This window comes from Xiphias gladius, chromosome 9 (genome assembly GCF_016859285.1).
Source record: "Xiphias gladius isolate SHS-SW01 ecotype Sanya breed wild chromosome 9, ASM1685928v1, whole genome shotgun sequence".
NCBI lineage: Eukaryota > Metazoa > Chordata > Actinopteri > Istiophoriformes > Xiphiidae > Xiphias > Xiphias gladius.
This window is the reverse complement of record NC_053408.1, coordinates 15,837,150-15,950,203: the sequence shown is the minus strand read 5'-3', so window position 1 is coordinate 15,950,203 and position 113,054 is coordinate 15,837,150. Positions and strand designations below refer to the sequence as shown.

The window sequence follows — 113,054 nt, the reverse complement described above, 5'->3', positions numbered from 1 at the left end:
TTGACCACATCTGGTGACTGTGTACAAAAACAGACTTACTTTCAGCCTCTCAGATCAGTTTAACTGTGAATGGACATAGTGCCCGGCTTGTATTTGGGGTAAATTAATAATGGTTTTAAATTAGGGAAAGGTGTTAATGACCCCTCTTTTCTTATACTGTGGTTAGTGGTGGTTAGCATCCACAAGGTGGGGATAAAAAAATATGATGGTTATATACTACTTCTTTGAATACCTGATTAACCAAAGTGACTGTGGAAGATAGAAATTTCCTTGCAATATTCTGGTGGGGAATAAGAAGTTTGCAGGGTCCAGTGGTGCAGTCGGTCAGCGAGTGGTACTTATAAGACAGTAACCTGCAGAGTGATGCTGAGGTTGTGAGTTTGAGCCTCACGTGGAGCAGTGTGGGTTTCTTTTTTCTTTTCTGGACATTTCTTCTGTAGGAAACACACAGACATTAAAAAAAAAAAAAGAACCAAACTCCGTGTCCTGTTGTGTTTATTGTCAGGTAGCTAAAACGCAACCACTTGAAATTAAAGAAAAACAAAAAACAAAACCCAAACACAAATTCACCTCCATAACAGCTATTCACAAAGCAGCAGATTAACGTACAACTGTGTTCTCTACATGTAACACAGGGTGTATTTAAAAAAAAAAAATCAGTTTGCGAAAGAAGCGCATCAAATGCTGTGTAAAAAGATATTTTACATGGTTTTCTCAGATTTTGAAATACAGTTTCTACAAAAGTTAAGGAACAGGAACCATAATGCCACTAACTGCTGACATAAACGGATACACGGCACAAAAAGACAACATGTATGTGTGTGTGTCTGTGTGTCAATAAGGCACATTTAAGCATTTTAGACTCTAGTTTCGTGGCGAGTTTTTAACTCTTAACAACACCCAGTAAATGGACAAAACGGTTTGGACATCAGTAAAAAAAGTACCAAACAAAAATCCTCAGCTCGTCCTCTGCAGCCGTGTCAGGTTGTAACGCCCCTTTGGGCCACTGAGAGGTGCTGTTAAGTCATGTAAGAAGAGAGGTAAATAATTTGGCAGGAGATACTGTAAGTTGCCTTTGTAACTCTCCTCCTGTGTGACTGGTCTCTGATTAGCCCAGCTAGAGGTCAGTCACACATAAATCAGTTGTTAGTCCTTTTCAGTCAAGTTTTGTTCCCATGCACTTGGATATTTTTAGTCAGATGCCTGGAGGCGTTCATGCATTGCCTTTATTCATAGTGGGTCTGTTGTACCTTTCCAAACAGTACAACAAATATGTTTGAAACTCAAAGGTCCACGTAAGATCCTGAAATACTGGTCGTTATTTCAAGAGAGAAATGTTCTTGCTCAGTCGCAAGTTGCACTGCAGGTGAATATGTGTTTTTCAGCGACATCATCATCCAACAATTCGAAAATGTTGTAACCAGTCCAACTTCCCAGAGACAGTCCGGCTCCCGTTTCAAAGGCAGACGCTCAGAGGAGGTGCGCGTTCAGGTCATACTTCTCGCATAACTTCTCAGTGATTGGGATGCAGGTGAGGTACTCGCACCAGTCACACTTCACGGGGTAGACGTAGAAGAGAACGACCAGGGCGGAGAGCAGACCCAGGAAGACCAGCAGGAAGACACAGATCTGGACCCGCTTACGGTACATATCAGAACGCCCGAAACTAAAGAGAAGAAACTCAGCATTACTGATTTTGTGATGAAGTTAAAAGAGCAAATCAAAGACGTTCACATAAAATATATGCCTCTTCGTAGTTTAGCTACTCCTCTAGCTTTGCTTACATGTGCTTAGGCTGTCTCCTTTCTGTGTGACATGTAATGACAGAGAGGTCAGAGAACGACTAGTCTCTCTGTGAACTACTCTCAGAAACACAAACGTCCCTTTCTTCGCCTACCTGATGTATGGCAGGAAGGCGAAGGATAGGAAGAATCCGGATATGAAACCGCAGATGTGGGCAAAGTTGTCGATCCAAGGAAGCAAACCGAAGGAGAAGAAGAAGACTGAGATGGCCAACAGCTTGGCAAACGCCCACCATGGTCGCTCAAGGATCTGCCAGCTCTGAAACAGCTCCACAAACAGACAGGCCAGGATACCGAACTGGCTGCCTGCAGGACCGACCTGAGAGAGAGGAAATGAGGAAAACAGGTGAATACAGGAAAACGGAGATGGTATACAGACCCACTAAATGAAATAAATAGTTACTGTAGCTCGGTTCATGAGAAAACGAGTCCTTGACAAAGTCCCGATAGGAACGCAACTGTAAAGAGTTCAGAGTGGTTAAAGTCAAGCCCTCCGTTGTACATAGCTACAGCCTCAGATTGTGTCTTTTTTTTCCTTTACAGCAGACGCAACTCTTGAATGCTCAACAGTAAACTAGAATGTCTGTTTAAATGAGAAACTGAGTCCAGGCGCAGATCGAATGAATTATCATTGTTACTGCAGCCCAAGGTATGCAGAAAAAGGCTGAAAATGTAAATGGCAATAATGAAAAAGGAAAACACAACTGTCCCACATGTGAAAAAGCACAAAGAAAAGTACAGATTTTACAGACTCTGCTCTGCTTTAAATTATTGTAGAATCACCAACCCAGTCAGCCAGTTATCTGACTGGGTTATCTAGAAGCATATGTTGTAAATAAACACAGACACAAACACTAACATCTCTTTTTATTCATTTTGCTTAACATGGCTGCGCATGCTACTGACCTAGCTTGCTAACTAGCTAGACTGGGTTGTGAGATTGGTTACCGGGTTTACCGGCAGCAGCTAGTTAGCCAGCTAGGTAGGTAACCTGAGCAGCCTTGTTAAGCCACGGCATAAAAGCTATAGAGATTTTGTTTATTTTTATAATATTGAACATTTTGGCGTTCCGGAAGATGCCGTGTCTTGCACACAGTCTTGTTCTGAGGGTGACATTGTACCTCCGCTCTGTAAGGCAGGAAGATCGCTGAGGCCAAGTTGCCAGTGATGCCGCTCAGCATGTAGATGATGGAGATTCTCAGCCACCCAGCCAGCTTCTCTATGTCCCTCAGCACCGTCATCTGGAACAAGACTGACACCAGGCAGTGCAGGATCCTACAGACACAGACACACAGACAGCCAAGCGAGTTATTTTTCAAAACTGACCCGAGTCCGACTGATAGTTCACATTTTACTGTTTTAACCGATTTGTGATTGAAGCCCATAAAACAGTTCTATTTTTCACGTCTAAATGCGGATACCTGTTCTGAGATAGACAAAAAATAGAATGGAGTTCAGTCACCCAGCATGAAGAAAGAGGGACAGCCAGAGTCTGGAGAACTGGTCTGGGATCTCTGGGTTAAGAAAAGGCAGCAAGCCACACACATCATCCATACAAGCCACCTGGAGGAGAGAGAGATATAGATGAGACAAACAGTCAGGACTAGAGATCCACTGCCACCTTGTGGAGGAAAATGCCAGTGATGAATTCAGTCCAAAAGCCCTTCAATTCACAGACCACTACTGGCTCTAGTGGTGCAGTGGGTCAGCACATAGCCTTATAAGACAGTGACCTGATGAGGTTGTGGGATCAAGCCTTACCCACAGCAGCAATGTTTTAAATTCAAGATTACCTATGCATCACAGACCCCCTCTGAAAAACTGACTGGGGTGAAAAAGCCTTTAGAATGAGAAAAATTAGCAACTGTTGTATAGAATGAAATGCTAAATGAAAAGCAGTAGTCAGATTTGTTTGATTTCTCCTACCTGTGAGCAGAGAGTAGCCTCCTCGTGGAAGTAGCCGCGCATAAAGTCACAGTACTCTCTGGAAGTGATTTCACATCTACACCGTGACACACATCATTAGCTTGATTAGAGTTGGTCGCGTTGCCTTAAGGAGCTGCTAAACCTGAGAGAATTTAATTTTTCCTTGGTTTCAATGTCGTTTCACCAACCTACTCAATATCTGTGTCACATGCTTTTCTGTTCTGGCATTAGAGGGACTGGTGAAAACACAATATTTAACATTTAAGCTTGATAGTAGTCAAAAGGTAGTTAATATTGGTACATATGCAACAGAACAACTATGCTGGCTGAGCCACACTGGCAAGTCAAACCCTTCTCCTGACCCCTGTGGTCTTCAGTCGCATTGATCCTTACCGTCCTTTGGTTCCAATGCAGCACGGCCGGCCTGTGATGGTGCAGTCTATGTGGGGGAGGTTAGTGTGATTCCCAGAGTTGTACCGTGTACAAACCTACAGATCATAACCACAGGAAAAGTTTTGAAACAGCTTTGCTTTTAAGACAGTGGGAAAACAAAACGATTCAGCAACTGAGCTTCACCTGAAGCAAGTTCCTTGAATTCTTTAAATTTAAATATTCTCCTTAGCGGCCAACTTTGAGAGGCTCTCCCTTTGACTCCCTACAGCTCATGCACAATCCTGCTGTGCTGTTTTCACCAAACTAGTGTGATTCAGATTGTATCAGCACACACGTATGGTCTCCGGTGACCTCAGTGTATCGAGCAGACTAAATGTAATCGTACTCACTGGCCACTTGGTGATGTCATCGGGCCACTCGTGAGGTGAAACCGAGGCTGGCTCCAGGCAAATTCTGCAAAATCAAGCGCACATGTCAAAAAAAAGAAAAGAAAGAAAAAACGAGTGAACATTTCTGTCTTCCATTAGAATGACTGAGCCCCAGCAGTACAGTCCACACATGGAGGAAAATGATGTCTGTGAGGTATTTACACAACTGGGTCAGTGGGCTGGTGCTCGTGCTAAAAATCAGGAACCCCTACAATCGCGATAACAAACCGCTGTTGTGCATGTAATTAAAACAAACAGAGAGCATTTTTATGTTACCTGGGGTCCTGATGGCAGACTGAACCATGTTGGCGTAGTTCACCATTCAGTTGGGGAGCACTGGGGTGCTGAGGCCACTTCACCCACACTGCCAGGGTACTCTGCAGAAGACGACACACAGAAGGAGCTTAAGCTATTTTATGAACTGTAATCCAAACACAGTGGCAGTGGCTCCTTCAACTAAAGAACTGCTTAAAAGTGCTCTGCGGCATTTTACTTGCTACCCTACTGTCAACTGCCGTGCCTTTGTCCATATATCTTTAAGGATATATACTGTAGCTTTTGAGAATTTAAAAAAAGAATTTGTCTGATCTGCTGCAATGCAAGTTCATGGAAATTGACACTCCTCCGCAAAATTTCCTCCAGCAACACCTTTAAGATAGTTAAGACGTTCTCTCCAATGTAGCATGACTGAAATGGCCAGGTCTGTAGTTTGACTCTAAAAACTCTAGTTTCACTCACCGAACACTCCTCTTGTAAAGTCTGCAGGCAGCCAGAGCGATCGTTCCTCACGCAGCAGCCTGACTCTCTCTCTCTTGCCCTCTTCTCCTGGATCAGTTTCTGGATCTCTCGGTCTTGGCGCATGCATGGGGAAAACTTGGCTCCCAGGTGGATCAGTGCCTCCTTCAACGACAGCGGGGGTAACATTACAGCTTGGTCAGGTTGTGGATCTAGACCAGTGGTTCCCGACTTTTTTTTTGTCTTTTTTTTTGTGTGTCTCAAGTACCCCCACAACCCTGTCAGATGAACCCTTCATCGACACCACCCATCATGTAAGAAATGTGTTGATTTGAATTGATTCTAAACTGTCTGTTATTTAACACTATTAATATAAAAGTCAACATTGTTACAATATTTTTTTCGTACAATTGAATAGTCAATGTCTAGCTCCACTAGGTCCAATTGGCGTTGCAGAAGCTGGATGTTTTAACAATTTATCCAAACGTTTTAACTATTTCAACTGTTTATCCGTTACCTATGGCTACTGTTTATTTCCATTTATTATTACTTTTACCTTTTTCAATCATTAGTTTACCTTTTTATCCATTACTTTTAGCTAAGTGTCTCAACTGTTTATCTATTACTTTTAGTGTTTGATTCTAGTGTTAACTATCTAATAGTAATAGATTTTTAATTAGTTGACCTAGCTAGACGACTAAAGATTACTACACTGGAGCTTTCCTATTTTAACCACCGCGTACAATAATAGATAGAAGATGGCAGATAGAAAAGATGGCAAAATAGAAAATACTTACTGAGCTTGGACCCACCCAGAAGTTCTGTTGTTGCACAAACTTAACATTTTCATAAACTCCTTTGTTCCTCAACACCTTGAAAAAAAAAGGAGTGACTTGTATTACTCAGTCATCCATTTTCAGAGGAAATGCAACACAAATTCATAAACAAACCAATCTAAAGATTATAAGCATTGTATGCTATACTTACAGAATCAACAGTTTCGTGTTGTGAGAAGCCCACAGGGGCGATGCCGTAGATAGTCACAGCCAGAATGGTGATGAGCAAATGGACAAATGTGATCCAGTAGGTAAAGAAAGGCCTGAAGAGGAGAGGGAAACAATTGCTGGCTCTGTTTGCTGGGATATTGACAAAAAAAATATATATTTCATTTCTTCTCAGAGGACAGTCGGCAACCCACAAGGAAAAACAGAATCAGCACCCTTACCTGTGATCATCCATGTCCTCAATCTGCCTCTTGACAAAGCTGTCAATGCGCTTGCGGTAGGTCCGGTTTGTGAGACGACCGACCATGCCGAGCCCATATGGCCTCTTCTCTCGGGCAAAAAGCTTCTTAACGGGAACCACAATCCTTTGTCCCCGCTGCTGATGGCTGTTGACACTCACCACCTCCTGTTTCAGACGCACTTTAGGTTGGACCAGAGAGCCATCTTTCGTCTTCCGCCATCCTCGCTCTAAAGGCCTGGATTGAGGACGAGGAAAGCAGAGGGAAGAATCGCAAACTAATGTGTTAGATGCAGAATTTCTCAGTCACTACAGAGTACCATAAGAAAGTGTCTTCAGCACTGCAAAAGTTATGTTTGGTTCATGCGTGCATATGAAAAAATGCTGCAGATATTATAAACCCACAGCATGAGGTGACTCCTCTCCAGTTCATTCTTATCCAGCGCACTTCCTGTGAGCTCGCTCTCATCCAGCTGTTTGAGGGCAGCCTCCGATGGTGTCTCAAAAACTTCATCCGCATAGCTGGACAACTCATCCTGCAGGCCTTCCTACAAAGATGAAAACTAAGTAGGTAGGAATTCAAAGCTGAACAACTCAGAATATATCCTTTTTGAAAGAGGGCACGAAGGGCCAATACATAAAACCACAGTATATCACATATGCTCGGACCACAAGAAATTGCTTTGAAACAACACATCAGTTGATTGGATCTGGCTGTTTTGATCAATTTCTTTTACCTTTTTCCACCCAGAGCACAAGAAAATGCTTTGTAAGGAGCTTAATAATACCAGTGTAAAAACAAGATTTATTCAGTGAAGTTGCAATTTCATTTAAATTCAACTGAATAAATTTATAACTCATTTGTTAATAGCATTAGTTTTTCAATATTCAAAGCCTGAATTCTGTAAGTCTTAAAAAGGTTTTTGACAGTAAAAATCACATAAAAGAAGAATGGCTTGTCTACAAAAGAACTACAGAAAAAACGTGAGTGCAGGCTGTAGGACATGAGGACCAGCTGCTTATTGAATGCTTTAATCAAAAGTGGAGATACATGTTTTGAGTTTAATATTTTTATTTCTGGTGAAAATAAATTAAAAGGTAGCCTGGCGGTGAGTCCTTTGCTCACTCTGGTGAAGAAGGAAGTGTCCAGATCATCAGGAAAGTCCACAGTGTCATCTTCAAAGAAACTAGGAGGCATGAAACTCCGTCTGTGATGTCGGCCAGTGGTGCTATCGCCTAACGTCCGGCCCTAACAAACACAAAAACACACACTAACATCATCATCTACTGATATCAGACTGAGGTGCAATGGTATTTGCTGTACTAAATCATGCCAATATTGGAACATTATTGAAAAATATATATAAAAAAGTGAAATATGTAGCATTTTCACACATCAGTATATCACTGTGATATCAGTATATCACAGTAATTTCCATTCAGGGTTCAGGGTTCCAGGGTTCTACAGTCAATATTATTATCAGCCTCTGTCAGTGGTATTGTAGAAGATAGAGGCTGGCAGAAACAGAGGGTATATCCTGAGCCTGACAGTTTATCTGGAGGAATCCCCAATGGTGCATCCACTTTCTTAATGATTGTGTCTGATGGTTACGTAGCAGAAGTGTCCTCTGTGTGTCACTGGATTAACTCTGCACTTCTGGAATATTCTGACTGCAATCCAGCAGATATCTGAGCATTCGCTGTGTATTATCACGGACCATCTGCTCGCGAAAACCCCCATCTGCTCAACACAAACTAGTAGATACTTTCACTGAGCCACCATTCATCCCTTTATGTATATGCGTCTGTAGCCATTGGGGCACATAGAGAGTCATCTGCAAGCTACTGTAAAATATATGTAAGAATTTAATCCACAACACGACAGCTGATCTTATGTTTTACATAACATTGCCTACACATAAATGAAAAGACAGACAGAAATGCAAATACATAGATTAACTCAGAAATAAATCCCATCTATTCATGTGTGTAAGAGACAGAGGCACATCAGAAATTAACGGATGACATTTTTCTAAGAATCTCTTCACACAAACATAAGATAATAGAGTTTAAAGTGTGTGCATGTGCATGGCAACTCAGTGTGTTTAAATGTGGTCTTTTAAAGGTTTGTTACAAAGCATTAAAAAATGTAAAGCATTCATTTGTATATACTGAGCTCAATCTGCTTTTCCGAGAAAAACGACCACAGTCTGACATACACCTAAGATAGTGATCTACTGCTGTCTGCCCATAATGGAAGTTAGAAGTGCATTCACATTGTGCAGAAAAGACAAGTAAATTACAATTTTAGGAAAAGTGGGGTTGGCAGCAGCTTAGAAGAGTTTGAAGCACAGATTTTGCAGAGCACAGAATATTTCTTTTCAAAATAAAGTCCACTGTGTAACAAAAAATAACACCTTCATAAGTGCTGCTGCAGCCTTGAGACTCATGACAGCAACAGACTCCCGTTTGCGTCGTCGCGGCAACCGGTTGAGGGCGGAGCGGGAGCTGGAAAAGGAGCAGAGGGAGGCGGTGCCGGGCGTGATGGGAGTTTGCGGGATACTGAATCCGTCTACCTCTTCCACCATGCGGAAGGCACGACCCCGCGCCAGGGGGTCTACAATCTGCACGCACACGCACACACACACACAAACACAAACACACACAAAACAGTACTATTCAAGCCACATATGCCAGTAAACACACAGCGAAAGAATAGTGAACAGGGATGCGCACAACTCACATCTAAACTAGGGTTAGATTGATGTATCAGGTGGAAAGTAGCTTTGTTAAAGAGACAAAAGTGCTTAATCAGTAGATTTCTGTGACAGGCAACTGATATTTTACAAATGTTACGTGGTAATTTTCAAGACCTAGTAATAAACACTATTGTTTATTGATTAAATTATTTACGATAGCAGCTAAGATTTGTCCACTATAAATTTGCACCATCACCCAGGGCTGCTTCATGCAACAATCAATATGCTAGATGAAACACTGAAACGTTTATTAAAATATTCTTTTGTATATATTATACTTCTGATATAATCTGGCACTGCTTTTTGTAGTTAATATAAAATGATTACAAAAACTAAGAAAACAAAAACCCTAGAGTTGAATTAGCACGTCACATTAAAACAGGCAAATTTTGGGACTACTAGCAATTCGGGACCTGTGTTAGCATGCTACTAGCTAAAACAGAATTTATAGTAAAAATCTGGGCTTTAAGTGGCTTATTTGTTTAGGTATATTTCAAAATGTCCACAGATAAACTACTTAGACTTTGAGCTGCCAGTTATGTTAACATGGTATCTCAGCATGTTTTGAAACCACTACACCGTTAAACCGTTAAGCTAAAAAAAACAAGCTAGCTTGCTTGGCTACCTTGCAAAAAATTTTGTTTGGAGGAAAAAAATGGGGAAGTTGTTGTTACTCATACTATTCTATTTTTGGCTGGAGCACAACAGCAGGGCCAGCCCTACAAACGCTAATGTCTTCATCACATTCAAAGACGTCTTCAAAAACATTAGCTCCATATATTCGTCAAAAACCCATCAATCGAACCTTAGGCAAGATGACAAAGCAAAGAGGTAAAGCAAGCGCTGTAAATCTATTGTGTAATGAAGGAACAGAGTAAAAGAGTGGAAGAAATTAAGTGAAAGATGTGAAAGAGGAGAAAGTGAATAACTGTCACATGTATTCCTCTATCCCTTGCAACATGCCCAAGGCGCTGCCCTACCCTCTGCATGCCACAGTGGTGATGACTGGGGTGGTAGGGTGGGAGGTAGAGGGGGGGAGGGGTCTCAGTGGAGGCCAGGGAGAGGTTGTCTTGGCTGTGGAGCTCCATTTCCCTCATCACCTGAGCCTTCAGACCCCCGTACAGATGGCTGCAGTGCTGCAGGCTCTTCCTCCTCCATCGCTGGGTGCTGTCGCTGTCTTTGCTCACCCCAAACCAGTCAGCCGTACCCCTAGGGAGAGAATGGACTCTGGTTAGTAAATATGTAAAATCTGAATATTCTGATATGATTGTTTGATTTAGGACATGAGAAATTGGACATGTTCGTTGCAGAAATCAGTCAACAGGTATGGGTAAATTTGTGATTTAAAATTGTTAAGTCGCATTTGTGTACAAGACTAAGTGTCAAAGGGCAAACTACTGGCTCTGTGAGACTGCGCTGTTATCTTACTATGATCACTACTATTACCACTACTTACTGCATTTCCCACTTGGCGAAAAGAACCACAGACGTATCAACAAACTGTGGGCAAAATGGCTGCAAAGGCACCACCGCTGGCAGTTACATCAAAATCAATCCAATTTAAACACTACAATTCAGCTAATATTATAAGAAATAAATACTGTTATTTTGTATCTGGTTTCACTTGCTAACGAACTGCTACAAAATACGTAATACAACAAAAGTAGTTTTAGGCTGTTTATCTGGTGGGATGACAAGTTGGCACTATGGCTAACCAGCTTGGAATAATGTGTGAACACTCCCAAGTCAGAATAAAGTATTTTTTCCCTGTTCTTCCCATTCTGCCAACATTTCGTGAATGCATTAGGCGGTAGCGGTGCTCTGAGCTAAATGCTAACATCAGTTGCTAACACAATCACAGTGACAATGCTAACATGCTGATGCTGAGCAGGTATAATGTTGACCGTGTTCACCATCTTAGTTTAGCATACTAGCGTGCTGACTTTCCAATTAGCACCAAAAAGCGGTTCTTTTGTATGATTTAGGTAGCTGTTAAATGATGAAAAGTAAGTGTATCTATGTTTTTATATCCAAGTATATGCATGAGCTGTCTTACAATTTAATTGCAAAAACACGGCCTCATCCAGTTACATCTAGTTATCGAGCATCTAGCTACTTCTGCCAAACCTACGTCAACTGTCAAAGAAAATGAAAATAATAATTTCCTTATTCTGTGTCTGTTTCATTTTATTTTTTAATTTTGTCTGTAATCTGCTTTAGCCATCAGACAAGCCAATCACATGCTGAATGTTCTTTGACAGATTGAAATGTGCATCCCTCCTAATTATCAGAACAATGATTAGTTGATTGACTTCAGATGGTTGTTGGGGATTAGTTGACTGGTAAATTGGGTCATTTGCTGATTGCTTTGTTGTCTATAATGGTGAAGAGAACCATACATCCAAAAAGAGCATCTGGTTTTGCAGTCTGTAAATTGGTGCCTTCATTACTAAACAGAAAGCCAAAATGCATAGTTTAATATAATTAATAAAATATGATTTAAAACTGCAATAAGATGGAAAATTTGACCAGTTTGAGGTACTTCTTGTTGTGTTAAAAAAGAAAGATTGCGTGGGGCATGGAGGGTGAATGGAAACTGATGAAATACCTTTGGCTACAACACAAAGAAAATGGACCAAATTAGATTTATTTTTATACCACAAATCAGCTTTAACTATCCAGATGAAGATAAGTGATCTGATAATGAACAATTAGGATGAGATACGGGTCAGGATTTATAAAGCTGCAGGTCAGTTGATTAAAGAAAGGTTTTCTTGTGCAACATGTCAACATTTCAGACAAAGAAATTCTCATAAATTCAGCTCCCTCGTAGAATTCTTCTCTTATCGCTTTATCTTTCTCTGTGTACGTGTGCATGCCTGATTGTGTGGACACTGTCAGGCCAGCTTAGAGACCCTGGATGAAAAATACTGTCTTGTTTCCTAACACGACCTACCGTTCTCTATTGAGTCAGCAGTAAAGAAGCAGATGTTGCCTGATAGTCCTGCAGTAGACGACCTGACATGGCCGTCTGTGTGTGTGTTTTGTGTGTTTCTCATTTAAACTCAGTAAATATGCATTCACTGTGTGCATCCACGTCCCTTTTTTTCCATTAACAGTGCCTGCGTGCCAGGCTCTGTGTTAACCGATCAGGAGGGGGTAGCCCGCGCTGGGGAAACAGTTTAGAGAGCAGAACACGCAGTAATAAACACTCAGCCCTCATCATCAAGAAAGACGGCAGCTGGGGAAGCCTTTTAAGGCTAGGCTGGGGCAGGGAGGGGGCGGCGTGGCCCTGATTGTTGTCCTTCCAGAGAGGAATGTCTTAGAAAGAAGACACAGGTTTGGGAAAGCAGAGAGAGACGGGTCAGACTGGGCCCCTTTGAGCTGGAGAGGAGGAGATGCAAACCGATAGGAGGAAAGAGACAGCCAGAGGCAGGAGGAGGGGAGGTCATAACATGAAATTAATTAAATGAAAAGATGAAAAAATATTAATTCAAGATTGACATTAACATTCACAGTACTGGTGGTAAAACATGATGTGACTACATTGTGAATATAGGCCTATCTTAAGCTAGATGACGTTTGTGTGCATTTGTTTACATAAGCGGCTGTTTGTCTGTGCGCACATGCACCAACAAGCATGCATGTCATATTCGCCCACACAAAAGCCTATATAAAATATTCACGACTGCTTGACGACAGCACGAATCCATCACACATCGAAGATTAAAGCGATAAGCCACATGGATTAGCTTTCATATCCTCCAGGTAAGGCTGGTACACATGCAGCAGCAATCTACTGTACCGTAATTACAGGCTTAGACAGCCTTCATTTCATCTGGGAGAGAAGGCCAAGGGGCAAATCCTAGAACCATCTAGACAAACGCTAGCAAACAAACACAGAACTTAACAAATAGAAAAGATAGGTATGAGCACGGATCATAGAAACTGAGTTTGCTGATTGGATAAATCAATGAATGAGAGGGCTTTAATTTTTCTTTCAATACCGCAGCTTCAGATCTATATGGTTGGGCTGATACCCTATATCAGTTCACCAAAATTTGCTGTGTATTAACAACAAATTTATTATAAGATGTCACATCCACAGTTGAAGTAATAGTAATTAAGCTGCACAAAGAACCTGTGAGGACATTGTCAACTTTTCTGTTATTCTTCCCAGAGTTCACAACTGTTTTGTAAGAGAATTCTTCATTTAAGGGAAAAATGAAAAGTCAAGTTTCCTCATCACTGAATAGGTATGGATGGTCTCCCTGTCCTAAAGAAGGCTAAGCCTCAAAAAGGTTTTCCCTAATTCTGTGGGGAAATCCCAGTATCACAGTGATCTAAATGCTGTTTGACACCGTGACAAAAACAAAATTCCTGAGGAAAGACGGAATGTATGTCTTTTCTAGAACAATAATGATCAAAATTAAAAATCAAAATGGTCATAAAATAGCTTATAATGGTAACTTCTTCCCAAAACTGTATGTACCAATTAAATACAACACTGAACAGAACTAAGTACAAGTTATTAAGTACTATACATAGGTACAAATAGGACGCACTTCAAATTTCCATTGTTTTGCTACGTTATACTTAAACTCAAGTTAAATCCAGACACAAACATTATACTTTTTGCTCCATTTCATTCTCACAGCTATGGTCCCTAGTTATTTTGAAGTTTCAGGTATTACACACAAAAATTAGAATGATCTTTTAAAATACACAATTAATCAATTACACTATCCAACAATATATAAAGTTGTTAAAACTAGCTCCACCTTGATCAGCTACAACCTTGCTGCTTACATGTTAAGACATCAGTATTAAAAATCTAATATAATGTACATCGTAACACTGATTGGGGCCATTCTTCTGCATCATTGCTTTTATTTTTGATACTTTAAGTACATTTTGCTGGTAATACTAATATGCACCTTTACTTGGGTAAAATTATAAAGGCTAGACTTTCACTTTCAGAGTATTTTTAAACTGTGGCATTGCTGCTTTTACCTAAAAGAATAGTTCGACACTTTGGGAAACACACCAGGAGTTTATTTTGAGAAGACTAATACCACTCTCATATCTGTCTGTCAAATGCAGCCAGCAGCTGGTTAGCTTAGCTTAGCACAAAGAATCGAAACAGCTTGCCTGGCTCTGTCTGACAGCAACAAAATCCACCATCACCTTTGAAATTCACTAATTAACATGTTATATCCTGTGTGTTTACTCTGGACAGAGTGTGAAAACAACATCTTACCTTTAGACACAGCCAGGCCAGATGTTTCCACTTTTTATGCTAATCTAAGATAAACGTCTTCTTGCTGTAACTTCATATTTATCGCAAAGATATGAGAGTGGTATCAATCTTCCCATCAAACTCTCCTCAAGAGGTCAAATAAACATACTTCCCAAAATGCTGAACTATTCCTTAAAGTGAAGGATTAGAGTACTTTTTCCACCACTGCAAAATGAGAGGGCTTAGCATTTTACATGTATACATATGGATGTGGGCAATCATAAAAAGTTCAGTAAAATCAAAAACACAAGACTGAAAGCTGTTTAAATTATGAGCTGCTAATCTCAACTAAATCCTACATTTTGGTTTAGGAAACCCTAAATCCTTGCACAAGGAATAAACACTTCACCAAAGGCTTTGTTCAGTATTTCCATCCACCGGCCAACGTGTCACATGTTGACTCAGATCAACATTTTTGTTTAGTATCTTTTGCTTTGGTTAGGCAAAAACCACAGCACACTCACCTGTCCAGAGAGCTCCAGGAGGGGTTCAGGGTATGGGTCATACCTGAGAGGGGCTGGGACTGTGGAGCCGTGTCGCCCCCATCACCAGCATCATTAACATACTGTCCTCGCTTACCCCCTCACCCGTATTAAACCCAGATCCACTGAATGCAAACTGATCCTCCGCAGATCACACATACAATGTTCCATAAGGGGATTTCCTAATATCTAGGACAGCGGTACCTTGTAACGCCCGCTGTTATGCAAAGAGAGGATGATCACCACATGTCCCGACTCTGTGTAACATCCCTGTCCTGCTCAGTGAACGGCTGGGTAATCAAAGGTTAGAGGAAAGCTGGCGTTGATCTCCTTGGTCTGACAGTGAATGTCCTGGTGTAAAGAGATCCACAGAGGACTTCCACCAGCTGGATCACCTCATTCAGCGCACAATGAGTGGGAGGATCTTAAATTTTCTGACCTTGTGTCACCAGCACATAACAGAAGTTTCCATATGACTGTGTATGTGTGAGAGAGTTTGTGAATGTGTCAGTGTCTGGCAGGCCTCCCAGCATCCATCCTCGAGAGTTTGTGTAAAAGGATGTGACCTACTGGGCAAAGCAGACGGCGGCTCTGGTCCTTGTCAAACTGAATATTCCCCCTATCCAAAGCCCCAACGATCACTATCAATGAGGTCCTTCTCTTTCTCCCCCTGTCTTTCTCTCTCTCATTCTGCCTTGTTTTGCAGGAGGGTGTGTAAACACCAGGTCTCCCTCTAACATACCAGCACTCCACAGGAAATGGGAGATTAGAGGGAGGGAGGGAGAGAAGAAAGATGGAACATCATACACATTAGGAGGGAGGAGAGATGGAGGAAGGGCACTGGGACATGCCTGGACATGACACAAACACACACACACACACACACACACACACACACACACACACACACACACACACAAGATGGAGTTGGAGTACCACAAAGGTTTTGCTTTTCCAAATCATATCCCATAGTGTGAACCGTGCCGTGGTTTGTAGCGAAAACATTCGTGTCAGCAGTTGAAAGAATTTCCAGTTGAGCAAGTGAACTTCACCTATCATTAAGACTATAAGTGTGATTGAGATAAATTATTATCCATGGAACTCTGTGGCCAGATTCGTCAAAATTAATGGTACCTTAACGTGAAAAATGACTCATAAAAAGCTGTCCTGCTGTCCTCCAGATCAACAAACATCAGGGCACCCTCCCAGTTACAAGCACTTTGTTTGTACAGTAAAAGATTTATCCTGTATTTATAAACTCTTTAGAGCAGGAGGTACACACACAAAAATTTCCCCTCAATCCCATTAATTCCCTCACAAACATCACACGCATTAATTCTCTTTCTCTCTCACATACACACACATACAGGGCTAATAAACCTCGGCATGATAAAGTTAAGACATTAAGACACTCCTTTGAGGAGAATGTCTCTAGGTTTTAGTCTCAATTCCCTGTTCAAACATTTACATATAATTTAACGCCGTGGGAGGGGCCGCTTTGATGTGGCCCACATGCTCTGTGAGGCACACAGATAGACTGTGTGAGTAATTGTATTATTTTGTCTCCCCCAAACCATGTGGTGCTGTGTGTCACCTGGACCGACACAGACACTTTTCAAAATATTTATAGCTGAGGCAGAAAGAGACCAAGAGACCAGTGGGGTGTTTTGGTGTACAAAAACTCAATACAGACATCAAGGGGAAAAAAATCATGGCCAAATTTGTTATTTATCATCACCTCAGATAATAGATATTGTGATAAAATATAGTTAAAAACTGTTTTTGGTATATTCACTTTTCCTCAACCTGCCTTGTGTGTCAGTAGATAGTTCATGTCCATGTTTTTTTGTTGCTGGTTGCATAAAGAAAGGGGTCTGTCTTTTATGAAGGAGCTCGTCTTGAGAGTCAACAAGACCATTGCTCCTATTTTCTGCAATGAAGCTCTATTTTATTTGTGCTGAAAATATCTGACAGTATCATTTGGTGTTGTTTGTCCTACACTAGTGAATTTAAGTCTAATATGCGAGATTTTTTAGCTCTGTTTTGGTCTCCACCAACCCCTGAGGGAAACATGCGGCTAATTATGTTCACCAGCTAGTCTCAAATTGTTTCCGTTTGACATATGGTGCTGGACAAGTAGTGTACAATGACTAATTAGACTTTTATTCACTAAAAAGTGTTTTTCTCGAAAACATATATTGGAAAAGGGGGGTCTTATAATCAAGGTTGTCCTATATTCAGGCTAATATGGAACTTATAGCTGCTTTAAGTTGGACCATATTTCCAGCTGAAAATTGGGTCAGTAAATTACCACCACACAACGAAATAACACAGATGGGAGCTTCTAGAAGTTTATATTAGCTTTTTTAAACAGTGCTTAAGTTTTTTTGAGAAAATTTTATCCCTGTTTACATTTTTGTGTGCTCACTGCTCACTGGCTGGAATATATTAATTTTAATGCTTTAACATCCAGTTTCCCCTTTTCCCTCCCCTGCAGTAGCTTTAAGGTTGAAAAATAATGTTAGTCCACACTGTCTGACAGAATTATATATATATTTTTAAATCATTTGGTATCTTCTTTGAAGCATGATGTTTACAGTGAAATTAAACTTTAGACAGTTTCTTTCTGTGCATTATATATTCAACAACAACATGCTGTTTCAAATAGAAACTTCAGTGCGGAAGCAGGACACCTTCAAACTACTGTCATCACCCCCCTCCCTCTGCCCTCCACCTCTCCTGTACCTGATGATCTGTTTGGGTATAGATGAACGCCGTCGGGTCAGTATTTTGGGGATGCAGGACCGCCTTCGAACGGTTGACACCCTCCTGGGGCTCCTCTGGCCCTTTGGGGGAACTGTGTTGACGCGCTCAAAGCGCACCCTTTTCTCACTTAACAAACATCGCAGCAGAAGAGGAGAAGACAGGGAGGCAGTGGGAAAAAAGCAGATATTAATCAGGCAAAATCAAAGATGGGGGGGGGGATAAAAGACAGCAAGATTAATTTGTGTTAAATGAGGCAGGAGACCAAAGCTTAAATTAAACTTGTTAAGGATTTAATGCAGAGTTATTGAGAATATGAGACATGCAGAAGTCTTAGGAAATTAGCAGCTTGAGGAAATCCGCAGAGAGGAAAGAAGAGAACCTCGTATGAACCTGTATGTGTGTATGTGTGCCTAACCTCTTGATAGACTGTGTGACGGAGGGCAGTCTCTCCAGAGGAGGTCTGAGGTAGTTGTTTGAAGTTTCCAAGGCAGCAGTGCAGGTCTGAGGGTTTTCCCCTGGCATGCTGACACTGCGCAGGCGCTTTACTGGCTGCAACACACACAACAGATGATGATGATGCAGACACCCTGTGTGACTAGCTGCGTATATGTGAAATAAGTGGCTTAGGATTTTTTTTTGTCAAACTTATGTTTCTAACGTTGAGAATTAACTTAACTGCGGACAGATTTTTAGTTAAATTTTACAGTACTGGTAGTTATTCTTCTATTGTAAGCTACTGTTGCGAATACAGTTTTGCTATTCTGACCTGCATTTATTTGATGTGTTTTTACCTGGGTGTGCGGGGGCGAGTCATCCGGTGTCAGCTGGATGGTGGGGATGTCCAGTTTGAGCCATGGCGGCTTCTTCCTCTGCAGGCTGCTGTTCCTGCTGCCCGGCTCATCCATGCTCGCTGCCTCTCCCTACGCCTGCCAGCTTGTCAACACACACAAAGAAACGGGTTTGTAGGACATTTCACACAGTCAAAATATGCTCACAGATGCACAACATTTCCAACCAAAACTGACCAGCTTTGTTGAGTAATTACGAACACTGGACAGAATGTGCATAAATAATGATCAACAAGAATCCACGTCTCCCCATGGTGCTGAGGTCGAGACACATAAAGAGGGGGCAGACACCTGCCTGAATATATTCACTGCTTAAATTCATTTTTTTTGGATAATCTATGATAGTGGGTAAATTAGATTTGGATTGAGCCAAATGGGCTGTGACTCAATATAAAGTATATGTCTAATATTTTGAACAACAGCTTGTTCTTTTTTTAATAAACACATCCAGAGGCTGCATCTACACAAGGGAATTTTGTGAATATCAAACCTTAATTTAATATAAACCAAGACGAAACAAGCATCAGAGGTCAGTGATGCCTGTGTGCTCCGTCAACAACAACAGACTGTGTTTGCTCTGATTCGTGTCGAATAATATCACAGATGAACGATTTCTGCTGCTGTCGGCATCTTTTCTGTGATTCACAGGCCAGGTTAAAACTTCACTGCTCCAGGTGAGGCTCGAACTCACAACCTCGGCATCACTCCGCTGGCTACTGTCATATAAGTACCGCGCGCTGACCGATTGCGCCACTGGAGCCTCCGTAGAGCAGACAATCTAGTACTCTTTTGGAAGGGCAGTAATGTAGCTATGCTTCAACGCCACAAGATGGTGCTAGAATCCTCAAAGGTAATGTCTTTCTTGGTATAATCGGGCAGACACACATTTGCCCTTTATGAACAAAGACAGAACACAAAGGGATGCTATTACTCGTTGTTGAGTGTCATCCCATCTTTTTTAAACAGACTCTTCATACAGGGATGTGGTCTGAGTGCAGCAGGCCACCTATTAACAGACAGAAAGAGCCCGACAGATTGAACAACTGAGCTACACAAACAGAGGGAAAGCCACAGAATAGAAAGCCACAGCCTCCACTCATCCTGTTGTTTGCCGGTTAATGGGTTTATGGGCAAAGGAAGGCATTTGGAGAGTGAAAGGGGTTTTCCTGCTTAACCATTCCACTGGAAGTTGTATGGGAATGAATGAAAATGTCTTCCAATTTCTGTTAACATCAGTGAGCTACCCACTGGCCAGTGAGGCAGTGTGTAATGGTGCCTTTTAATATGAAGTGCCAACACGAACAGTGATCCTTTCTTTTCCTCGTCACAAATGCATTTTAAAGCTGTTGAACTTGTCAGGTTGAGCAGCAAATCAAAACTTCAGCACCTTTCTGCTACTTACTGTGTCACTGATGCCACATAGTAACAACTAGGGATCTGCGTGATTAGTCGACGAAACGATTAAACGTTGCTGCCCTTGCTAGTCGGTACCAGAAATACAAGCCGGTTAAACTAATTATTAATATTTTATTAGTGTACAACTCCAGTTAACTGTTGCATTTAAGATTTTATGCAGTTGCCCGCACAGATGTAGTAAACAAGCAAGGTAAAACCCACTGGGTTTGGCAGTATTTTGATCTAGAAAATGAAAATAAGGTTGTATGTAGGCTGTGTCAGAATAAATTAGTATATAATTAACACTCGACCAGAGCAACAATGTGTAACCATACTCAGCACAGGCATGTGGACATTAACCAGCAAGGTAAGAAGGCCGCTGGTGCTGAAACTGCTAAGCGCCTCCTTGCCACGCTCTCTCTCTCTCTCTCCCTCTCTCACAAACATGTTGACAACGGAAGGCGTGTCATAGTCGGTGAGCGGTCGGGAGCACAAAGACACACAACTAGTCGAAGTCTAAATTAAAAGGCTTGAGGATTCTCAAAAAAAGGAAAAAAAAAATTGCAAAGGAGAACCCTCTTGGAGTCATTAAAAAGGAATTAAAAAGGTGTGTTTGGCGAACGTAATGCTGCAAAACCAAATCCATTAAAGAGCAGGACAGTGTCGCTAAGGTTAGCCTAAACTCTGAAAGCAACTAGTACCAGCTTCCAAACAGTGAGGAAATGCTACACAGTGGATGTGCTATCACAAATGGGTCTTTTTTAATGTAACCTGAAACCCCGGAAAGTGTAGTCAGTTAATGAAAGGCACTTTGGACTTGGAAGTAACACTACGTTACCACTGTAGGTAGTTAGCTAGTAAGCAAAGCATGCTAATGTTTGCAGCTTAGGTTAGAGTGAATAAGTTTTAAGTTAAATACATTAAATCCTTGTATTTTTGGTTGATAAAAAAAAAAGACACTACAATTCACACCCTTTAAATGCTGAGCTTTTTTTTTTTTTTTTTTACACAATAATATCATAAAGAAACATTTTTAAAGGACTCCTTAAATTTGGTTACTACACCAAAATGCAACCAATGTACAGAGCGACATTTTACAGTTAAAAAATGAAGTTGTCCGTGCTCTTTGATGGACAAACTATGTAATGGAGATAGTGTTACTAAATCACCTCGAAAACATCTGGTATCTGCTAACATATTTTGCTTTCTGTACTACAATTTCATCTTAATAATCAGCCAACACATACACTATATATGTTGCCTATGTAACAGAATATATGCAATAAACTATAATATTGGCTGATATATCGGCTCAGTCCATTTCGCTACAGGATATGTAATAACATTGTGAATGCAGTAAATTCTATCTCTTGAAGGCATTTTAGGTATCATGATCCAGGCAAAAGGAATTCTCATCTACCTCTAGTAAAGGCTTGTTGCTTAGGTGAACAAAGGCCTTGATTGGTAGTTTTACAGCATGTCCGCTTCTCTCAATCGTCTATCGCACACTTGGTCTATTTCCAAATTAATTTTCCCCATTCACTTCACTAAAATGCCATTTAATGTGAAAAAACGTCTTTGCACTGAAGCTCAGTTTGAGAAAAGATTTATATTTCTCTAGCCAGGTTATAGCTTAAATGTGATGCTGGCCAAGGGGAAGTCATTGAGCAGGAGTAAAGGGACTATTACTGGATAATAGGACATCTGCATGCGGTTCTGGTGACATGTAATGAGCGACCACCAATGAGGAGCTCCTGTAGATCCCAACTGTGAATCATTCTGTGATTCATGGCTGTGAATAAAATTACAGGCTCCCCATAAAGCCATTAGCTGAACAATATTCTATTCCCTCATACGTAGTCCTGGAGCCGATATTCAGACTTCTGGCCAAAGCCAAGTCTAATGAGCTGAAAGATTTACATCGCTGGCAGCTGGAGGACTTCTCGAAACACGCTGACACGGATGAGACGGGGTGCTTCCAGACCCAAGAGACAACACACACGCAAAAACTCACAGTTGCACTACATCGTTAAGGGGAACCCCCCCTTTGGAAACTCTCACTTGTCAAATACAAATCAGTTGAGGTGTCTATTTTGCACTAAAATTGTATGTTGTTTTTGTTTCCATTCTCACACAAACTGGGTTGTCTATTTGGATTGTGATATCCTACATTTCCCAGGAGGCAGTGGCTACAGAGCAGGTGTGAACTTGTGGATCTCAGTCGAAGGTGGGTGTTTGGACAAAGGGTTGGATTACTCATCTACAGATAGGAGTAGTAACACTGCAAGAGCATGAGCTGAGCATGTGTTTCCATGCAATTCAACAAAGCTGACGAAAACATCATGGCATGTTTTGTTACATAATGATCTACTGAGGTTATGGGGGCGTGTATGTTTGTACTTCTCTCTTCTACGATGGATCTGACATGGCATGATTCCTAATGACTTTGTTTGGACCCGGACCAGAGGATGAATCCTAATGAGTTTGTTCACCCCTTGACTTGTCCTTTAGCTCCACCATGCCTTTGACAAATGTGGTTTGAACTTAAATACCTTGTCAACTAACTGCCACGATATTCAGTACAGAATTGCAATAATTTATTTTTTACTGTAGCATCAAAATTTCAGTTTATCAAATACTTTGGTTTATGACCAAATAGCTGCAAAACTAATGACATTCCCACCAGCCTCAGCTGCACTCCCTAACAAGCTAAACTAAGCTGTTGAACACGATACCTGCTTAACATCATGTTAGCATTCTCATTGTGAGCATGTTAAAATGCCAATGTTAGTTGCGCATTAGTACAGCCTCACACGGCTGCTAGCAGGGCTGCAGACTCTGGACTTTTCTATGACACTGGAATAATCTGGAAGATGACAAACTGTATAAATGACATTGAAATACTACACATAGCACCTTTAAACACTGAGTCCCGGCTAAAGAGATACCCTGTGAAGAGATGTTAAATGCTCTTCTTCTGAATTACCTTCCATATTTTGAAAATTCATATGTAGATATGCAATACATAATGTATAAATACACACTCACACAGACCAGCACAGTGTTTGGCCATGAAGAAAAATGTAAAACTAAAGGCAGGTTACACAAAGTTGACTGCCCGTGTCGGTGTTTTTGAGCTCTCTGTGGTCACATGTGGAAGCCTGCGCGTTCTCCTACGGTCACACAGAATAAACACACCCCTGCAAATGGAAACCTTCCCCAGAACAATCCTTAACCACATCCTTTGCTTATTCTGCGGTGGTGATACACACTGTGTTTGTGTGCACACTGACATGGACACAGCCACTCTAAGATGTACTTAGAGTGAGTGTACTAAGCATGAAAATGCACATGTAAACCTGTACACACACTCGCACACACAGTTTATAAACACTCACTTGACAACCATCGTGTCAGTCTCGCACATCATGTTTTTATAATCCTCCATACGGCTGAAGAAGAGATGCTGTGTGGTCCAAAACCAATCTCCTCTTTTTTCATCGTTTCCAACATCCACCACTTGTTATTCCATGATAATGATCTCTCGCCTTTTTTCTTGTTGGGTTTTCATGACAGGCAGATTAGGGGCTGTAATCCCTGTGCTGTACACCACATGACATCATCCTGCTGTCAGGCCTCAGAGGCTCATACCGACCCCTGACTGGAACGACGATACCGCTGCGATGGTGTCATCAGCACCGGGCAGGAAGTTTGGTCTCAGATACCCACATATTCATTCTCAAAGCAGAAGAGGTTAAAGTTACTGTCATCACAGAATCATTTTATTGGGAGTCCAGTGCTGGGCTTTAACGTCGAAGCACTTGGGTTGTGATTTATCAGTCAGGGATTAGAAAAATGTCATTCACATGTTTAAAGCTCTCAGTTTGAGCTTTTCCTCACTGTTCCTCTGAGATTTATATGAACAATACTGTGCATTGAACATTCAGTAACACGATACCGAGGCAGAAAGTTAAAATTTGTTTTATTATATTGAAAGAAACTCTCGTTTTGACATTAATTTACCAACAATGAAAGGATTCTATAATAACCGTTGTCTCATTCACACCACCGATACTGTCAAGTTATAGCTGTTAGCTTTTGCAAAATATCACAGGAAATGTGAACCTTCTGTGCAATGCTGCAGCCTGTTGTGTCTATACGGGACTGTGAACAGCAGTGTAATTGGATCCTCTTTACATGGGGTGACATTTGCTGATATGCCGAGACAGAATAAAACAAAGGCATCGCTTTAGCACCAAAGCTGACTTGTCATGACACTGCTCCCCAATTTTGGTCTTTGAGACTGAGGCACCAAGTCAACTGCATGCCAGTAAGCTTTAATATTCAATGGATCTTTATGTTAAGAAGTCAAAAACCTAATCTCTGCTCTGTGTCCTTTCATCCTCTAAACCTCTCACCATCCCCCTCTCATCCTCTCTTCTTTCTCTTTCTGTCTTTTGTCTCATTTCTGCTCCTCCTTGCTTACTGAAGTTACTTTTTTCTGTAAACACACAAGAACACTTTCATTTACTCTGCTGCTTAACATTTAATGTAATGTCAGAATATGGGTTGGACAAACCTGGATTTTTGCAGTTATTTTCATCTATTATTTTGTAGTGTCAAAAATCTAACCATTTCACAACTTGTAATACCTCAAAAGTCTGTGTAGAGGCCCTGTCACAGCAGAAAGTGGCACAGTGAAATGAATCCGTGTGTCTTTGCGTAATATTTGGTCCTATAAACTCTGACTAGCCCTGTTGGTGAAGTGCTGTAGCCTAAGATAAAATAGCTTCCTCCGTTTCCGACTCTCCAGCTCATTCCTCAAAGGTCAGCTTGCTACTGGTCTGCAGAGCTAATTTGCAGGTCAATGGTCACCAAAGTTGAACCTGACTAGAAAAAAATTTGCACGCATTTTACTTAATTCCACAAGTGAATCCGCTGAACACTGCAATTCAACTGGAATTAATTGAGTTTACTGTGAAATTTCAAATTTTCAAATGTTGGTGTAACCAGGCCTTAATACCGAAATGACACACTCTGCTTGGTGGAATACCAGCAGGATTCTTAGGATGTCTGAGGCTGGGTTCATTGCTACTTTTACAGATTTTTCTGTCCAAAGCAGTTTCGTCAAATCAGATCCTCACCTGCATAATTTGGGCATTGAGCAACATACCAACCTCTCTATTAAGAGGCTGGTATTGGTCTAATATGAACCAGAATAAAAAAGAACAGCCTCGGTTACTTTGGCTTAATTTGCTCTGTTCAGAAAGCCAGGCACCTATTGAATTTCTGGTCCAAACATATATTTATTTTGACTTGGCAGGTAAATGGTATATTAGCGGAAGAGTCATGCTCTTTTCTTTGCTCTGCTAGAGGAAAGTGGTATAAAACTGACAATTACCAGTGCACTTCCAAGTTAATTGGTTGGGGACTCAGCGGCAGATTAACGCCCATACAGCCCAGGTAGATTTTAACTTCATTACGCTGGCATTGCTCTGCTCTAATAGGCACTACAACCTGCCCAACAGCACGTCTGGGTGCATTTTAACTTTAGTGTTAATACACTTTTTTCAGGATATTGCTTTTGGATGTTGTAGTCATGGGAATTGAACGACTGCAGCCTCAAGAAAATTGCCCGCTCCAAATGAAAGTTTAAGTCTTGAACTTTACATTGGTAAGTACTCTCTACGCATGGATTCCTTCACAACATGCCATGTCTTCCAAACTTAGTTTGTTTGACAAACAATCAAAACACAGGAATGCAAGTTGGGCTATTCAATTAACAATTAAATGAAATGGAAAAAAAGACATTTAGTATTATGTATATAATGAGTATTATACTTGTTAAATTACTGAAACACTGAATAAGGTCAGAGATTCAACCATGCATTACATCAAAAACTCATTTAGGCATCAAGAAATAAAACTTCCTATTTTGGCAAAATATTGCATTCATGTGATCTACAAATCCTTTTCCCATGAAAATCCTGCCTCTGGAAGCTTCTAAAAAAAATCTATATCTTCATTTTTCTCCATCAACCAGTTTGTTCTGCTATAACAAACCATGAGTAGGTCATATAGATTAAAAGTGAGTTATGCTGTGTGCTTTTACAATCGTATGTTACGCCCCCCACCACTGGACTGTGTGCACTCTGGGCCCTCATCTGTGCCAGATGTTACAGTCATAACTCAGTAGGTCATTTCCTTTTCTGTTTTGTAGAGTCCCGCGGAACTATGAGTGTGTGTGTGTGTGTGTGTGTGTGTGTGTGTGTGTGTGTGTGTGTGTGTGTGTAATCTGCTGCTACCTATGCAAACAAACACAAATAACTGATTAAACATCTGCCACAACAGAAGCAGTATGACAGTTACGGAAATCATCATCTCTGAGAGTACAAAAAATAAGTGATAAATGGAAAGAAATAGCATCAACAGAGAAAACCTGCGAGCATTTATCATTTTCATCTAAATTGTACTTTGTTCTTTATCATATCATCAACTTTTTCCTGTTATGATGCCAAACATCATTTCTAGAGAAAAATAATGCTCCTTCATGTTATGTTTTCATCTGCAGCCATATGCACATGGATTAAAGCAGAAGACAGTGTTTTATTCTATTAACCTTTTACTGATGATGGGATTTGGGAGCAGAAAAAGGGCACAATCTCATGTAGATTTATCTCTACACTCTTTTGTTAGAGGAAATTTGTTTCTCTGAATCAACAGCCGAGATACTTACCAGAGGTGCAGCATGTGGTTGGTGTAACATATGCCCCAGGCTTTAAGACTATTATGTTCGAGCCATCCAGAAACCAGTTTGCGGAAACCTTTACAATAAATGACACAAATCCCAAACAGCCTGCCAAAAGCCTTACAGACCTTCAAATGTTGAAACAAAGCAGCCAGTGACTGTACATGACACAACAGACAACTACAACACGATTCCTAATTCAAAATGATAACATCAGTCTGTATTTCTGTCTTCAGTCACTTATTTGTTTGGCCACTCTCCACAACCCACTGACAGACACGTACAGTGGGGGTCTTAACGAGATGAAGCCATCTGTCTGAACATTGCTTTGATTGTGGTGTCTGTCTTTCATCTTGTTACCACAGATTACGCGACAGTGAGCAATTCATTAGTCAATCAGCCACTGTGCTGCTATGCTCAGACTCTCATCAGTGTGCAGGGAGGCTGGCACGTGTCCACCCTATTACACACATATCCAGTACAAAACCGCACATGGAACACACACACACACACACACACACACACACACACACACACACACACACACACACACACACACACACACACACGCACACACACAGGCTGTGTGATACTGTATGTGTGCGGCATTTTTATTCCACTCTCAATTGTGAGACCTTGGAATAATTTATGCTGTAGTCAAGCTGATTTATAGCTTTGTAAAAGCCAGGATCTTTATCACTGCTTGTGTTTCTTCGAATTAAGACCATATTTCCTAAAACCCCTCTTACCTCCCGTCACGAAATGCCTTTGTAGCTTTTGAAGGTTTGTATGCCCTACCCACTCCCTGGTGACACTTAGTTTTCTCATTCACTTTACCAAAGAGGATGAACATTTACAAAGTGATTTTTTCATTTGCCTCTCAATCTGTACACCATCTGCCATTGTAAGAAACTCTCAAAAGCTTCAAATCCATTTCAGCAGAAAACCAGTGCCCTCACCCTGTGCTGTAAAGCTATGTCTTGCTGTGCCACAAAACATACAAGTAACTTCAAAATATGATCTGGTTGCATATTAGAAATGGCAAGTTCTGATTAATATTATTTGTTTACAGTAAATAGTAATTGAATGGTTTGCTTATGTTTAAATACTAAATCTATGCATTATCAACAACAATAAAATGTCGTCTGTTATCAGGTGCCACTATGCGACAGTTGAGCAGTGTGTGGTACTTGGGTGGACTTCAAACCACACCTTAAGGGCATTTGTGCAATCCTCAGTAATTACACTGCAACATTATGCTATGACCAATAATTGTGGAAATTGGGGTAGCTAACTTCTCGGCTTTCTTTCCAAAGTACTAGAATTAAAATGCACAATGATTAGCTATGTGGTCGATTGTCGATTCCTTATGCGCTGTTACCTGCGTCCAACCTGCCTCACTGTGTGGCTCCACTGTATGCTAGGAAATACCTCACATTCCTGTTAAGAACCCAAGCACCTTGCAACCCATTTCACCCCATTCAGTACTGCCTGCTACAGCGTAATAGACATGGGATCCGCGAGCATTGAGCTCAAGCTGGTTGTACTGGTTGCACTGGTTGTGCTGGCTGGTTCCGATGTGGCCAAGAGTGTGCTGTTAGGGTTGTTTATGAAGCTATACAGTGCTGTAGCATAAGGGGTCCCTCTGCAACCATTACACGTGAATAATGAATAAGTCAAAGCATATTAAATATTTATACCATGAGGTGCAAATCACATAGAAAATCTAAGTAAACTGTACTGTGAATGTATAAATATTTGCAAAAGGCTGCAAAGGAAAGTCAATGCATATTTCAGTTAGCTAATCTGGTTCAGACCATAGTTCAAACACATTAAAGCAGGCAGCAATGAAACGTTAGCAAGGCAAGATAGGAATTGTATTGTAAAATGGCTGGTTTGAGTAGCCATAGTAAAGGTGTTTCATGCACTCCCTTAAGAATGTAACAAAGGTCTTCCTACCTGAGTAATGAAGGGATTTAATGCTTTTTTGCAATTTGGGTAAAATTACCTAAATTACAAAAAAGCATATGTTCTCACTTCATCAATCTCCAGCAATGTGTCTTGCCAGAAAAGTGAGGTCAGTCAATTTTCAAAAAATCAGGTTTTAACTAATTTGAACTAACACTTAAGATCTTCAAATTAATTCAAACGCAGCACGTGTAGCCTAATTTTAAATGTAGAATTAGCCGTTCATTTGCCATACCTAAGCAACAAGCTAACATTGTTTTGAGTTCCAGGTGCATTTCACAACGTCAACAAGCAGCCTTACCTTTATTCAAAATCTTTCCATCTGTGCAGTCGAATCCAAAACGATTCCAAACGTTACTTTGGTGTCATGACTATTTGCTCGACAAGGCTCGCTAGTATTTGTCATTTTTCGCTAGCCTAGTTTACTGAGGGCAATAGGGTATGCGAAATGATGCATTTAAGGAACACCCACAGCCTGTTGCGCTTATACACACACATTTTTTAACTCATACACTATCAAGGATTTAATTTTTCCCCATTTTTCTTGCTTGAGTAGTAGTACAAATTTCAAATACAAAGTGACAGCATATCAAAATGATTGGCTCACCGATATTTTTTTTTGGTTGTTTATTGTGAAATTTCAAGAAAAAAATGGCATTTCATTCACATTTCATGGTTCCAGAAGATTTTTACATGTGAAAATTTGCTGTTTTCTTTGACTTACGTTATAATAAATTGAATATCTTTGGGTTTTGACCTGTTGGTCTATTTTATATATTTTGTACACCTAATGATTAATCTAGAAAATAACTGGCAGATCAAACGATAATGAATTTTCAAATGCGGGTGAAATGAAGGTGAAGCTTATACGCTTAAGAAAGATGTTTTTCTTCCTTAGTCAGAATGTCCTCTGGCCTTAATAAATAAGGGAACAACAAAAAAAGCTGCTTAAATATACAGCGATAAACAGCTGCGCAGACAATCAGAGCAGTTCAGAGGTCAGGCGTACATGCTTTGTCTGCCTCTAAGCACAATCATCTTTCTCTACTACTCAGCCATCTAAGCAGGAGAGATTTAATTGGCAACTTGAAACCAGGGCATAAGCAGAAAAAGTTAAAATCCACAGCTACACTTCCCACACACTTAGCTTTGCATAATCAAAAACTCTCAGATCTTTCTCACAGTCAGAAATATCTGCCATGAAAGTCCTTAAGGGATGATTAAAGGATTGGATATCAACTATTTGTTACTGTAGATTGACATGTGGCCTGTGGGGAAGCTGCTATTAAATCTCACAAGCAGGAAAAGCACCTAGACTGGCAAATATTCAAACCTTGACCCACTGCACTTCATTTCACACCCACATATTTCTGACAAAGCTGTCTGCACAGGAAGGCAAGTTAAAAGAAAAGTGATATAATCTTTTTAAGGCTGGCTATCAAACAAAAACCTTAAGGTAACTGTTACTGGTATCTAATGATCTCACAACATTAAGTGCTCACCGTCACAGCTGATAGCATAAAAATATTTTAGTATCGAAACTTTTCACAAGTTCTTAATGCATTCATTATGGCTGGAAGTGCTCTATCACAGTGTTGCCATGAAAATAAAGCTGTGGCCCCGCACACTGCCTCTTGTCTGCAGATGACCTGGGATGTGTCAAGGCAGAGAGAAGAGGAAAATACAACAACAGATGGAAAGAGATGAAAAAAGCAGAAAAAGGACTTTATGTCATGGTAGGAGAAGATGAAAAGAGTGAAGGGGAAGAGAGTGAGGAGAAAAGAAAAAAAAAGACATGCTGCACCAAGTCAAAGAGCAAAAACCAAAGGAAATCCATTGCAGCAAAGCAGAGAATAAACAGCATGATATTGTGTGGAGGGAAGAGAGAGACGGACGTGGAAGAGACACATTTTCTTTCTCAATCCAAAAGATTTGACTACCTCTCACATGCATGTCTAAACAACATGTGATACCCATTTGCATAGTTTCAGTGTGTGGGCTTGCTGCGCAGTAAAAAAATACAGGTCTACTTGTGCACGAGTGTGTACACATGCATGTTTGTGCTTGTTAATTCATACCTCTATGCATGCAGCGAGTGTGTGAGTCCGTGCGCACATCCATCTGTCTCTCTATGCCAAACATCTGCATCAGTTTACCTGTTTCAGCCTCTGAGCCATGGCACAAGTTTAGTTTTGGTGAAGCTGCAGAGACAAAAGTGCACGACACCCCCATCAGACCTTAATGAGTGATGGCTAAATGTCACCTGAAACTGATTTTTAGATAGTCTTCTAGACACATTACCACAAAATGCAAATTTTTCCATACAGAGCAGATTTTTAAAAATAGCCTTACAGCTGCATTTTTTGGCCTTTTGAGGGCATCGGAAAAAAGCTGTAAACACATTATTGACAATTTATCACTATTACACTATTATTATTAAATTGATCTCCTAAACTTGTGAGCAAACAAGTGCTTATTTGCATATTTAGCATGTACAGAGCAACATTAGTATTCATTTGGAGTCCTGTTTGTGTCCACCCTGATTAATCTACATTTAGTCAACTTTTGGCTCTGTTTTGGTCCTCACCACAGTTACCAGCTAGTTGCTAACTTTTTCTGCTTGCTGTTTGGGTGCTGAGCAGGTAGTGTATTGTAGGTTTTCTGAGCTTTTTCACTGAAAACAGCTTCATGCTGTTAATGAAAACAACACTTTGAGAGCGGTGAGAGTGAACCAAAACAATAAATTTGGACTTAAAACCAAAACGATGAGTTGAAAAGGGCTGGTAATTATCTGTGGGTTTGTCACTGCAAAAAACCATTTTCACTTTACATGTCGTCATTTGATCTATTGTTTATATAATTATACTGGTTATAGCAGCTTTAAGTTCTCTGGTCGTCTTTAAAAAAACATCCTCTTCATCATTAAACGGGTTCTACAGCTTTTTATATAGACGTGACATAAAACACAAGAAGAGCATGTCATGCTTTGGGTAAAATCAGTTCCGATTCATTAATGAACTCATTGTCAGGTTAAATGGCAACAAATCACTGCGAGCTGCAGAGAATCAAGCAGAAATTACTTGATGGGAAAACACCCTAAACAAAAAGCCAGCATTGCTATTCATCACTTCAACTGTTCCAACAACTCAAACCACATTCAACTGCCAAAAATGCCACTGGAGTGAGTATAAGGTTTCTCAGCTCCTGTGCCAGGTATAGGTCTTGAGAGGATCGCAAGGTTTTCTCGGCACAGAGAACGTCTGGTGACAGAAGCTGACAGAAGCTGACAGGATGAGAGATAAAAAAAAGGAAAAGTAAGAGACATACAGTATAAAAGAGATGGAGGACAAAGCAGAAAGAAGCACAAACTAATGAGCAGAAACTTCAGGAAAAGGAGCTGAGACTGAGGGTTGGCTGTCTGTTTTGAACTGCTTTATAGCCATTGAGCAGATCCTCAACAGCAGGTGGAAGACACAAAACACTGAAAAAAGTTAATTTTTCTCAGTTTACTTACACTTGAGGCACATATACTTCAATAAGGACTTTAAATTTGTATTTAAAATCTACTAAAGCAAAGCCTGAGCCCATCCAGTAGACCTTTCACATTAGAGGACAACTCAAGATGGTTGTATTATTGAAGAAGTGATTGTGTGAGGGTTCAAAAATATAGTCAATATAGCACTATATCTAGCATTTAATTACCTTTAATAACAGACTTTGGCTGAATTGAGGCATCCATGTTTGTTTGCTATTTCAAGCACCTCCATATTTTTAAGCTCCAGAGACTTCAGGACAACCTGAATTTACCTCTTGTAATTACAACTTTGATATTGATGTGAGCGGTATTTACAGAAAAATGTGGTAATTATGGTAACTTCCACGTGACATAAATCCAGTGTTAGCTGTATGCTAATGAATAATAATCATAAAAGGGACTTTAAAAAACATTAATGTAGTGTTGGTGGTGGTTAATACAGTAATAAATTGGTTTCCAGAATGCAGGTACTGCAACACAGGTAACAGCAGTCCTTCAATCCCTTTGGTATTTCAATATTGGTGTACTCCAAATAAGCTATAGTATGAAAATAGTAAGTTTAATTAAAAAACAAAACAAAAAGCTTTTGTTAATTTGCTAACTAGCTAAGAAGCTGCAAGCTTACAAATTTAAAGTGAGCACAAATTGATGATCAGAAGCAAATTGATCCCTTTCAGCCCAAAAAAAAACCAACTATACAAGCACCCATGTCCATTCAACTCTTTTGAGACAGAGAAGTAATCATAAAAAATATTATCACATTACCAATTCCAAAATGGCTGCCTGAAGGTAAGTTAGATAAATGTCTCTTTTGTTTCTGTGCATGCTTCCTTTATTTATTTATTTATTTTTTAAAATTGTCCTATCCACTGTCCGGCTCAGTCAAAGCAAGAAAGTAGCATCATCAATGATAGATACACTTGCGCTGCCAGAACACTCATGCATTATCAATGACTATGATATAAAAAGCAAGTTCATACATGCATGCTATTCTTACTTCACAGTGGATTCTTTTGTATAAAACTAATTCTCTCTTTTCTCAAATTCCCTTTTTCAAAGTGGATAATGGCTTGAACAGGAATGAATGTGACTGAAGTGTAAGTATTTTAAAGTACGTACTTTCTGGTAAGTTTACTTTTACTTACTTTCTGTTCAGGGAATATTTTGCTGCTACAGTTTCACGTAGCATTTTATCAGCATCAAGTACCTTCCTATGTAGAGGAGATATTGAGTTTCCTATGTCCTGAGGGGATTTACCAGGCATTGTACATTGTATCATAGGTGCAAACACATTGACAGTAGAGTTTTATCTGAATAATATGGCAAGTTTAATGGACTTCACGGAGTAAGTATATGGTAAACTTTTACATTTGGGATGTACCACTCACTGGTCAATCATACAGAAGGCTGCCATAGACACACTAGTGCTCTAAATGATGCATAGTCGTTGAAGTCCATGTTCAACCTTCTGGCTCGTTGCTCTGCCAAGGACTACAAACTCACTTCCAAAACATCAATGAAGGACTCCAAAACACTTTTGTAACAAAACAGGGCATACTAAACTTGTAATTATGAGGTTTACATAATTGAGTTCAAGTCTTTTTTTACGTCTTTTAGACTTAAGTACCATGTACCAAGAAAAAATAAAAAATTTTGCCAAAATGCAGAAAAGATAACAGTAGAGGACCTGATCAACCACGTTAACCACATCTGTAGAATTAACATTGCAGTTCAATGAGTCATAGGAAAACAACTCCTAATCAAAACATTATTTATCAAAGGAAAGTGTCCTGAGCACAAAAGGAAAATCTCTCTCATTAACCACTAATTTGCAAAAACAGATATGTTTGAGAGAAAAGTAACGCTCCCACATCACATTTCTTATCAACATAATGACGAAACGCAAAATGTCCATACAGAATATATCTGCCAAATGTTCAACGACGTGAAGTTTTTCCAATTTGTTTTCCCTTCAATAGCCATTCTTGCAATGTGATATCTGCTTGTAACAACTAAAGCATGATTAAAGTTTTTATGTTAAGACGTGGGCAATGGCGGCGCTTATATAAAGGTTAGGGAAAAATCTTGGTTGAATATCGAAAAAGTCAAAAATGACTTGAAGCAGGAGACAGGATGTGCTTATTTTATTAACACTTAACCCAAAATCACAATCTTTCTCTAACAATGAGACGGCAATTATTGATATTTTCGTATTAAAAATGGATCACACAGTGTTTTAGCCTTTCTTACCTCATTGTTTTAATTTTATGCCCCCCCAACTTTACTGTGAATGAAAAATGTCAGTCCCTTGGACGCAAGCAGACGTCTTTGATCATCATTTCTTACCACTGGCTGTCATGTTATTGTGTCTTCAAAAGACTTAAAATTTGCACATAACATGGTGGATGGCCTGAAGCCTCAGAGTTTGCTCAGTAAAGCCATGTGATTAATTGTGTATCTGTGTTGCCACTTTTCATTTGTCAGGAAGAAAGGGATAAGGTAAACCAGTCCTATAAAGGATTATACAAAAACTGAATAATGGAGTGTTTTTTTTACTCTACATTCTAGAAAATACTATAAATACTTTAAAATTATGTCATCAACTAACAAATTTTTGGGTCTGAGCTGCTGTGTGAAGCACTTATGCCAAAGCAATTGCTTTGGGTTAAAATGTGTCACTAAAACTGTTAAAAACTGACATTATATACCCTATGCCAAATGTAGTTTCATCATTTTACAATGATGATCAGCATAGATATTCTGTGTCACTAGTTTAAAGTGAGATTGATATAATAAACCAACTCAAAAACATAGCCCATCCATTTTACTCTACGAACATACTGCAGACTGGCCTTTACTGTAACTGCACAGAAATGACTGGTTGACTGTTGTGCATTTGCCAGTAATGACAGGACATCCTTTGATTATCATACAAAAGATTAAAGGTCAAAGGGCAACCACTGGTCTTGTCATAGTGTGAGTCTAAATAGAAACTGTATCAGCTGTAAACACTGTTAAAGTTACTTCATCGTGGTTTTACTATGTATTCATCAGCAAACAACTTTGTCTTGTAATGTAAGTCAGCAAACCCCATGATTTTAAATTGTTCAAAAAATGTCACTGCAGAATGGATGGCTGTTTCAAAGAGAGGATGAAATGAAAAAAACATTAAATAACACAGTAAGGAGAAAGACATGGAAAGACGGACAGTGAAAGGTTGACAGGCAGGACAGGAGACAAAGGGAACAGCTCAGCTGACCCTCATATGAAGCAGTTTTGTGTTAGCTGTGTGGTGACAGGAAGGTCACCGTCACAATAAGTGTCTAGTCAAGTATGGCCTCGCCTGGAGACATGAATAGGCCTCCTCAGCAGCCATTCATCCCTCCCACCATCCCTCCTTCCTGCCGTCCCTCTACGCAGCCAGCAAACCCATACTGTGAGTTCCAATACAACAGCTTCCTCTGTTGGCTGGCCTTGTATGAAAAGTTAATGGTAATTGCCCACAGATGCCACATTAGAGTAAGATAGCAGGGGGAGAAAGAATTGGCTCTGAAAAGAATACTTACAGGGAAAAATGGAGGTCATAATTGTGGTTTCAAAGAAACAAAGAGGAGTTATTCAGGATCATCACGGAGAAGCCTGGAGTCCCTCGGGAGAACTCTGGCGGGGGGACAGCATTGTCATCAAATGGACACTGAAGAAGGGTTTGGAGACCAGTATATGCCACATAATGGGCAGATTCAAATTCCTTGACTGGGAGTTTGCTATTCAAGTTTGTTACAAGTTCACTCATTTTTTTTATGCAAAATGAAATAAAAGTTTAATGGACAAAATCTCTGCAATCGATGAGGCTGGCTTACATTTAGTTTCTATCAGCGAAAATCACACAACCACTAAAACCAACAATCCCCTAGCCTAACAATCAAAACCGTCCGACTTCCCTACCAGTAACTGCCATGTCATTTCTGCTGGACAATGTAGTTTTTAGCAAATGTTACTCAAACTGGAGTAAAAAGGGCATTTTGGGGGGGTTATTTTCAGCTGCAGACTAATCTGGATTTGGTGCCAGAGTGAGTACAGAATATGTTAGCAGAACAGTGTATGTGGGCTTGACACAAAACAAACTATAGTGCCTGTATGCAAGTTAATGAAGGAATGTGTCACCCAGTACAACAGTGTGGTTGATTTATGTCGGACCTAAGCTGAATACACAATAATTGTACATTATATTATAGGTGCAAACAGGATCAGTTTATACCACAGAGGTATGTTGAAAGACTGTGGAGTAACTATATTTTATCATATATAAAAGCAAACTAAACATTTTTGGATTTTGGACTATTGGTCAAATAAAACAAGGTATTGAAATAGATTATAGTGCACTGTGAGAAATTTTAACAGAAATTTTCTTGTTATTTTGTGACACTTTTTAGACAAAACGATTAATCAATTCATTGAGAAAATAATCAGCAGATTAAATTAATTAATCATTAGTTGCAGTCCTCAGCTCAAAGTAATGGATAAATGGTTGAAAAGGTCAGTTAAAAGTATTGGATAAATGAATATTATAGATAGCTAGATTGATGGTAAAGGACTGAAATTGCTGAAAGGGTTGGATAAATGTTTGAAATATCTTTAGGTGATAAATAATGCCTAAAATAGTCAGCTAAATTTAACAAATAAATGGTTGAAAGATCCAGCTTCTGCCAGTCCAGATGGAAGGATTACGAATGCAAATTTTAAATACGATCAGTCCTTCCAGGTGCTGATGTGCGAGAAGAAGGAGTGATTGCTCCGCTAACCTATTGACAATATAAACCCTGAACTTGTTCAATATTATTGCACAGTCGTAAAAAGTGGTCATGTGAAATGAATTACCTGTTTCAGGTCCCATCTATGATGGCTCAGTGTTGATTACACTGCGTGGTGCCATTAGTTGTTGCAGTAGAACATTTAACTGCTTCAATAAAATATCTCCAGTGTTAGTGGACACTTTCAGAAGCAGCTTTCCCAGTGCAAGTCAACTCTCCAGGTACTCTTCTTAAATGTTTGTGAGGAAACCTGTTTATGCAGCTTCAACCCAGCAGACTGAAACCTAGTTTGCATTTTATTGAAAACATTAGATGAGATGGGTGTTTCAGAGTAACTGCATGACTGTACATCTGCCCATTATGCATCACCCCACACCCTTAGGTAAATGATCCTCTCATGACCGCTCAGTGACCCATGTGTCCATACATCCACTGTACAGTCGGTGATCCTACAGCCACAGTTTAATGCTCAGAAATCTGTCTGATGTGCAGTACTTTTTTTATTCACAATCCCTACAGCTGTCCTATTTCTGTCTCTATCTCTAGGCTGCAAAAGGAAAACCACACCAACAACACAGTAGTGAGTGTGTGACTTTAAACACAGAAGAAAGATTAAAAGAATACTGGGTGTTGAAAGGAGGACAAGTATAACTGTAACGCAAATGAGTAAAGATATCTAAAAATGACCACTGTGATCCCTGGGATACAGTGATTGTCTGGTTTTCCATTTACTTTGTTCTGTAAAGTAAAAATAGCATAAGAACTTGCTTTGTATTTTTTTCTATCATTGTGTGAGGTGTATCTTTCAAGCTGATATGGCCATTCTGGTTTTGAGTCAGTGTGATGTTGTGTGAGAAAGTGAGAAAACAAGACCAGTTCGAAACCTAGTATGTGGCCGGACCGCCCTTTATCTGTTTGCTTCTCTCCTACTGTCTGTGCTCGCATATACAGTATTTTAATACAGCCAATAAAGCTGTTCTCATTTACATGTTTTTCTGTTTCTGTTGTCAGACAACAAACAAGAAGGAAATAGTGACTGAAACGCGGCCTAGTTAGGCTACATGCTAACCAAAATCACCATACACATAAGTTAAAGACAACGGCTGGGCTGTGAATTCAGGAATATTTACTTATAAAATGATCACTCAGAGAGAACGTTAGAAGCTGATTCACATCTGTGTCAGCTGCCATGAGGTCAATTAAATGAGACGCATGGAGAGGTGTGTCTGTGGACGGAAAGCCTGACCTGTCGCTCACGGGGCAGCTCTCTTCTATGGACAATAGCTAAGGTTCATCCAAAAAGTCGTTAGATTTGTCACTAGTGGCTTTTTTGAAGAAAAGTGGTTAAAGAGGTCTGAAAAGTCGGTAAATCTAGTGACAAAGCCAGTAAATTGGCAACACTGCCTGTAAACGCCCCCCGACGACGCAATAGAAATTCATTTTGAAAGAGCATTGACCGATGGGGAAACTCCAACACTTGGCCGTCCGACCAATGGTGGAACCTCAGCACTCAGTCACGCAGCCTTCGGCTGAACAGTGGTATATCTTTATCACTCACTCACTCAGTCAGTCACGGACATCTATGGACATTTATAGGGCCTGCCCTGCTATTGCAGTCCAGCCTAAAAACAACAAGAGTAAGCATGACACAAAAACTGAAAGAGAAATGATGGGAGAGAGAAGGACAGAGAGATGGAAAGAGATAGAGGATTAGGGAAATCCCTTCCCAGATCACTGGGGATCAGGTCAAATCTTCATCATTTTGTCTATTGGGGGACAGAGGGTAAAACTAACTGCACAATGGCTTCAATTCCTCCTGCCATCACGTGTCAGTGAGCTGCTAATCTTTCATGTAGCAGCTGGAAGTTTCCCAAGTCTGAATTTATTGAGTTTGTTGACTGTGATCTGAACCAAACAGATTTATCTATCCAGGGCTTAAAAAGTGTATTTAATTTAGGTGCTCTCTTTACAGTCATCTGCATGTCTCTCTTTCATTTCTATCTGATTGGAGTGAGGATGTCACTGTCAAACCACAATTACGCACAGCAGATCTGCTGGTTGCATTTTCTGCAACTGGTACCAACTGTTGCAAAACAACCACAGAAACCTCAGTGCATATGTGCACGTCAAACTTTTCAGTTATAATGAATTATTCTGTACAGTCAAATCAACAAGTGTGACTGCAAGTGCGAGTCGCATCGTTCTACTGGGTTCATGAAAACAGAGTCTACAGCTACACTGGGTGCTGCTTGGAGCTAAATATTAGCATGCTGATGTTTAGCAGGTGGGTCATTAGTTTTAAAGGTATTTGCTAATAAACAAAAATACTGAAAAAGATTCTACCTGAGGATGGCACTAGAAGAAAAGTCACAGGACTATCAAAGTGATAGAAATTTCCCTGTACCAAATTTTGTGGCAGTCCATCCAAGACTTAAACATGTCACTCAAGACCACAAATGTCGGCGTCGTAGTGGTGCTAGAGGAAAAGTCAGGGTGAGGATTCGTCCTCTGGGCACGGTGTATGTCTGTATGAAATTTACATGCAGTGCAGCCAATAGTTGAGGAAACATTTCAGTCTGGACCAAAGTGGTGGACCACCCAACAGCCAGACCGAAGCCACGCCACTAGCTAGACACTATTCAAAAGAACTGCTTACAGCTCATGGCCATATGGAACCTGTGTTGAGGGGTCGCAGGTAGACCTTGCTTTGCTTTAAGGGGCCACATGCCAAATAGTTGGGAAAAATTGCCAAAAGTTTACCAGTTTCAGTTTACAGAATGTGAGGATTTTTTGCTTGGTTGGTTAGACAGAAGGAGACTTTAGACGTTACCTTCAGCTCCGCACAGTTGTTGTGAAGGGCATTTTTCACAGTATATTTACACCTTCTGACACCATGAAAACTGATGAAAATGAAATTAAAGAGGAATAGTCTGAATGCCTCAGTTTTGTCGAAACATGACCTCAGGCTGAAACGGTACCAATGCATAGTTACTGCTGTCAAAAAGACATGCTTTGAATGAGTAATATGCTTAAAAAAAGTAAAGAAAAACCTGATATAAGCAGCAATTTAAAGTTGTGTAGGATATTGAGATATTGCTTTTATTAATGCTTTTATCAGAGTTACTTTATTCTAAGCCACCCGTCACAGTTCTATGCAGATTTCTTGAAAGGCGGATCTTACATGAAAGAACAACTTGTGCAGTGACAAGCAGCGGCATAAAAACACAAGAAAGATAAACAGTACAGCTTGTGGGCGCTGGAGAAGATCCACTCATGGGCAAGCTGCCATGAAAAATGCATTGTGAAAATGCTGGAAGGCTCCTATAAAACCAAACCAGTTTTCCACCCTGATGCACCCAGTGGAGGGCTCCGTATAAACATGAAGGGGCATTTCTCTTCTGAGAGCAGCAGCCCAGAAATAAACCTGCTATTGTCACTGCTCCTTCTCTATCCAACCTGTTCAAACATGCTTAACATGGTAAGCTCAGCATGCCAGGGGAGAGAAACAAAGAGATAAAAAACACACCTGCAAAATGCCACCGTGCCTACAGACGCCCACTGTATTTACGCTTGCATTTACAGAGTGACAGCTCACACCAGATGAAACATCTAGGATGCCGCCAGCTTCCTGATCAGAGGTGTGAGTCTGTGTGTTTGTTCTTCTACTTTTGTCTTCACACTACGTGACGCACTTTCAGTGGTAATTTAGAAGGTCAAAGTAAGAATATGTTGTATTGCAAAGCAAGATCAAAATTACAATTAGTTTTACGTTCGGGGAGGAGTGGTTAAAGGATCATTTCACTTTAAACAAAAACAAAAACATTTTCTAGACACTTTTCCTCATAACATTTGAAAGACCAAGCAATGCATTAATCATGACAATCAGCACATTAATCACTGATAGTCAGTTGTAGCTGTAACAGCTTTTGCATGCATGTGCAAAAATTACAGATATTTTTAGAAATTTTGACAAACCTCCTGGGCCCATTCACCCTCAATTAGTTCCTAAAAGCACAGAAAACAGCTGGAGAAAAATCCATTGCTCTGAATGTAAAGCCAGCAGTACTGTACTGTTGCAAAGTTGCATGGGAATGCTATAATGCTATAGTTGGATGGTTCTGCAGAAAATCTCCCAATGTCTTTGATACAAATATGCAAATTCAGGGATACTGAAAGCAACGTTCATTTCAGCAGCTAACATTCTGTGCAGTTGTATTAGTTCCATTACATTCTGTTTGTAGAGATAAAAGCAATGCAAAATAATTTACAGTCAGTAGAAAAAAAGTGCAAGTGATTAGTAGAAGACTAGAGTCTGTGAAGTCCTTACAGCTGCAAGGAGACATAAATCTGTGTGCGTGTGTAAGTGAGATATGAATCTTCACTGATTTCTTTTAGCCACACTCCATTAACTCAGCACTGAGTCTGCATGTACAACTGAGCACTGCAGGTCACAGGTTCAAACCCAGGCCTCTAATCCGGTCTCCCTCACTAGGAAATCTGAACGGCTGTTCCAGGTGTGTGCGAGTGCCTGAGAATGTGTGTGTGTGTGTGTGTGTGTGTGTGTGTGTATCTGTGTGTGTGTGTGTGTGTGTGTGTGTGTGTGTGTGTGTGTGTGTGTGTCTGTGTGTCTGTGTGTGTGTGTGTGTGTGTGTGTGTGTCTGTGTGTATGTGCCTGCTCCTGCCATTTGGCCCAAAAGTCTGCTTCCTACCATCTTTCCAAACAGGAAGCCAAAACAAATCCTTGATGGCACGGGTCAGTAGTTTAATTGTCTCTGTGGGATTTCTGTGCAGCCAGCAACCAAAACGGTCCCCTTCATCTCAACAGCACAGGAGCCTGCAGCACTTTGAAATCAATTTATTACATTTACAACCCATGCGTGTGCATTAACGTGTGTGTGCATCATGTACTGTATCTGCATGCAACATTCACTCGATTACCACAGCATTTGAATAGTACAAAAGATAGGGGGAATTTCGACAGGGGGTTAAAAGGTATTGAATGCCTTATGTTCTCGATCCCTTTCTCTCTCTCTCTCTCTCTCACACACACACACACACACACACACACACACACACACACAACTCACTAGATCGATGTAGATGTAGCGCCTTAAGTCTTGGCCTTACAACCACAGTAGAGCAAGGTATCAATGAAATGAATGAAATGTAAAGATGAGTATGTTTGTGCGCCCGACAGAAAGTAAAACCTCTCTCTCTCACACACACACACACACAGACAGACAGACACACCTGTTCCTCTCACTTTTAACAATCCTATCTGACCCCACCCTGAGACCCCCACGTCCGCTGAGGCGCCGTTACAAACCCGAGTGTGTGCACTGCGAGCGAGATGCTGGCTGCGCGGTGCTCCCGCCTTGCGAACACCGAGGCGTGCAGCAAATGACATCCGGTGTGAGAAGCGAGAAGGCTCGCTATGACACCACGCCGTTTTTTCCGCGCTTACCTTCAAAACCGAGTCCGGCTCCCGCAGCCCCAGCGCGGCACCGACGGCTCCTCCGGTGAGACGCTGATGCCGGTCACTTCATAAGTTATCGCGGCGGGCACGAGGAAGAGGAGTTTCACTGTCAAGCGCGAGCCCCAGATGTTAGCGAGGGGCGGCGCTCACGTGTCGTGAAGACGTGAAATATCCGTCAACTGAAACCTCGGCTCGGTATGAAACACACCGGGTCCTCCGTCAGTCCTGCCCGCAGCCCACGGTGGTTGTGGTGGTGCTGCCGCCGCCGCCGCCGCCGCTGGATGACAGGACATCGACTGACCGAGTGACTGGCGCTCCGCCGGCCGGCCTCACGGTGCCCCCTGGCGGTGATGTCGCGCAACTACACGCCGGCAGATTTCTAAGCGCAGACTATTAGAAATCTGCGAGCTTGTTGTAATTATAAGGTTTTACATAATTGGGTAGTAGCAAAGACTGCGAATGCCATATGGACAAGCTTTTACGTAAGCTGTTTTCTGTCTTTTTCAGTATTAAATACTGGTTTTACTCCCACACCAACAGCTATTTAAAAAAAGGCTAACGTAATGGATATTAAAGTGCAGTATGTCAGTTATCCAGATTCAACTTTTTAATATTGGTTTTACTTATTTGTTAGTTTGTTTTCTTGCTTATTCACTTATGAGTGTTTTAGAATATCAGTTCAAATAAACCAAAATATTGGTAAAAATCATAAAACAAGATATTGAATTATGGGTTGAAAAAGGGTACATATAAGGAAGGTGACAAAATACAGAAATGACCATAAAACATTTGTTAAAACACCAAATGAAGAAATATTTCATGTTATATGGACATGACTAAATGCTGGGTTTCCTCCCTTGAGATGCTTTGCCAGGCCTTTACTGCCGCTCCCTTCAGGTGCTGCTTATTTGTGGGTTTTTCTGCCCTCAGTTTTGTCTTCAGTAAGTGAGAAGCATGCTCAATTGGGTTGAGGTCAGGTGACTGACTTGGCCATTGAAGAATATTTCATTTCTTTGCCTTGAGAAGCTCTTGGGTTTCTGTCGCAGTATGTTTTGGGTCACCGTCCTATCGGTTGTGCAGCATTTGGCTGAATGTGAGCAGACAGAAATCACCCTGCTACTTCTATCAGCAGTCAAATCATCAATAAACACCAGTTACCCAGTTCCGTTGGCAGCCATACACGCCCATGCCAGAATGCTGACTCCAACATGTCTGACAGATGATGTGGTATGCTTTGGATCATGAGCCGTTGCCTTTCCTTCTCCACACCCTTCTCTTCCCATCATTTTGGTACGAGTCAATCTTGGTTTAATCTGACCAGAGAATCTTGTTCCAGAACTGGGCAGGCTTTTTTAGATGTTTTCTGGCAGTTAATCATGACAATCAGCACATTAATCACTGATGGTCTCCATATAAAGCCTAAGCTAAGAGCTAAATCATAGCATGTTATAGCATATTTTAAAGGTGTTAAACACCTTGAAAGTTGTCTCAGTGGTCACGCGGTGTTCATTTATTTCCCCAATCCCATTATGAGCCAGTCTGTCACAGGCCTAACAATATGTAAATATGAATATGCTTGCTCCATGTTTGCTCTGCTTGACAAACGCTTTAATATCAGTTCATCAGAAGTTCCACTGTTCATGATACTGAAAAGGACCAGGGCCAGAGAGAGTTGGGTACTTTCCAGTTGAGTTCTTACCTAATTGAACTGCTCCAAACAAACAACACTGACTTTCTTTCTTATTTACTCTTCAGCAGGGAAAATCTTGTCAGTATCTATAAAACAATATAGCCAGGGGCCCAAAATATAACAGAGTATGTCTGAAATGTCTTATGTGTTTGCTCTGAAGGCCTCCTGCAAGGACGAGGAAGAAATCATGCACTGATATATAGTAATGTCATTTTGCCGCTTTGGAAATGCTGCACGTGTACTTCAATTTTAGCCCGATTGTCAGAACTCTTGAAGCTCAGGCGGGAGGTGCTGCAGTTGTGGTTTGTTCCCCCTGAAACGCTCTCCCCCGCAGGGTCGGTGTCCTGTTTCTCCGACCCCCCGGGATCTTCTTACCGTCCTCGCCCACCTTACAGCAGACAGCAACCTTTGATGGGTTCATCTGACCATCTCTCACCACTCCCACTGCTCACCACGACATTCAGTCCATGCAACCGTGTGGTCGCCAGATGTGAAAAAGATACAGAAGACGGGATACAGCTCAGTATGAAGGATCATATTTGTGCTCCATACAAGTCTTCGCCAGGTGTTTCTAGGTGCATTAGGGATGAAAACTCACTTTTGGTGTGGTGGTGAATAGCTGAAAAAAGAAAGGATGCAATGCCTGGCAAAGTAGAAATACTACAATACAGGCAGGGTATGAGGCGATACCTTGAATTAATTTAAACCTGCTGAGGTGGTAGCACGACTTGCAAACACTAAACACAATTACACTCCAATGTATCAGGTTGTATATTAACTCGGAAACCTTTTTTTTTAAAAACTGCACCTATCTTGGCACCATCGTGTTGTTTATCTGTAGAAGGATGTTGTCAAAAGAGCTGCAAAATGATAACAATCACTACTGGAAATTACTTTGTGGTTTGCATGCGTGCCAACTTGCTGTGGCAGATGCTTTATCTCAGGGAATGTACAAGTGCAGAACATTGATGCAGAGAATGAAGGACTGACTTAATTTTAGGCATGAGTCTCTGTCTTTTTTTTTTTTTTTTTTTTGAAAGAAGGGTGGTTTGAAATTTTCGGGAGAGCAAGGGTGGAACTGTAGTTTTTTCCACACCTCAGATTTACACTATATAGCATGCTTATGTTCTTGCAGAATTTAGGCACCAGATTTTGTCTTTGCTGACCTAGTGCACAGTCGATCTTCACACCTTGCTGCAGTGATGTACAGGTGCACTCCAAGACCCTGAGACGTCACTGTCTGGGTGGTGACTGGTTCAGCAGAGCAAGCTTCTCACCACACCCAAACACACCTAGCAGCGATGCCGGGCGGGGTCAGAGGTAAATCAGGCTTGAAACTTTCAACCAGAGACAGCAGCAACAACAATCATGTCTTTATATCAAGGCTTTATTTTCTTTCTTTATGTTGCATGTGTTATGTTCTTTAAAAAAAGGGTGACAATATTTTTCCACCTTTAAATGAAAAGGTCCACATTTGGGGAAATACACCTATTTGTACTATTACCAAAGTCTAAATGACAAGATTGGTACCACTTTCATTTCTGTACAGTAGGTATGTAGCGACTGCCAGCAGCCGGTTAGCTTAGCTTAGCATAAAGACTGGAAAAAACAGAGACAAAACAAACAAAATGTTGCAAGTTTTAAATCACTTAGTCCAGGTTTTAAAGTAGAATAACAACATAAAGTAAAAATCAGATGATCTGCATCCAATTTAAAAAGAGATATTAGAAAAACTGTTCCTTTCTGGAATCTTTTTATGTACCGGCATGAGTGTGTAAGTTATGTGTGTAGTGCATGTGTGTGTTCTGATGATTAGAGACCACATTTCCTCTCGCTGCAGGTTTAGTTGCAAGTTGCTTGGTTACATGCAGCACCGCACCGCTTTGACGCCAACCTCCTCCTGCTGGAGGCCAGGACAGGAAGCAGTGCTGGCTAGCTCTCTGGGCCTGAGCTACTACACATGGGAGATACCAGTAAAGACAGGAGGAGGGTGCCTGTGCTGGGATCGCATTTTGGAATTCATTTCCTTTGGAGGTGTAGTTTTGTGTTTCAATTCTAGATTTTTTTGCGTCACTTCTGGTTTCAGTATGTTTCACAGGTTGGCATTTAGGCTAATTTACAGTTCACACACGCAGACTCGTGCAGGTACACGAGCACACAGGTGTCTGTCCACATGCAGCCTACACAGCGAATTCTTGTCTCTAAATTCTATTTACTCCAACACTCTTTGCTCTTTGTCCTGTTGCACACTGAGTGAGAGTCACATTACGTGCAGGACATACAGAGAACTGCTTTCCTTTTGTAAGAACTGATTACAATGCGTGGCCGCAGAAAACGAGCTTTGAGAATAATCAGTGTGGACAAGAATTTGGAGAGATTTACAAGGTGCGTTCACGCTTTAGGAGGCTTTTATAGACATTAGAGGGAAATCTGTTAATTCAAATGAGGAATTAATTATCATTTTCAACCTGGTGTGTTTGTTTCTTGCTGTTATCCACATTTTCTAGGTTTTTAATACTTTTACTTTTAAAGCCTGTGGTTGACAAACTAAAAATCTGCTGTTCAGCCATTAGCTTCTAAATTGTCTCTGTCTCGTATCCTTAAGTCCATATCCCTGAGTGTTGATTTGAAAGAGTTGGAGCGCTAGAATTTCTATTGAGCCATTTATTTGTAATCTGAATCTTATGACCTAATCCTGTGGTATTAGAAGAAACATTGTTTATTCATTTTATACCTCATATCGCCACCTGGTGGGGTAAGGAGGGAATTATAATTAAGAAGAAAATATTAAACACACTTTTGGTTATATTTGTTTGAAAAGCGATGAATGAATACAGTCTTTTCTTGTTATATGATCTGTCAAAGAGAATAGTAGGTTTTAGAAAACAGTTTCCTTTTCATGAAGTTCTGTAACCTACTGACCCACAGACCGATCAGGTAATGGATATGAATTAGGAGAACTTATACCTGCATCAACATAGTAGTCTGGCTTCAACACGCCGGACTATTGTGATTTTTTTTGATTAGCATCTAAAAATACTCCCTTACAAATGATAGTCCTGCATTTCAAATGTACTGATGTAAAAGTGTAATAGTCTTAGCAGCAAAGTGTACCTGAAGCATCAAAAGGAAAAGTAAGCAGTGGCCACTGCTCTGAACGTGTTTAACTAGCTAAGATTTCAGAGGGTGAAAGTGGGTCTGTGGTTTTCATTGAAATTCTAGTGACAGATAAACATGACACTTGTTTTCTGAACTGTTCTGTCAACTAAGGCATCACATGGTTGAAGACACGGTTGCTATGAACTCAGAAACTTTTCATTAGGTTATGATTTATGAAGATTTCAACTTTTAGAAATTAATGAAATAATTTGAGCTGCCTGTATGTGTACAGGCTGTGGAGTCCTGACTCCTCTGTGTAATTCATTCTGTTTGGGTGGGACAACTTCCATCTTCTTTTCTGATTTTGGTGACCTCAGCAAATTTCCAGCATATCTCCACCCAAATTCAACCTGAGAGCAGATCTCATTGGCCAGAAATATTTAAATCTGTTGTGCAGTGTTGCCAGTGGGGAAGAGCAGGCTCCAGTGGCGCAATCGGTCAGCGCGCGGTACTTATAAGACAGTAACCTGCAGAGTGATGCCGAGGTTGTGAGTTCGAGCCTCACCTGGAGCAAAAGAATTTTACCATGGTGGTTGTGGAAAAGAATTCAGTCAACAACACTTCTCTAGACAGCTCACACTGATCACAACACTTAACCAACACAATCCAAGTCACTAATCGTGAAGGAATAAACCGATAGTCGCACCACTCCTTTGGACATCTTTACCACATGTAGCAGCTACTTTCTGTTAAGCATTATGTTTTAAACTCAGTTCTGCAAATGCTCAAACTTCAAGGATATTTTAAAGCCTCAGAACAACACGTTCCACATTTTGGTGCATGTTTCTTTTTACCAAAAATTAGTACATGTGTGTAATATATATGACTTCAGAAGAAAACACCTCTGAACCAACAAAATGAGAATAATGTAACAAACAAGTTAAAGTCCTGCTAAGCAGAGCTTTCTTCTTACTTTCTATCATTTTAGCTCTGCGTTTGATAAGTGGTGGATGTGACCAGTGCACCGCATTGAAACAAAAAGCTTGACTGTGCATTCTTCTTAAAGAGACCACATGAGATCCCCTTGTTATGCTAGGTCAGCTCTCATCACTTCACTGGTTGGGTTGTTCTTCAAGTCCATATATAGATATAGAAATCAATAGAAACTCAATAAAAGGCATTTTTAAAATAAAAACACTGCATCTGTGTTCAATCCATAACAGGAGTCACATGTTTGTAATAACTCAAGATATGAGCATATTTGTTGCTGCTAGTGTTGTGATGCAAGTCTAAATCACCAAAAGTGGGGAAGCTGCTCTGGCGCCTCAGACTCCCAGGGGGTCCCAAGAAGCCAGGTTCACGTTGGGGCAGTTGGTCATGTGATAATATAATCTTATTTTCGATCGGGAATATGCTCTACAAAAAGCGCAATATCAACGGATGTGACGAGGGCCGATTTGCCGGATTTTGAGGCCCTGTAGGAAGATCTTCATTATTTCAGCCGACACTGGTGAATACGGTGCATGTTCCTGAATTAATATCTGTTTAATCAGATTATCACACAGCAAACCTTCAGCCTAGCACAAGCGTTACATTATACACTACCTCTCATGCCACTTTTTGAGTTGTTGTCAGTGCTGGACTCTCCAAAAGCAGTGACCACGTGTTTGATCTTACACTCCAAGTATGCTATGTGGCCATTACTGACCCTATCTTCCTCCGCTCTCCTGCATGATAGTGTCAGTTCAAATGCTTTCATAAAAGACACAAACTGGATGGGAACAGCAAAGGTGAACTTCTCCAGGTAGCGCAATGCTACGGTCCTCACAATGGTATCTGCTGCATTCTGGCCTCACGCCCTCTGTCCCTTGACCAGCAGCTTATGGAGCTGCAGATAGCAGCAGCTGAAGGACTTTATCTCTAGAAGGCTGCTCCAAACTGCAAACTATCTTCTGCATTGAAACCCCTGAGTCATACAGAACACTTAATAACCTAATGCCAAGTCAAGGTGTAGAAAGAGAAATTGTCAGAAAATATACAAAGAAATATTTAGGCTGAAAATTGGAGGGGTGGACTTCCCCAAATTACCAATAAACCTCCTACGAGTGTTGAATCCTGTTCATTTAACAGTATTTAGACAAAACCCATTTTTATACCCTGAGATCAGAGAAAAAAAATTGGGGAATTAAACTTTTTTTTAACTCACGTATTTTTTATTTTCACATTAATCCATGTTATTATTTGGTGGCTGGGAGAAATGAGAAGCATCAAAACTTATTAAAAACTCTTTTTAAAGAAAAATGTTGGCACTTAAACTGAACCTGACGGGAAAACACCGCACCAGCTCCACTCCGAGGTCAGCCACATTCATGATATGGTAGAAATACCCAGTGTGACGCATGGGAAGCAGCAGATAGCGCGGTGGTGTGGAGCCCCCACCCTGCCCTGGCAGCTGTCCGATAACGCAGAGGAAGCAAACAACAAGGCTGCTGCCTGAGACCTTTACTATTACACCTCATTTTCTTCACCCAGAAGGAATTGTCACTTCATCTCTTTGACCCGCCATTCTTGTCTGCGTTTTGGTTGACTGCGTTATTGTGGGGATAAAAATGGTTGATTAACACTTTTTACGCGCGCCCTTGTTGCCTGCTGTGAATCTATCTCTGACCTCCTCTCTGAGGTCATCTCCCACTCTGGATATTCAGCTGCAGTTCATTCTCTGTTACTCAGTAAAAAAGGCTGCAATGCTCTCAAAGAGGGAGAAAGAGCTCATTGCAGAAATATGGGAAAAGCTGACTCCTGTGGCCGAAGACATTGGGTCAGATGCGCTGCTTAGGTAGGTTCATGCTGTCCTGTATAGACATTTCTAAGATATTAACTTGCTGCATTTGAAAGAAACTGTTGCATTTCTTGGGAGAGCATGTTTATCATTTAAAACTAACCATATATTAAAATGATAAATGGTTCAATTAGATCAAGTAGATGTAACCTAATTCTCTTCCACGGAAGCACTGCTTAAAAAAGTCTGGTGTGTGTTCGCAGGTGCTCATCTACGAACCTCTCTGCCCTTACGATTGATCTACTACCTTTTGTTAATGTTTTATCAAAAAGTGAAAAACTCATGAGCCTTTAAATATGACTTTATCAACACCTGTTACAGGAGAATCGATTATCTATTCCCATTTATTAACATGTCATTGATATTTATGACTTCAAAAAATGGCTACAAAGCCTTGGTACATGATTTACTAACTATTAATAAAGTAATTTGTTACAGCATATAAATCCTATATGTGAAAGTGGTACCATGGAGAGCATGTATGTAAATCTATAAATAAAATTCATCAAATTAATGCACTAATGCTGACGCATCACTCAGAATTTGCTACTTCATCAAACCTCCGAGTGGTTTCCAGGTGCTGCCAGGGCTCTGTGAACAGTGTAGTGAAAGGTTCAAATGAGCGGGCTGCGAGTTCACACCATGAAAATGATGGTGATGGTGGTGGCAGCGAGGAGAAGCAGCAAAACACACGGCCATAGTGAATCTCCATGCATCGCCCACTCTCATGCGTTTGGTGTTTCGGTCGCAAAAGTGGGCAGCACTGACAGGAATCCCCATCCACTCGCATTCATTTCACTGCTCCCTTCTTCCATAGGATGTTCGCCTCTTTCCCAGGCACCAAGACATACTTTTCCCATCTAGACATCAGTGCCCGCTCCGCTCACCTGCTCACTCACGGGAAGAAGATTGTCCTGGCCATAGCAGAGGGAGCCAAAGACATCAGCCAGCTGACCGTCACCCTGGCTCCTCTGCAAACCCTACACGCGTACCAACTCCGGATAGACCCGACTAACTTCAAGGTGCAGGTCCTTAGAATCTACTGATTTATCTAAATTGAGATATTGTAACTTGTTGAAATGCTCCTAGTGTCCTGCGTTTTTATTGAGGTATGGTAAAGATGTTTCTCTAATTTTAACTCTGTCATTATCATACCATATCAGACCAAACCCCACTGAATTTAGTAGGACTACTTGTTTACAGCTTCAAAAACAACATGTCAGTCAAGGTCCTCCCCAAAGCTAGTGTTTATGTGGCATGTATTTTCTATACAGCAAATTCAAATCTAACGTTTTAAGTATTTGCAGGAATATTTGCATTATATCGAAGAAAAAGTTCAGTGTACTGCATTTCTATATATTTCTCTGTCCAAACATCTTTTTAATCTTTTCCACACAGCAAATCTAAAATTCTGTCTATTCACTCCTGTGTTTGAAAATGGACAGTGCTTCAGCTGCTTCCTGCAGCTGCTCCAGACCACAAAGTATTTTTGCATTCGTAAGCTTTTAACTGGGCATAATCAGTTCACTGGCCGGAAGCCCACTTTGTTTGTTCATCACCGTGCAAATTGAGCACACATGTTGACTCACAATGCTCACATTGTTCAACATCAGTAACTAGGACCAAAATACTGCCAGAAATATAACAAACTCTAATGACAGACATGAAGAGGGCTGCGCCACAGAAATGCTTTTATTGTGAAATAGCTACAGAAAGAGTTCATTTTTGCCCGAATAAAATTACAGGGGGCTTACTCAATCCACAAAAGTCAGTCTTACCTTTTTGCCGGATTTTCTTTCAATGATTTTTGACATCTATATATTACGGGTTAACAAAACTGACAGCAACACCTATGTTAACTCAAGGATCCACACATTCTTTAACTTCCTGTTTTATAAATGAATGTTGGCTGCCCAACCTGTTCGAATGACACATTGTACATATGAGTGTGTTTTAAGCAGGCACATTCTTCGAGCCTCCCTTAATTCCAAGAAAGTTGATTGAAATGAGCTGGTTATGGCAGTTTTTCATGTTGATGTTCATGCAACTGAAGCATTACAGGCGTCACCCACGCCATTTGTTTGCTCCTCATCAGTTCTTTGTCAGTAAGAAACCTTTACCTGTCCTGCAGCTTTTCTCACACTGTATGCTCGTCACCCTGGCCTGTCACATGGGCAAAGACTTCACACCGGTTGCACATGCAGCGATGGACAAGTACCTGTCAGCCTTTGCAGCTGTCCTCGCCGAGAAATACAGATGAGCCTCAGCCACCTGTTCCTAAGAAGTATATGAGACCTTTATGATGCTATATGATACGAAATATATATGTATGTGTAGTTGTTGTGATTATATAATGTTTTGTAATAATAAAAAATCAATATGCTACATTCTGTTATGTTGTATTACAATATAAAGTCTTTAAGGACTTAATTATGCATAAAAATTATTCCCTCTTGCGCTGTGAGCATAGACTTTATATGAAGACAGTATATCTTTGTATACAGTTTGTGGCCATTTCTCAGGTGCTACATGTTTTTTTTTCTAAAAACTATTTTATTCATGCAATTTATCCAAGAAAAGAAATGTTCAACATACACAGCGTGGGATGTATTTCTGCCTTGTTTTTAGTACCAAGGGTTTCCACACTTAATAGTAAATTCCTCATCTATTACCAAACTGCAGAACCCCATGTAATATGTCTTTACTAAAAATAATCCCACATTAGGGTTTTCTTCTCTTGCATTACAGAAACAGTTAAATGACTCACAACTGAATTTTACAGAGGTGAATAGGATTGAGAAGGTTACACACAACAGATTAGGTTATACAGTACATATATTTCAACAGGGCCACCATTTGAAGTTAAGATGGTGTTTGGGTTTGACTTTTTTTTTTTTTTTTTAAGTATCAGACACAGATGCAAAATTCAAAACAACACAAAAAATATAACAATTAAATGAGTTTTTAATCAGCAAAACAGGTTTTTTACAAACACCGTTTTGGCTACTAAATGGATCTCGTGGTGAGCTTGTTTTCTCAACTGCTGTGTCGTGGGTCAAAAATGAAATTTGAACCTCAGCCTTTAAGACCATATGTGTCCTTAAAGTGTTCAAAAATAAATAAAATGGGCTTTTTAACGTGTTATAGTTTTCATGACAACAGGGCAAACGCCGTCTGCTGATGAAGATCGTGTGAAATCATTGCGAATGAAAGTCAAACAGTGGTGTACATTTACGACATTGAAAACATACAGCCTGTCTCCTGTAGTTTATTATTGTTTTTACCCACAATATACTGTGGAGGGCGCTAATGCATCGATAAATTTTCCTATGCCAATAAACACAACGAAGAAGAAGTAGAAGAAGAAGAGGAAGCCGACGTAGAAGAGACGCCCATTTAACAAAGTCTATAGTCACTTTTACAAACTATAGAATAAATATCTATCATTTCTACGAAAGTGCATTTGCTACCGATTATCAATCGTATTTACTACTAGCAGTCTCTACTACGTGTTCAACGTAGTCTAATATAGCGTCGCAATCGTGTTTAGGTGTACTTTTCTAAGTTTTAGTGATAGCTGCAGATGTAGTCTTGTTAGCTTGTTTGGGCACTGTAGCTAGATTAGCTGGTCCGCCTCCCGAGTTTCACCAGGATGGTAACCACATGTACTTTCCCGGGTTGTAAGAGCACCACCAAGCTGCTGTCTTTCCCCACCGACCCTGTGCGGGCTCTCCGGTGGCTGCAGATCCTCGGCCTGCCGGAGGACTCTCGGACCTCCAGGCTGAAAGTCTGCACGCTCCACTTCTCCCCGGACAGCTTCACCAACTACACCCAGGCTCGGATGGGCTTTGCCGTCCGGCTGCACCTGGCCGAGGACGCGCTTCCAACCCCCCCGGAAGGTCGCCTGGTGAGCGCTGAAAATGTGCCTGAAGCTAATTTATCTAGCTGGGCTCTGTCATCTTTAACTCCTTTGTAACTTTTGCTAATTTAGCTGGTTTGTGACTTTTTTACCTTCAGAACCTAAAGGACAAAACCCCGTTTTAATCTATGGTGTTTTTATACGTTTTTATAACTCAGAATCACAAGTCAGCACTACTTTTTAGATATTAAAACGTATCTGCTTTAACACCAGTTTGACCAGTAATTGAAGTGAATTGGCTAAATTACAGTAAATGTTAAATTGCGGGTTCAGACGCATTTTGGAGCTTTTAACGCGTGTTGTAACCACAAACCTTGGATCAGGAAAAGCTCAGTTTAAATGCAGATAACGTTTTCAGCCAGAGGTTCAAGAAAGACTCAAAACTAGACCCTTTTATCATCATGAGAAAAGCCATCAACACAACTTCTGTTTCCTCAGTCCAAAGTACTTAAAGATGTGGGTTGCCAGACTGAGGTGAGGACCACGGATGCTTTTTGTCGAGCAGAGCCATGTGTAAACCACGTCAAGTGCCAGACCGCTCTGGTCGGAAAGCATAATGTCTCAACGCAAGCCAACAGGAAGCCCATCAAAAGGAGCAAAGGTGCGGTGTGCTCTTATCATCTGCTTTGGCTGTAAATACAGACAACGGAACACTGAGTGTGTTTCTATTCACTGTGACCAACACTAGCCATGAATCCTGGAATTTCACCCGTCAGTAGATTTGGTAGCCAAGTGAATGTAGGAATCCTGAAGTAATTATTCTGAAGTTGTAATTGGCTCTTCTTGCTCAATTTCCACATATTTGTGTTGTTTATTCACAGCTATACAGGCCAGGGCCCCGCACAGGAATGTCGAATGTGACACATCTACACTTTTTCCTCTTAATTTTGTAAATGCAAACGGCACACCGGTCAAGAGGTTTAGATATGACCCATGCTCTTTTCCTGGTGGAGATTCAAGTGGCTATTATGACAATGAGAGCACCGCCGAGGCTGACAGGTACTTGGATTGAACAGAATAAAAGTTGTCCCTTCACTTGACACCATTTTGCCCCTGTATCAAGTATGTGAAAATGAGTAATGATACATTTATTTGTTCTGTAATTGCTTGTTTAAGGCCAGAGTCATATCAGGAGCCTCTTGAGTCTGAGCCAGAGGAGCCCTCCGTAGACTCGGTGTCAGAAGAGGAATCTGTGGAATCAGAAACAGAGACTGTGACTGTAAAGATAGAGCCAGAAGAATATGAGGAGCCTCTGAGCTGAAAGCTTGAGCCTGAAGACCTGTCTGTAGAGCCTGATAGACGACAGGAGATGGGGACGATGCATCAGTCAGGCTAGTTACAGCCAAAAGAATCTCAAAACCAGGTAACATGAATTTGTGCCGTCCTATTGCTATTTATATTTTCCCAGATCTACTTTGCAGGTATTTTCTGTATTCACTAATTTGATCTCTTGGTTTTCCCTCCCCTTTGTGTTTTGGATAGTTCCAGCTGTTTATTGCTGTGTTGTTCAATGGAAACGCTCCTTTCAAGGCTCTCTGTTTCTCGTAACGCAGAGAGCAGGCATTTGCAGTAAGGAAGTGTTCTTATACACAAAGAACTGGTAAGAAAAAAACTAATTTGCTTACACATTTTTATTGCTTCACATAAATAAGTTGTAACTTCATCTTTTCCTGTGTAGAGCCCCATATCATCAAGAGAACTGAGACATGAGAGGCCGCAGGGACACGTATGTCACACTTCAGACTGCATACGTACTCATGTAATTGTTACAGTAATTTTGATGTCCTCATTACAACCATGAAATAATACAATAATGTGTGTATATAATACATATGTTTATTTAAAGTAAATGTAATCTTCCACTATTGCCTATATTCAGCTTTAGGAATGTATTTTAAGGGCCGTTTTTGTTTTGGAACTTACAAAATAATAATAATAACAATAATAACAATAATAATAACTATTACATACGCAACTGTCTCTGGTGCTGAAACAAACTTGTAATTAATACTGACTTATAATAAAAACTTGTAATAAATACTGAGCTGTCTCCGGTGCTGGAATAAACTTGTAATACATTTTGGAGCTGTCTCTGGTGCTGAAACAATGCAAACGTGATGCCCTCAGGAAAATGGTTTGGGATCTAATTCTTATTTCGTAGTTGTTCCATTAAGAACTCCAGACCAAAGACATTTGTCAAGATATTCCAAAGAATTTCTGCATTATCACAATAGGATTAGAAACCATAGACACTGGTAGAAACCTGATCCAAAATCATGTAGTAGGACTACATGAACTTGATTTTGTGGAAGCAGGGTTAGACTTTCAAATATATATTAATTATTCATACTCACATACTGCAAAAATAGATAAAAATGAATGCTGAGATGCGCCTGGAAACTAAGTGTTTTCAGATTTCAAACTAGCTGTAAATAAAATTCATAAAGAAGTAAAAACTGCTGATAACTAAGTAGTGGAGGTGCCAAGTAGTCATCGCCTTCATAAGACGCGCAGATGGGGCCACCTGCTGGATTCAACAGGAAACCTGCACCCCGTCCCTCCACAACGCCTGCACCGCCTTTTCTGGACGTGTTGATGAATGTGAAAAACGGAGCTCACGTGGGACCTCACGGCGGCCGGCGTCAGTGGGCGGGGCCGCGGAATGGGCGGGGCCAAGCTGTCACCGCTGAGGTAGCCCACTCAATCAGCTGAATGGCCCCATTTTCTGATTGATTTTATTTTCTGAAGCATTGCAAAGTTTTATTTTAGTATCCATGAAACTTTCAATGGGACGTTTCTGTTAAAACTCACTTTTACAGTTTTTTTCAAAATTGCATTTGGTTTTAGTCCTTGAATTGTGTTCGTTTTTTGTTTTTATCTCACTTTGCGCTAACACGTTTCTACCACGCGCTAGGCTTCCTCGCGACTTTCACGCTGCCACGAATCCTTTGGCGGTGGGAGGAGAGCACGAGGAAAAGCCCGGTTTGGAATAAAACGCATTCACGTTTAACATGGCAGGAAGTGCGTCCTGCTCTAGCCTGTCGGGGGGGGGGGGTAATGACACTGTGGCTCCTTCTGGTTGAACTGGGGTCACGCTCTTTGCCCTGCTCTCGGGCCTCGGGTGTCCTCGCGTGGCTCTGAGCATCGCGAGGGCTCGAGCTCTTATCTGTTTCGAGCTGCAGCCGGAGATTGTTCGAAACGTACGTCGAGTTCACGTGTCAAACGTAAAAACAAGACCCCGAAGCTTCAATCTTCTCTGTCCTCATCTGACCCTAAAAAACACACATAAAGAGGCCGTACCTACACTCTCCAATCATTCTTATCATGTTTAATGGAAATGTTTTTACTACTTGTTCAGATGTTTGTTTAGTCCGACATTTCTTTTGATAAAAATATTACACGGTGAATGTTTGATGGATTTACCACTATAACACGACGGGACGTCCAAAACATCGACAGTGAGGTCGGTAAAGTTTCTAGAAATTCCGTAGTGTTGCAGACTGATGTTACATAGAACCTATTATAAAGTATCATCAACCCAATTTATGTCTTTTTTTTTTGGTAATGTCAAGTCCTTAATTATGGTGATTTCTTATTAGGGTCTATAATTGTGCCTGTACATACCCCCCCCCCACCCTCAGCCATTACCAAACCTAGAGTGGCTGTGCGTAATTACGCACTCATAAGAGAAAAATAGAGCACAAAAGCAAACTTTGCTTGACGGCCATTTATTTCATTATGGAGGAGACACGTAACACATGTATGCGGAGGTTAGAGATCTCCTTCGAGTGTCCAGGTGAGGAGTTTAGTGGTACTGCCTGCCCAGAGCGGACACCACCACGGCCAGGAACTTCTGCCAGGCGGCCTGTGTCTCTGGGGTGAAAGCGGCTCCCATTTTGGCTGCAATAACGATGGTCAGGCAGTCAGCCAGCAGCTATGCGAAGGGGGGGGGAAGAAAAAAAAATCATTAGATGCCTTTTGCATGAGTATTGTATGTAATTTTATATTCCTCTACGTGGATTTGCAGTAATAGGTGCATTGAGCATCATGGAAAACTTTTTAAAATTGTGTTTGCATATGCAAGGATTTCAGTAGAAATCTGTTTACTTAGATTTTGGCATGGTTTGCAATTTTTTTACGTTTTTTTTCTCTGTGGTTTATAGGGGTTTTCTCGTGTGATGGTGATGATTCTTGTGAGTAAACTGACTTTGGACTGAAAGATTTTGCATTAAAGAAAAAAAAAAATCAGGATCGTGAAACTTTACCCTGAAGTTGTCGGGGTCGACGTGCAGCTTCTCTGAGTGCAGGACGCTCAGATCGGCGTAGGTGGCCTTGATGTTATCCATGTTCTTCACAGCCCGGTCCAGACCGTGCAGCACCGTGACTCCGTGGGCTGCGATGTTCTGGTTGCTCTTGATGGCTTCGGCGTTGTAGAGGTTCCCGAAGGTGCCGAAATACCTCTGAGTCCAGGGGTAAACGATCAGGCACCTGCAGCGGGGGACACGGGTGAGTTGGCACCAGAGGATGGAAGCATCCTCCTCAGGGGTTCACTTACAGTTCACTGCATTCGTGTGTGAAGAGCAATGTTCTCCGTACCTGCACAGAGCCTTGGGGCCGACGTCTTCATAGTCCAGGCCGGCAAAGATGCTGGTGACGACGCTGCGCTCCTGCTCAGTCCACTCAACCATGGCGGCGTTTGATTCTTTTTTTGTTCCAGGCTTCGAGCGAAACGAAGGAATAGCGCTCGAGTCCGACCCGCGTCTATTTAAACCTCTCAGCCCCCCCCCCCCGCCCTGAAGGAGAAGCCGCGATAGGCTGGAGATGATGCGTTTCAGATAAACCGCAGACCTCTCCAGAACTTTCTGGATGGTTTTGATGGCGTTTCAGATTTACATTAATTGCCGAAGATTCACCTCAAACACTTTTGGAGTCAGTGTCGAGCAATATGCTCTCAGGTCCAATTTGAGAGAGCAGTTTGTTTCTGTTTTGTTTGTTTGTTGGTTTGTTTGCAAGTTGCGCGTTTATTGGGGTGATTTAATGCTGTTAAATACAGTGTCAATTAAAAAAAAAAAAAAAAAAAAGGACAGAGGTTTCGTGCATGTGGAGGAAAAACTCTGCAAGTTAGAAGACTTTGTTTTCCTGTTTGAAACGAATCCTCTTCCAAACAGAACCTCAAATCAGGGCAAACTGCACATTGAAACTCTTCTGGTTTTCCTTTTTTGATGAAAATCTCTCCAGGCTTCGTTCTGAAAGGCCTTGTTTTCAGCACTCAGAACAGTGACCGAGCCCGGAGCCGCTACTTCACTGAAGCCTTTTGACTTTGTCACACAGAAAACCTCATATATTTATTTTTAACACCAACCTACATGTGCTTTTATTGAGTGAAAACAGCCTGAGAAACCCTGAATAACGAGTGTGAGAAAACAGCTCTCCGGGTATATTTTGATTTCATTCGGTTATTTCCCAAAGATGATTTAGAAAAAAAAAAAAAAAAAAAAAAAAAGATTTGCTGCCGTTTTCAATAATTTAATATCAATAATATAACTGGTGAAAGCAAGAAATGTGATTTATTTTTTTAAAATGGTGAAAATCAACGTTAGTGCGGCTTCTTCTTCCTCTTCCTCTTCTTCTTTTATTTTTTTAAAAGTCAGCGAAATGACGAATCAAGCTTGTCTTTTTGCCAGGGCGCCGGAGAGGGGTTCATGCCATGAGCGTTATCTACACAAGCCACGCCGGTGTTATCTGCAGCAGCGCCCCCTCCACCCAGCACCCCCCCCCCCCCCCCCCGGTGCCCACGTCCGCATATGTTTTGATTAAAGAAAAATACTTGAGCTCGGTGATAAAGGCTACGAGCGCCGAATCCCCCCCCCACGATAGGGAATATACGAATGGCCGGAGCCAACAAATGCTCGAATTAAAGAAATGAAATCACTGATAAATCTTACACGGCTGCGACCTGATAAGGTTGTAATTTTTTTTTTTTTTTTTTAATTTTGAGGAAATGATTTATGGCCTGCATGCAGCCTGCTGCAGGAGATGCCCGAATAAATGTTTATTACCACTTTTGTAGTCCTTTGATTAAGGTGCAGAATGTGCATTAATTCATCTGATATCAAGTGACCGTGATCCTTAAATGACCCATAGAAAGTTTTTTTTTTTTTTTCTGGCTAATTACTTTTTTGAAAATGTGGGAATTAAACAAATCGTCCCCAATGCACTACGTGGGTCAAATGCGTCGATTTAGTGTTGAACCGTAAACAAACGGAACTAAAACCTAGTTTCTTGTTGAGGCCTGTGTTGGAATGACTTGGGGCAGACTTCAACTATAAGCCTGTCTCTGAACGTTTCGCCTCTGTGTTGCGAGATGTTGATTTGATATTTGGCGACCAGGTCACGTAAGTGTTAACTTAAAAAGGAAAAAAAAAGGAGAGTTGTTCGAATCCAGATAGTGGGGTTTCTTCTGCAATGCGCCATAAATTGTTTCAGGCCACAGTAAAGATGGCACGAACCTGTCTCCACACTTATAACCGCTGCCACGGTGGAGTCTTTTTTAATCCCTCTGTGCAAGTGTGAGCTACGAGCTTGATCTGTTTTCGCAGACCTGTTTCATTGATATCAATTTCACGTCGCGCCCTGAAAACCCACCCATCCACCTAAGTGCGGCGGAGCCTCCGCACCGGACGTCTCCGCTCCTGACTCCTGTGACCTGAGATGTCCTCGGTTAACCCGCATCTAAACTGCATGTGGGCATGCGCTCTCATGTTTGCCCACTGACGCCCACGATGGGACCGGCTGATAGCGCCTCTCCGGCTGGCATCCGGCCACTGAAGTTTCTATCAGGCGTGGAAGAAGGGGTCCGATATGCGTCAGTGTTTGGCATCCGTTCGCGTGGGTGTGACCGCAGGGGCCAGCTCACTTTAAGTAGAAGTCCACGCTAAGCCCCCCCCCGACTCAGGTAGAGGAAGAGACAGAGCCGAGTTGACATGAGTTTGACTGAGAAAGACAAGGCCGCCGTCAAGGCGCTGTGGGCCAAAATCTCCAAGTCAGCGGATGCGATTGGGGCTGATGCTGTGAGCAGGTAAGTGCCACCTTTACGCATATTTCACATTCCAATCAGAGGTAGTTTTATGGGAATTACGCTACTTGGGCTACTTCTTCAATTAAATTGTCAGGTAGCAATGTGATTTCACAAGTGAGCCCGCCTGACAATGCTAATCCGCAGTAAAACTGGAAACCACCATGCTCCAGGTGAGGCTCGAACTCACGACCTCGGCATTACTCCGCTGGTCACTGTCATATAAGTACCGCGCGCTGACCGATTGCGCCACTGGAGCACATACAACTGCACGTTAGTTACAGTAAAAACGGCTTTAAAGTCAAACTTCTATAGCAGTGCTAAGTGAGTTCTATGTTATCGCTTTGTTTTGCGCTCAACTGGCCCAGCTCTCCAACATAACCAAACACACCACGTCGCTTGCTCTCCCTCTCCATAGGATGCTCACCGTCTATCCCCAAACTAAGACCTACTTCTCCCACTGGAAAGACCTGAGCCACGGCTCTGCCCCGGTGAAGGCCCACGGGAAGAAGGTGATGACCGGAGTCGCGCAGGCTGTGTCCAAGATTGACGACCTGACCAAGGGCCTGCTGGAGCTCAGCGAGCGGCACGCCTTCCAGATGAGAGTGGACCCGGCCAACTTCAAGGTGAGCCAGGGGTCACTGCCATCGTGATCCCAGCTTTGTGCTGAAATCATGTCACTTTCATATCACGCAGGAGGGAGAATCTTCTCTCACCGACGTGACTTGTGCGTAACTTTACGCACAGGTGGAGCTTGAGTTACGCGCAAATTACGCATGTGTGCTGGGAAGAAATAACTATAACAAGCCGTTACCTCTCGGTTAGTTTTAAAATCCTCATTTCTTTTAAACAACCGAAAGAAATCTGATAACAGAAAATTGCACATCTATTTTACAGTGTTGAGATTTTACTTGGATCATATTTTGGAATAAAGTGTACAAGATCACAATGAGATTTTAAGCTACATGGGAGGGAAGTGGAAGTGACCCACTTTTCTCTTGTTCCATTGAAATTAACTCAATGGTTAAGATGGGGGTTTTTTTTGCAGTGCAAACCATATAATTGCTATTAAATTGTTTTATTCCGTTTTATTTATCAAGTTGTGTGTCCTCTGTCCACAGATCCTGTCCCACTGCGTTCTCGTGGTGATCGCCAACATGTTCCCTGCGGAATTCACCCCTGAGGCCCACGTAGCCATGGACAAATTCCTGGGCAGCGTGTCCACGGCTCTCTCTGAGAGATACCGCTGAGCTGCCCGCAGTGGGGAACGCGGTCTGGCACACACGACCATGTAGTCCCATGGTGAAAAGTGAAAGAATAAACTGCATGCCGCCCAAAAACTCACACAACGGTGTCTTTTATGTCTCCTGAAATGTTTCATCACCTCTTACCTGCACATGTAACTAAGTCTGAGCAGAGGAAGAAATGAGGAGGTCATCTCGACGTTGTATTATTTATTTCATACTGAGGAGTCCGCAAAGCGATCATACAGTTTGACATGGGGAAAAAAAAAAAAACTACAAATTGACCACACGACTTTATGACATGATTCAAAACTGATATCTGGTGACACATAAACTGTTTACAGGTTTACTGTCGATAAACACACAATAGAAGCTTTTATGATTTCATAATAACCCGTAATTTATTATCACCGAGAATGAGCCTGGAATGGAAGAGGGGGAGACATTGCGATACGCGCTGTTATCCTTCATGCAATTTTATTTATTGATGTATTCAGTCCCATAATACCTGAATTCTCTTACCTGACCAAGGCGGCGGCCAGTAGACCTCCTCCTATGGGTCCGACCCAGTAGACCCAGTGGTAGGTCCAGTAGTTGGTCATCACAGCTGGGCCGAAAGCCCTGGCAGGGTTCAGACACGTTCCTGACACATCGCCCCTGCACCAACAAGAAAAAAAAAACATGCATGTTAATTATTAATACGATCTGAACATTTTTCTTTGTTCTATCATCTAAAAATGACCTTAGTGACACAGCTGTAGCAGCAAAAAGGATAGAAAGTTAAACGGTCATAGTACATTTTTTAATAATCTGGTGATTCTGATACATTAACTTGCATTTTATATCTATTTAGCCCGTTTTTTGTCAGTGTACATTAAATTAGTGGGTAAGTGATTTTTTCTAAAACAATTTATAAAATTTATGAAAATATCAAATAAAGTTAATTTATTTTGAAATAATTTCAAATGTTAAAACAATCATTATCATACATTCCTGTTTGTCTCTTATAGGCTGAATGTTAAAGACATCTCAAATTTCTGTGTTGTAAATAGCCCAAGGTATTCTCAGATCATCTCTGATATTTTTTCAGAATTTTTAAAAACTTTTTTTTTTGTTTTTGGTTTTTCAAATTGTGGAAAAATTTAGCTTTGAAATAAATGTCAGCCATTACCAGCTGGCTGATAATATCTGGTATGACTCTTGGCCGAAAAGAGCTTGAAGTAGTAACTGGCTTTTTTAGGAGGAGCTGGTTACTTTTAAATCAAATTTGGTGTAAATGTCTAAGAGTGCAGGCTCAATGCTCTGTCAGCACATACTGCTCCGTGGTCATCGCCCTTTTATCTCACCCTGCCAGGATGTTAATGATGACGGTGCAGCCCACCAGGAAAGGAGCCAGCGGGGTTTTTGTCTTGCTGTTGACTGCCACCAGCAGCACCACCATGGTGACTAGGCAGGTCATGGCCACCTCCCCAAAGATGGCCCCGGGCAGCTGGCCCTCCGACTTGAGGATATCAAACGCTGCTCCTGTGGCATTGTTGTAGCGTTCTGCAGGGGTCATCAACTATAAGACATGGGTGATAATCAACATTTTGGCCTTCTTAAGGAATTTACGATTACCTTTTAATTACATTTTATTTGATAAAGTGTGTACAATAGAGCCCAAATATCCATCCTATCAGAACATTGTGCAGTTTCACTTTTTATGATTTGGTTGATTTTTAAAAGACCTTGGCCATTCCAGCTCCAAGCACTCCCCCAATCAGCTGGCTAACAAGATAGAGTCCCACCATCATCAGCTTAATGCCTCCACACAGGTAGATGGCAATAGTGAAGGGAGGGTTGAAATGGGAGCCACTGGAAGGAGGGAAAGGAGCGACAAAGAAAACAGTTAAGAGCAAATTGGAAGCTGGTTTTAAGAAGATGAGACCAAGAAAACTGCAAGAGACCCTTTCCACTCAAAATGTATGAGTCTGTCAAATGGCTGAGCTTAATTATTATGTGGCAGAGATAACACACAGCACAGACTGTAGATGCAAAATCATTGTGATTCTCTTTTATTCTCCACATTAAACTAGGGCCTTTACCTGATGTTATCCATGACTGCCACCATCACTGCCACAGCCAGTCCATGCACCAGAGCCGGCTGCAGCCGTCCAGCCGCTGGCACGTTCTCAATAACAGACACACAGCCAATGAAAACAAAGAACATGGTCCCCACAATCTCGGCCAGGCAGGGCTGGAACAGTGTCTCATATTTGTTGGGAGGTTTGGACAAAGGCGGCTTCTTGCCCTGCTCCATAAGAGTGGAGTCTCCGTCTTCCATTTCCATTTTCTCAACTCCCATTTTCGCGCTTCTCTCGTTGGACTCTTTTGGACTCTACTTCTGTTCCAGGGTACTGCTCACAGATAATCTAGCTCAGAGATGTTGGCGCTAGCCTGCCTTTGTACCTCCGGCACTTACACCTGACCCAAGTCAAGGACACTGCAAGGTGTTGTGGTTATTTATAATCACCCCCGGCAGCTGACACGCTGAACTGGAATTGCATCACGGGTCATAAAAAATCAAAGGTGGAGAATATTTCAAAGGCTCATTCTATCAGTGGAGTCCCAGCCCAAACACTTTCCAACCTGAAGTTCTTTGACACCTAAGGTAGTCCTCGAAGGAGTCCTCGAAGTGATCCTATATCATTCTCATTGTTTTATTTGTTGTTTTACTATTTGGATGCACAGGCATGCCTGGAGTAACCAACAGTAACCTGTATAGATAAGATAGACCTTGACCACAGACTTTACATTATTATCAGTTGGCGTCTTTGAGCACTCTGCACCCTACACACCTAAGTGTGTTTCGCACATGCTACACAAAGGTACATTAGATTTGATCAGATTTGTTAAGTAACTAAGTACATTTTCCAGTAGTATACTGAAATATGATTTTGAGATACTGTTACTTTATTGGCAGATTTCCATTTTATGGTACTCTGTACATATCCTCTACTACTATTCGGAGGGGATAGTGTTGTGTGTGTTTTTTTTTTTTACTCCACATTTATTTAACGATTATAGTTTCTACTTACTTTGTAGATTAAGATATTACATTAAAAACTTCACACTGTTTGTGATTAAACCAGTGGTCCCCAGCTTTTTTTGGCTTGTGACCCTTTAAAAAAAGGTCACGTAGTCACGTTTTAGATGTCTGTGAAATGTGAAAGAGGGATTTCTCCTCTAAATGTTTCACAAGGCAAGGCACCCAGAGAGGTAAAATTATGTAATAATTCACAAAAAAGAGCAAAGATTAGCCAAAAGTCCAAACAAATGAATACAAATTTTTGTTGCACACATCTTTCCTGCCCCATTAATCATCTCACAACCCCACAGATTTATCTCTTGAGCCTTTGAATGGGGGCCTGACCATTGCGTTGGTAACCACTGCACAAAACTACCTAACTGTATGTAGTTAAATGTTTTTCTGCAGAATGAATTTTACTTTTGACTCTTTAAGTACATTTTGATGATAAAACCTCAGTGCGTCTACCTGAAACACCTTTTGAATGCAGGACTTTTAATGAGTATTTCAAGACTGGTGACAAATTAAAGGAAAAAACTGAGTAAACTAGTTCGAAGTTTTCAAATTTTCCATGCAAATGCCGTTGTTTGAACTATCAAAATAAAGTCTCATTTTCAACCTGCCTCACACATTCTTGTTTCAAGCTGCAGACGCTCCTTTCTAGAGCATTGTTTATCAAAGTTAAAAACAGTTTGAAATATCTTTAAATATCTTTTGCACTGACTGATTTTCTTTTACTTACTTAAGCCTAGTCATTCTAGACAGAAATGTCTTTATGAGATTGGGGGTATGTTGTTGATTAAACTCCCCAGCATAATATAAATGATCTCCAACTCAACCAACTACAACAGCAAAAGCCAGTAACAATAATCCTATAAAATATTATATAAAGTATATATCATACAACACCATCTAAAGAGCCATTTTTCTGCACAATATTTTCTCCTGCTTTTGATACTTTTTGCTGATACTGCTTCCGAATGTTTACTTAAATAAGCCTTAGTCCATCACTGCTTGCTCTTTATCACACATCTTTAATGCAGCAAAAAAAAAAAAAAAAAAAAAAAAAATTGTAAAATGCAGTTTCTGGGTGTGGTTGTTACAGTCTTGCACTTGGACACTAAGTAGATGGATAGATTGGCATGGTTGTAAAGTGCTCATGATTCATCTTCATCATCATTACAACCATCTTCATCCATTTTTCAGGATGCATACTTTATGTATAGTTTTGAAATACGTCTGAGTTAAGAAGGCACTTTCGCTGCAACATCTCCAATGTTTCAGTTGATCGAAGGGCACAGGCAGGGTTTATGATTCTAATCTGGCTTTATTGTGTAGTGCGGTGCCCTGTCCTTGTACCATCTTCCAAGTAATAAAGCTATCAAAGCAGAGTTTTCCAATCAGGACTTTGACCCAAATAATGAAGACAAAGAGAGAGTAAATAGATAACACAAAAGTGTGATCATTTTTTATGAAATTGTATATATGGAATTTATCATCTCATGTGTCTGGACTTTTCCACCTGTCATCAATTATGTAAAGTCCAAGGTAGGAGGAGCTAATAGACCCCTATCATATCTTTACACACTTTATTGAATTTTGACATACAAACAAGTCATTGAGAAAGAACCAACAATTAGAGCTGATCCAAGTACAAATGTAATCCGCAAAAAAATTTTGCTGACAAATTAAAATATTACAGTCTAATGGTTGGAGAAATGTGTGGACATCCAAATGAGGAAGCTGTCATCAAGTCGCTCAGGATGTCCCCTGTCTCTCTTGGACATTCACTTCAGCACAACTCGAGTCTTCTGGTCACCAAATAACAACCTGCAAAAAAGAGTGATGCTTCAATTACTGGTCAGTCAATGACAGCGAGGTACAGGATTCAATATCCTATTTAGAACATGATGGATCAGCAAATAGGCCAGAGGTCCAGAGAACCAAGAGGTTTAATAAAAAATAAATAAATTAAAAAGATCAGATCCTGCATTGTTTACATCCATGTTTGCTTTACAGCTGTCTACGTTTGTTAGAGAATTACCGCTGCCCACTGTCAATCAGTAGACCGGCGGGAAACCAGCGGCAGGATGGGAGCATGTGTCCATGATGAAAACGAAATGGGGACTTGCTCATAAAAACATTGCTCCATAGCAATACTAGTGGTCAAAAACGGCACAGGGTACCTTTAAGTTTCAACAACAGTTCTTTCTGCTTATAACCAACTTAACTGCATTGCAATCTAGCGAGCCTTTTAAACAGTAACAGCTGAAAAAAAGACAAAGAATACTGAATGTGAATCTTAATCTATCGGTGTATTCTGAACCAAACATACAGTACCTGATGAAGCTGACAGTGAGCAGCGCACCACAGGTGGGTCCAACCCAGTAAATCCAGTGATGGTTCCAGTGGGAGGCAACCACCGCAGGACCGAAGGCTCGGGCAGGGTTCATGCAGGCTCCAGACACCATCCCTCTGAAACAACAGCTGGTGATCAGAGTGATGCAGCTCGACAGTATGCTTCTCATTTTGGAAGTAGCAGTTAGCTCCTCAGGAACAGAGACACCCAAATTAGACACATGTTTTTCCACCTCTACATTTATCTGACAGCTAAAGTTACTAGTTATTTTGAAGATGAAAAATTTAATTCAAAATATATTAAATATGATGCTTTGTTATAGATTAAATTAGACATGAAGTCAGTAATTAAATGATGATAATATTACACTCAAAGGGGACAATTTTGGATCAAGTGGAAACACAATTAAGTGGGAGCTCATCGTTAACAGGTATCAATCAGGAGATATACCATGGTGAAGACAATCATCGACAAATGGAGAAAATGTGGCAAGACAGTGGCATTGCCAAGAACAGGACGTCCCTCCAAAATTGATGAAAATACAGGAGGAACACTGGTCAGGGAGGCTGCCAAGAGACCTACAGCAACATTAAAGGACCTGCAGGAATTTCTGGAAAGTACTGCTTGCTTCCTACATGTGACAACAATCCCATGTATTATTCTTATGTCTTGGCTATGGAGTATGTTGGAAAGACGGAAAAAAAACAAAAAACAAACAAACATCTAAGCCCAGATAAATATAACAAAAAAATACGTCCCGTCTCCCAAAACCACGTGGGAAAATGTGTGATTGTCTGATGAGACAAAGGTTGAATTTTCTGGCCATAATTCCAAAAGGTATGTTCGGCACAAAAACAACACAGCACATCACCAAAAGAACACCATACCCACGGTGAGGCATGGTGTTTGAAGTGTCATACTTTGGGGCTGCTTTTCGTCAACCAGAACTGGGGCTTTAGACAAGGTGGAGGGAGTTACGAATAGTTTCAAATACCAGTCAATTTTGGCGCAAAACCTTCAGGCGTCTGCTAGAAAGGTGAAGATGAAGAGGAATTTCACCTTTCCGCAGGACCCAAAGCATTCATCCAAATCCACAACAGAATGGTTTCACCAAGAGAAGATTAAAGTTTTGGAATGGCCCAGCCGGAGCCCAGACCTGAATCCAATTGAAGAACTGTGGGTTGACCTAAAAAGGGCTGTGCACAGGAAATGCCATCGCAGTTTGATGGATGTGGAACATTTTTGCATCCTGAATGTTTCAGTTCGTTTTTCACTTGAATTTTATAGGATATAGAACTTTTTCAGAACTTTTTCCAGCTTTAACGTGACGTTAAAGCTGGAAAAAGTTCTGAAATGATTTATCTTGGTTTCATTTTTTTGCCTTTTGATTTTGTTTAAATCATAGGAAATATAAAGACTATTGTGAGAAATTGTGAGAAATTGTGTGAAATTTTCTGCTAAGAACTTGCAGAAAATATAATTGAACATCTAACTAAATTAATCAAATATGAAAAATCTTTATGAAAGTTATTTTCAGACTTTCTTTTTTGCTCTCATAACCTTAGTATTTATAAAATCCTGACTGTCATCCAGGTTGTGACCTGGAAGACTGATTGACATAAATGCAATAATGGTGACGCTGGGAAAGAGCCTCTGGACCTCAGCACCCATCATTTCTAGCTACGCCCCTGATTCCTGCTGGGGCTCTTACCCAGCAAATATGTTGGCTGTCACGGTGAGGCCGATGCAGAAAGGAGCCCACGGAGAACGGGTTTGGTTGTTGACAGCCCCCATGCACACCACTGTGGTGAGGAACAGGGTCATCATCGCCTCTGCCAGTGTGGTTTTACCCAGATCGCTGATGCTGGGGTGAAGGGCTCCTCCGAGGACAGCTTCATACTGGTTAGTGGGGCACATTGCCTGAAAGCAGGGTAAATTGAGTATAAATCATCCAGTGCACCATGAACTTGACGGGAGTGAATAGTTTTCAGTTATTTTAACTGTTTTATTTATTTATGTTTTCTACCGAACAAAGCCAGGAAAATCGAGACCAAGGGTTACCAGGACTAAAGGTTGGTAAAGATGCCGGTTGTTTAGTGTTGTTCAGTCGACTTTTATTGTCGCAAATATGAGATATTAGATTAACATCTTGATTTATTATGTAATATTTTAGCTTTTTATCTCACAAAACAACATTCTGATTATATGGGTTAAAATTCTAACTCACCATGTGTACTTTAAACTTTTTTTTTCTTTTCCCTAGCAGAAATGGCCTTCCATAGATGATCTTACCTTGGCCAAAGCAGCACCAACCATCCCTCCAAACATCTGAGCCAGGATATAAGGCACCAGCAGAAGCAGCTTCATCCCTCCACACAGGTAGACGCTCAGAGACACCACAGGGTTAAAGTGGCCCCCACTACATAAAACATGGTGAACTTTATTCTGTGTCTCGAAGCTGATAATAACAGCACCTATCCACCTGACATGGGATAAACAGAACTTGCAAATTATTCTTTGTATTTGTATTAGCTTTGTTATATCAAATTGAACAGGTCAATGAGTGACACAAAAACATAGGAAAAGTCCATCAAATTTATGTTGTCTTCTGCTCTACACGAGTTTGGGAGGAAATGAAGAGCAAACGACCAGAACATCACAGAGACCTTTCTAAAATTTTGAAAACAAGACATCGGTCATCTCGAAAAACTTAGAATACCTGGCATTTAAAGGACACAACAAAATTGAATGTCATCAGTCTTCACCTAATGTTCCCAAACACCACGATGAGAACACCCAGCGCCAGTCCATGTGCCACAGCCGGCTGGAGGACACCACCTGCTCCCACATTCCCTATAACAGATGCACACCCCACAAACACAAACAGACCGGTCCCAAACAGCTCGGCCAGACAGGGCTGCACATGCTGCTCGTATATGCATCTCCTCTTGTTCGTGTTTCTCGAGCCTTTCTCCGTTGCCTGCTCTCCCATATCAAGGACTGCGAAGACCTCTGTCTTGGTTTCTGCCCCTGACATACTGACTTGCAAACGAACTCTTGTCGCTCTTGTGTCGGGGTCACCTGTTCCACTGCTGGACCTCAAACTGCTGTAGGCAGCCTGATGAACTTAGTTATGTATATGAGCAATTTTTGGGATGATGCAAAAAGGACGTACGCACATCCACTTTTTTTTTCTCTGATGCCCCACCTTCCTGCAATTGTTTATATTCCCAAGACTGTTGGCACTCAATCAGTGGAAGCTCATAAAACTATTAGTGCTGTGTTACTGAAGTGTTAGAGAACAAGCACATACAGAGATTAAGACAAGGATGATTGGTTCATTATTATCAGTCCAAAGAACAATAAAAACACGTTTATTTTTAAGGCAATACCACAGATTTGTGTTTTCTATAAGAAAAAAAACTATTATTATTGCATATGAAGAGTTTTCAAACTTTTTCTTTATGTTGAAGTTGTGGGCCAGAAAACCTGTGACTTGAAAAATGTTGTAAAGCTCGGTAGAGTTGTGGAAAACTGCAGAGTCGGATGATAATTCAATGTGGGTTCATCATTATGAGCAAACCTTTTTCTGAGAACAGCTGAATATAATATCCTAAATAAAACGCTCATTATAATTCAATTAGCTTTCTCTATGACTGGGGCCTTATAGCAGATTGTCTATTTTCAGATATATAGTAACTAAAACACACAAACATTCACAAATACAACGTATTCTGGTGATATTTTTCCGCAGCTTGTCCTTCCCACTGCAGATAACCCAACTGATATTAGCTGATAACTAACTGATATTTGATACAAAGTGCATAATAAAGTACATAAATGAACAAGGCAACATGGTCTTACACAAAAGGAAATTTTTATTCAACTGCACTTGAACAGCATTCATCAAATATAATGTATTACAAACTAACCTGCCATGTCTTTTTTGCTGTTTGAAAAATAGGGGCAAGAATAGAAAAGATTTGACAGGCAAATGTAACGTAACTGGTAGCTGCATGTAATACATATCTTGCTGTTTGACACTTGTTATTGCATGCGTGTATGTTTGTAAGTAAATGAATCTGGAAATACAACTGATCAATAAATAAAACTAAAATGGCACATAAAATCCAGACAAGGACAAATATATGACATTTGAAATTCTTCAGGGTTCGAACATTCTTCAATTTCCAACAAAGGTGAGCAGATTTTCAAATAATATTTTTTTTTAAGTGATTGTTAATCACAGACAAAATGTGCCTGTAAGCTAATGAATAAAACAAACAGGACCAATTTTACTCTTGGTAATTCAATCCCAGTGTATTGACAAACCCCTTCACAGTTCTCAAACTTATCTCAAACTCTTATCTTCAATGCGGACTTGGTTACAAACAATGCTCACATAATCACATTCTGCTGATGCCGGGAGTTTTCAAACCAGAATAGCTCCCAGATGACTGAGAGTATGGATTTCCTCTTTCCCAATGTCCCCTTTTTACACATCTTCTCCTGTTGTTGATTTTGGCGAACACACATGTAAAGCGTGTCCAAACAGCGGAGAAGTTTGACACTCAAAACGCCAACTGTGACAGACCTGAGGAAACAGCACACGACCCGTTCTTGTAAATGGCCCCACCAGACATTCAAACTGTACAGATGGGTGGAAATATGAAAAATTGAACTCATATGAGTAACACAAAGTAAATAAACTGACAGGCAATGTGGCGCCATAGTGGTCAGAAATGATCCGGGAATTGCGTGGATTTGATTTACCACTGCAGCTTATGTAGAAAATAATTAGTATGCCTGAAATGAAACAAACAGACTTGTGCTTTACCCAGGTTGAGTTTGTCCTTGGTGGCCCAGCAGATGCTGTAGTGTTGAAGAAGTTGTTGCAACAGCTCCTTCTCGTCCAGGAACTCCAGTCGCTCAATTCTGCAAGGAGTAAAGAAATGTGGTATTTCATCACTTATTCAGTATTTCATCTTATGTGATCTTTCATACTGGACTTCAGATTTAGGTGTCTTTGATTAAGTATTTGTTCCTCTTTGTAATTTTCTAGCCCAAGCCGAGATAAGCCTGATTGCATCATTGGGGTTATTTTCTGAGGCTTTAGAAAGCTCCTACAGAGCCACAGAAGACACTGTACAACTGTTTTCACAGGCTGAGTAGTACTCTTTTTGATGAGCAAATTGATCTTCATATTTAAAATTGGTGGAGTGCCCCTCTAAGCTCACACTGCTCAACAGATGGTGACAAGGCACCCCTCTGAAAAATCATATAGGGTAGAGGAGCGTAGAGGATTGAGGATGTGACAACCATGGTGGGAAAACTGGTCACAATGCATAAGACGAAAGACAAGACTGTATGAAAGGTACAGTATCTCTGACAAATATTGCAGTTTTTGTACAGCTGGGTTTAATTAGATTACTAAAGAGCTTTGGCAGATACTGGGTGATGTTAAGTCTGCATTACCTTGCCACGTCACCCTGAGGAAGCATACTGTAGATCGTCATCATATCCAGAGCATCAGCATGCTCCCAGCCAGTCTTCAGAAACCGCTCCTTCTGCAAACACCTCACATTAACAATATAGTATCTGGATTTTCTGGAAAATAAATCACTAAATGGGACAACAAGCCACAGATCTATGAGCAAGAGACCCTCAAGTCACCCTTATATAAAATATTATCCTGTAGTGAGAAAAAGCAGGTGGATCCTTCGGAATTACGTGTGATCTGACCTTCATCTAAGTCAGAAGTATAGACGAACACAATGTACTTAAACTAATAACACACAAACAATTATAATCTTTTGTGTCTTTATTGAACACACCTGTTAAAAATTCACAGTGCTGCTGGAAAAAGAACATCCAATAACTTAAACAAGCTCTTCCAGTAGCTGTGGATCAGACCTGCACAACATTCAGGAGGAACCTTGCACCATTCTTCCTCACAGACCTGTTTCAAATCAGCCATATTCTTCGGATGTCTGCTGTGAACAGCTCTCTTGAGCTCATTCCACAGCATCGCTGGTGGGTTAGGGTCTGGGCTCTGACTGGGCCACTCCAAAAGGCGGATTTTCTTTGTTTGAAGTCACTCAGTAGTAGATTTACTTCAGTGTTCAGGGTCACTGTCCTGCTTTATCACCCAACTCCTGCTGAGCTTCAGCTGGCAGAAAGCCACCCTGATATTATCCTGTAAGATATCTTGATAAACTTGGGAGTTCATTTTCCACATGACAAGTGTGAGCTTTCCAGGGCCCAGATGCAGCAAAGCCACAAATCATGGTGCTCCCTCTACAGTAATTCCCGTTGGTTTTTATGTTGGTGATAGTTATTTTTACACCATATATAGGGCTAATCCTAAACAGTTCAACCTTTTTTTATGAGGTGTCAAGCTTCTGAGATCTCTTTTTTGCGAGGTTCAAGGTTCTAATCAGCAGATGTTTCTTGTGAATAGCAAACTCAAAATGGTTGAGTGTTTTTCACAAGTCAACATAGCTCTAACCCACACCTCCATTCTCGTGTCTGGAGTGGACTCCAGTTTTACTAACTCCTGACTCCAATTAGCTTTTGTTGATGTCCTAGCTCAGGGGTTCACATACCTTTTCCAGCCTACACTGTGAATGTCTGAAAAATTTATTCAATATGGACAAGAACAATACAATGTCAGTTTTTTATTAGTAAAAATAGATTGTGCTTGTTCTTATCTTAGTATCTGTTTGTAACTTGGATGAAGGTTTGACCATATTTGAAGACACATTTATTCATAAATGCAGGTAATTCCAAAGGGTTCGCTTACTTTTTTTTGCCACTGAATTGAGTCGTAGAGGTTACCTGAGAGTCCAAGGACTGGCAGGCCTCTACTCCTGACAGTGTGCACTGGCGGCGCTGCAGGTTTTCGATCATCACCTGGCCAAATCGATCACTCATGTTCACCTGGATACACAGAGAAAGTTGAGTGGATGAAGTCTTATGTGGTGTTCCTGAGAAAGGCTAAATTATTGCATCTCAGCTCGAACACACATGTACTACTTCTATCTATTCAAATACCTCGGCTGGTTCAAATTACAGATGATCAAATGTCTAATTTCATTTTAAGTGCGTTAAAGCCACTGTTAGCTACTAATCGCATATACGATGAGGAATACTTAAGTTTTTAAAAGCCTACAACTTGCAACAGTTGCAAAAACTGTAATTGAATACCACCTACTACTACCAGATACTTCCTTAAGTTATGACATGGATAACAGAAGCCAACGGCTGTGCTCTTTTGCTGACCAGGATGTGGTCATTTGTTTTGCTTACCTGTTCGTAACTGATGAACATGGCAGTGTGGAAGGTCTCTGCTGCCCAGTGAACTAGGTTGGAGGACTGGGAGGGCGTGATATAGACAAGCACACACTCTGACAGGAGCAACGTAGGTAATCTGGAGATGAGAATATCACATATAAGCACAACATACTGTAACTAGAAAACACTCAGAGAGACCATACTTCTACCAAGACAAAACAATGCTCTAAGTTTGTTATTTTAATCTAAAAAATATATAATTTCTGTTGTTTCAATCCAGATATGCATGGAAGTAAACAAATTAAATGGATTTTTTTTTTCATAAAGGTAAGCACCACAGAAAACAGTAAAAATTCTAAAGTTCTTGGCTACAAAAAATGGATCAGGAGCGGCACCAAAGCCATTTCGTTCGACCAAGTGTCATTGAAAACTGTAAAGTTTTTAAGATATAGCACCTAACTAAAAAACAGGCAAACATCACCTCCTTGGTGATGTTGATCAGGGGAGGTACAATGACAAACAACTGTTACACTTGGGATTTGCATGGCAACTCATCAGACAAGCTGCCTTCAAACCAATAAGAAGTGTGGAGTGTTATCTTTCATACTCTATTACCTTAAAACTACTCACATTACAAAATCTATTACATTCACAGAGGAATATTACATTTATACTCCAGTCTTTAGTGTTGGTAGGCAGAAAGAAAAATTCACATTTGGCAGATTCCTCAAAAGAGAGTCTTTCTGAAATAAATAAAGGTAAAAAAAAAAAAGGAGTTACCAGCTGAGGTGAAGGAGTCTGACAGCGTGAGCTGTCCTCACCATAGAAAACTTACTGTCATACAAAAAGACTACTTGTGCAAAACAGCATCCTATTAGAAAATACAAATCTCTCTGTGTCCGTCGCAACTGGTAAAACGATACTTCCTGAAGGCTTAAAATGTGAATATAAAAAGTTTGGGGTTTTTTTTTTGCTCCTTCACAAAGCGCTTAATTTATGCAAGTTACAATGGATTCCATTTCACAATAGATAAAATGACCAAAACCTCCACAGAAACTTTGAAAAAACTGAGCACATAGGGGTCTTTCAAGCCTACAGGGGGTTTAGTGTTTGATTCTCAAAACAAACATTTTGGGTGGGGTATCCTTTCAAATCAGGCTCCAGACTTCAGACATTACATCTGCATTACAGCCACAGAGTCACACTTACAGTTACTTACAGTGAGAAGACACAGAGATAAGCTTCAATTCTTGGATTTCTAAAAACATGTTGGGAAAATAAAAAGAAAGCTGATAGAGAGCAGGCCCAGAGAGTTTTATGTCGCAAAAATAATACTGACCTTAGGTTAACTTACACTTTCTTCAAAATCTAACTCATTTGCTTTGTATGACTAATATAGAATATAATATTGAGATGAATCCCAACAATGTCTATCACATACTCTGGATTAAGCTGGAACTTCTTCAGTTTTTCATCCAAATTAGAGACGTCTCTTAGGTCTGCGCCGATGATACAGTAACGGTCTGAGTCCAGGCTGTGAGAATCTGAACACACATACACACATTTAGAGAAATTTGCTAGCATAGAATGAAGACTATTTGGAGCTAAACCACATAGATGTGTAATGTCTATGCGGTTTGTAATGTATGATTGTAACTTTTGTTGTACCTAGTAGTAAAGAGTCTGTTGAGTGGGTTTCGATGATGGGTTTGGACAGGGGTGGTTTTGTCCTAGTAAAAGAAAATGACATAATTAGAATTCATTATTTCAACTGTATATCATCAATAAACCTAAAGCTTCACCACAGTCAGGCATTTTACATGAAAACCAGTAAAGATTTATAGGCCTCTGTTGCAAAAGGACCAAAAATCATTAGATTTATGTATGTTTACTTATTGGTTAGTTTATTGGGTAAACAGCTAAAACTAAAGCAGTCTAATACAACTACAACAAGTCCTTCAATTAATCCTTCCTTCCCAAAGGTTATAATGTTCAATTTGTCTCGTAACTGTTGTAGAGAGGCGAAAATTCAACTTTATGGTCATTTGATTAATTCTACTGTGTAATATTTGTTTCTAATATTTGTTTCTAATATTTTGTCCAATACATTTAAATTAGTGAGGATAGAAACTCCTCTCAATATAATGCAATAAAATTCATTAGTACTGCAACCTACAGCCTACAAAAAAGCTGTACCTAATAAACTGGCAACTAAGTATATGTTACAGGCTATAAACTATTACACTGAGCTAACAGAATCCCAAATAAATTAAAGTTACTTTTCAGATTTTATTGCATTTGTTAGCATCGATTCCTTGACAGTAACTATAATAAATGTCGTACTTACTGCAATATACAAGACACTTCTGAGTGAACTACACTGCTGCTCATATAGCGCTTATCCAAAGTACCCCATAGTTGTAATTTATATACAGTAGACATAATATAAGCTCTTATGAAGGACACATGTATGCATAGCATACAACATACATTCATTGCCAATGTTCCTAGAAGTCTCCCGTACAACAGCTGTAGATGCTGAAATGTTGTTTCCTTCAACAAAGGCCTGTGTCTCCCCCTACAGATCTCTACCCAACATTTCAACACCAAAGCCAGAAAGGGGTGTTGAATTAAGATAACTACAGCCTAAGTTTTTCTTCTTAATATGCAAATGCAGAAAGACATGTAATACAGTAAATCTAACTAGATCTAAACTGTAGGGGGAACCTGTGGCTGTTATGGTCCATGTACAGTGCATGGTTAAGAAATTTAAAAAAAAGTTAGTCTTACTTTATATTGTGTATTTTCCTGGCCACAATGGTCGGAAAGTCAACTTCAAAGAACTTCCGTGGCATGAGGTTTTCATCCTATAACACACACGCACACAAGTTTGAACAGCTATCCCTGTAAGGACATTGCATTGACTTCGATTCGTTGTGGACAGCCTAACCCAAACCCTAACCCTAACCCTAAAATTAACCATAACCAATTCATGCCTAACCTTAACCAGGACCTCAGAAATGATGGGGCATTGGTCCCCATGAGGACTACTGGTCCCGACAAGGTCAGTGTTTATACCGGAAAGGGTCCGTAAGAGGTGATAAAGTGTGCACGCACACGCACACGCATACACACACGTACACACACAGACAAAAGATCTGGTCCTTGTGAATGTTTTGGAGGGTAGAAGAGTTGCATTTTGATGCAGTCAAATCAAATCAAACAGAATCAAACTCCACTTCAGACCGAAGGAAATGCAGTGCAGCAAACCTTTAGTCTCCAAAATGTGGTGTCCAGTCCAGCTCCCAGGTTGATTACTTGACAGTCACACTCTGCTTTCCTTATAAACGCATCGAGTAGATGGTTCACCCCTTGAACACGGGCATAGTAACCTGTCAAATCGGACAGGTGGAGGGTAAGATAAGCTGATAGAACACACACCTGAGCTATGTCACATACAAAACATTTCTGCAATGTGGCATTTACAACACTAAAAAATGTACAAGATCACAAATATAGAGGACAAAAGCCTATGTAGCAAACTGGGTCATTGGGAGAATTTAATGCTGACAACTCCACTCACTAACCACACTGCAGAGTGAGGTGTTAATAGCTAGTTATATATTACACAGTAACCTTGTGAGTCATAATTGCTCTATTGCATACACTGCACACATTCATTTAACAGGACAGTATATTGTTTATGGAGCACTCGCTACAGGCCAGGCTCATAATATTTACCAGTGATCTTATGACTTATAGTCTGGCTAAATTTAATGACTTTTACCACCTTACTGAATGAAGCAGAAACGACATAAAGCTTTAAAGAAGAGACTGTAGAACTTGCCCCTGTTGATTTCAGGGGCCTTCCTCTCTCCTACAGATCTCGCAAAGTACTGGATATATGGGTCCTTCCAGTAGCCTTTACTGGTAGCAAACCTGGAAAACAGGTTATAAACTGGATGAGGCGGTGTCCCATATTCTTAATGCTCCTTTAATCAATATGTCTGATGGTGCATGCTGCATGGTTAGATCCATCCATAAATCTAAGCAAAAGCCTCATAAATAAATTATCAGGATCTGAATCAATCCCAATTGAAATACCTTGAAATGTGAAACTATTAACTTTCACAATTGCATAGGTTACCTTTTGCATGTGGTTGCATCGTCACACGTCGCCCTCACTGCTTCGTCGGCAGTGTCCGTGTCTGTGAAGGGTTGCCGAGCTGCCATTAATGATCCTTGTCCTCACGTTATGTTGTCAACATTAAAATTGTGAGTGAACGTTGCATAATCTCATCCACCTGCTTTAGTCCGGCTTTAGCTGCTGCAAGCTAACTGGCTAGCTCAATTTTTATTTGACGGATAGGTTTATTTAACAGAACGGGGAAGAGAAACAATAAAACTGAGAGCATAGTCGAGTAGCTCAAATTCTTGTGTACATGAAACAAACTACGAGGTGGATGAAAATAATCTATACATGAAGAGGTTACAACATTTTGCTGGCTAAAAACAAGTTTCTCGGAGCTAAGAATGTATTGACAATTTGACCGGAAACGAACATTAAGTTCTTCCGGTTTGTATTTTTCAGATTAAAAGCATCACTGTAATAGTTCCTGTTTCGCACATTAATAAAATAAATCTATAACAGAACTACATTTTTGAACCTACTCCACCTCCTCCAATTATGACTGAGGTTACTGTTTTTGACATTGATCATCATCTCTGGGTACATTGAAAATAGCACCTTTTAACCTTGCACAGATAGATTTTTAACCCAAACTAGAAAAATATTGTCATTAAACCTGCCAATTATGTATATATGTCTTACACAGAGACTTGCTGGAATCATACGTGGTCTCATTCTGGGGAGTTAAAAAAAGGAAGGGGAAAACATTAAAACGATGCAGACATCCATCAAGTCCCACGTGAAATATGGAATCCAAACCCACTCTGACACATGTCCTTGCAAACTGTGTGGGAAATCCTACCACCACAAAGCCAAGCTTACTGAGGACACCGCAAGTCAATCAGAAAATCAAGAATTCCTTTGTGTCTGAATTCCTCTGAGAACTTGATGCAGAATGTAGAAAGTCACATTACAAAGAGAAGGGCTTGTCCTATTTGTGAAAGAAACTTCAGCATCTCTATTTCAAATCCATTTGAGAACAACACTTGGGAGAAACCATACAGCAGAAAAGCCTGCGGCAGAAAATTTTTGTGAGCCCCATACAGGCAAGAAGCCCTACAATTTCCACATATGCTCCATCCAATTTATTGCAAGACTATGACAAGCTGTACAGCTGCAGTAGGACTGTGGAAAAGAGCTCAGTGACCTAAATTTGCACATGCACATGAGAGCTCACAAAGATGGAAAATGTGCATCTGCGACTTTTGCATCAAAGATTTCAAACAAATCAAAAATTTGGACATTCACAAAATAGCCACATGAAGGATATGTATCTGTGATCTATGTGGAAGGGGTTTCTTATAGCAAAAGGGTCTCCAACAATATCTTATAGCTCATATTGATATATTCCAAGTGATCGAAGTTAACTGTGAAGTTGTGAACAGGCTGAAAAGTATATAGATCTATAGCTTTGATCCTACAGAGACATAATGTATTTGATTCTTGATAGCAGACTGCCTGAGTCATCGTACTGGTGTCAGTTACTTGAGTTTCATGGCATTAAGGGCCACTGTGTAGCCTTGTTGACTCACAGCAGAAAGGATGTGGGCTCAGTTCCCAGACATGGTGTTGTGCTAATACTTTATTCCCAAAAAATATAAGATTTTCTTGGTACTGTCATTGTATTCATCATTCATTTCAGGCATTTTAAATTCATTATCTCCAAAGTTAGGATAGAAATCACAGTGTTTTTATCTCTCCTAAATCCAAGTGTCCACAAAATGTTGAAGAGTGTCCAAAGAAGGACAATCCTTTGCTTATTTCAAAGTATTCCTCAACTACCTCAGGCACTATTGATGGAATCACCACAAATCGTGATTTTATTCATTTCTTTTTATTTCTGTACAAATTTTTGTTCATATTTTGGATAAAAAAACATTTCTCAGAAACAAATAGCATATCTTAAAATCAATTCAAATAGAAGGATTACCCATTTGAAACAGTGTTTGAAAATGATTTTGTTATGAGTTCTTAAAAATTTGGAATTAATTTCAATGATCAGATGTGTCACATTTGAATCCACTGAGTATGGTAAAATTGACTTTCTGTCTTCTTTTGTAGCTTAAGTGCATATCAAATACGAAGTTACTAATTTTTTTTAGGATGTTTGGTCTTTTTCATTGCCACTTCCTCCCTTATTTATACGACCACGTGTCTTTTCAAGATTTAAAACTGTGCAATCACTCTATATTGGGAGCACAAAATTTTTTGCTACAGCGGGTGGATACTTTAAAGTTTTCCTGTAAGATGATGACTGTCACACTGTTGCATCAACTGAAAACAAGTAAAGGAAATACTGTATGCTCCCTTTAACCACCACAAACAGAGGGTTAGATGGCATACTGTATTTATCTATTTGAAACTGGTGGAAGAAGATATTATTACCGAAATGAATATAAAAGCATGCACACTTATGGCTTAAAAATACATCCTTTAGATAATCCCAGAGTGTGCAAGTTACATTAGTCAGTACCTGACTAATGTAAAACAAACCTCACTTTAGGGTACAGCCTTTCATATGTTTCTATCTCCCAGGATTGAACAACAATTTAAGGGATAGTGACAATTATAAGCAGTTATTGCCTGAAACTAAAAAGATGGCTGATGCATTGTGCAATATAGTAAGTACCACTGCAAGTACAGGGACAATTTTGGGGTTCGCTGACACTTTAATTTAGTCAGTGTCAATGCAGAATGTTTTCTCTGCTCATGGTCTGATTGTTGTGGATACTCTGAAAATCTGCTTATGATAGGTTTTAATACCAATAATACACTCTGCTTTGCTAGAGGTTAGGGCAGGTTAGTGCACTCTCCTGCATGAGTACTACTGATAAACAGTCAACCTGCTAGAGCAAAATTATGAATTCAGGATTTTTAGTTTGAGTTCGAGTATCTTATGGAACTTTTTTTTTTTTACTGCAGTAAAACTACAGTACTCCTTAAGTGAGTGGGTTTCTGCTGTCAGTGTCCAGGGGGAGGTGGTGCTGTCTGGCAGATGCACAGCTGCGGTGCACTAACCTTATTTCCTGCTGCTGCTGCCCCCCCCCCCCCGTGTGTGTGTGTGTGTGCGTGTGTGTGTGTGCGAGTGTGTGTGTGCATGCTGGCAGTGGCAGAGGTGAGTCGCCGCCGCTGTTCACTCGGCTCCCAGCTCTGCGTTGGGGAAAAAGCGGCCGACGGATTATCCAGCTCGGTAACGCTAGCTCGTCGGCTAACGGTCAAGACAGCAGCCGAGAAGAGCCATGAAAAGCCGCCGGAGCCAGTGAAAGTTAGTCAGGGCTCACTTCGAGACTTTAATGTACGGAAAGATACAAAAAAAGAGGTTCGCGGATCATGCCTTCGCCCCCACCTGGGACTTTTCTCTAGAATTTCCACTTGGGAAAGGCTAGCATAGAGGCTAGCGAGGCTACAAACTATTTTTAATTGGCTTTGGGCTCAATGGCTCTCGCTTGTTTTTCCCTGTCATAGCGACAGTTTGGAAAATTAAAACGGGGAGAGGCCCTTGCGAACTTCATGACAAACCAAAGCCCAGCTTTGAAGCGTTACTTCGGAAGACCAGACTGGCAAAGGACCGAAAATGAAGAAGCAGTTCAATCGGATGAAACAGCTCGCCAATCAAACAGTTGGCAGGCAAGTATTGAGGTCCGCGTTGTTTACTGATTTGAAGCTCACCAGCAACCTAGCAAACACACTTTCTTTTAGTCTTTCTGACCTGACTTCCAAGGCTTGTCCATTTAATCCGACTTTTAACCATTCACTTCACTTTTCCTCAACTCGCTTTCTAGCACTTATGGCTGTGAGGTGTTGTTTAAGAAAGAAAATCACACGAACTAATTAGAAAAAACCTAATCAGCGGAGGCTGTGTTGACAAGAACCGTCTTTCGTTGTTGAGCCATTTGCTTTTAATAGCTGACGACAAGGCTAAAGGACATGACAGTGTTAATAAATAAAAAAAAAGGATGGGGGGAGTGTTAAATCCTTTCCTTGATGTGTGCAAGCGTCCATACTGCTGTCTAAACCCAACCAGATGTCCCGCTTTACAGAATGGATCGGCCATCAATGCAGTGTTGCCACTCTCTGATATAGTGGGATATAAACACCAGACAGGAGTCCAATGGGGGGGGCATTTTGATCTCGCCAAGTCTCTATTTTTAAGTTGGGTCTATCACTTCCTTGCATTTGGGGGGCTTATTCTGCTCTAAAAGTTTACCTGCTGGGTAAGATAGCAGATGTGTGTTGGGAATTTTGAAAAACATGGGGCATGGTGGACAGATTCAGGGATGTATTAATAGACATTTTTGAAGCTGATATGGATAATTTACATTTTTCCAACCATAAACAACAAATACCAGAATGCAATTTTGCAAGAGTCTCTGTGTAAGGAGATGCACAAGAGGGCAAGGATTTCAGACCACCCCTATGTTGGCTAATTGAATTTTCTTTCCTATACATATAGGAAAATAAAAGATAATCAAAATGTTAGTTCCTCAACTGGTCAAATAACGACAGGTAAAAATATTATTGGGCTAACAACAATGACGGTTTCGAAGCTGAAATCTGCCGATAACATACACCAAACAATGACAATATATTGGTGTGTGCGTAGCCAGGGAGCAGGCCTGCTCAGTCCATGACTGGTCTTACGTGCTCCTGTGCAGCAGAGGTCAGACACTATCTTAAAGGAAAAAGATGGGAACTGAGTGAGATAGGACTAATACGGTAAAGCACCGGATGAGTTTGTTATATAATCTGCAACTCAGCAAGGTTCACTTTCACTCTGTGCTGATAAAGTGGCAGAAACAGCCTCTCCATTAGTGAAACATTAAACGCCCAGCTTCAACCACACATCAAACTTAAAGCATAAAAAATACATCAATGTGTTTAAGTGATGGAAATATCTGACTGCCTCCACTTCAAGCATTCTCTCCCTCTGAACTTAAAGTATGTTGCAGAGTCGAAGCTAATAGGTGAATGGATCTATTTTTTCAAAAAAGAGCGTAAATCCCAACAATGAGGATGCGTTCTGCTGTGTTAAGGCCTTTTATCTAGTGCCATTATGTTGTTGTTTGATGACACACAGTGTCCCTCTGTAGTTGGATGTCTAAAGTAGCACTGGCTGCAGCCTGGCCTTGCACAAGAGGGTGAGACATGTCAGAGGCTGTCTTCATCATGGGAGTTTGGCTCTTATGATGTCTGGCATTTTGTTTTTGTTTTTAGTGGTTGTTAGCGTGTGTACATGGGAGTCAACAATGTCTGGCACCTCAGGCGGATAGCGGGTGAACCCTGCCCTGGATGGTACCAGATAAAATCACTGACAGGCTGGGAACAATGATGTGTCATTTTTAAGTAGACTGGGGCAGAGTTGCCTTTATATAAATATATTTTATCCCCCACATTTATAATTTAAAAAACAAAGTCCATACATAAGAAAGCATAGGGGTGCAACAACTGTTAATGTTTCTTGATAACTGATTAATTAGATTGTTTCTAAAATGTCAGAGAGTACTGAAAAATGTCCACCAAATTTCACCAAATCCACCAAACATGACACGTTCAGATGTCTTGTTTTGTCTGACCAACAGTTAATTTACTTCTTTCTTGCCGTTTTTATCATCCTAAAGGGAGTACATAAAATAAAGCTCTGATATAACTCTGTTTTAGCCATTACAAAATTATGTTTCGGCCATAGCGCTTGATCAGAGGAATAAACATTTTTAAAAGATTTGGGGCTCTGATAACTTTTATTGAACTTTAGTAATTATTTTTTATCATATTACAGACTAAATGATACATCGACTAGTTTAAAATATTGATAGATGAACTGAAAATAATCACAGGTAAGCAGACAAACCAGGGGGAGTTGTTATTAGAGAGTCAGAAATAGGACTTTTGGCAGAGATGAACTAAACATAGTAACTGCCATCTCGCCACCCCTGTAGTTTATTTGATGGGAACACTATAAGAGTCTACAAAGACAGTCTGCCTAAATAATGTTCTTGCAGCCAGGACTCAAGACCAGGGGAGGCAGGGCAGCTGGAATTCTCATAATTCCCTCACTGCACTGTACCAGCAGTAAATTAAGAATGGAGAGAGTGTAATGAAGAAAACAGACATTCTTATGTGTGTGCGTGTGTGTGCATGCAGTAGTTTCTTGCTCCTTTGTATGCACATGTAGGGTTAGTCCCTTGTGCTCTCATATACATGCCCCTCTGAGTGAGTGATCTGTCAGCGGTTGGATTAGGGCAAGCAAGCACACTCTGCTTTGTCCGTTAAGTTTGTGCCTGCCTGTGTATCTACGTCTGCAAAAAGTTTGGAGTGCAAAAGGACCTCTCCGCTGCCCCCTGGGTTCCTGTGATTGTGTGAAGGTAGAACACTGTGTCCACCAAGCAGCCGCTCTGAGGAAATCTCTCCTTCTTCTTCTACAAACAGGAAACTGACTCCCGGAGACATGTTAGTGCTTTCTAGAGAAGAGGAGAGAGAGAGAGCGCTGGGAAAATTGATGGGCAGAGAGTAAAACTTAGGTGCAGGGAAAAACAACATGTGATTCATGCCAGGGAACATGGTGAAGATTTTTGGGATCTGTTTGCGAAGATTATATCCGTGAGCTATCTTTGAACTTCCTGGCCCTATATACACACATCTTTCCTGCAGGTTAATGTGGCAAGATAATAACACCTTTAAAGGAGATAACACATAAATATAGTATTATAGGCTATAACCACTATCTACAAGAAGATAAGCTAACAATCCTGCTCTGCAGATCAAGGATGAGAATAGAATGTGGAACTGTAGAGCGGATTTTTAAGAGTTTGCATTTTTTCTGTTTTGCTTGTGATAATGACGTCACCTGTGATTGTCAGGAAATCAGCCTTAGATAAGTTTCTCAGTCACTGATTCACATGATGTGGTCCAATCAAGGATCGTGCACAGAGGCTGCTAATAAGGGGCAGTTCAAAGTCTGTGTGACTCGAGACATATGCAAGTGGACCAGTAATACAGAGTTTATTTGGGGCACTTGAGCTGTTACAAAATTGTCCTTCCAGCTTGGGTCATTGTCTTAGGCCCCTCAAGAGGTTTTAGTAACTAGCAGCTAGAAGAAGTCACTCTGCTGGTTGGTCGCAAACATTTCAGAACATTTCACTGTGACGTTTCGCACATATGAAGGGTTTCCCACACTGCTTTATAGTGGAGGTGCCTTGCCTCACCTGAAATAAAGATTGCTTCTGCTAACATCAGAAGAAATCATACAATTTTATGAAATATAATGTTAAGCTTATTAATGCAATAGTTTGACATTTTAGGAAATCTGTTTATTTGCTTTCAAGATATTTCCTGCAGGCAACCCTGATATGTCACACATCACATTAGTGTAATTGCTGCTCACTTTGAGTTTATGTGGGTTGGTAAGGTAGGTGTTTTGGGACACCAGAGTAACTTCAGTCAGTTAATGATGAGCTTGTCACAATTGACTGAATTTGGAATCTGTTTTAACTAGAAGTGCCCCGTTCTGTAGCTCAGTGGTTCCCACAGTGGGGTCAGCAAAGTCACAAATAGTTGAAATTTCACCCCCCGCACCGCAAGTGAAGTGACAGAACGCAACTACTTTTCATCAGAGCTTTTCTCTTTTCTCATAGTTAATCAGTCACTGGCATGATAAACAGCTGTATTATCCTTTTTGATACATATGTAACAACAACAGTGATTCTCCCAGCTCAGTGTTATGCAATGTAATGCAGATCTATTGTGTTTGGAAGTCCTTGATTAATTCTAGATGGAGTGAAGTTGAAAAGACCGTTTCCCCACAGGGATTAACAAAATGTCACGGTTGAGTTAACCGGGATAGGTGACTCTGGGCGTTCCCGGATGTCTCACCAGGCCAGTGCTGCAAAGACAATGAGGTGTGTTGGACATCATGTGTTTTGTGGTACTGCTAGTGATAAACTAGACCTGTAAGGTCTAGCCTAGGTTTGTTTGTCAAAGTAATTTCTCCTGTCATCCGAATAATAAATTGGAAAGACAGAAAAGTATAAGTGGAATGACTATGGGCATCTTCTAATCACAATAATTATATTCATTTCAGTTACAGAAAACTACTTACTGTTGTGTAGTTTTGACTTGACCTGTTTAATATCATTTAGTTTAAAACCTCTAATGACAAATTAACACAGGGCTCCTCTTAAAACCTAACAACCATAGAGCTAAAACGATCAGTTGTTCAAAAAATAAATGAATCAAAAGGAAATTAATCGGTAATGACTTTGATAATTGAGTGAATCATCTGAGTCAGTTTTTTAAAAGCAAAACAGTTAAATATTTGATGTCTCCTTCTTACTATTTCTGACATTTTATAGACAAAATGATTAAGTGATTAATTGAGACCAAATATAGAGATTAGTTCATAATGAAAATAATCATTAGTTCCAACCCTAAACATTACCATACACTTAAATATTGTCTATTTACACAGTTATTAATTGTTCAAATATTGAGAAATAATTATCTGCCAGGAAGGAAACATCCTTCCTTGTCAAGATGAACAGGTTAGTCTAGCCTCCATGTATTTTTATTTCATAGAAACACACTCAGCCCATACAACCGGTTGTATGGGCTGAGTCACTCAGTTATTATCCCAGCTCCCTCCTTTCATCTGGTTCAGTATCCATTACTTTATGCCTTAAGCTGCCAACTGTTGCAGCCATAAGAGGTAGACCCTCCCTTCTCCTCAGCCGGCTGATTGTGTTGAGTGCCCTCTAACAGCCGCTCTATTGTGCTTATCGCTGCCGTATTCACTTACTCCCCCCTCCACCTTGATAGTAGATCGTCATGGTTACCACTCTGAACTAGTGGCCAGAACTAGTGTGCAGGGAGGATCTCTTGTTGTTAAGAAGTCACATGCAGTGCGCAGTGACACACTTTTCTCCAAAGGCTCCTGCTTCAGAGAGGCACGATGGGGTTAGCTCTATTCGCTGTAGGTCAGCTGATGCCAGCAAAACAATTGTTGTTTTGTTTGTTGTTTGTCCTCTGCTCAGCCTGCACATAGCCTATTTTTGCCTCTGTGACACGGTGCTTTTTGGGGTTTTTTTCCCACAAGTGTTGCTTTTATGCAAGCTAACAGCTCCTTGTAGAAGTATCTTCACATGCACTCCGATCATTCCATTACCAACCAGATTAGGGCAGTATTTTTCAAATATCACGTAAGAACCCCCCTTCCCTTGTTTTCTTGCTCGCATCAGAAAGCAGAATTCAATCGATTGAGCTGAATCACTCCTCAAGCTTTTGTATTACTCTTGGCATGTGTACAGTTTAGTCTGGTTTCCTTTGGTGTTTTGATTAGATTTAGCTCATGAGTCACAGAAGTCATTAAGTGGACCAGATGTAAAGTGGTGTGTTTGAACAGCATGGATAGTGGTGGTGGGAAAAACAGTAAATGTCTTTTTTTTTTTTTTTTTTTTTTTTTCAGCAATTACAAAACCGCTTTTAAAGTGCAAGTCTCACTGCATCATACAAAAATTATGTTGCGGTGCTGTGGAAATTCATCACTTGTGAAAAATATTAAGTATTAACTCAGTTTTCTTGGCATATTCCTATGTGCATGTATCCTGTAGTATATTACATTCCCTCTGGACACCAAGTCAACAGAACAGAACATACAGCAAACAGAACATATGCAGGAAGATAAGTTATTTGTTTGCATATAAACATACTGAATGACCAATTTGCACAGGTGGTGTGTGTGTGATCTATAGGAATGTTTTCATGAAAGGATGAGTCTACTTGACAAATACACTGGTTTTGAAGTTCAGGCCCTCAACAGGACCACGTGAAGAGCTCTTCAGCATATAGACTACACCATAACATGGATTCCTTACTGTGGCTTTCTAATAACGTTGTGTATGTGTGTGTGGGCTCACATTTTTTTCTGCAGCTAGCTGGAAGTCTTGTCAGTAGGTTTCTGCAGGTTATTGGTCCTCACTCTGCATGTGTGACCTCACCAGCTATGCTATGGCTCTCCTCCACTGAAACTCTTTCCAGTCAACTCTAGCCCCTAGATTATTCTGGTTTGGCACTTTTAGGAGTCTTTAACCCTAAACCCCCAGAATCTTTTTATTTGTATTTCTTTTCTTCTAACCCCCATACTATCATCCCCTCTCTGCCAGTCTCTCTCTGTTTCTCCCTGCTCCCTGCCTCTGTACTGTAATTGAAAGCAGCTGTGACAAGGTTACTATAGTTCATAGAAAGCAGTTTTTGGAGGAGGGCCCAGGCTTCATTTAGAGCTCCAGTTACCCAAAATGCAGACAAGCCACTGTCTACAGGCCCCTCCAAAAAGGAGGCTGAGCTTACACTTGTTTTACATTGGCTAGACACAACACAACCAATATTACTTGTCATAATTTTGGCTGTAAGTAAAGAAACAGAAAGTCTGACAACAGAGTCATGCGAATGGGAGAAGCAGGGAATGGAGACAGAAAGCTTCAATACAGTGTAAGGTTACAGCCAAAGAAGTGTTGCAGGACTTTTGTAAAAGCACTAAATCACATTAAAGAGCTCTGAGAACTGGCTCACTTGAACTTCATATAACCAAATCCTAACCTAATCTTTTCTAGATTGACTCATTGATCATTTAAGCTATAAAACGTCTGACAATACTTGTTACACATTCCAAAAGCCCAACGTGATGTCTTCAGATGTCTTGTTTTGCCCAACAAACAGTCCAAACCCAAAGATATTCAGTTTACTAATGTAAAAGGTGATAGAGATGGACAAAAAATCACCTTTGAGAAACTAAACCAGTGAATTTTGGGGCAATTTTACTTACAAAATTGACTAAAAGAATTAATCGGTTATCAAAAGTGTGGGTGATTAAAATTGTCAGGTCTAGATCTAACTAGAAGTAAGATGTCTTCATATGGAAGCAGTTGCCTGACTGACTACTGTTAGAGTAGACACTTACCAGCCATGGTCAAAGTTTAACAAAGTTTGTTTGATGATGATAAATTCCCATGTTAGTTCTGGATTAACCAAATTGTGTGTCACCCTACAGCTAGAGCATGCAAGCAGACATACTAGTAACTAATATGCATTTTCTCATCTTTCCTGAGCACCGGTATCGGATCTGTATTGCGTGTTGGCAGTTACCCTTTGTTGAGGTATCAGTATCAGTAGAGTAAATTGGATCAGTGCATCAGATGAACAGGCCAATAAAATAATTTTTTGCCCTTATACAAACTATTATGCATCAAAGTATTGGTATAGCTGGATGTATTTACTTCATAATAAAACCTCTGTACCGGGCAAAAAAATAAAGATACAGCAGGTGTTTAAGTGTCCTTCTGCAAGTATACTACAATCTAGAAATTGCATCTTTGCTGAATGAGTCTGTTTTATAGTTGCAAATAAGTCATAGCACCAAACTTGACTCCAGTCATTCAATCTCTGACTTTAGTGTTGCTTTTTCCTCCCCGTAGGTACAGAGACCACCAGCCTGTGTGAAGGTGTTGCTAAGCAGTATGAGCTGAGTCTGTGTTTCCCAGCCTTCTCCCTTTAAGTGAATCTAATCTGTCTGACCTCTTCAAATCCAACTATAAGTTCACTATTAATAGGCTGAGGCAGAGCAGGGCTGTGTGGCTACCCTGTGCACGACACCACGAGCCTGGCTCAAAAATCAAAGCTTGTTTAGCAACAGAAACACACCTGTATGGGCACTATATGAATGTGTGTGTGACTGGGTGAATGTGGCAGTAGTGTAAAGCGCTTTGAGTGGTCAATTAGACTAGAAAATCACTATATAAGTGCAGTCCATTTACCTTCTGGTGATTCTTTCTCAGTTAGCTGAACAGAATCTGTTTATTATCAGATAGAATTCAGGCTTGTCACAGTTCATGACTTTGGAAAAAAAAAAAAAAAAAAGAGGTTCATGCAGCTGCAGCTGTAGTCTGAAGAGAGTCAGGTTTTGCCTTGGCTTCCAGCCTGGATACCGGCCTTGTTTAACCATGGCAACAAACCAAATAGACTCACCCTCTCCTGAAGCATTCCCACAGATACCCTGGTCAATACCTGCAACTATTTTAGCGTTGAAGCTCAGTGTAGAAGCCAGTCTTTTGGAGCACTGACATTTGTCTGGCAGATATGTTCACAGTGACTGCACAGAGCAACATTGAAGTACAGCTGCTTATCTTGTATTGTTGTCTGTCAGTGCTAATCTGTATGCTCTCTGTTGCCTTTTCTTGCCCACAGAGCGGAGAAAACGGAAGTCCTCAGCGATGACCTCCTACAGGTAAATCATTAATCTGACTGTAGAGTTCTGACCAGCTCTTAACACTGTTAACATCTGTTGGGCAGTAGCATTTTTTTTTTTGTCCCTGTGGAATCAAAACAACACATTTGACAAAACGGTTTTGTTATATGTGTCCACCTTGGACATGCATTAGGCACAATGCAATATTATTGTTTTGCAACCACTTTTTTTCACATTATACTACTGCAGGTATTGAAAAGAAGGCAAGCCCTCTGTTGATTTCCCCATGCCTGTGCAGAAACAGATGTACCTGCTTATGAACCAACTCATGTGGCTTTACAGAAAGGATGTCGCAGAACATTCATAACTCAAAAATAGTGTTTCTCAGTTTGGTTCGACCGGTTTATGTTAGTGTAAACATGGTACCAAGATTTTGTTTTTGATTTGATATCAGTATAAGCTCTGGTTTTAGTATATCTCTACAAAGTGTGATGCAAAAAATAAAAAGGGCGTTTAAAATTATGTTTAACTTTTTCAAATGTATAATCAAACAGGTAAAATTAGAATTTAATTCTGTCTTCCTGTCATGTAGGCACTGACTATCTTTGGTGCACAACTTCAGTTGTAGTGTAATTTCACTTATTAGTCCCCCCCTTTGGCGCGTAGGTATATTAATCATTGATGAGGCTTTGTGCGGTTTATAGTTGGAATGAAAACCTTGAAAAATGTCATTCTTAATTACACATGAATGCATTTTCGCTTAGTAATAATCTGCAACTTTGGACATAAACACCACCATGAACACATTAAAACACCAATTTTACTACTTAGTTACTGATTCATAGAACAGTGATTCAGCCCATATTTGCTCACAAACACTTTTTAGTTTTCTGTTCTTAACACCTGTTGCTTTTCGTTGTTCCCAGGAAACTCACACTGTAAGTCTACATTAACTTGTTTTTAGTGTTCCAGTGTGAGAGGCCAGTATTGGATACAGAACACCAAAACAATGTTCCAAGAGAACATGCAGAACTTAGTTTTGATCTCGTTACTGACATAGACGGAAAATTGTCTGATTGAAGCTTAAAGAGTAGCTGGACCATGTGCTGACAAAGCCCAGAGGTAAAGTTTTCATGCTAACCAAGCAGCATCTGATATCATTCATTAGTTCTTCCTGTTTGGTTAAAGATTGCTAATCAGTGGATTCAGCTGGAGTCGCGCGTTGTTGAAATGGGACTAATGGGACTGTTGGTGACATGCAGTTGAGAAGCACAATGTGTGAAAGCTGCTGGTGCATGTATTTCCCTGGGGGAACACTATCTACAGTCCCTGAGGCCGTCTGAGGCAGACAGCAGGTGGGGTCTGGACAAATTACTGGCTGCTCAGCAAAGACATTCCAGCGATTAAGGTTGTCTTTGTGTACAAATGGGAGGCATCATAGATGTTCAAACAAACTCAGCTGGCTTTGCGTCACGCCTGGAGAACAGCCACAATGTCTGACACCCTCTATTCTTATTATTCTTCTCCCCACCCTCTTCTGTAGACGGTGCATAAAAAAACAGCACTGACAGACTTTTCAATTCCTCTCTCCAGTGGTGTGAAAATGAAATGGGCCGTATATGGGCAAAAAAACACTTTGAGTGACAGCTAGAACATCAGTCTTAGATTTAGAGCCAGCATGAGTTGGTGTTATACAAGTGGACAAGTGGAGAGCAATGACTAACCTCTTGGGGTGCTTTTCACTGAAGAAAGGATGTTATATTATGTCTGACAATTTATTTTCAGTGTTCCTCAAAGACGTGATTGTTCTGCTCCTGTCTGGAAACCAGCCGTTGTAACTCTGGGGGCTCTGTTTCTCACTTCAAAAGAACATTGCTGTCAGATATAGGAAAAGGGAGCAAGGGATGGAGACATGAACATCACTGGACCCCTTCATTCCTGAGATGGCTGCATCACTCAAAACAAAAATTCTTATTTTATCCCCCGTTTAATGAAGAACCCATCTTGGAATATTTGTGAAATGTTGACGTGAGTTATTTTTAATGAAACGTTTAGTTGAAAATTTGGTGCACTCCCTTTCGCTCAGCTTCCCACTTCTTCTACAGCAGTCAGAGATTTTCTGTCTCCCCCCAACAGCAGCCAACCACCTCTGTGTCCCCATTGGGTCTTCAATATTGTCTCCTAGTACCCTGTCCTGTCCAGGGTTCCAGTGAGCCTCCTAGCATTCTTGTGCCAGCTGTCCATTCCTTGCTGCTCCTCTATATAGCAGCCCATCCACAGAGGTTACCACAGAAATACTCTAAGCTAGCGACCAGGTGCTTTAAACACTATGTCCTATATCCCTAATGGAAACAAAGAATATTTTGTTCATCAATGGCTCACTAAAATAATTCCACCCTGAAACCATCATGTGGTGTTATTTTCACTCATTCTGGACTTGTCCAGACATGTTAACATCCTTTCTCTTAGGAACCAAAAAAACAAACACTGGCACAAAGACACACACCTTCTGTCTTTTTCTGCCTGTCTGTCCTACTTAGTACTGGGATTCCCTGCTCTATGACGCGTCATGGGATTGACCGGCTGTTGACCTCATCACATAACAAGAGGAAAAACACACCCATCTGCCTTTCGGCCCCTTTTGGTTCTCCTTAGATTCTCCTACTACTCCGGATATTTTATTTTATGACTGTGTGGCGCTAACCCCATTGTTACAATTGAAGGAAGAAGACTGAAGTACTTCTAGTGCCCTGCACCCAAAACATTTCCACCAAACCCACACAGGAACCTTGTCCCTCTTAGAGCATGAGGGAGGTGTGGGGGGGGGATCCCCTGCTTGCTTTGTGCCAGGTACTCACTGGACAGAGTCTAAGCAGTGTTCCCAAGCCTATGGCCAGTGGAAGCAGTGTTTGTGTATGTGTGTGTCTTTGGTAAGTTTGTATTTGACACAGCTGTTTTGGGAATGCTGGGGGCCACCATGGGTCAGGAATGACGTAAGAGCGCGAGAACGGGGGGGGGGGGGGGGGGGCAGCATACAGAGGCGGATATCTGCTGTGGAATTCCTGAGTTCCGACTCTGTTCTGTTTTTGGAACACAATTGTCTGGTGTTTGGTTGATCCTCCCTCTACATTTGTCTCACTCCAGATTTGCTCGTTTTTCCCTCTAGACCTCAGTGTTCCATTTATATTTACATCACTGTTTGCCCCACTCTTGAGTACATGTTTGTCCCTTATAGACACTTAAGCACTTTAGCTCGTGAGTTCTGATTTTTATTTAAAAAAAAAACAAAAAACACAAGACACCTGTTCAGTTACATGCAGTCTGCTTTTGACTTTCCCACAAGCATTGCCAGTGCTTTGCATCATCAGATTCTACTGGCCAGACTTTTAATTAGACTTGAACAGTAACTTGCAATCATCATGCAGTCATCCTAATGTTTACACTGACTGTCCCTGCCAGGCACCTGGCGTGACAAGGACAGTGAATAGTCCTCCTGCAGAGCTTCAGTCGGCCTCTGTCCTTAAGCCAGAATAGCTGTGCCTCCCATCAATGACAGTATTATATCTTGCCACCCTAAAAGCACAGAGTGGATCTGTGTAGTCAAGCTAGTAGACAGGAGAAAGCCTGTGTAATCAAAAAGGCCTTTTTAAAGCCAAAGAACCCCTCGCTCTGGGTCACAGCCCAGTGGCCGTTGCTATAGAGACACTTCCGATGAGTCATGTGTTTCAAAGATAACATTCCAACGTTGCTCCGCAGGGACAAGCTTTATCAATCATGTTTATACTTTGACCGGACTCCCTCAAAGCAGCTGCAAATCAAATCTCTGCATGGAACTGGACCTCATTAGCTATCAAGGATGTGCTGGTTCATGGACACAAGTTAATGGTGTTGACGAGATTAAGCATAAGTTCAGGCTGGTTGCAGTAATAAAGACTGCTAGGGATATGTGTTTTTTTCTTGTACTGGAACGATCATGGTAGGGTGTATTTCGGTCCAAGAGCTTAGGTTTGTCAAAATAAAGCTTGGATTGTACGTTTTTGTGATCCCTTTTTTATTAAAAAGCCACATTTCTACAACTTTTGACCGAATTATCTTCTCCTCTAAACTGCAGCTTAGAAAGTCTTCCATCTTGCTCTGGGGTGACTTGAGGTATGACATTTATACAGTAGATATTTGCTGAAGATCTGTTCTCGCACATCTTGTCTTATGCACAGATTGAGCGGCGCATGGAGTTGGTGCGTGTGGTGTCGCATAACACACACAAGAGGATGGTTTCATGTCTACAGGGACACATCGGTGCAGATGCAGAGAAGAGACATGTAAGACATAAAGCATGTTCCAATAAAACCTTTGTTATAGGTCAAGTTTACCTTTTTAAAAACAAAAAAATGAAATCAATGAACTGTTACAGGATGTGTAATAGTTCATTTTTAACATCAGTTCCCACAAATTTTGAGTTCTCACTGTTTTTAGTATAAATGACTACAAAGTAACCACAGTAGGCCTACAGTCCATGATTTCTTTCTTGTGTTTTCTACCCCACACCAACCAAAAATGCACTACAGTCCGTACCACGCCTCTATACAGGAAATGGTCAGGTAAAAACACTGATTACTTATTCCACTCTCTGGTCCTTAGCACCACTTGCTCCATTTCCCATTCAGACATCTGTTATCTTTGTTCACTATGCATGACACTTCTGCCTTTGGGATTCTCTGGTAAAAACAGGATGCTGAAGACTCATAAATGTTTTTGCACAAACATAAACGGTGTAACTGTACAAATAAGCTCCAGCGTTGTCATTTGATAGATGTCTTACTTCCCTAGTTTGCATCTTAAATCCCATTTAACATCTGTATTTTCCTCCTTTGCTCGGAAAGCTCTCTTCCTCTTCCTGACTCTGTGAATTTACTGTTGAGCTGTTCGGTGGAAAGTCCTCGATGAATTTTCCATTGCTTTGAACATCTAATACTGAAGCTACTGTGTATATAAATAGGTACTTTTGTGTATCTGCATAGTTTGAAGTAGTTTATATTTCAATATAAGTCTAATCACTATCCGCAATTGTCCCACTGCCACATACACCACAGAAAAAGCTTCCTCTGACAGCACTATCCCAAGCGATGGTGGAAGGCGGAAACCAATTGGGAGAAGACTCCTTGATAGGGTGAGTAGGTGATTGATTGACACACCACATAGCCAGTTTGTCCTCCTTGGCAACTGTTGCTATATGGAGCAGATGTACTCCAGAATGTGTGAAATATGAGGCCATGCATTCAAGGCAAGCAGTCTGCCCAGTTTTGTTTTGTGTTGATGGGACTTTCAGCAGTTTGCTTACATGAGGATCAAATCATTCATCGTGACCGAGAGACACACACAAAACAGGGCCAGACAGTTTGTAGTTGAGGATCTAGAAAGTGAATGTCTCCAAATCTACACAGCAGCCCATGTGCCTGTCTGGAAATAATGAGGAAGAGAAAGTACATCAGTCAGTCTGCTAGTAAATATGATGCATTCATGTCAAATGTCAGCTATACTGTTGTATGGATCTCTTTGTATTTTAAGGCTTAGGGGTTTTATTGCTCGAAAAAATGTGGTCCAAAACCCTTCTTCATCATTGTAGATGAAGTGTCACCAAGTGGGGAAAGCTAGAAATTATAACATTATGTTGACCTGGTTTTGCTTTCAGTTATTGACTGGGAACAGAGGAAGAGCTAGTGGCTAAGATTTAAATCTTTTTGTGCTGTAATGTGAATAATAATTTGTCAGGAAGACTTCACCTAATAGTGCTGAGATGGTAATGAGGAATTAATATGACTATGATTTGATTTTAACGCGCTTCTCTGTCTCTGTCTCTCTCTTTGTACTGGTGTGTACATTAACAGGAAGATGATGGAAGTGTGCGGCGAGGCAGAAAATCGTCTGGCATCAGAATTGATGCAACACGAGCTGCAGATAGAAAAGGACGTACTGGATCCCCTCAGCCAGCTAGCAGAGGTCAGAAACCTCATGTTGTAGGATTAGGATTAGCCTTTATTGTCTCCCGTAGGAGAAATCTGTCTTGGGCATTTGAGAGAAACACAGGTGTCGCACCAACACACAGCCTCTGCACATATGCATGTACAATCAAACATTGAACATTCAATAACAAACACAGATGTTGCACATTCCTCCCCAATAAAAGCCATGATGCTTTACATCTTCTGTAAATAACAACAGTGGAACATGAGTTAATATATTTAAAAACCTTTTATAGTTCTTTGCTCGTTTAAAATAGCAGTCACAATCCTTTTCTTTGTTTTGTTTGGTCTAAATCATAGTGGAAAAGATTAGTTGACTTTCTCGTGGGTGTACACTGCCCAGTTGCAAATGAAGTAGAGCTTTCAAGCCGAAGTCACATGGACTCGCCAGTTACCTCCGCCAAGGAGGTTATGTTTTCACCAGTGTCTGTTTGTTGGTTTAGTTTTCAGCAGAATAATGCAAAAAAGTACTGAACCGATTTGCACCAAACTTGGTGGAGGTATAGGGTATGGGCCAGGGAAGAATCCACTAAATTTTGGGGCTGGATCATTTACAATGAATCTGAATTTTTTTTTCTCTGAAGTCTGGTGTATGTTGTTTAACATTGGCCTTCGCGGAGGACTGTCTGAGTGCCCCTCTAGTTTTGGTAATAGGATCCTGTGAGGTAGTCAAAACAAAACTGATTCTAGCCTTTGCAACATTAGCTACATATATTGGACTTTTCTATTTGTCATTACAGGCCGTGGTTTGCCATCCATCCATTTTGTTATACCAAGTTTTTCCTAACATGACTTACTGTGGGTTATCATCTGTATCTTTATAACCAAAAACCTTGCGTTTTGGTTTTGTACATATACAATTGTACTTGCTACAATTGTCTCTCCAGAGAAGCTGTGCTACTGTTTGGTTTGGGAGGGGCCAGGAACTCCCTATATAGGTGTCTTGCTGTGACAATTTTGTGCCATTGTAAACTTGAGAGCAGTTGTAGGTATTTCTATTATTTACTGTTTCAAAGTCTAGTAAGCAGAAAGATCTTATTATAGTTATTCAGGACGAGCAAAAGCAATGTTTGCCAGATATTTGTCATCCAATAACTTTTTAGGACTGATCAGCTTGGTGTGTTTTCGGTCTGACTTGTGTAGGTGGATATCCCCAACATCCTGAAGCAGAGGAAACAACTGGCTAAATTAGTGCTGGACTATGATTCTGCCAGAGCAAGGTCTGTCTCATCACTTTGTCTTTATTGATGCATCAGACGAGCACAAAAATGAAACATTAGACCTTCTAAATTTCACACTGTGGTTCTGTGTAACAAAAATAGTCTCATCTCATTTTCCAATTTTCCTTTGTCTCTCGCACCTCAGATGGTTGCAGGCAACCAAGTCAATAATCTCAGGAACAAATACACAAGCACTGACGGCCAAGGCTGACCTACTCAAGGAGGAGGTTGATGAGGCCATGAACAAAGTGGAGCTTTGCAAGGTAACCAGGATACATGTAGATGACTCATACTTTTTTATATGGAAACCTTTTAGTATCATTATGAAAGTCATAGCAGGCCTAATGTCTTTGATCCTTAATGAATGCGAGGACTAAAAGTCATTTACGGTCTTGGTGGACTGAGTAAAAGAAACTGGAAATGGTCCTGGCGAGAATATTAAACCAGGAAGAATATCATTACCGCAACAACTGGACAATCCAAGACCCTCGGGCCCTCTGACCCAGTTTGCTGACGCACATAAATGACTGAAAATGCCCTGTCAGCTCTGTGCATGTGTGTTTGCATCCTTTGAATTGAGTCACTGGTGAGTTTGTAGTTGCTGCGTGATGTGTCAGGTTTTTCTGTCCGGGAAGCACAAAGCCTTGTGTTTCCCCTTCACCAGGTCTCCCTCCCTGTCTCACAGAGTCCTGCCAGGAGCAGGAGAATTTATGACTCACAAGGTGCTTAGCTGACCACTGACGCCTATCCTTGTGTCACCTGGAATATCTATTCTTTTGATGGATGACACTGTGTAGTGGAGGTGGACATCTTTGATAGAATAATAATGGTTTAGTGCAGCAACACTTCTCTGCCTCTTTCTGGTTACTGATTTGTATTGTTGACCGTACATTGTGGCTTGGTTCAGATAGGTCCTATATAAATAAAGTTAGTCTTAAGAATATTGTTATCATCTTTCAGTGCTCCTCCTGTTTAGCTTCCTGTATTTCCTTCACAGGATCAACTCGCTGCAGACATGTACAGTTTTTTCTCAAAAGAAGGCGACTATGCCCGCTACTTCGTAACGGTGAGCGCAGCGTGTCAGAAAGTCAAGAATGTGTTTGCATGTGTTTCTGTGGGAATGTTCACAGCTGCAGATTAACTGGGGAAGTTGGCCAGCAATTTCATTTACTTTGCTGTCATGTACTTTACTGCTTGTCTTATTCCACTTACCATCTATTTCTCTCTGTTTCTGTAGCTCTTAGACGCTCAAGCTGATTACCACAGAAAGTCTCTCACTCTTCTGGAGACTGTCTTGCCGACCATCCAGGCTCAGCAAGGTATAATACATGTGAACATGCCTTTTCATATACACCAATTTAACATGAAACAGTACAGCGTTGTAATAAAAATGACACACAAGAAGGCTCTGTGCGATGCATAATATGCGACCTCTTTACATGTTTCTTGGGGACATGTGTTTTTCTTGTGGGCCTGTGTTGTTTGGTGTCCTTTTTACACAAACCTTTTCCTGACAGACACTTGAGAAGTTTGCCCAAAGGTGTGTTGCTTATTCACTGGCTTAAGAAATCAACCAGCTACTGCACCTTTCAGTTACATCACTCTTGTCAGTTTTCTCTAACTTCTGGACTTGACCAAACTGCGGTAATTGTTAAATGCCACAACCACGGCCCAGATATTAAAGAATAGTCTTTTGTTTTCACTGCTTTTCTCTTAAAAAATAATCTATTTTTCCATATTACCAACATAATGTCTCCTATTAAAGCTCTCTCACTAGTTTTTGTCTTGGTTTGCGCTCTTTAGCTGTGTCTTGTTCAAGGAGCTTGTTTTTTTTTTTCTACACTACACACATGTGGTCTAAACCATACAAGCCTGGTCTCTCAGCATGTGGCGATGACTCACGAACTCCACACTCACACCCCTGCCCCATCTCACATCACACCCACCTGGGTTTTCCAGCCCCCCCCCGTCACCACCACCACGATTTCACTCCTCTGCCTCCCTGTTCACTTGCACATTAGTTCTCACACACACACACCAAATACTCTCACAAATACAGACACAGGGCCAAACAGTCACTCCTGCTGGCTGAGAGCATGTGGTTATTATGTGACGGCACCCTGTCGGGGGAGTGAGGACTGGTTAGGAACTGGCCCAAGGGAGAGTTGTTGACCCAGAAATCTGCCATCCAGACCAGCAGCAGGCTGGTTCGCACTGAGTCCTGGGACAGTGCAGATTTTTTTTTCTTTTCTTTTTTATTGCATACCAGCATGACAGATGGCTCATACAAATCTACAACTGCCTCATTACGACCCTTTTTTTTGTGTCTTTAGATTTTAAAAAATATGAATAAAATGTGATACAGTATCTAGTATCACTGTTTCACGCTCTTAACCATTAATCTTCCCTTTTGTGATTAGATTCATGGACAGAGAAGCCTGCGTTTGGCACAGGGCTGGAAGAACATCTGAAAAGGAGTGGAAGGGAGATTGCTCTGCCAATAGAAGCCTGTGTCATGATGCTTCTCGAGACTGGCATGAAGGAAGAGGTGAGTAAGTTAAGACAGAGAGGCGGGGAGGGAGGGAGAGATCAGAAAGATTACTCTGCTGGATCGATAAAAAGGTTAGGCAGCAAGCTTTGATTGGAATCAAATTGGTACGGATCATCCTCTCATACTGTAAGATGTGTGAAAGGAGTGCCTGTCATGTGGAGTGTTAGAAGTAACATGAACTCTAGGAGTTTCTTACAATATTTTTGGACTCTTGCTCAAGAGTAACTCAACTGACGAAATGTAACTGAAAAGTGCTTATGGTGTATTATCATTTCTCTTATGGTCTCATGTGGACACCTTTAACTCTAATGCTTTAATCATTTCCACTGCCTTTACAGACTTATAAAGTTGCACTTTTAATATTTTTTATATTAAACTTTTATGTAAACTTGACTTCAGAACTTAATTAAATCTCTGTAACATTAAATATTCATGACTAAATAAGCAGCAATCAAAGTTATTATTTATTAAAAAGTTAACCTCTCAAAACCTAAGCCAGTCTGCTTTGTCAGGACTGTGTGGGTGTGGTTTGATAAAGTTTGATTGACAGTGACTGTCAAACTGATGAATGCAACTGCGATAACTGGCTCTGCTGGTCATTGAAATCATTGAAACCAAGCTTTAAATTGTTTGTTCACATGAACACCTTAAGACTCAAGGAGATGGGCGGACAGACAAACAGTCAACAAGGGAAACTCCTAAGTTTCTGTAATGTTGTTCCAGAGACACTGTCAACCGTTATGCTACAGTGAGGATTTATGAACGTTTGTGATGTCCCTTCCCCGAAACAAATTTAGAATACAATAGAATCTTCTTGTCGCCTGTCCATAAATCTGATTTTTTTGTATGTGTACATGTTGATGTAAAAAAAATGCAAGTGTTAGCTGCACAGGGCGTTATTTGTGGCCCTATTCATTCCCTGGTGAGTACAGTCTGTGTCATTATAGTGTGAAGACAGCCTTTGTTTCTGTGTCAAAGTAAAGAGCCTGCTGTGCTGTGAGTGGAGGGTGTGTTTGTTTGCCTGCTTTAAGGTTTCATTATGTGCAGTTGACAGGGGGAATTTATGTAGTGGATTTTTACACAGTTTATCTGGACTTGGCTGTTAACAAAGTGTGTGATTGCGTTTGAGTGAAAGCACAGGGTGTTTGTGTGTACATTAATTGCTTGTATGTATCTGTGTTGTTTGTTTTTTGGCAATTTACAGTGGATTATTTATCTTTGTGTGTCAGGGTCTATTTAGAATCGCAGCAGGGGCATCCAAGCTAAAGAAGCTAAAGGCTGCACTGGACTGTTCCACTTCACAACTGGAGGAGTTCTACTCCGACCCCCACGCTGTTGCTGGTGCGTTCCAAACCAAAGCCATTTTTTAATTACTGTATTTTTTGGTATAGAATTTAGACCAAGGTCCTTAAACAAGTAAAGGTGTGTTACGTAAGTTCATTTGCATTAATTTAAAGTTAGTCTTTGTGTCCTTATGCCTGCTCTGTGAAGACCTCTAAGTGATGTTTTATACCCTGAGAGGTGGCTTTAAAATGTGTGATTTCAGGAGCACTGAAGTCCTACCTGAGGGAGCTCCCTGAGCCTCTAATGACCTACCAGCTTTATGATGAATGGATCCAGGCATCCAGGCAAGGCTCATAACATTATCACTGGAAATGAAATGTACCAATATTAAAAGGATCTGTCACTGTACTTCAATTATTGATGGAAGGATATTTTGGCCATTTAGCCATCTTGAGACTGGACTAAGTGTGTGTCTGCTTTAAATCATATTTTGTTTTCGATCTTTCTTTCTAGTGTGTCAGACCCAGACAAGAGGCTCCAGGCACTCTGGGTTGTATGTGATAAGCTACCAAAGAACAACAGAACCAACCTGAGGTTAGTTTTTTTAAAATTTTTACATTTTTTTTTATTATAACCAGAAGAAGAGTCACTACAGTAATGTTTTAATTGTTCCATTGTATATGACTGTGTTTACACCTGTGCTCCCATGTTTTCATACAGGTATCTGGTGAAGTTTTTAGCCAAACTGGCTCAGGACAGCGAGGTGAACAAAATGACTCCTAGCAACATTGCTATTGTCCTGGGACCCAATTTGCTCTGGGCCAAGACTGAGGGGTGAGAAGGGACTGAGGGGCAGGGGATGATATTGATAATGATGAAGAAGAAAGTAGCTACAGTTGACGAGTTAGTTGTGTTTTTTTTTTTTTTTTTAAAGGGAGATGTGACACTCTGAAAGGCATGATCCTACTCTAGGGTGGTGGAGTGGATCTGTTATTTTAGCTTACTCCAGAGTAACCCTTATTATGGTGAAAGCATCTAATTTTTGCTCATTTATATGTGTACACCCAGGAGTCTGGCTGAGATGGCTGCAGCTACCTCTGTGCATGTGGTGGCCATCGTGGAACCCATCATCCAGCATGCTGACTGGTTCTTTCCTGAGGGTAGGTTCTGGATCCCTCTCCAACTGTTGTTGTGCAGTCTGACCTTCTCTCCTTTTTTTTTTGTAGCCAGTCATGGCCTATCGTACATCAGGGATGGTTGTTAACTGCATAGTAAGATAGACAGTGATCAGTAGTCAAGCTACCAAGCACCAGGATAAAAATCACGTTTGTGTCTATCCTGGCTCAAACTTTGGTTTGTACTTTGGAGGTCCGCTTGAAGGCTATAGTGAAAACTTACAAAGCAGATGTCACTTATCCCTTTAATTTAGCTTGTGTTATGTAAAACACAACACAGAAAATGAGGTGAGTACAACTGAAGAAGTGGGTAGAAATATGGCCCTGCATAAACAAATTTTATGACCAAAAGTGGCCTTTTTTTTAAAGAAACAGTATTTTCTATAAATTCAGTTTGTTTTCAGTTGTTATGTGTCTGTATATGTGGAATCTTTATGTTCTTAAATCCTGTACATTTATGTGGGCTGCAAATGACACCTTCAGTCCTTTGGTCCAAACAATTAACATTTTGGTCATGGTGGGAGTTTAGTCAAAGCCAGTCTGCCTTCAAGTCGTTTATCTTAAGCTAAGATAATGTTTTCACCATAGTTGACCATCCCTGGCGCACACACAGAGAGGGATGATGGATCAGAGGTTTGTGCTGTCACCTCTCAGGAACTTGGTTAATTACTGGCTATTAAATAGAGTTGACTTCCTGCCCAGGGTTTATTTTGTGATACAAAACTTTTCAAGGATGTGTAAGTGGCTGTCCGCTGTCAGCCTCTGTCTCTTCTTACTCATAGAACTTGTGTGTTTTGGGGTTGTTTTAATGCATTTGAGTCAGATTACGAACCACCTGACATGCCTCTCAATGGCTTCCTTGGAAAAAGACCAAGACTCACATGGTCTAGTGGTTAATAAGACTGTCCAGTCAACACAGGTTACAGATTAAGTCTCAGGAGCTACCAGTGCATCCCATGTCTCATATTGAGGTGTCCTTGAGCAAGGCTTTATGACTCTCCATGTGGGTGAGAGCTGTAACTTAAAATATAATCAACAGCAGAAGATTAAACTAGATACACTAGCATTGGTAAATCTAGCCTTCTCTGTGCCTGCAGATGTGGAGTTCAATGTGTCTGGCATGTTTGCGATGCCCATACCTGCATCCAACCACAACAATCACCTAGATTATGACAGTGGCACCATTGAGAGGAAGAGGCCTGGCAGTATGGTGGGACCAGAGAACGACACAACGCGCAAAGACAAGTAATCGACCTGGAGTTGCTTTGTACCTCTCTGTCTCACAGCATTCATTACTTACTCCAGTTAATGCTTTGGAAATAATTCTGCCTATAATCCAGTTGCTTTTTCTGGTCCCTTTCTATTACTTCTAGTAAATTTCCGGGCTAAATTTGATGCTTATAATAAGATACTTATTGTTTTTACTGACTTCTCTTTGTGTGCTCTGGGATTGTGGTGATTCTCTATCCTGGTCTGTTTTCTGTTTTTCTCTCTCACTGTCTCCCTGCTCTCCCTGTGTAGCACCCCTAACAAGCACTCGGACCACACCCTTCGTAGAGGCAGTAACACCTTAGGTAGAAAGCAGCACACTTCACCTGCCTTCCAGCCTCCTTTACCCCCTGTGGAGGTTCCAGGGCAGGGGCACGGGGCCGGGCAGGTCCCCCAGCCCTCGGCCGAGCCCCAGCCCCAGCCGCAAGCTCCTCCAGGGGGTTCAGGGCCTGACGCTGCCCAGCATAGCTTGGCGCAGGGTTTGGCTGCTCTTGCAGCTGCTCAGCAGCTTCTAGCCCAGCACACAGAGGAGCTCAGGTAAGGGCTGCTTCCCTGCAAGTCTGCTGCTGAGGGGGAATGACACAGCATGCCAGACAGACAGACATGCTTTTATACTTTCAGTTTTGAGTTTATGGGAAGACATTGGTGCCTTCCCTGTGAACTGATGAGGTCCGTCTGATTGGCTTCTTAAAGCATAGTGGATAAGTACTGCATGTTTGACTGGTAGCTTGCAGACACCTCCTCACCTCTTGGTCACTTTGGTTCAGCTTATTGTTTCTCTAGCAAAACCACAAGTTTTCTTACACCACCACCAGCTCCAGCTATGCAGACTTGTCTGAAGTCAGCCCACAGAAACAGCACAACAATGGCTGCTGTCATTCTGCTAACAGTCACTCTCAGGGCCTCTCGGCTTCCCTTCCCTCTGCTTTCCCTCCAGAAATCACTGGAATCAGCAGGAACTTCACACTAACTGGCTCAAACTACTTTGAGAAGCCTGGACATTGCCTGTTATGCAGCTGACTGAAGGGTGTCTTTGATTTAGTTGGTGAAAGGACAACATTCATGTCCAGACAGATAACACTGTTCAGTTCAGCATTCTTTTGGTCCTACAGACTCTGTTGGGAAGGTAAATTTAGATGAGACATCCAGACGACATTTCTGAGGTTTATTATTACAACACTTGATGCTGCGGATGAGTTTGCTGTTTAAAATAATGTATCTACTTGAATAGCTCTAACCTTCATTAGAAGCCCATTCAGCAGTGGATGCTGTTGTAAAAGCAGCACCCAGAATTTCAGAACTCTTTATAGAATTTGTAGGTTTTTAAAAGCCTTTCTTTTTTTGGTTTTGTCTAAAGCAACCCAAAGCTACGTGACTCCACGCCCGCCCCGACCCCTCTGCTCCAGAGGAATGGCTCTGGAGGAGGGGGCCAGGCTGCAGGACAGCTGGGCACCGTGACCCCTGGGGCTGGATCCATGGGGCCCAGTCCTCATATGATGCGCAGAGGTAAGAGTCTGCATTCTAATCTGGTACACGCGGACATATGTCTATAAAGGAATTCAGTTATTCAGGTCATAAGACGTATGAAGTTCAAGGCAACTGGACAGTTTTGGAAATATCTCCCATTTTTTTATCATTTTTCTGAGAACCTAAGATGCTAATCAATGCTTTATGTTAATCTGAGGTGCTCTACTGTAACTCACCATGCTCTGCTCTTATTACTACAACATCCCATCACCCACAGCTCGTGCAGCACGTAACTGTCAAACCGAAACGTATTTTCTCTTCACTGTCACGTGCACTTGCTTCTCTTAAAACAGAATTAAAACACAAAAAACAAAAGTCTTTTTGGTCTCTTACAAAGCTAGGCTGTTGTGTAGCCCAAGCCTACCTTCATGGGCTCATAATTCCTTGTTATATCCTCGTGTTGATTGTTTTTTTGTTTTTTTTTTAATTCCACACACACAACACAATTTTTATTCCACGATTTATTGATTCACGTTTGTCTTTAATTGTCTCTTAAAGGAATAGTTCAACATTTTGGGAAACAGTCCACCTGAATCCACCTGTAATTTTTTTTGTAAGGATTAAATAAATGAGATGTAAGGTTCAAAGTATTGATCTTTAGAGATGCTGGTAGATGGGTTCCCCTTGTTTCCAGTCTTTGTGCTAAGCTAAGCTAATCGGCTGCTGGGCTTGCTTCATATTTACTGCACACACATGAGAGTGGCATCAATCCTCTCATCTAACTCTTGGGAAGAAAGTGAATATGCACATTTCCGGAAATGTTGACCTATTCCTTTAACACTCTGGGTTTTTTTTTTTTTTTTGTATTCTCAAAGATTTTATTTTTTGCCTCAGCTTTTATTCTTATTTTTTCAGTTTTTATTAGTATCTCTGGTGTTCGTATTCATATTGGCATGTAAACTGCAAACATGGAAGTACCATGCAATATATTTGCTGCTCTTTTCTACCAGTAATCACAAGATTCCCCATCAACTTCCAGGTACCAAGAAGCAGGCTCCTGCCCCTCCCAAACCGACAAACCCTCCTCCCAGCCAGCCCTGCAATCCAGCGAACCACACCTCCTCCTCAGGCTCATCCCAGTCCCTCAGCCCCACTCCCAGACCCCTGTCCAGCCACTCTCCAACCTCGCCCACCTCTCCCACCTCCCAGCCATGTGCCACGCCCAGACGCCATTCCAGCAACCAGCCGCCGATCCAGGCGCCCAGCCATCCGCCTCCAGAGCCTCCGACGCAGGCCAGCCCTCCAGCAGCGCTCGCATCACTCGGCCAGTCCGGCGGGGAGCAGCAGAGCACGGACCCCTCACCTCCGGGCACCCCGACCCCACCAGACACCCCTCCGCCTTCCACTGCCACCCAGGATGTAGTCGCTCCTCCGTCCCCGTCTCCCTACCAGTCGGGCTCTCTTCCCCGGCCGCGACCCGTCCCCAAACCCCGGAACAGACCCAGTGTCCCACCGCCACCCCAACCCACCACGCTGAACAGTGATACTAATGGGATATGTGCCACTACGTACAAGATGATGGGTGAGTGTTGTCTCTCATATAATGACAGCATGTAAAATGCTTTTAGTTTGTATATTAATGTCACAGCTGAACACTAATGTGCACTCTTTCTAATAGTCTTGCATTGTAATACCTCCACAGGTTAAAGGGGCACTTGTGAGAGGTTGGTTGTTAATTGACCTTTTCACTAGCATCACTTGCACTTTTTGTTTGCCTCTAGAACTCCTTACTCTTCACCACAGCCATTTTCTTTCTGCCTGTTGCCTCTATCAGATGTCATTTATTTTAGTCCTGATGCACGAATGTCACACTGTGTATCAAAGTCCTGGATGGCCATTTAGCGAGGGACCCATTTCTGATGATTACTACTCAAAATGTACATATTAGACAAAAGGATGAGAGTGCAAACCCACTAATTACAATAGAGAAATACTGATAAATACACCTGCTTCACGTACAATGGTAGCGCTGAGTGCAGCCAGTTGTTGAGCGAGGAAAAAGAAGAAATCAACAAATCAAATTAGTATCTTGATGGCACTGTACATGAACTGATTGAGTTGAATGAAATTAGCCACATCCCTTCAATGTAACTTTTTTTTTTTTTTTTGTCGCTAAATGTACCGAACTGAAACTGGCAAGTTCGTGTTTCTTCCTGTGGGTTCGTATATCCAGTCACCCGTTGCAGAACGTGATGAGTAGTAAATGCCAGAAATGGGAGCGAGAAGAAAAGGATCATCTGTAAGCTGACATCCTAGCAGCAGGGCTATCATTTATCACGAGTCACTCACCTTTATTTCCAGACACCGAAATGTAATATCACGAGTAAGGGTTTGAAACCGATGTATTCTTACCACGGCTGAATACGGGTTTCAAATGCAGAATGGTGGTCATTTTCAAACCCTCAACCGTCAGTGACTGTGTTCTGGAGTTTTAAGACCAGTGTCGCTTGTCCCCTCCCTCAAGCATGCGTAACTCTGACATGCATGTTTAGAACTCGACTGTTGGTGTCTTGTCACTAATGTCCCAGCTGAAGATGTTGCACGTATTCAGAATGTGCAATCAGCGTCTAATAAACACATTCAAAGTTTTAGCTCTGATGTTTTCTCTAAAGCTCTGGTCCATCAGCCGATTAATTCAAAACAGCTTCAGTACTTCAGATTACCCAGACTACGCTTTTCCCATCTGCTCTGGCTGTCGCTGACCAAACACTGCCACCTGCTGTGACACTGAACTGCTGTTTCACTGCCGAGCCTCTGCTGCCTTTGAAGCTATGGAAAAAATGACACGGCCTCATTGGATGGCATAACTGCCCGAGCTTGAAATGTTTTCATACTGCAGGATGAAGCTGCACATGTTTGTGATTATGGCCGTTGTTCTTATAACGTGTGCATGAATAGTCTGTGTATCTTTGAGGCATGTTTATGGAGTGTTGTGTGTGAATGTCTGCATGCATGGGAACCTTACTTACCAACAAAAAAGTGACAGAAAGGGTTGTTTCTAGTTAATTTTGTTATTTCTTTAGTTATTTATTTCTATTTAAAGATTCTGCTCTTCACCGTCCTCTCGCCATGACTTGTTTGTCCTCCGTCTTGTGTCTTGCTCCCCAGACCCGGCCGTGGCTTTCAGAGGGCTGAGTCGAGCTTTGGTCCCTGAGCTCGCTGTAGACCAGCAGCCAGCGACGGCGCCCTCCTCCTCCTCCTCCTCCTCCTCGTGCTGCTCCTCCTCCTCGTCCTCCCTGCCTCCTCCCAAAGACTGTGACCTGGACACTGAGAGCACGGTCCTATAAGGAGACGATGACACGCCCTGGTCCAGCAGCCCCATGCGCCTCCTCTCATCATACACACACTTCATTTAGACTCCTTTTGTTTTTGTCCCAGCCCATATCTGCAGCCTTCCTCACAGCGATCAACCTCTGCTGTTATCTTCTCCCAGTCCAGCGTAAATGAAGGACTTGAATGGGACATAATGCACCTTCTAGCAGCCATGATGGAGGTGACAGAGCTCTTGGTAAAAAATGGCTATGATAGTAGATTGTGGTTGCATGGCTGTTGCAACAGAACTGAATAGACATGGTTAATGTCACAATGCATCTGGTGGTTAATGTGGTGAACCCTCAGCTTTTTAACTGGGAAAAAGGATCTGATCAGTTAAACTTAGTCATCTTGTTGTAAGCGCATTTGATTTTCATGCTAGCTAACTGACGTAGCTGAAGCGTATTAACATCACTTTTAAAATGACTCACGCAAATTAGTTGGATTAGTTTCAATCCAGAAACCCACGCTTGGTTCAATTTATCTTTCATTTTATACATTATGTAACTCGTACTACATTATAGTTGGAGGTGAAGGTCAGTGAATCGGCAACAAGTCTCATGATCGATCGGAAAGTTTCAAAGCTAAATGCCAAAAATTCACAGGTTCTAGCTTCTCAAATGTGATTTTTTTTTTCTTTTTTTTTTTTTTCTCCCAGTTTCTTTACGCATCTCTCATTTCCAGCCTTCCTGTTATGCTGTTATTAGCCATTATTTACTTACAGAGAGACCTCTCGACCCCCATGATGGTGCCAGAGGTGGTTGTGAGGAGACTTGTGACAAAAAGACACTGCAACACACACACACACACACACACACACACACACACACACACACACACACACACACACACACACACACACACACACACACACACACAGACAGACACAGACACACACACACACCCCACTGCCACCTCTATGTTTATACTGCACTCCCTGCAGAACAAGCTCCAGACAATCAGCAACACACAGCAGAGTGCGGGGACCAATGATTGACCAGTAACGCTGTCAGACAACTGTGTTAACATTGCACAGTAATATAAAGCGTGGGTACTGACCGTACGAGGAAGAAAGGGTCGCGAGGGGGTCATGGGGAAAGCCGAAATTCGGACTGACGAGATCCTTTTGCAATTTGGTGTGAGGTGTTTTGTATTTTTTTTAATGTTGAAAAATGGCCTTAGAAGAAGAGCTTAAAAAACAAATAAAATAAAGATGCGATATTTCTTCAGCACAGGGAAGGGAGTGGGTCAGCAGGTGAAGTAGAAACCAAAACTGTTGCTTAAAGTGTAGCTGGTGACTGCAGGCTTCCAGTTGTCTCAAACACTTGATTTCCCCTTCTTTTTGTGTGGAAACCCCAATCTTTCCTTCTCGCCTCACTCTTGTATTTATTTACCAAGTTAAAAACACACATTCCCTGTGGCTTGACATAATTAATGCAGTCTTTAAATGTAAATCATGCCTTATCGGTTCCTGCCAGAACCACATAATAAGCATTATATAATTACTGTACGGAGGATATACTTGGCTCCTAGTACTACAGTATTTCCAAGACGCTATCTTGGCAACAGTTATGTTTCAGGGATGTAAGGAAGGTGATTCGACCCTCTACAATAGAAGTCTTGTATGGTTCTGTATTGTTCTACAAAACTTGTGTATTTAAATGCGTTGATTTCTTTGGGTTTTCTAAGCAGAAGTAGCAGGGTTAACCACCCTCCCAGCCTGAATGCAGTCAGTATTTTGCCTTTCTGTTTTTTGTTGTTGTTTTTTTTCCATCTATCTTTGTGTTTTCTCCGGTGTTTGCTGGGGCATTAGACACAACAGGCTGTGTGCGAGTGAATGTAGTGAAAGGACAGTTTTTACCAGCCTCTTGATCATGAACAGAAAGATGCATGAACAGCTGATATTGCACTTGAGTGCAGGCTGAGGAGTGGTTTCCTAGTTTAGTGGATTTTTTTCAGTCTTTCCCGCTGAGCTGAGAGCACACGGCGCTGTGAAACCTCAGTAGTGATGTTGGGTTAGATTTTGCCAGGTCAAAGAAAGGAGGAAAAAAAAAAAAAAAAAAAAGGATGGCTTTGTTGTATTTCCTATGTAAGCTTTGCTTTTTGGCCTCAAATATAATGCAGAGTTTGGTTCCCAGAGAACTGACTCCATATGGTACCAATGGAGAGAGTCTCCGATGCTGCGGTTGCCCTGAAAACAAGTTATGTTTTGTTTTTCAGAGACAATCAAGCATTATAATCCCCTCCTTTCTCTCTTTGCTCCTGTACCTCGCTGCCTTATCCCTGTGCATCAAGAGAGCTTGGTATCTCAAGGCTCTTTAAGACAAACAAATGCCATTAAACTAGAAATGATAATGCTGTGTTTTTAAGCTCCATAGTTTTGTATGTATGCTGTCTGGTGAGCTTAAATATGGAATAAAAACATGTAATATGAATGCTTGGTTATACCCCCCTTTCCAAAGAAAATAAAGTATATGAAGAAACTATTTAAATCTGCTCATGGTTTATATTTTTGTGCACAGACATGTAACATCCGACGGACTCGTGTCTCTTATTATGAAAGCTCCTCAAAATTTGGTTTTAAAGGAAAAAGACACCAGTCAAAACATATTCAACACATTGTAACTCATTTGACATGTAAAACCAACAGTTCAATTTGCTGTGTGCCATTTTAAAAAAAAAACCTGAAATATTTGCAAAGGTGTAATAACCAGAGAGTGAATAACTTGTCAAAATATATTCAAATATCACTCAGAATTGTTTTTTTTTTTGCAGTGTAGAATTGGGTTGAAGAAAAATATCTGAAAATAGTTCAATTGAAACAGAGTTTTGAAGGCTGGCTCCTTTTTGCACTTGAGCTGATCGTAAACAACATTATGTTCTGAAGTAAATTAAACATTTACACTTTCATGTCTAAAAAAATAGGGCTACTTTTTAAAAAAAAATCAGATTAAAGGTGCCTTGTGGAGTTTTAGTGTAAACGAACAAAACAGGCCCACTAATTAAAACACTGCACCACAGCACTACTAGTGGTCAAAAACTCCACTGGGTGCCTTTAACAGGCTGATATGTCGGAA

General features: G+C 41.0%; 9 protein-coding genes and 3 non-coding genes across 19 annotated transcripts; 5 read left to right on the top strand and 7 right to left on the bottom strand.

Moving 5' to 3' along the window:
- Window positions 1-467: 467 nt before the first annotated feature.
- rhbdf1b (rhomboid 5 homolog 1b (Drosophila)) lies at window positions 468-42,936 on the bottom strand. Of its 6 annotated transcripts, XM_040135642.1 has the most exons (21): window positions 37,205-37,340; window positions 35,893-35,986; window positions 18,624-18,765; window positions 18,248-18,381; window positions 17,812-17,958; window positions 10,266-10,494; window positions 8,944-9,150; window positions 7,653-7,775; window positions 6,932-7,074; window positions 6,510-6,764; window positions 6,272-6,383; window positions 6,082-6,156; window positions 5,288-5,449; window positions 4,826-4,926; window positions 4,511-4,574; window positions 4,122-4,216; window positions 3,729-3,804; window positions 3,265-3,365; window positions 2,924-3,077; window positions 1,898-2,121; window positions 468-1,666 (listed from the first exon to the last, which is right to left on the bottom strand). In XM_040135642.1, the coding sequence occupies exons 3-21, from the start codon at window positions 18,735-18,737 to the stop codon at window positions 1,471-1,473; spliced, it is 2,712 nt and encodes a 903-aa protein (XP_039991576.1). In that variant the 5' UTR covers window positions 18,738-18,765; window positions 35,893-35,986; window positions 37,205-37,340; the 3' UTR covers window positions 468-1,470. The 6 variants fall into 6 exon arrangements, with proteins under 6 accessions (XP_039991576.1, XP_039991575.1, XP_039991578.1 ...); XM_040135641.1 differs by lacking the exons at window positions 35,893-35,986; window positions 37,205-37,340 and adding an exon at window positions 42,602-42,936; XM_040135644.1 differs by lacking the exons at window positions 8,944-9,150; window positions 35,893-35,986; window positions 37,205-37,340 and adding an exon at window positions 42,602-42,936.
- Window positions 19,347-19,440, bottom strand: trnai-uau. Its single transcript has 2 exons — window positions 19,403-19,440; window positions 19,347-19,382 (listed from the first exon to the last, which is right to left on the bottom strand). It is a non-coding gene; the product is annotated as a tRNA-Ile (tRNA).
- A 4,945-nt stretch (window positions 42,937-47,881) lies between the features above and the next one.
- On the top strand, window positions 47,882-47,975 carry trnai-uau. Its single transcript has 2 exons — window positions 47,882-47,919; window positions 47,940-47,975. It is a non-coding gene; the product is annotated as a tRNA-Ile (tRNA).
- A 1,847-nt stretch (window positions 47,976-49,822) lies between these two features.
- On the top strand, window positions 49,823-52,580 carry zgc:163057 (uncharacterized protein LOC563335 homolog). The gene is made up of 3 exons (XM_040134475.1): window positions 49,823-50,238; window positions 51,059-51,263; window positions 52,373-52,580. The coding sequence occupies exons 1-3, from the start codon at window positions 50,147-50,149 to the stop codon at window positions 52,499-52,501; spliced, it is 426 nt and encodes a 141-aa protein (XP_039990409.1). The 5' UTR covers window positions 49,823-50,146; the 3' UTR covers window positions 52,502-52,580.
- A 1,044-nt stretch (window positions 52,581-53,624) lies between these two features.
- Window positions 53,625-56,180, top strand: LOC120794436. Its single transcript, XM_040135524.1, has 6 exons — window positions 53,625-54,148; window positions 54,599-54,761; window positions 54,982-55,159; window positions 55,277-55,523; window positions 55,643-55,760; window positions 55,839-56,180. Exons 1-4 carry the CDS (start codon window positions 53,894-53,896, stop codon window positions 55,419-55,421), a joined length of 741 nt encoding a protein of 246 aa, XP_039991458.1. The 5' UTR covers window positions 53,625-53,893; the 3' UTR covers window positions 55,422-55,523; window positions 55,643-55,760; window positions 55,839-56,180.
- Window positions 56,181-57,965: 1,785 nt separating this feature from the next.
- On the bottom strand, window positions 57,966-58,869 carry LOC120794270 (hemoglobin subunit beta-2-like). The gene is made up of 3 exons (XM_040135172.1): window positions 58,757-58,869; window positions 58,426-58,648; window positions 57,966-58,094 (listed from the first exon to the last, which is right to left on the bottom strand). Exons 1-3 carry the CDS (start codon window positions 58,846-58,848, stop codon window positions 57,966-57,968), a joined length of 444 nt encoding a protein of 147 aa, XP_039991106.1. The 5' UTR covers window positions 58,849-58,869.
- A 2,224-nt stretch (window positions 58,870-61,093) lies between these two features.
- Window positions 61,094-62,555, top strand: hbae5 (hemoglobin, alpha embryonic 5). The gene is made up of 3 exons (XM_040135183.1): window positions 61,094-61,238; window positions 61,654-61,861; window positions 62,357-62,555. The coding sequence occupies exons 1-3, from the start codon at window positions 61,144-61,146 to the stop codon at window positions 62,483-62,485; spliced, it is 432 nt and encodes a 143-aa protein (XP_039991117.1). The 5' UTR covers window positions 61,094-61,143; the 3' UTR covers window positions 62,486-62,555.
- Window positions 61,401-61,494, bottom strand: trnai-uau. Its single transcript has 2 exons — window positions 61,457-61,494; window positions 61,401-61,436 (listed from the first exon to the last, which is right to left on the bottom strand). It is a non-coding gene; the product is annotated as a tRNA-Ile (tRNA).
- Window positions 62,556-62,855: 300 nt separating the features above from the next.
- LOC120794706 (aquaporin-8-like) lies at window positions 62,856-64,928 on the bottom strand. The gene is made up of 5 exons (XM_040135959.1): window positions 64,564-64,928; window positions 64,207-64,333; window positions 63,826-64,040; window positions 63,002-63,136; window positions 62,856-62,901 (listed from the first exon to the last, which is right to left on the bottom strand). Exons 1-5 carry the CDS (start codon window positions 64,821-64,823, stop codon window positions 62,856-62,858), a joined length of 783 nt encoding a protein of 260 aa, XP_039991893.1. The 5' UTR covers window positions 64,824-64,928.
- A 2,405-nt stretch (window positions 64,929-67,333) lies between these two features.
- aqp8a.1 (aquaporin 8a, tandem duplicate 1) lies at window positions 67,334-70,942 on the bottom strand. The gene is made up of 5 exons (XM_040135568.1): window positions 70,671-70,942; window positions 70,198-70,324; window positions 69,617-69,825; window positions 67,887-68,021; window positions 67,334-67,376 (listed from the first exon to the last, which is right to left on the bottom strand). The coding sequence occupies exons 1-5, from the start codon at window positions 70,940-70,942 to the stop codon at window positions 67,334-67,336; spliced, it is 786 nt and encodes a 261-aa protein (XP_039991502.1).
- Window positions 70,943-71,770: 828 nt separating this feature from the next.
- On the bottom strand, window positions 71,771-79,776 carry lcmt1 (leucine carboxyl methyltransferase 1). Its single transcript, XM_040134351.1, has 11 exons — window positions 79,346-79,776; window positions 79,046-79,137; window positions 78,469-78,590; window positions 77,989-78,065; window positions 76,867-76,928; window positions 76,640-76,742; window positions 75,214-75,334; window positions 74,743-74,844; window positions 73,381-73,472; window positions 72,743-72,840; window positions 71,771-72,499 (listed from the first exon to the last, which is right to left on the bottom strand). The coding sequence occupies exons 1-11, from the start codon at window positions 79,429-79,431 to the stop codon at window positions 72,477-72,479; spliced, it is 978 nt and encodes a 325-aa protein (XP_039990285.1). The 5' UTR covers window positions 79,432-79,776; the 3' UTR covers window positions 71,771-72,476.
- Window positions 79,777-82,478: 2,702 nt separating this feature from the next.
- arhgap17a (Rho GTPase activating protein 17a) lies at window positions 82,479-112,021 on the top strand. 3 transcript variants are annotated; one of them, XM_040135000.1, is made up of 21 exons: window positions 82,479-83,014; window positions 91,619-91,658; window positions 95,834-95,938; window positions 96,185-96,217; window positions 96,710-96,786; window positions 97,505-97,616; window positions 98,783-98,859; window positions 99,005-99,122; window positions 99,857-99,925; window positions 100,097-100,178; window positions 101,280-101,407; window positions 102,640-102,751; window positions 102,957-103,038; window positions 103,208-103,288; window positions 103,415-103,528; window positions 103,763-103,854; window positions 104,967-105,114; window positions 105,391-105,675; window positions 106,496-106,644; window positions 107,645-108,187; window positions 109,774-112,021. In XM_040135000.1, the coding sequence occupies exons 1-21, from the start codon at window positions 82,962-82,964 to the stop codon at window positions 109,950-109,952; spliced, it is 2,679 nt and encodes an 892-aa protein (XP_039990934.1). In that variant the 5' UTR covers window positions 82,479-82,961; the 3' UTR covers window positions 109,953-112,021. The 3 variants fall into 3 exon arrangements, with proteins under 3 accessions (XP_039990934.1, XP_039990935.1, XP_039990936.1); XM_040135001.1 differs by lacking the exon at window positions 96,185-96,217; XM_040135002.1 differs by lacking the exon at window positions 105,391-105,675.
- Window positions 112,022-113,054: the final 1,033 nt, after the last annotated feature.

Bases quoted from the DNA above. Each gene is read 5' to 3' on its own strand.
- rhbdf1b (XM_040135641.1), bottom strand. From the start codon at position 18,737: ATGGATGAGCCGGGCAGCAGGAACAGCAGCCTGCAGAGGAAGAAGCCG. The intron at 3,078-3,264 runs GTGACTGAACTC...CTGTGTCTGTAG, and splicing joins TCCCTCTTTCTTCATGCTGG to GATCCTGCACTGCCTGGTGT. The intron at 2,122-2,923 runs GTACAATGTCAC...CCTCTCTCTCAG, and splicing joins TCCTGCCTTACAGAGCGGAG to GTCGGTCCTGCAGGCAGCCA.
- zgc:163057 (XM_040134475.1), top strand. From the start codon at position 50,147: ATGCTCTCAAAGAGGGAGAAAGAGCTCATTGCAGAAATATGGGAAAAG. The intron at 50,239-51,058 runs GTAGGTTCATGC...CTTCTTCCATAG, and splicing joins GGGTCAGATGCGCTGCTTAG to GATGTTCGCCTCTTTCCCAG. The intron at 51,264-52,372 runs GTGCAGGTCCTT...CCTGTCCTGCAG, and splicing joins TAGACCCGACTAACTTCAAG to CTTTTCTCACACTGTATGCT.
- LOC120794436 (XM_040135524.1), top strand. From the start codon at position 53,894: ATGGTAACCACATGTACTTTCCCGGGTTGTAAGAGCACCACCAAGCTG. The intron at 54,762-54,981 runs GTGCGGTGTGCT...GTTTATTCACAG, and splicing joins GCCCATCAAAAGGAGCAAAG to CTATACAGGCCAGGGCCCCG. The intron at 55,160-55,276 runs GTACTTGGATTG...TGCTTGTTTAAG, and splicing joins AGCACCGCCGAGGCTGACAG to GCCAGAGTCATATCAGGAGC.
- LOC120794270 (XM_040135172.1), bottom strand. From the start codon at position 58,848: ATGGTTGAGTGGACTGAGCAGGAGCGCAGCGTCGTCACCAGCATCTTT. The intron at 58,649-58,756 runs GTACGGAGAACA...CCCCCGCTGCAG, and splicing joins GGCCCCAAGGCTCTGTGCAG to GTGCCTGATCGTTTACCCCT. The intron at 58,095-58,425 runs GTAAAGTTTCAC...CCCTTCGCATAG, and splicing joins TCGACCCCGACAACTTCAGG to CTGCTGGCTGACTGCCTGAC.
- hbae5 (XM_040135183.1), top strand. From the start codon at position 61,144: ATGAGTTTGACTGAGAAAGACAAGGCCGCCGTCAAGGCGCTGTGGGCC. The intron at 61,239-61,653 runs GTAAGTGCCACC...CCCTCTCCATAG, and splicing joins GGGGCTGATGCTGTGAGCAG to GATGCTCACCGTCTATCCCC. The intron at 61,862-62,356 runs GTGAGCCAGGGG...CTCTGTCCACAG, and splicing joins TGGACCCGGCCAACTTCAAG to ATCCTGTCCCACTGCGTTCT.
- LOC120794706 (XM_040135959.1), bottom strand. From the start codon at position 64,823: ATGGGAGTTGAGAAAATGGAAATGGAAGACGGAGACTCCACTCTTATG. The intron at 64,041-64,206 runs GTCTTTTAAAAA...CATGTCTTATAG, and splicing joins TTGGAGCTGGAATGGCCAAG to TTGATGACCCCTGCAGAACG. The intron at 62,902-63,001 runs GTAAGAGAATTC...CTTCCATTCCAG, and splicing joins CTGGCCGCCGCCTTGGTCAG to GCTCATTCTCGGTGATAATA.
- aqp8a.1 (XM_040135568.1), bottom strand. From the start codon at position 70,942: ATGTCAGGGGCAGAAACCAAGACAGAGGTCTTCGCAGTCCTTGATATG. The intron at 69,826-70,197 runs GTAAGATCATCT...CCCTGCTTTCAG, and splicing joins TTGGTGCTGCTTTGGCCAAG to GCAATGTGCCCCACTAACCA. The intron at 67,377-67,886 runs GTACTGTATGTT...TCTTTTTTGCAG, and splicing joins CTCACTGTCAGCTTCATCAG to GTTGTTATTTGGTGACCAGA.
- lcmt1 (XM_040134351.1), bottom strand. From the start codon at position 79,431: ATGGCAGCTCGGCAACCCTTCACAGACACGGACACTGCCGACGAAGCA. The intron at 75,335-76,639 runs GTATGTGATAGA...TCTCATCTCCAG, and splicing joins AAGTTCCAGCTTAATCCAGA to ATTACCTACGTTGCTCCTGT. The intron at 72,500-72,742 runs GTAAAGCACAAG...CTGTTTCCTCAG, and splicing joins CAAGGACAAACTCAACCTGG to GTCTGTCACAGTTGGCGTTT.
- arhgap17a (XM_040135000.1), top strand. From the start codon at position 82,962: ATGAAGAAGCAGTTCAATCGGATGAAACAGCTCGCCAATCAAACAGTT. The intron at 97,617-98,782 runs GTCAGAAACCTC...TGACTTGTGTAG, and splicing joins CCCTCAGCCAGCTAGCAGAG to GTGGATATCCCCAACATCCT. The intron at 99,926-100,096 runs GTGAGCGCAGCG...CTGTTTCTGTAG, and splicing joins ATGCCCGCTACTTCGTAACG to CTCTTAGACGCTCAAGCTGA.